The 144179-nt window shown below is 41.4% G+C and overlaps 1 protein-coding gene across 1 annotated transcript; it reads right to left on the reverse strand.

Moving 5' to 3' along the window:
- Positions 1–6007: 6007 nt before the first annotated feature.
- Positions 6008–67575, reverse strand: LHCGR (luteinizing hormone/choriogonadotropin receptor). The gene is made up of 11 exons (XM_061168717.1): positions 67344–67575; positions 48840–48911; positions 46780–46854; positions 43692–43766; positions 41574–41648; positions 41408–41485; positions 30991–31059; positions 25763–25837; positions 23792–23977; positions 20421–20501; positions 6008–7160 (listed from the first exon to the last, which is right to left on the reverse strand). The coding sequence occupies exons 1-11, from the start codon at positions 67499–67501 to the stop codon at positions 6008–6010; spliced, it is 2097 nt and encodes a 698-aa protein (XP_061024700.1). The 5' UTR covers positions 67502–67575.
- Positions 67576–144179: the final 76604 nt, after the last annotated feature.

Raw genomic sequence — 144179 nt, forward strand, 5'->3', positions numbered from 1 at the left:
TTGCAGAGTCTTTACCCCTCAAAGATACTGTCTCTCTTCTTTTTTCCTAACAGGGAATTCCCTCATTGAGTTTAGGTTTTCTAAAACGAAAGTCAAGAAGAGATGTTCTCTTTAGGAACCTTCTGCTTTGGTGAGACAATCTCATTTGAAAAGAGAAGACCTGGATAACTCTTAAAACCAGGGAGAGAAAACAAAATGTAAAATGCAAATAGCACCGTTTTCCTACACCAATGAAAATAAAGCAAATTAATGTATCAGTAAACTATTCTGTAATATTCTCTTCCTTAGTAGACTCAAATTCCTCAAAAGAATGTTTTCCCCATCATTCTGCTTCTTTTAGTGGGTGGAGTACACATGGTATCCAAGTCTAGGATCCCTGTTTTGGCCCTAAATGGTGTTCGCCAGGATAGTAATTCTCTCACAAAAAGCAGTTCTGGGATTGAGTGGGTTATGGTCTGTGAAAGCTCCTTGAGGATTAGATACTTGGATCTGGCTGGTCACAGGGTGAATTCCACATTTCTTTTTCAGAGGCAACCCCACTTGGAGGGTTTAATTTATTCCAGCACTTGTTCTGTTCTACCCAAGGGACTCAGCTACTGTTAGGTCTTTTCAAAATCTGGATAAATCTTATCTGGGTCATGGACAACATGAGTGGGACACTGTCTTTGGCCTAAAGTTGGCAGCTGCATGAGGATTCAGTTAGTACTAGTGAGTGAGCTGGTCCCCCCTCCAGGTTCTCCAGCTATGCCTTCTTCATCCTCAGAGTGATTGCCCACCACCACCACTGCTATTCCAAATCCTTTTCTGGCTCTTGAGAACTTCCAGGAACTATGGGTTCCCTTCATGGATGTTGCCTACCATGAAATGTTCATCTTTTCTACATGGGAGGCAAAAGAGGGCACTTATTCTTTGTGTCATTCCTGAAATGTACCCCCTCCAGTGTTGAGGAGGGGGTACACTTTCTATTCTTCTTCCTGCTTTTTTTTCCCCAGGCTCACCCGGTCACCCTGTATTAACTGCTGAATTTGTCGACAAGGTGCTTTCACTTGGAAATTGGGGTTTAATGTGTTGGTTTAAGTGTTTGGGAGAGGCAATAATAGTTGTTTCTAAAATTCCTTTCCTCTCCTCCAATGTGAATTTTAAATTCTCACTTTGCTTCAGTGATTTAGAAAAAAATTATATCACAAATACTACTGTATTGCCCTCTTTATTTATGTGGTACATTTTATCAGAGAAAAAAAGTCACTGTCCCATTTGTGCGTCCCTCCTATATTTGATTCTATTCTGTTACATTACAGAAAACTTTTTGATGGTATTGGCCCACTAAGTTGATTTCACTACCTACTGATGGGTCATGACTCACAGTTAAAAATATTTTTAGCCCATGTGCCGAAGATAAAGTGAGACAACTCTTAATCCATTTTGAAAGAGTAAATTGTACTTTAAGTCCTGCAAGTTGGTGGAGTTTACCTGAGACTTGGCTTTAATATGATATTACTTTTACTTTCAGGAACCTCTTTATCATGTCCAAGCTTAACATTTCTTGTTGCATATTTTAACAAAATACCGTAAAGTAAGTTATATGTTCTTATAAATACAATAACTTGGCAAATGTCATCCTACACCTTATTATAGGTGGTGAATGTCTCTGTGAAAGAAGTTACAGTTTGTTGTGTTAAATGAAATTTATGTAAGTATCACGTATAGTAATTCCTAACGCAAACTTTTTCTCATGCATGCATCCTACAGTGCTTTTTTAACATACTTTCCACCTCTCCCTGTAGGCTAAGAAGATCTTGAGTTTGCACAGTCTCTTAGGGACTGACCAACTGACCTTGCCTGGATTACCTTCTTTACCTATTTTATTCAGTGTGCTATAATATGTGTAAAAAATCATCTGTTACAGCTCAGACTTCATAGGGCAATGAGACTCCAGTTCTGGCTGAGGCACTCAGTTGAAGTCATTTAAGTTGTGTAGCAAAACTAATAACTTTAGAATGAATAGCAAAGGTTAATTGGGTGGTGAGCAGGGGAATTTAGTGGGGGAATTTCTTTGACTCTTGTTAGTAGGTTAATGCTGTGCTACTTTTCATGTAAATATACTCTGAGCTAGGTGGAAATTTTACTATTTGTAACTAGAAAGCTAAATTATAAATAGGTAGCTCATGGTAATAACTCCTAGGAAGTGACTTGATATTAATAAAAATATTGCACATTTTGAAGAAAAGATTCTTTCCAATTGTGAACACATTTATTGGAATCTTAGTGATCTAAAGATTCTTAATTTACACGTGGGCTTAATACATTTTTGAGGAAACTAAAACCAGGCCCTTTATAGCAAATGTTATAACATTTGGACAAAATGCCTTTTAAAAATATTTTGTAAGTTTAGATGAGCTACTCCAAATTAACTCTTTTTAGTCATTTTGCAACCTACAATTGATAACGTCAAACATGGTAAAAAAAAAAAATACATGATAGAAATATAAATTTCTTGAGCATTTGATGTTTTTATGATTTATGTATGAGAGATTATACAGATTAGGAACATACGCACTTTCTATGAGACCATCTCATAAGGAAAATGCTTCTTAACAAGGATTGTTTTATATTTCAGTTATAAAAGTGAATCAGCTAAAAATATTAATCACCTCATGTGCAAGACTAGGATAGATATAGTGGGAGAAACGAAGAAGTAGGAGATGAGTATATCACTAAAGGAATTTATAAGGTAGGTGAAATAAGAGATCTACACGTAAAGATAATAATACCAGCAGTGTAGAACAAAAAATATGTGATACAGATGACAGGTACTAAGGAAGTCTAAAGAGATAAACCATCGTGGGTTACATATTTATTATTTATGCCCTGCTTTATTTGAAGTAAAGGCAGTGTCTTGACTATAGTGGATTAGGGAGGGAGTGGATTAAGAAGAATTTGATAAGATAAAACTGTAGCTGGGGTCTTAAAGAACGCAGGAGGAGGACAGGTAAGGAAGAAGGTGCGCCAGGTGGTAAGAGTGGCACAGGCACCAGCATGGAGATGCATAGTTAGGGAAAAGCAATTGGAGCAACTTGTTTCATGTAGAAAAACAGGAGATAAAGTGAGCAAACTTGAGGGTGGATTCTGGAGCTCTTTGAATGTTAGGCTAGGAGCTAAAATTTATAGGTAATGATGAGCTGCTCAGAATTTTTGGCAGGTGTGTAATAAGATGAGATCGGACTTCAGGAGGATTAATCAGTGGTGGTGGGTATGAGAGTGTGGACATGGGAAAGGTTGGATATGAATAAAAATGAGGGAGGTATAGTAATACTCCAGAGGTAAGGGGAAATGGCCTGAGATGTGGGCGTGGCGGTAGGGAAGCAAAATAAAGAACTGATGTGGAAGACAATTGAAAGGAATAATTAGTGAATGAAAGGATGTGAGAATGAGGAAGACAGTACACTATGACTCTATATGTTAAAACTTAAATTATAATGTAGAAAATAAAGATCAGTATTTGTGGAAAAGGCTGTAAAAGTTGTTTTCAGAGTATGGGTACAAGTACCTTAGGCTCAAACAATAATTAAGAGTTCATAATTTAAAGTTTCTCCACAAGGTTATATTTTATTTTTTTTTTGTTTTACATTCTGCTGTTTTCCTTGCTTAGTTGTTTTGGTTCTGTGATTGTCAATCAAAAAGTTTATTGTGTGTGTATACAGCAACATGACTAATCAACATTCTCTCCTATCATTGAGACAAATTCTAGAACGCTTGCTTACAAGAGAGAGGACTGCATCTGAGTAAAGACAAGTAACTAGTTGTGGAGTAGAAAAGTCAGAAATATAAAAAACACATTACAGAGAAGAGATACTTTATAAAGTTTATACTTTTTTATAGTCTATTTTGAATTATTTTGCAAAATGGCATAATGATTGAAAGCAGACTAAATGTGTAGAGAGTCTAGTTATAACTACACATTTATTTAATAAATGCCAAAGAAGAGCTAAAAACTGGAAATAGGCCAGATATCCATTGGTAAGAAAATGGAAAACAGTGTTATATTCATACAGTGGGATACTATTCATCAATGAAAAAGGAATGAACTACTAATTCAAGCAGCAGCAGTGATAAATAGCAAAAACATTGTACTGAGTCAAAGAGCCTTACACAAAAGAGTATAAACTGTATGATTCTATTTATATGAAGTTATAGAGCAGACAAGAATTAATCTATGGGGAAAAAAATCATAACCATTATTACCCCTATAGGGTAGGGGTGAGGGGTTAATTAAGAAGGGGCATGAGGAAGCTTTCTGGGGTGAGTGTTCTATATCTTCATGGAGGTTTTGGGTGTCTCCATTTCTCAAAATGCATTAAATGGTATGCTTAGGATTTGTGCATTTCACCATATGTAAATTTTACCTTAAAAATGTAGACAAATACTAAACTTTGGTTAATGATAAGCATGCTGAAGCATTTAAGGGCTGACAGTTACTGAGGTCTGCAACTTAAAATGCATCAGAAATGATGGATGGATAAATACTGGTAGATAATTATATAGGTATGTTATGAAACCAATATAGTAAAATGTTGAATCTAAGTGTATGGATGTGCACATACAATTATTTCAACTTTTCATATGTTTGAAAATGTTGGGGGCCTTTGGATGACTATGATTTACCAGTATGGGAGGCAGTAGAACACAGTGGTTAAGAGGCTGGGGTCCTGAATCAGAACTTTGAGTTTGAATCCCATTAGTTGAATCTTTTATTAGTTTTGAGAACTTGGGAAAATTGTAATAGGTTTTCCTCTATTATAAAATGTGAATAATATCTTTATCATAGAGTTTTATGAAGATTAAATGGGTTAAATTATATAAAATACTTATCAACATGTTTGGCATATAATAAACTTTCAGTAAGTTACTTTAAAGTGTCAAAGGAACTTACAAAAAACACTGCAATTAAAACCATAATTTCATTGTCCTATAAGAGTCAATTCTGATAAATAAAAATACCTCTAGCAAATATTGGATGTACTTTTCTATACCCTCAAAGATAGAAATGATGAAAGTTAAGCATTTTAAAATATTTAAATATTTTCTTTTACTTCCATAAAAGATAGGGCCCTAGAAAGAAAAAAAAATTTTTTTTCCTTATAGATTTCATAACTTCAGTGTAATTCAGCACATTTGTTGGATACTATTGCCGAGATCCTGAGCTAGGAGACAGGGAAACAAAATTGAGACAGGGTTCCTACCCACAAGGAGTTTACAGTATACTGTTTAATGCTTCATTGCTCTTTAGAGACTAAACACCAAACCAACAGGCTGAAATGTGCCTTTAGATGCTTACTTTACTTTAAATAGTGGAACCTAGATGGGATAGATAAACGTCTTTAGGACAGCACTACCCAGTAGAACTTTCTGTGACGATGAAACTGTTCTGTGTATGTGCCGTGTAATAGGGTAACCACTGATCATGTGTGGCTATTGAGCATTTGAAATGTGGCTAGTGCAACTGAGAAACTACATTTTTAATTTCATTTTAATTTAGCTACACGTGTCTGGTGGGTACCAGATTGAACAGTGCATCTCTAGAGTGTATTTCTCAAGCTATCTGATGAAAAGGACAAGTTATTTTAAACTTCAAATGTTATGGGCTAACATTTTTATAAAATGCAATAAAAATTATTGCAAGGACAAAATGAGAAAAAATTAAAGACATGCAAAATACCACCTCATTTTAAAAATATTAGATTCAACAGACATAAAATTACTCTGCCAAAATTGCTGTAAAAGTTTCTAAACACTCTCAACTTCTGTATTGTTATCATGTGCCAGTGACACATAGTTTTTAGACCGGCAATGGTCATAGACCACACTTTGAGCTAGGAAGAGGTCTTTTTTTGCCTAATGTGCCTAACACATAATTTCCTGAAATCAGCTCTTTGTTAAAATTACTGGTACAGATAATTTTTTTTACATATTTAAGCATAATTCAGTAATGTGGTTACTGATATAGCAGTTAACACTCCTTACAGCAAGTCTTGTCCAGGACAGCTGAATATTGACATTGTAATGTGGTCACCTTCAAGGTAGACTGGGAAGGCTTATTTGATCCAGTGAAGCCATTTTTGCAGTTGGAGGTATAAGCTGAAAAATCCTTCCTCCTGTAAAGTTCAGCTCGATATTTACAGCAGCCAAATTTGCTCAGCAACAGAAAGAAATCCCTTCGGAATGCCTTTGTGAAAATTGCATACAGAAACGGATTGGCACACGAATTGACAGGATAAAAAAGAACCAGTAAAACCTTAGAATTGGTTACTGTAATAAGGGGCACTTTGAAGGCAGCTGAGATGGCAAAGAAAGAGATTGGTGCCATGCAGGTGAAATCGGTGAAGATGAGGACTGCCATTTTCTTAGCAATCTTTGTATCTTTGTTAGTAGCCATCAGCTCTGGATTTTGAACTGCAAAATAAATTTTAATGTAGCAAGCACAAATGATGATGAAGGCCACTACATTGAGCATCAGGATGGTTAATATGTAGACCTGTGAGAGAGTGGTTTCCACATCCATGGGGAGGCAAATGCTGACCTTCATGTAATTGCTGACACCCACAAGAGGCAACATGGCGATTAGAGTAGAAAAGAGCCATCCTCCAAGCATAATCGGAATGGCATGTTTTAATCGCAGCTTTTGGTCCAGCTGAATAGCATAGGTGATGGTGTGCCATCTTTCTAGTGTGATGACTGTGAGGGTGTAGACAGAAAGTTCACTTGCAAATACAGTGAAGAAGCCAGCAGCGCTACATCCACTCCCTGTCTGCCAATCTATGGCATGGTTATAATACTGGCCTTTGGTTTGGGCATCAACTGAGGCAATGAGTAGCAGGTAGAGCCCCATGCAGAAGTCTGCAAAGGAGAGGTTGCACATGAGAAAGCGGGGCACTGTCAGTTTATAACGACTGGTCAGGAGAACAAAGAGGACAGTCACATTTCCCGTGATGGCTAAAATATTAATCAGCCAAATCAGTACTCTAAGGAAGTCATAGCCCATAATATCTTCACAGGGATTAAAAGCATCTGGTTCAGGAGCACATTGGAGTGTCTTGGGTAAGCAGAAACCATAGTCATAATCCCAGCCACTCAGTTCACTCTCAGCAAAGATGGCAGAATAACTGTAAGAAGAATAGTTTGGCTCAATGTAAACTTAGAATTTTTATGATTCTGGGTATTGAAAATATTCAGAAATCATCCGTAGTGTTTTTTTAAGGAAAACAAACAAAAGGAAACAAAGTCACAGCAGCCTTAGTCTTACATTTATTTATCTGAGAACTCTGAATTGATGTAGGATTTCCTTAAGAAGGGAATGAAAAACCATTTAGACTTTTTTTTTTAATATGTAGATTTTACACAATGATGCAAAGACTTAATGAAGCTGTGTACAGAGGATGATTTTCTTTGGAAAACAAATTTAGAGACATAATCTTGCTTGCTCAATGTAAAAGAACCCTTTCTTGACATTTTCTTAGCTATTTATCTCCTTTAGTTGTCAACCAAACTGTTATCAAGCTGTCTGTCTGTAGTAGAACGCAGATGGGATTGGAAGGCTCACATTGTTAAAGATCATCAGCTACTGAAGGACATGCTTGCACTTAAGTCCCTGGCTAATCAGATAGCCCAGTTGAGAAATAGAAACCAAGGATAGGTTACTCGATAGAAATTTAGGAGCAGAGTAAGAATAGAGTCATGAACAATAGGAAGAAATAGTTTTAAATAGATATTTCTTACAGTATGAGTCAAATTCAGAGAGTGGATTGAAGAGGGGCTCTGTCCCTAGAGAAGGAATAGTCCCACCTCCGCCTCTCCCTTACTCCCAACCACACTGCTACTGCTTGAGTTCAGATTTTCATTTTCTCTTAAGGGACAATTACATTAGTTTTCTTCCTGGCATCCTTCCTCTAGTTTCAGCCCTCTTCTAGTCCATCTGTATATTCCTTCTGTATGGCCTTTCTTACGCACAATATATTAATTCAAACATTTCCTAGTTTCTCATTGGCTAGGGGATAAACTACAGACTCCTTGTGATGACCTCTAAGTCTCTCCTTGATCTTCGTTCTGTCTCCTTCTCCAGTCGCATCTCTAAGAAGCAGTCGTGCTGCACAGTGCAGAACGTGGGCTCGAAAGCAAGACTGCCTGGGTTCCAGCTTTTACTGGCTGTGTAAACCTGGGAGAGTTATTTAACATCTCTGTACCTCAAATTCTTCATTTGCCAAATAGGGATGATAATCATACCTCCCTCATTAGGGTTGTGCTAAGGATTAAATGTATTAACACATGTAGATTGTTCAGGATAACGCCTGACACCTATTAAGTGCTCAGTGAATGTTGGAGATTCTCATAACTATCTCTTGCAAATCCCCTGTGCAACCAACCCTTTGGTCACGTGAAATGACATGTGGCTCTCAGAATAAGTTCTACTGTTTCATCCCTTTGCATTTGAATGTGCTGTTTCTTCTTCCCTTTCTTTCCTTATTTCTCTGGAGAATTCCCCCTGATCTTTAAAGATAAGCATCTCTATGAAGCCTTTCCTGATTCTACACCTCTAAGGAGTTTATCACCCCTTCTCTCAGCCATGGCTGCACTTAAGTACTGTTGTAATTCTCAAACTATATTGCCATTATGTGATGATGCATGTCTTCTTTCATAGTCTGTGAGGCTATTCTTTAATAGCCTTGAAGTCAGGGGATTAGATCTTATTTATATCTAAAATCTCAGTGCCTCACATAGTTTTAGCTCAGCGTATCCATTCAGTAAATGTTTGTGGAATGAATAAACCAGGGTGATGCTGGCTTGGAAAGGAATTGAGAGGATACAGAGACAATGAATAATACAGTATGATGCATGTAGGCTTAACAAATTTTCTCTTTGCCCACAGTTGGCTAATACAATCTTGGGAGATGGAGAAAGGGGCATAATTTTTCTGTCAGGGCCACTACAAATATGTATTTCACCTTAGAGTTCCTCACACATTAAAAGAGCATTTTCCTCTAGTCTTAAAACTTAGCTTCTCATTTTCTGTAGAAGGAAGTGTGTACCTAATACAGTGAGTGGATAAAATGATATATTTGAGCAATACAATTACCTAAGGGAAAAAACAGATTTAAAAAAAAAAATGGAAAAGAAATCTATGACTGGGGACTCCAGAAACGTGCTAGCATATCATAGAAACCACACTGGAACTGGAGAAGTACTGCTGCCACACACAGGAGACTGCATAGGAACCTCACTTGTTTTATTATTAAATATAAGTAGCATATTTGCTTGTCTTCATGCACATCAGTATAATTACCTAATTTAAAAAAAAATATTTTAATTAATTAATTTATTTATTTATTTATTTTTGGCTGTGTTGGGTCTTCGTTTCTGTGCGAGGGCTTTCTCCAGTTGCGGCAAGTGGGGGCCATTCTTCATCGCGGTGCGCGGGCCTCTCACTATCGTGGCCTCTCTTGTTGCGGAGCACAGGCTGCAGACGCGCAGGCTCAGTAGTTGTGGCTCACAGGCCTAGCTGCTCTGCGGCATGTGGGATCTTCCCAGACCAGGGCTCGAACCCGTGTCCCCTGCATTGGCAGGCAGATTCTCAACCACTGCGCCGCCAGGGAAGCCCTAATTACCTAATTTTAAAATCTTTAAAGATATATGGTGGTTATAAGAATGATGAGAGAAAATAGGTTTTTTCTTACCATTGGCAAGGTCCTTAAAGACCAGCTCATTGAACCCTTCATTTTATTGGTAAGGAGACCAAGATTAAAGGAGGTAAGTGACTTGCCTCAGGTCCCTCAGCACTAGGCACTAGTGGCAATGCTAGGTCTTCATATGCATAGTCCAGGGGCCTTTCTTCTACTTCACTATCTCTCAGTCAGTATTTTTCAAGGTGTGGTCCTTGGACCACTTGCATCAGAATCACCAGAGTCTTTGTTACAATGAAGATTCCTGGCATTACTTCAGACCCTGAATCTAACTCTCTAGGGACAGAGCCCAGGAATCTGCATTTTAAGCAAGTTCCCTGGATGATTCCTACAAAATAATAGCCTTTTTTTAATCAGATGAAAACTTTCCAACTATTGCCGCTTTAGTTTCCCTTACTACTTTCCCCTATTAAAACTACTTCAGCTGCTATTAGAAGCACTAATTCAAAACCACTAAAAATTCTGCCATGATTTCTGAATAAACTTATATCACTAAGAGGTCAAACATGTTCCCTTGGATTTCCCTGGTGGCGCAGTGGTTAAGAATCCGCCTGCCAATGCAGGGGACACGGGTTCGAGTCCCGGTCTGGGAAGATCCCACATGCTGCAGAGCAACTAAGCCTGTGGGCCACAACTACCGAGCCTGCGCTCTAGAGCCTGTGAGCCACAACTACTGAGCCCGCGTGCCACAACTACTGATGCCTGCACGCCTAGAGCCTGCGCTCCGTGACAAGAGAAGCCACCACAATGAGAAGCCTGTGCACCGCAATGAAGAGTAGCCCCCTCTCGCTACAACTAGAGAAAGCCTGTGCACAGCAACGAAGACCCAACACAGCCAAAAATAAATAAATTTAAAAAAAAAAGTTCCCTTTCCCATTCCCCTGGTCCCTTGCTCTTTCTTTTTTTGCCCTACTGGGCACATGTCTAGCAATTCTTCTCCTTGGTGATTTGTCTGCAGACCAAAAACCTACCTGCTGCTACTTACATGTGTCCTGGGATGGCTCCTGAGGGCAACAACATGACTGTTGACAAAACCCAGCATGGAGCTGTCTTTAGTACTGAAGGCTGTGCAGGGAGTGTGAATGGACTTGGATGGGCTTAGCAATATTGAGTCAGAGGAAGGAGAAGCAGTAGCACCATTGCTCCAGTTACAATCAACAGGCAGGAGAAAAGACAGGGATTTTAGGAGGACAGTGGGGCCAACCATAGCAGTAAGGGCACCGTAATGTCTTGGGGAGAGCAGATAAGACTTAGTGGCTGGCTCTAGAATTTCTAAACTCCAGGGACTCAGGAATAGCAATCTGGTGGGAAGGGAAGGAAGGGGACTTACCATACAAGATGCTTTCACAAGGAACACACTCTTTTTACTTAGATTATGTGTTAATTTCAGGTAGTTTTGGGGATGCTGAAGATTAGAGGACTTGTTTTAAAACAGTGTTAGCATAGTAAACTCAAGATTGGATGCTTATTTTGAAAGGCGTGGAGTGGTAGGGGCTGATGGTTACTGAGACTGAAGTAAGTCTCCCCTTCCCCCATAACACCCCTTGATGGTACCATTGACTGTACCCAGAAGTGGTTTCCCATTAATGAGAAAAAAAAGCCATATGGTTGCAAAAGAGTTATGGAAGGTGATGATGGAGAGAGTATTGAGAGAGAAGAGTGGGAATGGTGAGGAAAAGGAACGCTGGAGGATAGTTGGTGTCAGACCTAAATGAAGGAAAAAAGAAAAGAAGAATACAGGCTATTCTTGCTCAGTAATATAAGGTACCCTGGATGCTGTCACAATCTTTAAAAACTCCCTTCACTCTCATGGTTCTGAAAGCCAAATGATATTTCTGCTGTCCCTTACAGTTAAGGAAAAAAGTCTCAAAAAAGAAGTATTGCCCAGGGATACCTAGTGTTATAGGAACATTAATGCCAAGAATTCATATCCATGGGACTTCCCTGGTGGTCCAGTGGTTAAGACTTTGCCTTCCAATGCAGGGGGTGTGGGGTTGATCCCTGGTCGAGGAGCTAAGATCCCACATGCCTCGTGGCCAAAAGCCAAAACATAAAACAGAAGCAATATTGTAACAAATTCAATAAAGACTTTAAAAATGGTCCACATCAAAAAAAAAAAAAATCTTAAAAAAAAAAAGAATTCATATCCAACTCTGAGGAGCTCCAAAGCCCAGGATCCTTCTATCATATTACCCTGCTGACTCTATATATCTTGCAGATTGATAGGAAAAAAGAGAAAAGAAAAGAAAAAAAAAGATGTAGAAGAGGGAATGGAGATTGGCAAGGTATCTTAGAAGGGCATCAGGTTTTGTAGCCTGAAGGACATGGGGGAGGGGATGGGAGTGGAAGGGAAATAATAAAACTTCTAAATCACAGTAAATGTGGCATAGGGACACTGGGATTATCTTTTGAGGCATGCTCTTTTACATTTGAAGGTATGTGAAATGCCAAAGCAGCTGAAAAATGTTAAAAAAAAATCAGTTACTAGAATAGAAATGGAGCTCCCCTCTAGTGCGTGTCAGTGATAGCATTAAGTCTGAATAACTTTAAGCTCCAGAGCATAATGGTCAAGGTGGCCTAAGTCTCTTTGAAGGGAAGTGGCTACTTGTAGAAGCTGCGCCTGCAATCAGTTAATCTTTGTGGAATGCTGACCACATGACTAGTGAAAATCCTTACAAATGAGGCTATCATTGAACAAGCCCTTAGTGACATCAAAATACCTGCAAATAAAATTTTAATTCCTGAAGAGAATTTAATATAACTGTAGAATGAATATGTTTTTTTAGAAGTATTTATTTTTAACCAGTTGAAAGAGATAATTGATCAACTGGATGCCACTTGCAAAAAAAACCACAAAAGAATCCCCATTTTAAAACTATAAAAAATGCTTTGCAAACATGCCCCCAACCAAGATTTTTATCAAAAGAAAATCCTTGGGGGGAGACCTTCAAGATGGCGGAGGATTAAGACATGGAGATCACCTTCCTCCCCACAAATACATCAAAAATACATCTACATGAGGAACAACTCTTACAGAACACCTACTGAACACTGGCAGAAGACCTCAGGCTTCCCAAAAGGCAAGAAACTCCCCACGTACCTGGGTAGGGCAAAAGAAAAAAGAAAAAACAGAGACAAAGAATAGGGATGGGGCTTCCCTGGTGGCACAGCGGTTGGGAGTCCGCCTGCCAATGCGGGGGACACGGGTTTGTGCCCCGGTCTGGGAGGATCCCGCATGCCGCGGAGCGGCTGGGCCCGTGAGCCACAGCTGCTGAGCCTGCGTGTCTGGAGCCTGTGCTCCGCAACAAGAGAGGCCGCGATGGTGAGAGGCCCGCGCATCGTGATGAAGAGTGGCCCCCGCTTGCCGCGACTGGACAAAGCCCTTGCACAGAAACGAAGACCCAACACAGCCAATAAATAAATAAATAAATAATAACATTGATGTATGTGGGGAAAAAAAAAAAAGAATAGGGATGGGACCTGCACCTCTGGGAGGGTGCTGTGAAGGAGGAAAAGTTTCCACACACTAGGAAGCCCCTTCACTGGTGAAGACGGGGGGTGGTTGGGAGGGAAGCTTCAGAGCCACGGAGGAATGCATAGCAACAGGGGTGCACAGGGCAAAGCAGAGAGATTCCCGCACAGAGGATCGATGCTGACCAGCACTCACCAGCTTGAGAGGCTTGTCTGCTCACCCGCTGGGGTGGGTGTGGGCTGGGAGCTGAGGCTCGGGCTTCCGAGGTCAGATCCCAGGGAGAGGACTGGGGTTGGCTGTGTGAACACAGCCTGAAGGGGACTAGCGCGCCACAGCTAGCCGGGAGGGAGTCCAGGAAAAAGTCTGGAACTGCCTAAGAGGCAAGAGACCATTGTTTCGGGGGTGCACAAGGAGAGGGGATTCAGAGTACCGCCTAAAGGAGCTCCAGAGATGGGCGCGAGCCGCGGCTATCAGCGCAGACACCAGAGACAGGCATGAAATGCTTAGGCTGCTGCTGCAGCCACCAAGAAGCCTGTGTGCAAACACAGGTCATTATCCACACCTCCACTCCTGGGAGCCTGTGCAGCCCGCCACTGCCAGGGTCCCGTGATCCAGGGATAACTTCCCCGGGAGAACACACGGCGTGCCTCAGGCTGTTGCAACGTCATGTCGGCCTCTGCCACTGCAGGCTCACCCCGCATTCCATACCCCTCTATCTCCCCGGCCTGAGTGAGCCAGAGCCCCCTAATCAGCCGCTCCTTTAACCCCCTCCTGTCTGGGCGAAGAACAGACACCAGAGGGTGACCTACATGCAGAGGCAGGGCAAAATCCAAAGCTGAACCCCAGGAGCTGTGCAAACCAAGAAGAGAAAGGGAAATTTCTCTGGGCAGCCTCAGGAGCAGTGGATTAAATCTCCACAATCAACTTGATGTACCCTGCATCTCTGGAATACCTGAATAGACAACGAATCATCCCAAAATTGAGGCGGTGGACTTTGGGAGCAACTGAAGACTTGGGATTTGCTTTCTGCATCTAATTTGTTTCTGGTTTTATGTTTATCTCAGTCTGGTATTTAGAGCTTATTATCATTGGTAGATTTGTTTATGGATTTGGTTGCTCTCTTCCTTTATTTTTATATATATATATGTATATATATATATATTTTTTCTCCTTTTTCTCTTTTTGTGAGTGTGTATATGTATGCTTCTTTATGTGATTTTGTCTGTATAGGTTTGCTTTTACCATTTGTCCTAGTGTTCTGTCTGTCCTTTTTTTAAAGTATAGTTTTTACTGCTTGTTATCATTGGTGGATTTGTTTACTGGTTTGGTTGCTCTCTTTTTTCTTTTCCTTTTTTTATTACTTTTTAATTTTAATAATATTTTTTAATTTTTAATTTTAATAACTTTATTTCTTTTTTCTTTTTTTTCTTTCTTTCTTTTTTTTTCTCTCCATTTTATCTGAGCCGTGTGGCTGACAGGGTCTTGGGGCCCCAGCTGGGTGTCAGGCCTGAGCCTCTGAGGTGGGAGAGCCGAGTTCAGGACATTGGTCCACCAGAGACCTCCAAGCCCCACGTAATATCAATCGGCGAGAGCTCTCCCAGAGACCTCCGTCTCAATGCTAAGACCCAGCTCCACTCAACGACCAGCAAGCTCCAGTGCTGGACATCCTATGCCAAACAACTAGCAAGACAGGAACACAACCCCACCCATTAGCAGAGAGGCTGCCTAAAATCATACTAAGTTCACAGACACCCCAAAACACACCACCGGACACTGTCTTGCCCACCAGAAAGACAAGATCCAGCCTTATCCACCAGAACACAGGCACCAGTCCCCTCCACCAGGAAGCCTACACAACCTACAGAACCAAACTAACCCACTGGGGGCAGACACCAAAAACTACGGGAACTGCAAACCTGCAGCCTGCAAAAAGGAGACCCCAAACACAGTAAGTTAAGCAAAATGGGAAGACAGAGAAATATACAGTAGATGAAGAAGCAAGGTAAAAACCCACCAGACCAAACAAATGAAGAGGAAATAGGCAGGCTACCTGAAAAAGAATTCAGAGTAATGATAGTAAAGATGATGGAAAATCTTGGAAATAGAATGGAGAAAATACAAGAAACGTTTAACAAGGACCTAGAAGAACTAAAGAGCAAACAAACAATGATGAACAACACAATAAATGAAATTAAAAATTCTCTAGAAGGAATCAAAAGCAGAATAACTGAGACAGAAGAACGGATAAGTGACCTGGAAGATAAAATAGTGGAAATAACTACCACAGTGCAGAATAAAGAAAAAAGAAAGAAAAGAATTGAGGACAGTCTCAGAGACCTCTGGGACAACATTAAATGCACCAACATTCGTATTATAGGGGTCCCAGAAGAAGAAGAGAAAAAGAAAGGGACAGACAAAATATTTGAAGAGATTATAATTGAAAACTTCCCTAATATGGGAAAGAAAACAGTCAATCAAGTCCAGGAAGCACAGAGAGTCACAGGCAGGATAAATCCAAGGAGAAACACACCAAGACACATATTAATCAAACTATCAAAAATTAAATCAAAGAAACAATATTAAAAGCAGCAAGGGAAAAACAACAAATAATATACAAGGGAATCCCCATAAGGTTAACAGCTGATCTTTCAGCAGAAACACTGCAAGCCAGAAGGGTGTGGCAGGACATATTTAAAGTGATGAAAGGGAAAAACCTACAACCAAGATTCCTCTACCCAGCAAGGATCTCATTCAGATTCGACAGAGAAATTAAAACCTTTACAGACAAGCAAAAGCTAAGAAAATTCAGCACCACCAAGCCAGCTTTACAGCAAATGCTAAAGGAACTTCTCTAGGCAGGAAACACAAGAGAAGGAAAAGACCTACAATAACAAACCCAAAACAATTAAGAAAATGGTCATAGGAACATAAATATTGATAACTACCTTAAATATAAATGGATTAAATGTTCCAACCAAACGACATAGACTGGCTGAATGGGTACAAAAACAAGACCCGTATTTATGCTGTCTACGAGAGACCCACTTCAGACCTAGGGACACATACAGACTGAAAGTGAGGGGATGCAAAAAGATATTCCATGCAAATGGAAATCAAAAGAAAGCTGGAGTAGCAATTCTCATATCAGACAAAGTAAACTTTAAAACAAAGACTATTACAAGAGACAAAGAAGGACACGACATCATGATCAAGGGATCAATCCAAGAAGAAGATATAACAATTGTAAATATTTATGCACCCAACATAGGAGCACCTCAGTACATAAGACAAATGCTAACAGCCATAAAAGGGGAAATCGACAGTAACACCATCATAGTAGGGGACTTTAACACCCCGCTTTCACCAATGGACAGATCATCCAAAATGAAAATAAATAAGGAAACAAGCTTTAAATGATACATTAAACAATGGACTTAATTGATATTTATAGGACATTCCATACAAAACCAACAGAATAGAGTCCCTCCGCAAGTGCTCATGGAACATTCTCCAGAATAGATCATATCTTGGGTCACAAATCAAGCCTTGGTAAATTTAAGAAAATTGAAATCGTATCAAGTATCTTTTCTGACCACAACGCTAGGAGACTAGATATCAATTACAGGAAAAAAATCTGTAAAAAATACAAACACATGGAGGCTAAACAATATGCTACTAAATAACCAAGAGATCACTGAAGAAATCAAAGAGGAAATCAAAAAATACCTAGAAACAAATGACAATGAAAACGCGATGACCCAAAGCCTACGGGATGCAGCAAAAGCAGTTCTAAGAGGAAAGTTTATAGCAATACAATCCTATCTCAAGAAACAAGAAACATCTCAAATAAACAACCTAACCTTACACCTAAAGCAATTAGAGAAAGAAGAACAAAAAAACCCCCAAAGTTTGCAGAAGGAAAGAAATCAAAAAGATCAGATCAGAAATAAATGAAAAAGAAATGAAGGAAACGATAGCAAAGATCAATAGAAGTAAAATCTGGTTCCTTGAGAAGATAAACAAAATTGATAAACCATTAGCCAGACTCATCAAGAAAAAAAGGGAGAAGACTCAAATGAATAGAATTAGAAGTGAAAAAGGAGAAGTAGCAACTGACACTGCAGAAATACAAAGGATCATGAGATTACTACAAGCAACTATATGCCAATAAAATGGACAGCCTGGAAGAAATGGACAAATTCTTAGGAAAGCACAACCTTCCGAGACCGAACCAAGAAGAAATAGAAAATATAAACAGACCAATCACAAGCAGTGGAATTGATACTGTGATTAATAATTTTCAAACAAACAAAAGCCCAGGACCAGATGGCTCTGCAGGCAAATTCTATCAAAAATTTAGAGAAGAGCTAACACCTAGCCTTCTCAAACTCTTCCAAAATATAGCAGAGGCAGGAACACTGCCAAACTCATTCTACGAGGCCACCATCACCCTGATACCAAAACCAGATAAAGATGTCACAAAGAAAGAAAACTACAGGCCAATATCACTGATGAACATATATGCAAAAATCCTCAACAAAATACTAGCACACAGAATCCAACAGCACATTAAAAGCATCATACACCGTGATCAAGTGGGGTTTATCCCAGGAATGCAGGGATTCTTCAATATATGCAAATCAATCAATGTGATAAACCATATTAACAAATTGAAGGAGAAAAACCATATGATCAAATTGAAGGAGCAAAACCATATGATCATCTCAATAGATACAGAAAAAGCTTTTGACAAAATTCAACACCCATTTATGATAAAAACTCTCCAGAAAGTAGGCATAGAGGGAACTTACCTCAACATAATAAAGACCATATATGACAAACCCAGAGCCAACATCGTTCTCAATGGTGAAAAACTGAAACCATTTCCACTAAGATCAGGAACAAGATAAGGTTGCCCACTCTCACCACTAGTATTCAACATAGTTTTGGAAGTTTTAGCCACAGCAATCAGAGAAGAAAAAGAAATAAAAGGAATCCAAATAGGAAAAGAAGAAGTAAAACTGTCCAAATAGGAAAAGAAGAAGTAAAACTGTCATTGCAGATGACATGATACTATACATAGAGAATCCTGAAGATGCTACCAGAAAACTACTAGAGCTAATCAATGAATTTGGTAACGCAGCAGGATACAAAATTAATGCACAGAAATCTCTTGCATTCCTATACACCAATGATGAAAAATGTGAAAGGGAAATTAAGGAAACACTGCCAATTACCATTGCAACAAAAAGAATAAAATACCTAGGAATAGACCTACCTAAGGAGACAAAAGACCTGTTTGCAGAAAACTATAAGACACTGTTGAAAGAAATTAAAGATGATACAAATAGATGGAGAGATATACCACGTTCTTGGATTGGAAGAATCAACATTGTGAAAATGACTGTACTACCCAAAGCAATCTGCAGATTCAATGCAATCCCTATCAAACTACCACTGGCATTTTTCACAGAACTAGAACAAAAAATTTTACAGTTTGTATGGAAACACAAAAGACCCTGAATAGCCAAAGCAATCTTGAGAAAGAGAAATGGAGCTGGAGGAATCAGGCTCCCTGACTTCAGACTATACTACAAAGCTACAGTAATCAAGACCATATGGTACTGGCACAAAAACAGAAATATAGATCAATGGAACAGGATAGAAAGCCCAGAGATAAACTCACGCACATATGGTCACCTTATCTTTGATAAAGGAGGCAAGAATATACAATGGAGAAAAGACAGCCTCTTTGATAAGTGGTGCTGGGAAAACTGGACAGCTACATGTAAAAGAATGAAATTAGAACACTCTCTAACACCATACACAAAAATAAACTCAAAGTGGATTAAAGACCTAAATGTACGGCCAGACACTATCAAACTCTTAGAGGAAAACATAGGCACAACACTCTATGACATAAATCACAGCAAGATCCTTTTTGACCCACCTCCTAGAGAAATGGAAATAAAAACAAAGATAAACGGGACCTAATGAAACTTAAAAGCTTTTGCACAGCAAAGCAAACCGTAAACAAGACGAAAAGACAACGCCTCAGAATGGGAGAAAATATTTGCAAATGAAGCAACTGACAAAGGATTAATCTCCAAGATATACAAGCAGCTCATGCAGCTCAATATCAAAAAAACAAACTACCCAATCCAAAAATGAGCAGGAGACCTAAATAGACATTTCTCCCAAGAAGATATACAGATTGCCAACAAACACATGAAAGGAATGCTCAACATCACTAATCATTAGAGAAATGAAAATTAAAACTACAATGAGGTATCACCTCACACCAGTCAGAATGGCCATCATCAAAAAATCTACAAACAATAAGTGCTGAAGAGGGTGTGGAGAAAAGGGAACCCTCTTGCACTGTTGGTGAGAATGTAAATTGATACAGCCACTATGCAGAACAGTATGGAGGTTCCTTAAAAAACTAAAAATATGACTATCATATGACCCTGCAATCCCACTACTGGGCATATATCCTGAGAAGACCGTAATTCAAAAAGAGTCATGTTCCACAATGTTCATTGCAGCTCTAGTTACAGTAGCCAGGACATGGAAGCACCCTAAGTGTCCATTGACAGATGAATGGATAAAGAAGATGTGGCACTTATGTACAATGGAATATTACTCAGCCATAAAAGGAAACGAAATTGAGTTATTTGTAGTGAGGTGGATGGACCTAGAGACTGTCATACAGAGTGAAGTAAGTCGGAAAGAGAAAAACAAATACCGTATGCTAACACATATATATGGAATCTAAAAAAAAAAGGTTCTGAAGAACGTAGGGGCAGGACAGGAATAGAGACACAGAGGTAGAGAATGGACTTGAGGACACGGGGAGGGGGAAGGGTAAGCTGGGACGAAGTGAGAGAGTGGCATGGACATATATACACTACCAAATGTAAAACAGATAGCTAGTGGGAAGCAGCCACATAGCACAGGGAGATCAGCTCGGTGCTTTGTTTCCACCTAGAGGGGTGGGATAGGGAGGGTGGGTGGGAGATGCAAGAGGGAGGAGATATGGGGATATATGTATATGTATAGCTGATTCACTTTGTTATACAGCAGAAACACACCATTGTAAAGCAATTATACGCCAATAAAGATGTTAAAAAAAAAAAATCATTGGCACTGATAATAATAAGATGCACGCAGAATGAGACATGGCTTCCCGAGTTTCTTTGCATGCAAATACTTACAGTGTTTCATTATTTGGTCTCCTTGCTGTGCTTTCACATTGTTTGGAAAAGTTTTTAAAAATGGAAAATGAAAAATTCTGCCTGAAAGAGGTAAAAACAAACAAACAACCACAGTTGAGCTTTTGGTCTTTAAACCTGATCATGTCTATTTATGCTTTGTTCATCCAAATTCTCTACCTATTACACCAGCCTCGTGTTCTGCACCATTGTCCTATCTGAAACGCTTCCTGGGAGAGAGTAAAGGCTTCTGAATTATCATTAGCGTGCTTCCAGCTTAGATAAAATGCTTCTGAATGCTAAGTCTTTTGTGTGGGCTCTAGAGATGAAAAAAACTTAAATGTATCACATTGAATCGTGGATTTTTCAATGCTCATTAAAAGCTGTCTTTGTGGTGTATTAAGGTTTGCTCCTCACCGCTCTCCTCACCACACCGGCCTTGATGAACAAATAACCATTCAGAGTTCATGGCTTTGTATTATAACTGGGAATCTCTTTTGTAAAGATTTGAAGTTTCTGGACCTGACATTATGATGTGAATTTTCTGCTTTTTTGGATTATGTGCAGAAATATAATGTGGTTGCTCCCTATTCCTTCATGTTTCCCTCTAAGAAATTTAGCCTATGGAAAGGGGAAAATGTCAAGAAATTAAAAGAAGGCTGTACTTATATTATTCCTAAAATGAAACCAAAGGGAGGCACAAAGGAAAACTGGGTGAAGAAATAGCGGAAAGGAGAGCAGGCTGTGCGAACCTCAACCTTTCCTGAGGAGGAAGGAGAAATGAGGCAATCCAGAATGCATATTTCTATGTATTATTCTTCTCCAGTATTAACAAGACAGTTCCTTGTAGGAATGACTTTGAATAAAAGCAGGAAGGTAGAGAATATATAAGAACTGTCTGACCTACTGGACTCACTTTCAAAAATTAATCAGCTTGTTATTTTGCATGAGAGATAGAGAGAGGGAGTGAGAGAGAGAGATTGTGTGTGTGTTTAAGGCTGGCTCTGTATCTGATACTTAGAGATACTCTGTGTGAACCAATCTACAGTTAACAGGAAATGTGGTTGTTCTTGGCCTTCAGATAATAGCACTGGGTTCTGTCTACTGTATCTTTTTTGAAATTTTAATCATAGATACCAAGGAGAGTTTGGGGGCCATCTGCCTAGGCAGCTGTGTGCGTTATCCACACAGCAGCTGCAGGGCAGCGGGGTGACCCAGAGTTTGCACAAACAGTCCACTGACCCAGCTTCAGGCTCTCCATCCTCACTAACATCCAAGGTTTCTAGCTTTAGAGATAGAGAGGGAGTCAGTTGAAGCTTGTAATTCCAATCAAGACAACCTCTGTGTGACTGCATTCCCATCTCACTTTGATACGGGCCCACAATTGCATAATGCCGTTTTTTGTTTTTTTTTTTAGCCCGGAGGTTGTAGTCTCTTTCATCTACTGAACTAAAAAACCCCTGAACTAAAGTTTTAACGTGTTAGTAATTTCAGAAGTGATGTGACCTCTTTGCCACAAAAGTGGAGGTGTCCAGAATCAGCTTTATCATAAACCGGCATCTGTATCCTCTGTTTTAGTTGTTCTCTCACCAGCTTTGCTCACTTCCAGCCCATCCTCCACCTTGCTGCCAGAGTGATACTTTACAAAAGCAAATCTGAGTAATTCTGTTTTGAATTCTTCAGTGGTTCCCCATCCTCTAAACAACTTGGCCTGGTACTCAGAGCCCATCATAGCCCACTTCTCCCTGGTCTCCTCTCCTCACTCATCCTCCTCCATGTAACCATAAGTCTTCTTGTTTTAGTTTTTCTGAATGACTTTCATCCCACTGTCTCTTGCCTTTGTGCCTTCACACAAGCTATTCCATCTTCTTGGTATGCTTTTCCCCACACGTGTCTAGCTAACTCCTATCTGTTCTTCAAGGCTCAGCAGAAGTCACTTCCTCAGGAAGCCTTCCATAAGCCCTGCTGCCATTTAGAAATTCTCCCTCTGTTCTCCCACAGTACTCTGTTCTGTTCTCAGCTCTCTCATAACATTTGCTGTATTGGACCTAAATATTGGCTCTCACGTGTGTTGTCCCCAAACAGCTGCCTGTGACTCTGATGGCTGGGATGAGCTCTTACTCATCTTTGTATCTTCAGACTTTTGCATAGTGTTTGGAACACGGTGAGTGCTCAGTTAATATTCTTTGAAGCTCAGTTAATAGTGCATAGCTCTCTGAGTACAGTGAGTGGTCTGTCTTCTTGGTTACCTCAAAAGCTTCAGGTAGAACTGCACCTACCTACGCAAGGCACAAGTAGGTGTACGATGATAACACGTGCTGGTTGATTAATTATAAATAGGTTGATTCTAAGACAGTGGCATTCTAGTGTCACTCCCTTAGTGCCTCATCTAATTAATTGATTGAGAATATCTGCTTAGGCTGTATAATATCCTTTTAGGGTGACGTTTTTCCACCTGTGAGTTGTGACCCATTAGTGGGTCATGAAAACAATAAGTGAATCAAGACTAGCATTAAAAGCAAAAAACATGAAATAAAATAGACAAGAGAATATCAGTGTTATCACATGTAAAACAGTTAAGTAGTGCTTTGTTTTATTGCAGTTACATGTGTCGTGTTTACTGGGTTGCAATGTAAAAAAAGTATTTCTTAGTATGCATTTCAGTGAGAAAGAAAAAATGTCCGGAGAACAGTGCTTTCAGGAAAGAATGAAATCCTTCACATCCTGCCATTCCATTCTGGATTGAAGTGAATTAGTTGAATCAGTAAGATGTCCCCCACTGATCGCAAACCAGCCAGGAGCTTGTGCCTTTTCTGTTCCCACACTAAGCTAATCCTTAGGGGGCTAGGAATCTGTTCTGTAATAAAAGATAGTCTTATGTTGGGAGAGAAATAGCTTGAAAAAAAAAACAAACAAACACTGGAAACCTTCTGTAGTGTTTTCTTTTCTTTTCTTTTCTTTAACTAAGGATTAAGACATTAGGTAAAATTCACCCTACTGAGCCTACTTCCCCCACTTCTTTAGAAATGATGCTCTCTGATAAGGATTAGGGCTAGTTGATCTTTGAGATACCAGTTTTGTACTCCATTTTGCAACTGCAGTTATAGTCTGATTTAAGGCTATAGTTTTGAATTAGCTAAGAATAATCTATGAAGGTCTTCTAGCTGCAGGGTGAATCGACTATTTGGAGTCAGTTTTCAGGAGGAAATAGGACAGTTCATTTTCTTCTGGTCTATCTGAAAGTGACCCCATGACTATGGAGCTGGTCTAGAAGGCAGGGAGTGAAGGGGCAGGGAGCCATCGACCAGTTGACTATTTTCAAATCTGAGTTTCTGCCACAGCCTGGCAGGCTTTACCTTTTGTTTTTTACTCACTCTTTTGTTGGCAAGTTTCTAAAAGCACAGCAGTGGCTGGGGTAAGTCAATGTGGCATCCAGGAGACTGGTAAATTTTTCTCTTGATGGCAGTTTTTTCAGAGAATAGGATGATGTGGCAATTAGTGTCTGAATGGACTCCAGCCCATAGCTAGGCAGGGCCTGCAGTTTAGTGGAAGAAATATCCCTGAAAAGTAAAAGGGAGAAAGGTTTATTTATTTATTTACTTAACATGTATGATTCATAGAATGAAACTTCCTCTCAACAATAGTATCCTTCTAGGTTCTGAGGAATCTTTTCTCCATCTTGCTTTCTCCCTAATTCTCCATTTCAGTTAGTCTCATTAAGATCTGAATTCAAAAAAGCTACGTGGTCTTTTTTCTGATATGTACCCCATTATTCTTTTCAAGGCTGAGTATAACTCCTTGTACCTGTCATACATTCATTAGCATTCTCTCTCTCCCCTCTGCTGCTTCCTTTCTCCCTCTCTCTCCCTCCCTCTATCCCTCTCCACTTAGCAGAAGTGAAATAACTACTTGCTTTAAGAGAGAGCAGGCACATGCAGTGACATCAGCTTCTGTGCTCTACTCCAGGGGGAAATATTTAGGGCTTCAGATGCCTCGGTCTTTGATTGATCAAGCTCTGCAGGGTAGGTTTTCATGAAGCACAGGCTAGTTACGCTATTCAGAGCCACTGTGTGGCATTAGCCACCCTCTAACTTCTCTAAAGGCAAGCTGGATTCATCAGTCCAAAGCAAGCAAACACTCGGCCATGCAAGCAAAACTGTGTGGAAAGCTCAGGTTTTTCACACAAGGTCCTGAATGCCTCAGCTTTTCTAGACTTGAGGCAATGCCCAAGAAAACTCCAAACAAATTAAATGTGAGGAGGAAGAGTCAGTGGGAATTTAAAAATTCTGCCCATCTTCTAAGTGGCTGCTGCGGATACCCCATGGAAGTTTTCCAGGAGCATAGCCCCCTGCAGCAAACTGACCCAATACTTAGTGCCCATCTCATGGGAGGGGCTCAGTAGGGGATTGATGAACAGATGAACTTGACAACGTGGCATGATGACTAGTGTAGGCCCTTGGTGGAATAATCAAGGTGGCAGAATTTGCCTTGGGGGCTGCAGACTCATTGCTTTTGTGTCCTTATTGATTTAGGTAACCAGTGTTCTCATTCTGCTTTACAGAGTTATTATCTTAGATGTATTAGGGATTGACCACATGATTCTTTGCAGGCCTGGTGATTTTTTTTTTTTTTTTGGTGGGGGTAAGATTTTAAATTAAGATTCTAGAAATGGCAAGGTCTCATTACAAAGGAGTGAATCTCTGATGATTGATTTTCAGTTTCAGTGAGAGACTCATGGGGGAAATATTTTGGGGGTGTGGAAGGAAGGACCACTTCTAGATATCCCTTAAACCCTAAGGGTATAATGAGAATAGTTATTTGGAGAGTAAGAGACCTAGGTCTGGTCCCACTGTTCTGGAAAAGTCAGTGTAGATGCCTACCGGGCTCACAGTCATTTCTAAGCAGGTAGACCAAGCAGGTTTTCAAGCAAAAACTGTCATGCAGGGTGTCTTATGATCATACTCACTCATTCTTGTGCCTGACCAAAGGCAACTCTCCTTAACTATTCAGTGCCCAAGTAGGTGACCAGTTTGCTGTAAGAACTCTGCCTATAGGGTGTGCTAGACTGGAGAGTATTCAAGCAATGTGTAAGATTCTGAGTCTGGTGTACTTTGAATATGAGACATAACAGACAGGGACCCCTAGGGTAGGATGGCAGAAGCCGAGAGACAGCAGAAAAAACAGTGGGCAGGAAGCACGAGGAGGTGGTGCTTTGTTACGGTAACGCTTGCATGTGCAGAGACTGGTTCCCCACAAAGTAGGCTGGGGACCATGTGGCTGGACACCCTGAGCAGGGCTGCTGGGCTGCAGCGGGTGGGGAGGGAGGGCAGCAGTGCTGTACTCACAAGATGCTAGGCCCTGTGGCCCCCCGGAAGGCGCCATTGTGTATCTTCTCCAGGTGCGCGTTTTCCTTTAGCTCCCTGTGGGGAAGGACAGTGTCCTTAAGTCACATTGGCCTCCTCTCAATTCTTGGAGTGGAGTTTGCAGCTCATGTGTAAACAGTCATAGCTGTGCGCATGCGCGGTGAGAGCAGCCTGTGGGCATGGCGCTCAGGGGTCGAGGGGACAAGGCGGGGCTGTAGGTAAAATGAGAAAAAGACGTTCTTGTCCTCGGAGAAATTGTGAAATCGCTGGTGTGCTTGGCTCCGCCTTTCCTCTGCGATCTTCCCCTCACTCCGTGGAACCCTTTGTCCTACAACTTAAAGTACTCCCTACTTCTGTCCTGGAGTTGTGCACATTTACTACCAGGCAGCTGGGCAGGGAAGAAAATGCTGCTCCAGTGTTCAAGGCTGAAGGGTGGAAGTGCAGCCCACTCTGCATCAGGCCGTCATGACCTTGGAGGGCTCAGTGTTTGTTCATAGTAATAATACTGAAGTTTGCAAATTCTTTACTTAAAAGAAAAGTAGGGTCCATTCAAAGCTACCCCCTTTCATCACGTTAATTGGACTCTTTTTCTTTCAGCTGTGCATTTCTCAGTGGGTTAGAAAGGGGAGGAAGGACAGCCTGTATAGAAAATTCCCCCTACCCCGGGTGCCCCACGGGTCTGTGCCCTGTGCCTGATCGTTGCCAGGTGTGTGTATTGTAGAAACAAAAGGGTTGAAGGCCACTGCTCTTCAGGAAGCCAAAAGCTGCAGTGGGAGTAACTACCTGAGAGCTTCTGTTCCCTAAGCTCAAGACAGCTCAGGGTGAACTGCTCAGGACCAGCTCAGCCTAGCCCCGCTGAGCAGCTCGCGTCTGGGCCCTGACGCTGGTGTCTCCAAGGACAGGCCCTTCTCTGCGCGGACAAGGAAGCCGGGAGAGGAGTCCCTGGGCTCAGACTTGTCAGCTTACTTTTGATTGCTTTCTTCCTACAAGAGAAGGGGTGGCGTCTCAAAGAACATTCTGGAAAACCCTGGACAGTGGGCACAGTGTACATCCATTGCTGGCATGATGATTTTGAGCATAGGACATGATTCTTCTGCACCACTGTTACAGTGGCAAAACAAATACACCAACACCCACTGCCCCTCCCTCGCAGGATCCTCAGTAATTACCTGCTTCATCTCATAGCTTTACATCTTCTTCATCGTCTTTCTGCAAGTCTCCACATCACCCCTGCCATTTAAAAACTGTAAAAGCCCCTGCGTCTCACTCCCTCGGTGGCTGTCTTCCACACGCTTCTACTAAGCGTTTTCCTCGGAAAGCCTCGGCCCTTTCATCACAATGCACCCGTCAGTCTCACATCGTCCCATCCCCTGGGTGTATTTCCACTTTCAAAGAGACGAGGTTGTCAGAGTCAATTGCTGTTTAAAATCTAAATCAAAAGAAAAATTCCTTCCCAAACCTCCATGGCTCTTCTTCCTGATTTGATTTGTTTTAATTATGTCCAGTTATGGTCATAGATCATTGAAACCTGGCTCTGTGAGCAAATAATCCTCGTGTCAGCCAGGTCAAATTAATTGTTCAAATTTCAGGACAGCATTTCTCATGTTTTATTAAAACTCGGATCTTTTTGTATAATGATAACTCTGTATTATGTAACTTGGTCAAAAATAAATCCAAAATGCATCTACCGCAGTTTCCTGGGGGTCGCTTTTGGGAGCTCTCCCAAGTGGCATGGCCTTCTAGGTGTGAGGAGGATAGGAAGGATGACCTTTTGAAGAGCAGTGGGAGAACTCCCGAACTCCAGCCAAGGCTTCCCTAATGGGGGTGCTCTGGGAATGGTAGGGATGGGCTCTCAGACCCCTGGAGGTATCTGAGGGTAACCTTCTGAAGCTGCTCCTCTCCACCCTGTCTGTCTTAGTAAGTAACGTATTTGAGAACTTTGTAGGGCTGTGGTGTCATTGTTCTGAACAACTTTGGACAGGCCTTTATATGAGGAAGGTGTCAGAAATGGGACTGGACACGCCCATCGTTTGAAAATTTTGCTGGACGGTTTTGAAAACTACTCCCTCTGCCCTGCTCAACCCTTCAATGGGTCTGCTTGCTCTTAGAAGAGAATTCAGACTCCTTCTCATGGCCCCTCAGTCCTGATGACTTGCTCCATCTCCAGGTTAATCCCATCCAATGGTCCCTTTGCCGATGACCCTTAAGTCACATTGGCCTCCTCTCAATTCTTGGAGTTTATCAACTTCTTTTCTTGCCCAACTCAGGACCTTTGCACATGCTGCTCCCTCTTTCTGTAATGCGCTTCCTCTGATGATTGCCAGTGCGGACTCCTTGTCATCCTTTAGGCTCAGCCTAAATATCATACCCTTGGTGAGGCTGTCCCTGAGCACCTAACCTAGAGTCAGTCTGCCCCCGGTACTCTCTCAGATCTCAGGGATAGGTTATTCCCTTCACAGTATGTATCACTACCTGCAATAATTTCATTTATTTACTTGCCTTCTTCCTGTCTCTTCTGCTAGTACAGAAACTTCATTAGGGCAGGGACTGTTTCCACGGTACCATTGTAGACACAGCACTTAACATGGTGCCTAATATATTGGTGATGCTTAATAAGTGTGTGTTGAATGAATAAATGAATGGAATTGACTTGTGTTCTTGGCAAACTGATTTGTGTTCTTGGCTTCCTCTTTCTGGCGACAGTGAGGTATGGGGAATACGTACTAATGGGACTTCGGGACTTTTCTAAGTCCATACCCATTCTGGCGTCTCTAAAGCGTTTGAGACACTGCTGACCAAGGACCTCCCACCTTACGCTCTGCTTTCCCTGGCCTCCCAAAGATGTACTCTGCTGATTAGCCTCTCACCTCTGCTTTTGCTCTGGCTTCTTTTCCTTATCTTTTGTTCCCCCCCAATTTTATATTCAGTCCTCTTATTTTTCCTCCTTGTGCAGGTGACCTCAGCCACAAAGAACTTCACCCATCCTCTCTCCTCAGGTAATTCTGACTTCTGTGTCTCTAGCCCTGGCCTGCCCCTTCCAGCCCTCTGTCCTCCCTGCTAACCCATGAGCCAACCTTCTTTAAGCACCCCTCTCACATTTCCTATCCCAGGACTTTCAACGGCTTATTTTCTACAGAAGAGAGTCCAAATTGTTTACTCTAGCATCTAAGGCCCTTTCTGCTTTGTCTCTAACCCACATCTAGGACTTTCTAAAAGGTACTGTTTTCTGGTCTTTGAGCACATCCCATGCATCCTCCTCTGGGCTGTTCTTGTCCTCTGACCGGAGTGCATTTTCCTTCCATCTTTGCCTGTCCAAGTTAGGCTCAGCTCAAAATCTATGTCTCTCATGAGGCTTTCTCTAATTTCCTTCTCTTCTGCCTTTGAAATCCCAGAGGACTTTACCTCTCTCAGGCCAGGTACCATATTTTGCCTTCTGTTTTTGTAACTACTTAGTGTACAGTTTATGTACCATTTGGAGATGTTTCTTCCTAGGCTGTAAGCTCCTGCAGGGCAAACACCAGGGCTTCTTCATCTTCATTTCCCCTCAAAATATAACATGTTCCTTCAAACACAGCTGATGCTTGGCAAACACTTGTTGAGTGAATAACAGAATGAGGCATCTGAGAGTACTGTGCCAGGAGAGGATAAGCCTCTGATTTTAATTCGGCAGAAACAGATTCGATTGGCCAGAGTGAACCCTGCATTGAATTCAAGTCAACAAGAAAATGAGGGAAAATCCACTCCATGGTAGGAAGGACAACTGTTTAAAAAGCTACCATTCCTTGAGCACTTAGTATGTGCCAGACTTGTGCTAACTGCATAAAAATACAATCTTATTTAATTATCATTCATTCATAATTAACTATATAATGTAACAAATAATTAATAAATGAGCACGTACTCTATGCCAGGCACTGTGCTAAGTACTGAGGATGCAAAACAGACCTTTTCATTTTGGTGGTGGTATCCTCAAAACAAGCCTATTAGCAGCTCCATTTTATGGATGAAAACACTATGGTTTAGAATGGTTGAGCAACTTGCTCAAGGTCAAGGTGGTAAATAATGGGATTGGAGTTTGAGTCCCAGTTAGTGACTGTTAGATCCATTCTCTTCTCCACCAAGCTATATAACATGGTATCCATATAATACGGTCTTTGGTTAATATTTGTAGTTAAAATAAATACTATATTATATAGACTTATGCTGCTTAACTTCAGACCGGCAGCATCATGATCTCCTGGGAGTTTGTTAAAATTTCAAATTCTCGGGCCCTACCCTAGACCCACTGAATTAAAATGTCTGGGGGTGGGGCTCAGGAACCTGTGTTTCAGCAGTCTCCATGTGATTCTTATGTGTGTTAAAGTTTGAGAAGCACTGGTGTAGACCATGGTTTATACCTATGGCTTACTTATTATTAAAAGCCTTTTCATTTGTTTGCTTTCCTTAACTTTGGCTTTAGTTGAGCCTTTCATGTGCTATTAGGTTTTACTGTACACAAGTGTATGGTGATTGTCACCGTACCTGGTACCTGTCATGGTTCAAGCAGCCTCCACCCTGGCCCTGTGAGCTTTGTGAATGAGCCCCTTTTTTAGAAAAGGAGCCATGGAAAGAAAGACAGGTTGAGAACAGTGAAGGAAGCAGTAGGGATGCTTCTCTAAAGTTGAAGGCTGTTAACACTGGGGACTGGGGTAGGATGTGGTGAAAACGCAGGGCTCCCTCACCTTGTGGAACATGAGCTCCTTACTCCCCGCCGCATCCCCCCCCCCCCCCAGCCCGCAGCAGTAGGGAGATGGGCTTCTGTGTGGGCCTGTTGTGGCTGATTAGGCTGGTAAATGGCATTATCCGATTTCTCTGCAGTGGGGCCGGGAGGAAGAATTTCTTCACTGAAATCACGCTGCCTCTAACACACCATCGACCCGAGCGAGGGGACTAGAGAGGGAGGCTGTGAGGTGGAGGAGCCTAAAGTAGGGTGTTGAATATTTCAGCAAACTGTCAACTTCAATGTATCCAGGCTGCATCTATCTTCGATATCAGGGTGCTCTGCGGTTTCCAGCCAGCCAGTTGCCTAGTAACATGCGTGCCACACTGAGGACCAGCCATTTGAAAGTTTATTTTTGTCCTGAGTTAGTTGCTGAAGATTGAATGTGACCTGGTAGCCAGAGTAATATTTCATTTTTATTCATGAGCTGGGGAAATAAGCACATACTTACAGGGAAATCAGCGTTGTCCCATTGAATGCATGACTTTGTATTTCTTCAAATCCATTTCCATATAGTTTTCTAAGGAGGGAGGAGAGAGGTTTTAGGAGCGAAAGAAACACAGTTGGGAATCACACATTCTTCCTTCTGTGACATGTATTACTAAGATAATTACTGGCATTTACAATATCTAGCTCTGTTTCTCTAACATTTTAGATCCTCGGGGCCTGCTGAGATAAGACTGTTTTCTTGCTCTAGTTGGCTTCCACCTCTACCACCAGCACCACCACTAATTTGTTAAGTGTTTATTAAGTGCCAGATATTGATCAACCATTCTACATATTTATGATTTAATCCTCATCGTCACTTCCATTGCTCTCGTCAGAAACCTAAGCCTTCATGTTGTCGTGTAGCTTGCTAAATGTCATAGGAAACAGCGGCAGAACTGGAATGTGAGGCTACAGCTGTCTAACACTCAAGTCTTGTCTCTGGTTCTACAGGCCTGTCTGGGCATATGGGCTTTCTCAGTCGCCGAAAGCTGAGGGCAGAAGAAGGCTCCAGTACTGAGTGAGTGTTTCTTTTTCTTGGATGAGTCTGTGGTTTTGCTGATGCCACATTTTGTTCCACAACCAAGATTTCAATGTCTGTAAACAGTTCTTTAAGACCCATTAGTGGATAGTGAAATCAATTTAGTTGGGTACAATCAGCCTTAAAAAAAATGAAATAGAACAGAATGGAACAAAATGGAAAATGTTAGAGTATGTTGCATGTCATTGGGGTAGTACTCTTTCTGAAGTTTTGTTCCACCATTTTTGAATGTTATGTACATGTAAGTATATGTATACATATATACGTATAAGTATACATATATACGTATAAGTCTGCCCAGAACAAGACATAGGGGACTCCTTAGAACACAGATGCTGGGAAACGTTAGAGGCAGAAAAGAGCTTGGAGAGGAGCAAGCGGCAACCCTTCATTTGACAGAGAAGGAAAGAGGCTCAGAGAAGAAAGTGACTTGTCTAAAGTTCACAATAGGTGGAAATGAGACCAGAACACACTGTGACTGGGGCTACTTCCAGCATATCAGTTTTGCTGGGTGATTTGACTCTTCTTCCCTGAGATAGCCACACGGCCCCTCTTCCTCCTCCTGTAGAGCTATGTTTGATGTCATGTTCTCGGTGTGGGCTTTCCTGGCCACCCTATTTAAACTGCGCCCCCAGCATTCCAGCATTCTCTGTCTCCCTTCTCTGATTTGCTTTATTAGCATCTGACCCATGATTATATTATTGTCTGCCTCCCCAGCAGAATGTAACCTTTATGAGAGCAAGGATTCAAACTGTTCTGTTCATTGCAGAATCCCCTGCATGTAGAACAGTGCCTGGCGCCTGGGAGGATTACAGTAAATATATGTTAAATGAATTGGATGAACAAATGGTTATATATAAGATGAATTTCTCACTGTAAATCATGGCCAAGCAAGTTTGAAAGCCACAGTCTCAAATAGAAATATTTGTGTAAGTTCTTTATGAACAATGCTATGAGACTCAAGTGAGAAAGGGCTGTGGTATGATATAAAATTAAGCCGCCGCATCTGGCCAGGTGCTAGCTTCCCTTTACAGGGTAGCTGGCAGCTGCACGCCCATGTCAGGGACAGGTTGGGGGTGACGTGAGAAACAGTTTAGACACAGTCTCCACCTACTCCTCCAGGTGGCTGCTGTCCACGAGGTTTCTCTAGCCTTTGTTAAATAAAACAAGCATGGGATTTAATTTCATTGTATGTGGATGTGTGTAGTGTGGATGTGTGTAATATGTATGTATATAGTGTGTGTTTGTGTGTGTGTGGGGGGGGGGGTCTCTTTCCATCAACACACCTGAGACAAACCAGCATATAAATAAGTATAGCTGGGACTCAGTGTTGAAGCTTGACACTTGAACACTGAAATTCAGAAAATATAGAGATTATAAAAGAATTGAGTTCAAAGAGAGCAGGGGAGCATATTTAATTCGTTTTGTTAAACCCCCAGATCTCTCATAATGCTTGCTACCTAACACGAGTTCAGTCAACAGGCTGGGTGGAGCAGTGGCCTTGCCCTTCCACGGGAGGAAGAGCCTTGTCTGGCTTCCCCTACTCTCGTGGGCTTTCTTCTGGAATTCTTCTGAGTTTACAGCTTCACACATGAGCTCTTAACTATATTCTGTAATGGATTATTGGATGCCATTTTTCAATAGTTTTCCGTCCCCATTTATATTGTAGAATCCAAGGGGATTGGTATTTGGTTTATCTCTGTTGTCTTGTGGAATTACACACAACTTTCACACAATCCCACTAGAATTCTCTTTTTATTTTACACTTAGAATATTGATCTTTGGCAGTCTCTTGTCATTTTGGGGATTGAATTCCTTTACAGTAATCTCTTTTAGATGAAGAAATCATACCTGTCTTTTCTCTGGACTTCTTTGAAACTGGATTTCTTAGAGTCTAGGCCAGTGTTTGTCAAATCATTCTCCTACATCAACTGAATAGGAATCATCTGGAGCTGCTGGCCACAAATGCAGATGCAGACCTACTGACCAGGTGCACTGCAGACCTACGGAATCAGAACCTGGCCATGGTATCCAGGAAAATGCACTTTTATAACAAGCTCTCCCAGTGAGCTTTGGGCATGCCACTTTGGGACCTTGCCCTAGGGTATATCATAGGATGGTGCAGCTCTCATTATTTCCATAGTGCAAATCAGATGGTCTGCTGGACAGAATTGAGTCCAGAGCCTGGTCCCCTTACTGCTTTCTCTACCTTCTTAGTGGTGGAACTACATGTGTAGAAAAAGTAGCCCCTACCGTGCTTTTAGCAAAGCAAAGCTGCCAGCACTTGTCTGGATGCCCATTCCTCGTCACTGGTGTGTGATACCCTGATCCTACTTTTGATACATATTAGGGTTTTATACTTGGCTTTTTTGGTGGGGCTTACAATGCCATTGCTCTAAGTGCAGCCTCGCAGTTAAGTCTGCAAGGCCTGAACCCAACTGCCTGGGCTTGGATCCCAGCTCTACTGCCTATGAACTGAGTTACTTTGGGCAATTTACTTAACTTATCTGTGTCTCAATTTGGTAATCTGAAAACAGAGATGATAATAATAGTCTTGACCTCAAAAGGCTGTTGTAAGGATTGAAACAGTAAACATACACTGAGTACTTAGAAATAGGTTCTGGAACAAAGTAAATGCTTAATGTGTTGCTCCTATGATTCTTCTTCTTCTTATACTTAACAGTGGCCTCCAGCTCTCTGGCCAGAACAGAGAGAAAGATCTCCCTTTCCATGCTCTGGACAGCATGTCATGAAATGCAGTGACCTGTTTAATTGAACTGTCATTCTCCTCTATTGAGGTAGGGGCCTTTCTTCTCCTGGGTAGAGCAGGTCAATTCAGTGGCCTGGGCTGCCCCGAATGTACTCATTCTCCGGGGGCCCTCAACCACCTTTGGTCTATGTTGGCACCATTGACATTTTTGTATTTGGACATTTTGTATGTCTTAAAAAAATTTTTTTTTTTATAGCCTGGGTTCTGCTTCTTCCAACTTTCCAAAGAAAATGGCTCACCATTTCCTTTTCAGCTACTGCTCTTTGGCTCTGTTCTTAACATTTGCAGACAATAGAATGTGCTGCCTTGTTTTGATTAAAAGAGTGGCTTCCTTACTTTGGAGAAATTACAGATGTGAGTGGGAAACCTCATGCTGTCAGGGCTGCACAATGCTTTAAATGCCCTTTAGAACATCTGGAGAATCACTTCAGATAGCTTTTTTCTAAAACATCATGGTGTCAGAATTAAATGAGGAGGGCTTCCTTTGCTTTGAGGATGCTGTCACAGGCATAGAAATGAATTTTTCTCTCTCCTCTATTACAATAGCTGCACCTTACTTTAAAGCATTGTCTACATTCTCTATTCAAATGTCAGAAATTTTGACTCAAACAGAGAGAATGGCACCTTTTTATTCAAAATAAGATTCGGGCTTTAGAACTTAATCACGATGACACTCTAATTCTGAATACTGCCTTATAGCAAACTCCAAATATTCCTGGGGCTTTAAAAGCGTTTCTGGGGTTATATTAGCAGTCTTAGACATTCTGCCATAGTTCCCACTTGATCATGTAGCCACCTAGTTTTTGGATGATTTCAAAGAAGAAAGCCTAATTTAGGTTTACAGATCCTCGGGGTCTCAAAAAGTGACCCCATTGAATGGGGAGGTACCTCACGCCTTAGGATCTGGGGTCTTCCCATGTCTTTACAGAAGACATATAAGATCCATGTCTTTGAGAGGCTCATAATCTCAATGGGTGAAAACATGAAGTAATGAAAGAATAATACAAGCCAGTAGACATTCCTTGTGAGCATGTGTGGTACACAGAAATGAGAAGTCTTGGAGAAGTCCTCTTGGGTTGGAGAAGTCAGAGAGGCTGCATGGTGGAGCTGAGACTTGAGTCAGACCTTGCAGAATTAGGAATATTTGTTACTGAAGGGGAAAGCATACTATTTTAGAAAATATGCCCTGGTAGTATATCTATAAGCAAATTTTTATCAAATGACTATATAAGCACCATCCTAAAGAAGAGGGATCCTATCCTATCCATCACCTGAGGGATCCTATCCTATACATCACCACTTTCTACATGAAGTACTTTGCTGAAGTCCTTTTATATCTGAATGATTCCTCATGTATGAAGACACTTCTTTAGTGGATGCCCTGGAAGTCATTGTATGGATAACTGTCTCTGGTCACTACTATATGCTGCCATGACCCTACTTTTGGATGTTCATCAGAATTCCCCCATTTCTGTGGGGCTCACAGTCTCTATAGCAAGGGATTCCTCTCTCTGATATGAGCATGCCTCTTGCTTTTCAGCAGTACTGAGTTTTTATGTTTCCCTCCACCACAGCCAAGTTCATGTCAACTTACCACGTGCAACAATAAAATGGTGACAGGTATCTAAAATAATGATGACAGCAATGCAGTATAATATATTGAATAAAATTTTTGAAAAATCCATGTTTCATAGTGATGCTTAAAAAGAGAGCAAGACCCTATGGAGAACAGTATGGAGGTTCCTTAAAAAACTAAAAATAGAACTACCATATAACCCAGCAATCCCACTACTGGGCATATACCCTGAGAAAACCATAATTCAAAAAGTCACGTACCACAATGTTCATTGCAGCACTATTTACAATAGCCAAGACATGGAAGCAACCTAAGTGTCCATCAACAGATGAATGGATAAAGAAGATGTGGCACATATATACAATGGAATATTACTCAGCCATAAAAAGAAACAAAATTGAGTTATTTGTAGTGAGGTGGATGGACCTCGAGTCTGTCATACAGAGTGAAGTAAGTCGGAAAGAGAAAAACAAATACCATATGCTAACACGTCTATATGGAGTCTAAAAAAAAAAAAAAAAGGTTCTGAAGAACCTAGGGGCGGGACAGGAATAAAGACGCAGACATAGAGAATGGATTTGAGGACATGGGGAGGGGGAAGGGTAAGCTGGGACGAAGTGAGAGTGGCATGGACTTATATATACTACCAAATATAAAATAGATAGCTAGTGGGAAGCAGCCGCATAGCACAGGGAGATCAGCTCGGTGCTTTGTGACCACCTAGAGGGGTGGGATAGGGAGGGTGGGAGGGAGACGCAAGAGGGAAGAGATATGGGGATATATGTATATGTATAGCTGATTCACTTTGATATAAAGCAGAAACTAACACACCATTGTAAAGCAATTATACGCCAAAAAAGATGTTAAAAAAAAAGAGAGAGCAAGAGAGAAAGAGAGGAAAAGGAAAAAGAAGGAAACCTCTTTTATACAGAGGAGGGCTGGCTAATAAATGTAGAGGAGTGATAAGTTTAAAACTATCATTTTATAGCTCTCTATATAATAACTGAATAATGAACAGATGCTGAAACCATTGGGTGGAAGGTTGTTGGCCAACTGGATAGTCACATGAACTCAGAGTATCCCACAATGGTTTACTTATTTATGGCAAAGGGGAAAATGTGCCCTTCCAATGAAGAGGTCTGGCAATCACCACCTTAACCAGATGGCCAAGGAGTGGCACAACATGACACAATGGGCCTCCTGGTTTGATGCAGTGGGAGACGTATAACCTCCTCTTTGCAGTATTCTTGCAGAAATGTTGACCTGAGTCTAATCAGGACAATGCAGTCAGATGAGTCCAGACAACTGGCCTGGGCCCTCAAAGGAATTAGTGTCATATAGAACAGAGGAAGGCAGGGGGGGCATTTCTCAGGAGGGGGGGATGGGAGGTAAGGTTGGGAGGACTAAGGGGCATAACAGTAAAAATACAATGTATAAACTTTGAATTCTGACTTTAAAAAAATCATAAAAGACATTTTCATTTGAATATAGACTGTAGGTTGGATGATGTCATTAAATCCATGTTGATTTTCTTAGGTGTAACGGTGTTGTAATGTAGAATGTTTCTGTTTAAGGAGATACATGCTGAAGAATTTAGGTAGGAAGTGTCATGATGTCTATAAACTTCTTTTGGATGGTTTGGCAAGAGGGAAATGTGTTATATACACTTAGCTATCTAGAGATGGGGTGGGTGTGGTAAGCTGTTAATAGTAGGTGAAACTAGGTAAGGTGTACAGGGCTGCTCAAAGTGCAGTTCTTTCCACTTATCAGTGGAAAGACAAATGGATTCCATTTGTCAGTTAAAATTTTCAAAATAAAAAATGTTTAAAAAGAGATGATGACACACGATGTTTTCATGATGGTCTGAAATAACTGGCTTGCTGAATATGAGCTTTTAAGTGGTGGTATGGTGTAGTTGACACAATGTAATTGAATTTGCACAAGGAGGTATTAATAATCCCACTGGAGAGACAGAGACAGAGGCATGTTGCCGTGGTGTGACTTGACTAAGGCTGGTTAGACTCAGAGCCAGGACTGGAAGCCAGGCTTTCTACTTCACTGGCCAATAGCGGCTTGTCCACTATTCTCCACTTGTCCTTAATTCCCCACTGCGGCTTGTCACAGGGGTAGCTTGGAGTCTTGTCATCCTTTGCCAGGTCACCCTTCTCCGAAGGGTCTTAGAGAATTAATTGCTGTGATCTTTCCTTCTGTGTGTGGAGTTCAGACGTGAATCAGGGTTGACTCCTTTTTGAGACTGGTGTGATAAGTCATGTAGAATATTTGAAAGGTGGTGCAGCCAAACCCTGCTCATTCAGGGGGGAACATTTCAAGGCAGCCTCTTGAGGGGATTTAATGGAAAGCCACATTGGCTATAAAGGGACATAAAAGCTTAATGCATAGCTTTAGCATTAGCCCCACTGAGCTTCTCCAGCATCAAGTGAAGTGTTTTGTTTTCATTAAATGAGCTCACAGTTGCTAAAGATCTGGGTGGGGGGAGGACAGGAAAGGTTCCATGAAAACCAAAATCTCAAATACTACTAATAATGAAAAGAGAAGGCTTGCTTTCATTATTTTCTAGTTAGAGAGTTGAACTTTATAGCTGAGGAAATAAGGCTTTCCTCTTTGAATGTAATACCCTTTTCCAACGGGGTACTCCACATGATCCTTCACTTACAGAAGGGCCTGTTCAGCTGAGAACAAGTGCCAAGCAAATGACTAATCACTTCCTTCCAGATGAAGGGCCGAGAGTGAGGAGGGGGTGGAAGCACAATGCCCCCACGGGCTCTCTGGGAGAGATGGAGCTGCAATCCTCATTAACTTCAGAGGTGGGGCAGTTATGCCCTGCTGGTAGGCACTGTTCTTCTTAAAATTATAACTAAAATAAGTTAATGGCCCCTAATAAAACCACTGTGCAGCTCTTGTGTACCGATGCTGAAATGTGATGTGTGAGAAGAAATCTTTAGCTGTCCCTTGGCTTTGGTGGGGTGGCCCCATCTTGTGAGCTCATAGACCCCTATGGGTTATCTCAACATTCATTTTCTTATTGGTCTTCTTCCACATCTTCTGCTCTTTCATTCTTATTCCGCTCCACCCCCATTGCTGTGCATGTATCTGGGAGGAGTACCTATTGGTTCCTGCTTATTTTTAGATTTAGGTGAAAATCAAAGGGAGTATTGGATATTTGTGATCTTTGAATTAAAGTCTACTCTACTGAGTGGTTTCTTCTTAATACTTTTTTCAGGGTTATTTCTAAGCCTTTAGCCCCTTACCCCTGCATGTAAAACCCTCTGCAATCCAGTGCCTCCTCCACCCCTGCCATTTATCTAAATGTATTTTCCATTTCTTAAGCAGGATGTTTACTCCCAATAAGTATGCCTCATCCCATTTTCCTCCTTCCCACAGCCATGCTTTTGCTCATGTTCACTTGGAATATTCATTCCCCTTTTCTCGGTATATGGTATCACAAAATGGGTAAGACTATGACTCTGGAGCCAAGACTGTCTGAGTCTAAAGCTTGACCTTGGCCAGATTACTTAAATTCTCAGTGCCTTGGTTTCCTCATCTAAAAGCGGGGCTGATAGTTCCTACCTCATAGGGTTGCTGCGAGACTAAAATGAGTTTAAAAAAGTACTTTAAAACAGTGTCAGTGCTATATAAATATTAGCTGCTTTTATCACTTTTACTCATACAAATGTTACTGATTCTAACAGGAAGGTCTAACTCAAGTCTGCAGCCTCTCTGATTCTGCAGCCCAAGAGGACTTCTCCAATACTTCTCATTTCTGTGTACCACACACTCACAGTGAATGTCTAGTGGCTTGTATTATTCTTTCCTTCTTTCATGTTTTCCCCCATTGAGATTATGAGCTTCTCAAAGACATGGATCTTATATGTCTTTGTGTCCTCAATAAAGACGTGGAAAGACCCCAAATCCTAAGGTGTGAGGTACCTCCCCACTCAGTGTTTGCTCTGTAAATGCCCTGTTTCAGACAGGGGGCATGATGAATGAGTAGTTCCAGATCCGTATACAATGGTGAGTCAGAAACACTTTCTAAACAGCTGGAAGAGCTACAGTACATGAGGGAAGTGGAGGAGTAGAAAGACTGTAGAGAAGTTTTTCTAGGGTCTAGTCTCGTTTCTGGTGTTCAAGAGTTTCAAGTTAAGAATTTGAGTTATTTTGAACCTGTTTTTGTTTGCTGCTCTGTATTCTTTTGATTGCAACACTCTGAGTCAATGCTGTATTGGCCACAGCTTTGTAACATGACACTTGTGTGTGTTGAATTACACCTACACAAAGTAAAAGTACTATTCAAATGCAGTGTACCGTTGATACCAATTTCTAGAATCCACTGTATAGAAGGGAGTCCTCTGAGATGGTCACTTCCCTTGTTTCACAACTACCTCCTCATCTCAGGGTCACCCAATGCACACTCTCTCTTTCTTTAAGGACATTTAAGCTCATTTATGGCCTCATCACAGATCCTGCCGTGGACGGTAACCTAAGCAGAATGAGTGAGAGGAAGTGGATGTGGGGAGCAGGTCGAACACTTGTCACTGGGCTTTGGACATAAATGAGACATGGTGCCCAGGATGCTGCCTCTGAATGGTGGGGCAAAGGAAGGTGCCCCATGTAAAGATGGCAGGGATCCCAGGGGAAGGAAGTCAGGCAGGTGTCCAGTGAAGAGAATGAGTTGGGTTATCTTAGTATGATGCCCCTTGAACTTTAACGTGCATGCGAATCACTTGGAATCTTATGAAAATGCAGATTCTGAGTCAGTAGGTCTGGGATGGGTCTGAGAGTCTGTATTTCTAACCAGCTCTCAGAAGATGCTGTAGAAGCTTGTCCATGGACCATACTTTTAGTAGCAAGGCCTTAGGAAAGAGCATGAAAGGGATAGGCCTGTGAGCCTGATAACCTGATAAGTGACTGCCAGATAAAAAGACATTATTTTCAAGTATTAAAGGATTTAGGGAATGGGCATCGATGGTGTTCCTTCAGAAGCAAAGTGAGCAGGTTCTAAGGGGAAGGTGAAAAATGAGAGAGAGAGAGAGAGAGAGAGAGAGAAAGAGAGCAGGGTCCATTGATCAACTACTCTACCTACTTGGAGAATATCCTTTCAAACTCTTCTCAGTTGAAACTTGAAATTTCTGTGCTCTCTTTTAACCAGGGCAGCGACTCCCCTCCAGGCTGTCTCTTCTTAGCTTCAAAGCAGTCCACTGATGTAGTGAACAATTTCATCAGTTGGAAATTTGGTCACTGTAAATCCTCAGGGCCCATTTGATTAATTTTGAACTTAATGGGTTGGTTGGTTGTCATGTGAACATGTGACCTAGCTGCCATCCCACACAACTCCTCTCACCCTTGGCATTTTAGGTCAAAAAGAATGTCACCAGAGAGTTAGGAACACGGTAAAAGATGAGAAAGAGCCCACCTCAAGCTAGAAGTGGGAATGGCAGGAGCTGTATGGCAGAGCGTGAATCTGCGAGTTTACTCACAGTGTTATGGATTCGTTATTCATCCCTTGAAAAGCATTTCCTGGTACGGTGGTTATGTGTAAGTTATCACAAATTTCCCTTGAGGAATGAAATGAGAAATATTTACTTTCCAAATTTCAGATGCAAATAGGAAACTGTTATGCATAGCAATCAGCCTGGTACTTACAGAATGAAATTAAATTCAGAGGAGAAGATCTTCGTAACATCTGGAAGCTTTCGGATGCCTGTGTTACAGATGCTCCTGTGGTTTGGGGCAGGGTGGGAATGTGGGCAGAGTGAGTAAAAGTGATTGTTATTAAGGAATAAAGATAAAAACAGTAGAAAGGCACTTTGTAGTACTATTTTCACATTAAATTTAAAAATATGGAGTTTGGCTTTATCAGTAACACTTCTAGCTGCTGAAGATCATCAGAATTTAAAAGGCCCTAACACTGTGGGAGTAGTTACTCTAATGACTCCTATTTAGAGATCTAGGGGATGGGACTAAACTTTTAAGTCTTTTTCATTTACGTCTGTAAATATTTCCAGCCTGTCTTTTTCCTATTGCATCAATTGCATTTTCGTATTGTATTTCATTCCATTTCCTTTTGCTAACTAGTTTACTCCGTGCTCTTGATGGTTCCAGAAAGCATCTCACTACTTTAGAACAGGTTTTAACTCCAACACTTCAGGAGGATTAATCTCCATGTGAGAAATCCATTTCCTCATTATTAAAAATCTCCCTTTATTTAGCTACCTTGCGATTCAGGGAGTTCTTCCTCGTATCTCACTGAGATCATTAAACATTCTTTGGGTTATTGGAGCTACTCAGGACTCCTCTTCTTTTCCTCCCACCTTTTATTTAGCCTTCAAAGAGGAAAGAGGCTTCAGCGATAGGTTAAATTGAAGGATATTTTATTACACAAGAATGGGAAAGGAATCCAGGCATCTGGATCTCCCCCAATCGCGTTTTAAATTCACCAGCCATGGTCACTGGACAACTGAAATGAACTGCCCGGCACTCTGGTGACAATGAAAGGAAGCCATCTTTCTCTTTTGGCTCACTCTGGTTCTCTTCCTTACCCGTTACCCCAGATCACACAGAATCCTTGCCCTGTCTGTGGCTGGTGAAGGCAGTGTGGGCTTGGACTGCAATGTGTACCAGGGATGGGAGAATATTGCTTTTTAGGGGTGAAATGCTATTTAATAAAGACAATGATTCTTCGATAACAAGGGGCTGCAGTGGTCAAATTTGGTTCTGGGATTTTCTTCTGTTTTTCCAAAGTAGTTGATGTTGCGGATACTTATGTGTCCCATAGACCCCTCGGAGGTCTGGAAAAGCAGAACACTTTAGGAATTAGGAATTCCTAATTGGGTTAGGAATCATCATCCAGTGTTAGAGCTGCCGAAGGAGCTACACTCGTGCCCATCCCCCAGGGCAGGACTGCTTGGATGTTGTGGAACACTAGAGAGATGTCTGCCCCTCCTCCTCTTTTTTTGTTTTTCAGCTGGTAGGGGTTGTGGACTTTGCATCCTCTAGAGATTTTATGAAATTTAATTCATCAGGAAGAAGAGAGAATGGACATCTGTGTTAGAGGGTTAAATGTTCATTTTTTTCTGTGTGAATAAGTGATTACTTGATATATGAGAAGATCCATGGTGATTAATTTATAGATTTGTATCAAGTTTCAGGAATTCTGGTTTTGCTGGCAAGGCAATGAATCTGCTGGGCTACAGTGGTACTTAACTTATAGTTCTAACTAGTGGACTTAATAAGTTTTAATGGGAAATAGAAAATAATGATTTCGTTTATATGGCACAGTGCCTACCTCAAAGTAATGCTTTAAAAGTTTTCACTTAACGAATGAATGAACACATGAGAGAAAGGAAATCAATAATTTTCAACCAGGGATGGGGATCAAATCAGAATTGCCTCTTCCACTTTCACCTATGCTCTCGCTACCTCACCACCTCACCTTAGAGATTCTGACTTACCCTTTTTAAAGTGTCCTGACCTCCCTGTTCCATGCCCACCATCACTTTGAAAATCATTGCAAAGGGGTGATATTCTTCTTGGATGTTTGGGACGGAGAAAATGTTGGGAACCACTTACGTGTATTTGAAAGCACCCAGCATGGTAGCTGATAAGAAACGCTGATTAAATTTTAATCAGAGGGCTGAAGACAGACTTGCAGATAATGCTAAGTATGTGGTTTAAAAATTCTCTCCAACCTTTTAATTGTTTAGGTTTTCATCAGATGCCCATGTTCCCCTCCCCAATTGCTTAAAAAGGAAAATTCCTCACAGGTATTTTAACCGGGGGAGATTTGTAAATGCTCCAGGCTCAATGTACACCAGATTTTTAGTGTTCTGGATCAGTCTGTAAAGAGAAATGGAAAAACAGGCAGCAGTTTAATATATGTGTTTCGCTTGGAATGCACAAGGTCATGGTCACCAGAGGATGCTGGCTGAAAGTGGCATCAACAAAATCAAGTGACTTTCCTGTGCCTGAGGGGAGCTCCAGGGACCCTGGGGATAGAAACGGAATGGTGAGAGCTAGTTGGCTATTGCCAGGAAGTTCTGCTTTCAACCTCTTGCTGAGATAGGTGTAAGCATCATAGCTGGCAGTCTGTTCCATTCTCCCTTGCACCCCCTGAGGAAGCACCAACATCCAGGGCTCCTGGCCAGCTAGGTCGTGCCCCACCATGGAGCCAGCACACTGGGGGTGATGGGAGATTCCATTCCCAGGAGAAACGAACAAATTGGCTACTTGTCCTTGTAGGCAAACTGGTCTTCTTTGTAGTGTGCTGGCAGTCACACTGACCAGTTATCCAGATGGGCACTCAGTCTTTGTAAAAGCCCAGGGCGGAGGCCGGGGGCTTGGATTTGGGGGATTTTTTGTCCATTCTATAGATAATTGGTTGTGTGATGATGCCAAGCCTCCTAACTTCCCGGAGCTAATGCTCCCTTCTGTAGAATTAGAATGATAATAGCACTCTTCCTACCTCACAGGTTGGCAGGTAGTGAGTAACATAATAGGTAGAGATAATGTACAAGGCAGGGCTTTGCAAAATATAAAAGTACAGCCATAATACCACAGTGGCGTTATTGCTCTTCTCCCTAGTTCCCCAGTGACTTTGAGAAGCAGCCACATTTACTGGGTTCTGTCTACTTTGGATTCAATAAAAGGTAGTACATGCCTTTGGCTTTTTTAACCCATGCAGCAACCACCTAAGGAAATGATCATTACTCTTGTTCTGTAGAGAAAATCTAGTGTATTGGTTAGGTGGACGGACTCTGGAGTCAGCTTGGTTTTACATGCTGGTTTTACTAATTGTATGACCTTGGATACATCACTTAAAGCTTGGTTTCCTCATAGTGTAGTTTTTGAGCAGTAAATGTGTGTGCCTCAATCGCAGTAAGGCCTCCACCAGTGTTAACAATGACTCTTCTAGTTGATGAAATCAAGAAGTTGAATGATTTGTCTCTAGTCACAGAGCTGAGAAGTTGCAGCACTTGGAGGTGAACTCGGTTTTTCTGACTCTGAGTCTAGTGTGCATTCTACCTTCTAAAGTTACCCACTATTGGTGCCTATTTCCGTCCTTTCTGTCCCTTTGATTCTTAAGAGGTGAGTGACATTTTGTTGTAATTATTTTTACAACAACTGAGTCAAGCAATCATGGGCCACATAAGACATTATGTGGGTAGGATGGAAAGAACTTTTATTTCTTAAGACTCTTTTGGGGTCTGACCACTCATCCATACATTCATTCAGTCAACAAACATTTATTGAGCACCTACACGTGCCAGGCATTGTTCTAGGTGCTGGAGATACAGCTGTGAACAAGACAAAGAGGGCTTGTGGGGAGCTAACATTCTAGTCTTAGGGCCTTCTTTGGGAAAAGTCCATAAACTTTCCCTTAGAGCACTTTATTTTTCTTTCTGTATTGATAAATTGATACTTTATCTATTAATAAATGTTGCTGTGCATCACGAACAGCTTTATTTATTTCAAGCTGCTCTGCTTCAACATTGCTTGGGAAGTCTGTTAAAACTGCAGTTTTTCAGATTTCCAGGTCTGGGATAGGACTGTCACCTGTAATGGAAATGACCTTCCCCCCTCCCCACTCCCCTCTTGAAATTCTACTTCACAGCGAAGTCCAGACTATACCTTTTGCACTTAAACACCCATTATTTCGGATTTCCCCATAACTGTTTGGTGAGTTAGTCTTACCTCTCTGGTTACACCATCATTTCCTGGGGGAGATTTATATTTTACCTCCTCTGTATTCCAGTAGCATTTGACCTTTGGTTGGACATGTGTACCCACATACTTATTAATTAATTATTCTCTTTAGATAATTGCTATTTGGACCATTCATAGGGAGGCCTTGTGGTATAGTGGAGAATACACAAGCTTTGAAGATAGGCTGGGGTTGAATTCCAGCCCTGCCGTTGTCTAAGGTGCCACATTGGTCAAGTTACTGACCGTTCTGAGCCCCCATTCCTTCCCATGAACAAAAGAGATAATTACTCCACTTTTCAGGGCAGCTGTGAGAATTAAATGACACAACCTAGAGGAAATAAAGGCCAAGCACAAGTGCTCAAAATATGTTTGTTGCTAACATCTTTCTCGCTTCCTTAACTTTTGAAACTCTTCTGCAGATGCGGTTTGTAGAAGGTCAGGTTTGGGCCAAACGAGGAAGTAGTAAGAAGTCTGGTTTAGGAGTCACATGACCTGATTTCTAGTCCCAACTCTGGCACTAACTTGCTGTGTGACATCAGGCAAGTCAGTTAACCTCTTTGGGCCACAGGTTTATCATCTGAAAACTGAATAGAGCCAGTCTTCTCCCATCCCCTCTTTTTTGTAAATTGGAGGAAAATGATAATTTGGAAAGGATTATTTTTAAGACTCAGTTCAAAAACATCACAATAATAACAACAAATCCAACATACACACGCCAAACACTTTTACATGGTAGGTTTCCAAGAACCATTTACTAAACAAACGAATATGCCCAAACAGTCCCCAGTGAACTAATTCATGATCTCTAAGCTCCTTTCCAAATTTTCCCACCACCCCAAGAACTCCATACCCTCCCTTCCATAAGGTAAGAGCTCCTTGGCAGGACTCCACAATGTCAATTTTAATTTCCAACTTCGTGTTGTGATGTTTCAGAGTTTATAGAGCTCCCAGGGAGAAGCAGTTGTCACCATGGCAACCTTCAGGCCACTGCAGTGAGAGAAATTAGTGCCTGCACAGACCTAGTAATTGCTGTGGTCTTTTCCTCTTGGATTCCTAGCAGTGGATGCTTGAATACAAATACTGAGTGGGCTCCAGCAAGCGAGGGTAATAGTGTACAGCAATAAACTATCTGTTAGCTGATGCTTACATTTCAGACAAGTTGAGGAGATTGTCAAAGGCATTAGCTTCTATCTTTTCCAGGGAATCACTCTGAGAGATTTCACTAGGGGAGAGAGAAAAAAAAAAAGAAGAAGAAGAAACATGAAAGAAATGACTGTATCTGCATAATAATAAGCTGTGTGTACAACCCAACAACTGGGGACTCCAGTGTGTCCTTTTAAAAAAGAACAGGGAAGCCTTAAGTTGTCCTCACATCATAAAGTGCTAACACGCCCATCCCCCCCCACCCCCACCTTTAGGAACACTAATTGGTGCCTGCAACCCAGATGCAGTTGAAATGCAAGTTTCAGTATTCCCTGTTGATGTGACAGGTTCTTTTTCTTATTTATCTATGACTCAGAGTCACAGATTGTTAGAAGTGGACACGTCCTTTGGGAAAATCCAGTCAGATTCCCTTGTTTTACAGCTTTTGGAATTACAGCTCTGAGAGGAGAGGCAAATAATGCTCACGGGAAGATTCAGGGCCAGGATCAGAATGTCTGGGTTCTCAACTCCATCACTCTATTGAGGTTTTAATTTGGGTTAGGATTCATTGTTTCTTAACTCTTTACCCCTTTCCCCAAATCCTGTTCTGATGCAATTGCAAAGTGGTCAACTCCTACACGAAGTGTCCTTCTTGTGTTGTAACTGTTTATTTGACCATTTCCTTCACTTCATTAGCAAATTGAGGACAAGGAGTAAGTCCTATTCACTTCTAAATCGCTGGTGGCTTCATGTAGCCTGGCACATAGGGTATAAATGAATGAATAGATAAGTAAATGAACTGATTTTCTTTAAAAAAAGACACAAAAGTAAAGGAAACAACTTTGCCATATATTTACCACCGCCAAGCATGTAGGTCATGTCAATGTTACCCTAAAATCCCAGCATAAGCTACCATTTGCTGCCAGCTGAGAAAGAAGTCGCAAAATCTAATGTTTACATTCACTGAAGGCTTCAGACTTGATGAGAGCTTTAGCCCACAGGAAGGCTGAGCCTAAGGCAGTTAAGGCCTTTTATGAACAACACAGTGATGGATAGTTCCTGGGCTGATTCATCTTATTCCTACCTAATGGTTCACTTATTTAACTGTGGCTGCTTTTCTCACTAGGAGGTCTTAATATATTAAAAGCTATCAAAACTCAACATTTAAACTTGAGAGCAGAAGAGTAAGGGTTAGCCTCAAGCAAACTGACATTTACGTAACCTGCAGTGTATTTCCTATAATATGCACTAATTCTTAATGAATTATTTTTAATATCCTCATTGCTTGCTTATACCCTAAAGAGCAATCAGAGGTTCCCCAGGGAACTAGGACTGATGATGCAGCATCTTCTTTAGAGATGCAAATCTGCTTCCAAAGCCCAGAGGATTGTTAAGATGCTCTCTGGGAACTAAATGGCCTCTGAGGTCCTTTGACTCAGACTAACATTAAGGAGGATGCTGGAATACTGGACTCCTTTGAAAGTTCTCTTTCCATGTATGGGATCTTGTGTCCTAGAAGCTGACACAGGGATATAGGATTGAAGCTACATGTTACACAAATACGAGATCACATTGCATTATCAGGCTGCTTTACAATTTTGATAAATGCCTTTTATCAATATGGCTATAGATACTGTGTTTTTGTGATACACTTATATTTCAGATACAAAGATAATCTTCTGAGGCACAATAAACTTTCAACACATTTTCTTCTATGTAGGTGTTATCTAAAAATGTGACATGAGGGAATAGATGCTCTAGCAAAGGGAGAGTTTTTATGACTGAAATCTATCTTCTTTTCTACTTGAGTAATTTATCATCACTTATCAAAAGACATTCAGTTCACTGAAGCAAGGTTAATTATCTGGATTTTAATAACCCTTGAAAATCATACCTTTTCTTCAAAGGTCCCTGGGTATTATTTGTACTTTAAAGATAAAAATACTAGGGTTTCCTAAACACAATTTCTCTCCTAGAAAAATTATCCCCTTTCAACTATGTGTTCTCTGAGGGAAAAATTTATTCCAATTATAAATGTCTTTTGATATGCAGTATCTTACTTACATTTTTATGACCTCATTAAGTCCTCTGAAAGCTTGAGATGGGATTACTTTGATAGGGAGATAGGTGAGTGATCTAGAAAAGAAAAAAGGAGCCAAGAGCTTAAGATTTAAGATTGGGTGCCTTTTAAATTCATGAATAAAATGTGTGTGTGTGACTACAGAGTTCCAAATAGCTAGATTCAGGTTGAAAGTTCGAACTTATATCAATAAAGAGAGGTGCCATGACTCATTCTTGGTCTTTATCAAAGAGTGTGTAATTTTGTTTTTAAGATAGTGAACTTTGGGATCAGACCCAACCAGGTTCAAATCCCCACTCTCCTACTACCTGGCTATAGGACCCTGAGCATATTATTTAAGTCCTCTGTTTCAATTTCTTCATCTATAAAATTGAAATAGTAATTTCTATTTCACAGGGTTGTTATGATGATTAATCAAGATAACCTGTATAAAGGATAGGGCTTGGCACCAAGTAAATAGTTAACACACAGATTTAGAGTGGACTTATAGGCTTGTTGGGAGGATGGAAAAGAAGCTATCTTGGGTAGAGTGGAGAAATAGATGGTGAAAATACAATTGAAAACCAGGCAGGCAAGAGAAGGGAAGATTCACTAAGAACATGTTCCTATTTTGATCTTTACCACCTTCCCCAGGCAGCCTATTTTAATATTATCCCAACCAGACCACTTTGCTCCTATGGTTAAATCAAACGGGCATCTCATGCCATTTGTGGGGAGTATCTATAGAGATTCCTTCAGGCACTTACTTATATCCAGAAGAACAATCTGAGTGTTCTTGAACTGAGATAAAAGTTATGCGTTACATAAAAGTTGAGCAAAGAGTGACTACTCAGCAAAAGCAAAACCAGAATAGGATGATAAAGGAAACTGGGGTTAAGATAACTCAGGAGAAAGCATCTGCAAGGCATAGATGAATGTTCAACCGGTATTTATCAAGCATGTACAATGATTCAAGGATTTGGCTCAAGGACTGGAAGAGAAGAGGGGAGCGGACCAGGACATTTCAGGAGGGGCGTGAATATCAAGAATATGGAGAATAGAAGTGGGAGATGCTGCCTTGTTTTTCGTGTGTCTATGCAGCAGAGACTGGCTTAGCTGCTGGGGGAGAGCACCTCCACCATGATGAGCATATTCAAATCAGTGAGATGTCTTACAGTCCCAGAAGGGACTTGTAACATGCTTGTAACGTGCTGTGTGAACTATGCACACCCACCTGTAACCTTATTTTATCCACTCAGCAATGGTGTGAGGTGGGTATTTCCCTTCGATAGCAGAAGAAACTTGATCACAAGAGATTAAGTAACCTGGACAAGGTAACATGACCAAGCACACAGTCTCCAAATGTTCTTTACTGTGCAATACTGGCCTGAAGTATATGATTCCTAACCCACTCTCTCTCTTTTTAAATTTTTTTCCCAACGTTATTGAGGGATAATTGACAAATATAATTGTATATATTTAAAGTGTACAACATGATGATTTGATGTATACCTACATTGTGGAATGATTATCAATATCAAGATAATTGACACATCTGTCACCTCAAGTAGTTAACTTTTTTTTTTGTGGTAAGGATGCTCAAGATCTGCTCAGCAACTTTCAAATATACAATGCAAAATTCTTAACTATAGCCACCATGTTCTACATTAGATCCTCAGAACCTATTCTTCTTATAAGTGAAGGTTTGTACCCTTTGACCTGTATCTCCCCATTTTCCCTTACCCCCAGCCACTGGCAACCACCATTCTATTCTCTATTTCTGTGAAATTGGCTTTTTTTCGAGGTTCCACAGAGAAATGATGCCATATAGTATTTGTCTTTCTCTGGCTTATTTCACTTAGCATAATGCCCTCCACTTTCATCCAGGTTGTTGCAAATGGCAAATTTTCTTCTTTTTATGTCTGAAAAATATTGTCGTGTATATATATATATATATATACACCAAATTTTCTCCATCCATTCATCTGTCAAGTGACTTTAGGTTGTTTCCTTATCTTGGCTATTATGAGTAATGCTACAATGAACATGGGATGCAGATGTCTCTTAGAGGTAGTGCTTTTGTTTCCTTCGGGTATATACCAGGTCACTCGCTCTCTCTCAGTGAGCAAGGTGAAGGGACATGAATTGGAGCCTTGTTTCTCTTGAGAAGAGGCATGTCACACTCTTGCTATTCCTCCTGCAAAGCAGCTTACCAGCAGTTCCTCTCTAGGGCTAATGCAAAGAAATTTCATTGCAGAAAAATGCTTTCACTCAACTATCTCTTAGAGATGCTACAACCTAGAACAAGTAATCCAAACTTGCTCCTCTGATTTTATCCCTGAAGACAGTCCCACCAAGTACATCCTTCAGTACCCAAACTTATTTAACAGGCCATCCGAGAAGAACAGGGACTGTAGGGGGAGAAATCTTATGATGGCATGTTTCCTTCCTATATTTCTTCTGGAATCATGTCTGCTTGGCTTACTGATTAAAAACACAGTTTTATTGCTGTCTGCACTGCCAAGTCAATAAATTTCCAGAAGGGAAAGCTGTATTCTACTGTACCCCATGCAACGTCAATAAAACTGACAGCCAAATTCTGATTCCAGAATCTTTATTGCTGAGGATAATGCAGTGCAGAACATATTTTGGAGAGTGTTTACATAAAAGCTTCAACGGAACCTTTCAGAGCTGTTTATTCATGTAAATGGAGCCCAGAAGCTGGAGCCTCTCAGCAGGCACCCTCCTCCTCCAAAAAAGAAACACAGTGTGGCTCCCCGGAGAACAGTGTGGCTCAGATTTGACCAGGGAGGGTGCCTGAGTTTTTGATTGATGTAGGGATGAGGGATGAGGAGCAAAGGTTGGACAGAAGTGAGAGAAGCTGTAAATCATGCACTGGCTGTCCCTGGTGACTACGGAACAGCCTTGGTGCAAGATGAAATTCTGTAGAGTTGATGTTGATGCTTCAGAGCAGGAAAGGCAGCAGTGATGAGAGTGAAAATAGAGTTCCTACCATAAAAGAGGCACTGAGCGAACAGGAGGTAGCTTTATGGGTGTGGCTGGGACAAGAAAGAGGCCTGGGGGTCAGAGAATGGGGAGAGAGGTGGGGTGAGACAGGTGCACCAAGCTTTTCACAACAGAAGTATTCTCAAGAAGTGATGTAGAGAACGTGCTTCTATGAATCCCAAACTGTTTTCCCCACTGACTTATATTTTTATTTTAGAGATATTGTGTATTCCTTTCTGATTCATCACAGTGGGCAGCAGTTACTGAGCATTCAAGTGCCTGTCTCCTGTATTTAAATGTTCACGTGGCCCATGATTTGTTAATAACCATTTGAATGTACTCCCTTTGAAGGTGATCCCTTCTCTGATGGATGCTTCTGTGATTCTTTCCATGAAGCCAGAAGCTCTTAGCAATGTGAACAATTGTCTCAATAACCCTGCAGTTCTACTCCTGTATATATCCCAGAGAAATTTGCACACTGATACTTAAGGAAACTTGCACAAGGATTTTCTTCACAGCCTTGTGGCATCAAGGGGTATTGAAGGCAACCTGAGTGTCCACTACTGAGTGAGGGAGTGCTAAAATGTACACCTACCTAATGGGTCAGCAGTTAGGAGCAAGAGTGTAAAGGTACACAGAGCAGCATGTGTGGATCTTAGAATCACGGTGTTAAGAGAAACAACTAAGAAATTAATGATATGTATACACGATACTACTTGCAGAATTAAAACACATACACGCCAAACATTAGCCATTAGAAAACATATAAACATATATCAGCATGGTTGCCTATGGTGAGTTGAGAGAAAGTGGGAGGAGGGGATAAAATGAATAACTAAAATGAGGGGACTTTGAATGACCCAATGATTATGTTATTTGAAGGAAAAAGTATGGTCAACTTAACCCTCTGTACCTGAGAGACAAATGGAGAAGATAAAATTTTCATTTTGATGTATTGAGTTCCCCCCTCCTTCTCTTCCCTTCCTCTTTCCTTCTTTCTTTCTTTTTTTTTTTGAAAGTTAGGTCTACATGTATTCTAAGAATTTTGTGAACTTCAGGAACTCTTATGGAAAGGTCTAGTTAATATCATTTGATAAAGAGCAGAAGCCAAGGAGAACTGAGGAAAAAGGGGCCAAAAGCAAGGACAGTCCAGCAGCTCTGTTGTCCAGTGTCAACAAAGGGAATGAACGCTATGCATGGAGCGAAGAAACATAAGAGAGTGACACTCCCAAACTATGCATCTCAGATGGGTGGTAGAGAAGCAAGGTTACTGGGCAAATGTGAAGTTGAACTTGCAGAGTGGGGAGTTCTCTCTGCCTCTTGAATAGTGAGTGAGATGGCTGTGGAAGTATATGGTGTGGAATCATGCAGTTACTTATATTAATTACATTTCATAGTCCTTTTTATAGTTTTAAACTTTGATTTTAAAATTAATTGCTGATGTAACACAGGTGATACCTGAATTATGGCCAAATTCTACCTTGCTCAAGAGCCTTTACCAGAGATGTTGAAGCAAATACTTAGATTGGATGACAAAGGCTGCCTTAGTTTCATCAGTTCTGGAAACTCCATTGACTCAGGAATCCCACATGCAAGTCCCCCAAACCTTCCAGTTATGTGTTAAAGTTGACGTAGAAGCAGTCTCTACTCCTTAGGATTGGAAGTAAGGACTCACCCTAGTTCTGGGATCTTGTGATTGGTCATGACCCTGGTGAAGTCCTGTGTCTTTCTGCATTGTCTACACTAAACCCAACACTATTTGGAGGGCAGGAGTGTGCCTGCAGTACCTTGAATTACACGGCCCCCGCCCCATATTGGTACTTGTTTTGGCCTTGATTGCTTATCCTGTAGCCTGCTTGGTCTCCCCAGAGTCCATCCAGGAGTGGAGCCTTTGCCTTCTCTTCTTGTCAATCACCAGATCCTGATCCCTGTATTTTTCCCTCTTAGAAGACACTGCTGACCCAGAACAGTTCCTAGTTGCTATCTGGTTAGGATCAATGTAATATCTCTCACTACTTGGTTTTGACTTTCAAACTGGGCCCCCTGGAACAGATGGGGACCCTGTGCTGGGGCTATGCAGTGCAGCTGGGTTAGTTCCTCCAGTGGATGCTGGTGGGCTGCCAAAATCACCATTTAGGACTGAGGTACTCATTCCCCCAGCTATTGGGAGAGTGGGCAACTGAAGCTCTCAGCAGAGTTGCTCTTCTGGAATTACCTTCAGCCTAAGATTGCCACCTCACCCAGTATCAGGTCTTCTCTCCTCTGCAGCCCGCATCCAGTGACTGGTCAATGCATAGAATAAAGGCCCAGCCCTTTTGCTTTGCCTCATGGTGGGACTGCTCAGGAGGGCCATCCCACTTTCAGAGCTCTTTTCCATCAACTCTTTCTCCTGGGCCCTGACTCAATCCCCTTCCTAGCCAGCCCCAATTGTCAAGGCACGGGCTCACCTTTTGTCAGAGCCCAGCACCAGATAAACAAATAGCATTCAGATAAACCTAATCTCCTTGAAGAAGATGATGCCGCATTATCAGGTCCTCCTTAATTGTTCCTAACAGTCTCTTGAGTACTCAAGGGTGGGGCTTGGGCCTCTCATTTTTTTTCTTCTAAGTTTAATAACACAGATGACCTTGGACAAAACCAGTTTGTCCAGTTCACTGGCTTGTTAATTAACCCTCAAAATAATGTTAGCTGGAGAGTTTCAGGGTCAGGAGTTTCTTTGTCCCCCTTCAAGGGAACCCAAGATTTAGAAATCCTTGCTTGTAAAAACCTATCCACTGGGAGTTATTTGCATTATCAAAGAGTTCTTTGCTCTACAGGAGGACTGATGAAAGGTTCCTTAAATAGCAAACTCCTTAGGTAAATGGAAAATACGGTTCAATTGACACTTTTAAACACAGGTGTTGCCTAAAGCCAATTACAACTGTAGGTTCCCCCACCTCACTTTGGTTTTCAAGAGCTTGGATTTCCAGGGCAGGACCACCTTCTGAAGCCCACAGGCTGAGCAGGGGCAGAGGAAGACAACAGCCAGGGAAGAAATCCGAGCACTAATCTGGAGTCCTCAAAGCCTGGGTGGGGTCTTTGCTCGCCTTGCAGGAACCTTTACCTCTTCTGCCCAGAGTGGCAGAAATGAATTATTTTTTTCACTTCCCTCTGATGGTTTAGAAAAGCCATCTATATTATTGATTTAAGAAAGCTACAAACATCCATCCATCTTTCACAGATGATTAGTTTATTGCTAGAGCTACACCCCCTGAATTTTAAAACACTACAAAATCAGGGGGAGACAAAAAGACAGAAACCAGGGATGGTCAAAGATTTTTTTGCCTAATGAACTCATAGAAATGGGGGGGAGGGAAACATTACCTTATTTAAATTCAAAAGAATGTTAATGTTTTTGTATTTATTACATAAGACCTTGTTCTACATTGAACAGAGGCTTAAGAATTCCTGTGTTCTTTTCAAAGTCACTCAGTAATTATAATAAACTTGCTTTCATCTTGGAGTGAAATAAAAATGGCTTTCCCCTTTACAAACGATTTTAAATCTTTGCGCGTTCAAATGCATTGATCTATTTGGTAACTTCATTATTGGGTATGTCTTCATTTCTTGGCCTCTTGTCTTCAGTATTTACCTAGAGGGAGCTCAGACGTCAATGTTAACTGAAATATGAAGTCAGTATAGATGGACATCCAAGATGTTAAGTTTTACATCAGAAAATTTTAGAACACTCCTTTAAGCATTTACTGTATTAGACTCAGGGAATCAGACTAAAAGGGCGCTTGCAAGTGGTTTGGTCCAACCCCTCACTTTCGATGAAGAATCTTAAGTGAGGAAAAGTAAAATGACTTCCCTGAAACCACATGGCAATTCAGCAGCAGATCTGGACTTGAACTTAGGTCACTTCATTCCTGGTGCAGTGCTGTGTCCTACATTAGTCAAATCACATCAGTACTGTTCCTTTGGGGGTTTGTTGATACACCCCACTATGCAATCCTCTGGTTCTTCTGCGAAAACCTCACCTTCTGATAGAGCCACCAGCTTCTTGAGGGCATGTGCTCATGGTCTTTAACTTCAAAGGTGCAGCTCAAATTCCTGTTCTCCCATGAAGCTTCAGAGCCTACCAGAGTGTTTTTCTTCCTCTCCTGTCCTCCTCAGCACTAATGACTACCCAGTTTTTTTTCTTTTTCCTGCACTATTTTTTGAGAATTTATCAGGTGCCTTGTATGAATGTTTCCTCTGTTCCACCATTGAACTCCCAGTCTCTGGTAGATTCTGCCTTCAGACTGTCTCTTGCTTCCAGCCCCTTTATTCCTTTTCCACTGCCACTCTCCTTGGTCATTCTGTTCTTCACCTCAACTGCTCTATAGTCCCCAAACTGGTTTCCCTGTACTCCATCCCGGTTTCCTCTGCCCAGTCTAGATTAGTCTTCCTGATAACTCCCACCATGTCACTCTTATACTCAGATTCTTCTGTGCCACCCCTTGGCCAGTCTACTTATCTACAAATATCTCAGCTTTGCATTCAAGGCCCCAGAAATAAAGGCTTGAACTTTATTTGACAGTCCTATCACCCATTCTTCCCCTCATATAACCAATACACTAAACTTGCACTGTCCAAAAAAGGCAGCCACTAGCCACATATGGCCATTGAGCACTTGAAATATGTCCAGTCCAAATTGAAATGCACTGTAAGTTTAAAATACATTCCAGATGTCAAAGACTTGGCAAGAAAAAATAATGTAAATGATCTCATTAACAATTATTATATTGATTACATGTTGAGATGGGTGTGGCTAAACCACACTGACTATTTTTTTCAGCTCTCTCTTAGGCCCACAGTCCTACTCTCTCCCCTTTCTGCATGACTGAGCTTTAGCCTACTCGCGAGGAATGCACCCAAACCAGATGAGTTCCCTATCAACTTTTACCCTTGTCTTCATCTGAAATGAAAACTGGAAGAATGCCTTTTGCTGATGCAGGTGGTTAATGGTCATGAGACCCCCAGAGGAAGGAAAAACCCCTGGTTTCCATCCAGTGTGGGTGTGCTTCTCTCTAGCAGTCAGGTTTTATTTTTAGCTCTGGCCCCTTTAAAGCCCCCTATACCCTTTTCCATACCCTGTGGTATGGAGTACAACTGCGAATGTGGAATGTCGCGTCAGCCTGATCCCACCTGTATGTAAGTTACCCTCAATAAGCTTCATAATTGCACTTCATGGAGTTGCCTGCTTTGTTTTTCGGTCTCAAGTTTGGAGGATGTTATTCAATATTTCTGCCTTCCAACAAAATGATAATATTTTGTACATTTGGATTACATAAAATATTTTATTAAACTTAATTTCACCTTTTAAAACCTTTTAAAATGTGGCTATTAAAAATTAAAATTATACTTGTGACTAACATTATATTTCTACTGGACAGTGCCTCCCTAGACAAATCAGACTACTGTATCTCCTGAATTTACCTCACATTTTCCTGCCTTCATTCACACTGTTTCTACCATCTGGCACATCCACCCTTCTCTGCCGGTCAGATTCTGTTCTACCCTTGGTTAAAGGTCTGTCTCAGGCGCTATATACGTTATGGAATGTGTCTTCATCACCAATTGCATGTGCTTTCTCTCTGGAAGCAGCATAGTGGGATAGTGAAGAGTATAGACTCTGGAGCCAGATTGCCTGGGTTCATTTCACATGTATAAAGTGATGATGATACTAACTACTGCAGAAATTTTTTAGATTAAATAAGAAAATGTTTATGTAATATTAATACAGCATCTAGTACAAGATTAGAGCTCAATAAGTACTTTAAATTCACAGCTGCTTACTATGAAGGAGTCAAGCTACCCCAGCTATGCCCAATGACAACTCTACTTCCTTGCTGGGGATGGGGTGGGGTGGATTCAGTACTTTGGAATGGACTCTTCTATTTGTCACACCCTTACGTCTACAAAATGCCTGTGGCTTGTCTCAAACTCTTTATTGTCTGCTGATTATACACAGGACAACTGAGAGAGAGGGTAGACATTCCCCCTTGGTACCTTTCTGTTGGGCTCAAGTATCTCTTATAGACCTTGTCTGATAGCCTTTTAAAGAAATGATAAGGAAGTGATAAAGAACAACCTTCCATTAAATATTTCAACTCTAGGGAGCCACTCTGCAGAATTCTCATTTGCTCATTGATTTAAAAAAGTTCAGTCAGTTGGAACTCTCCCATTGGAAAGTGCAATTTGCGTGACTCTTCTCCAAGACAGCCTTTCCAGAGCACCCAAGAAGCTTGAGGAGTTTACGAATTATTGATATAATGTAAACCAAGATTTTTCAAGAAGATTCCCTGGATGATGGATTTTCCAAGTCATTTGTGCAACAACTAAATTAAAAATATAAAGCCTCAGAGGAAAGTGGTAAACACATCTTAGCACTTACTCAAAACCCATTAAAGTTTTCTAAAGACACCAAAGCAAAGTAACCCAATCTTTACCCCCAAACTAGAATTCTTCTAGCAATAATATAACATGACAAGAATAACTCTGGTGAATAAAACTACATGTTGAATTCTCCCCAGGGAAGGTCTGCATTTTGTGTAATGATTTCTCAACAATATTTTTTAGAAGCAGAGAATATTATGTTGTCAGGGCAGTGACACTGCAGATATGCTCCAGGAAACTCTTTCATTACAAGCTTCTGTTTGCAGACACATTTTTTTTCGTGAGCCTGTAAAAGCTGGTTGCAACTGATATACTACATACTTTTAATTAATTTGATGGAATGGGTTTGAATTGCCTGAAGTTACTGGCATGTGTACCTTCACTTTTCACTAACTCCTCAGCTCTGGTAGACACTGATTTGTGTGGTTGCCTGGTTCAAAAATGCCCCTTCTCTGGAAGCATCTCACTGCTGGTTGCAATAAGGTGGAAGCATCTCATTGACTGTGCTTCTGTCTCAGGAGTAGGGTGTGGAGCCATCAGATTCTCTCTCAGGAATTTAAACTTGTAATAGATAGGAGGAAGCTTTGGAGCTGATTCATTGTAAAGGTGGAATCTACAGAAAAGTTCTCTGACCTCTTGCTGCTAAAACGCCATATTCTCTCTGGATCTTGCTCACATCCTTCTACCTCTTTATTCTTCTGTTAAGTTAATCTCTTATGATTAAATTTGTCAGAGATGATTTCTGGTGCTTGCAAATGAGAAAAGCCTTAATCAGAGACCCACCCAAGGTTTCCAGGGGGAAGTCATCCACTCTTCCATTGATGATCCGTAACACAGACAGGGCACATGCCTGGTGGTCAGTGAGACAGCAGAAGGCTTTGAATAGTGCTTCCCTGGTGGCCTCTCTAAGCTGGTGTCAAAGGCCAGGATGGAGCTTATGGGATAACTGTGTTAGCCCAGTTGCCCCTGTAGAGAGTGAGGCTTAAAGAGCTACATCTCAAATAATACCTCCACCAAGGTATCTTTGTTACTCTGGCTAGAAGGGATAGCTCCCTTCTCTAAACTCTCACCAGCCTTTGTTTATAACCATCATCTGGCTTTTATCACCTTCTGCATTTCCCTGCAGTCATCTGAGAACTAGTCCTCTCTCTCCTATGGCTGGAAGACTGTAAACTCTTGGAGGGCACGGGTGGTGTCTATGGATCCTGCACATTGTCCTATACATTTCGGTATGTAGTTCCTGAGTGGTCAACAAGTCTGACCTGAAGGTTTTCTATGTGTCCAGCTGGAGGTTTAGGGATGGGGAATGGGGAAAGAACCCACAATAGGCTTGGATGCTCTAGATGGACAGATAGGACTGACCCAATTGAATGATAGAAAACAGGGTATAATCAGGTATTAGGTGGCATGTTTGAGAGGCAGCTCAGCCTGGGCTGAAAAAACTAGCATATCAGACTCCAGGCAATAATGAGCTCTGCTATTTCGGGATTCTAACTTATTCACCTTCCAGGTTGAGAAGACCTAGTGGGTCATTTTCTCTAATTAACACCCCACAGGAACAAAACTATTCCATCAGGCTTCCCCCTTGGATGATAGATATTTACTGTTCAACCTCATATATGGGCTGCGAGTTTTTCAGGTCTTCTCTGCATCATCAGATTGTTACAATAATACTTTGTAGTTATGGGAAACCTTTATTTCCGAGTATTTTTGGCCCTGCTGTCTCGTTTATCTTCACCACAGTCAGCCCCACTCAGGGGCAAGAATCATCACGCCCCTTTTACAGACAGCACAGAGGTTTTAGCACTGTCGTGAGCCCACAGTGCAAATTAGGGAAAGAGGGACCTGGTGCTAGAACTCGTGTCTGCTGGTCTTTGTCCTGTTGATCAATTCAGATAATCTGGGGACTGTGTTGGACCCTGCCCTGTCGTACCAGGGCATCCCCACCCCTGTGGGCTCAGAAATGCTGTCCGCTGATGCTCATGAGGTAGAATTATGAACCTAGGAGTCACCTCATTTTATCAGCGTCAAGGACAAATTTAACAGCAGCAAAGGATAAAGCCTTCATTCTGAAAGTTGAGTTTTACTTGTAAATTGGACTTTTCTGAATTTGGCTCAGGTGGCATTAAAGAGCTGTGGTTCAGGGCCACACAGAGAGCAGCTGTGAGTGGTTTGCTGGCTGGGACGGGGTGGCATCTTCCTGGGAGGCAGAAGCTGAGAGTAAATGAGGACCATGTGGAGAAGCTGCTAGAAGCTGCCCACTGAGTTAGGAAGCCCACCTGACTGGTGGGTGGGATTATTTTAATTGCCTTCTTAAAAAAAGAGCTGGTGCAAAATTTGCTAAAATCTGCATTAAATGTGATTTTTCACACACCAAGGGGAGCTGCCAGAACAGAACACATATGCTCCCGTGGAGCCAGCCCTCTTGGGTCTGGAAGTGAGCAGCAGGGCCTCTCTCCACCACCATGACTCAACTGGCTTTAAAATTCCATGTGTAAGATCAAAATTACACAAGGCCAAGACACCGTCTGGTGCAGCCAACCTGGGAGATTGTATTTTGGAAAGAAAGCTTTTGTGCCTCATTTCAAGACATGAAAAGAAGCCAAACTGAGGAGCTTGGGAAGAAGATAGAGGTGGGTAAAGGAGCAGAACTGGAGCCCTGAATTAATCTGACATACTGCCTTTTTTTTTTTTTTTTGCTGTATTGTCTTCATTGCTGCACGCGGGCCTTCTCTAGTTGCGGCTAGCAGGGGCTACTCTTCATTGCGGTGCACGTGCTTCTCATTGTGGTGGCCTCTCTTGTTGTGGAGCACAGGCTGTAGACGTGCGGGCTTCAGCAGTTGTGGCGCACGGGCCCAGAAGTTGTGGCTCGTGGCCTCTAGAGCACGGGCTCAGTAGTTGTGGTGCACGGGCTTAGCTGCTCCGCGGCATGTGGGATCTTCCCAGACCAGGGCTCGAACCTGTGTCCCCTGCACTGGCAGGTGGATTCTTAACCACTGCACCACCAGGGAAGTCCCTGACATACTGCTTTTGAAATTTAAAAAAAAGAATAATGTAGAAAAAAATCCAAGGAATTATTGCTCTCCAAAGGGAGAGCTGGGTCCAATGACAAAGGGATTCGTGTGTGAAGATTTTTGGCTGTACACTTCCATTGAGATTTTGGGAACTCTGTTGCTTGCTTTTTAGTGTCCTGCTAGGGGGCATCATTCACTTTCTCCAAAAGGATGATTTTTAAACTAATAAAATCTGGTCATTGCAAAGCTTCCCCCAGGGAATCTACTTATAGGCACAGCCAGGTTTAAGAATTGTCTTGAAGGTAATAGCTGGGAGAGCTGAGTCAGAACTGAGGTTCAAGATCAACCTCTACCTTGGGTCTTTGTTTTTTTTGTTTGTTTGTTTTTTGCTGTTGTTGGCTATTTTTGGTTTGTTTTTGTGGGAGTAGGGTAGGAAGGTGGGACATGAGCTTTCAGAATTCCAAGGGATTTTTTTGTTTTTGTTTTGTCTGGTTCAGCTGCAGGGAAGCTGTAGGTAGGGCCAAGCTGTCCTACTTGTAAGAGTTTGGTAGGCTTCCCTCTATACTGTGGACTCTTACCTGGTGTCCTGGACGGGAACCCATAGATCTCAATTCAGGCTGCCTTGGTGGTTGTTTTGTTTTGTTTTAATGGACCCTGGGCTGAGGATTGATTTTTCTCTAATAAGTAAGTTAAAACAAATTAACAACAAACAGTAGAACAATCTATGGAATTGTTGGGCTGTACTAATGTAGGTAAGCTTCTGGTCTTGCTTCTCTGGATGGCCCTTTCAAAGGAGAGATTGGGAGGTCTGCAAAATCTGGGACCTGGATGTTGACTCCCTCTGCTACTCATAGCACCTCATCATCTCCCCATTTTCTAGGATGGAGATTTTTAAGTGATATTTAGGTGTGGTACATGCTAACTAACATACATGCTTCCTTTTTGCATTGGTTCATTGTTCCTATTCAGCTCTCTACTCAGTTTGATCATCATGTAGTTCAATAGACACTTTAATCATACTGCCTGTGAAATCTTGGGAATCCTGAGTTGAATAAGACCTCTTCAGGTGCTTCTCACTTTAGCACAATGATTCAAAACCATGGTGGGGTGAGGTGGGGACTCCCCCATCCCTTGCCCCAACACACACGCCTGCCAGGGGCGTTTGGCAAATGTCTAAAGACATTTTTGGTTGTCATCATTTGGGAGGGCAGTGCTACTGGCATATAGTGGGTGGAGGCCAGGGATGCTGCTGAACACCCTACAGTACATGAAACAGCCCCCAACAGCAAATGATTATCTGGCCCCAAATGACAACTGTGTTGAGGTTGAGAAACCCTGCTGTTGCAGAGGAGGTACACATGGAATAAACAGTTACGTTATGTGGGGTGTATGCAAAAGTAGATTAAGTACAAGGTATCAAAGCAAGTATGTGTGTGTGGGAGAGAGGGGACATTGGGGAAAGCTTGTTGGGAAGTGACTCCAAATCATGATTTTTACTTAATGCCTTTGTAATCAACTGTCCAAGAATGACTTTGAAAGTTTATTAGTTAAGAACTACATATTAGGAATTTTTCTTTTCTTTTTGCACAACTCTCTGGGTAATTTAATCAAATATTTCTGATGACTTTATATCTTCCCTTACCAAAAAATTTCCCCAAAGAACCAGGGAGAGGTATAAAAAGGAAAGGATCCATTCAACCTTATTCTTTGCTTCTCAGTAGGGAAATGTCTAGCCTACTCTCACCTGTGTTTTTCTTCCACCTGGACTCTCCTTCCCTTCTCTCCTTCAAGGTTTAGCCTCATAACCCTTGGTCCACGACACCTTCGCTTGGAGATTTCAGTCCATAGTGACTGATCTATTCCCTGAATTCCTTAGAGCCTCGTTGCCTCTCTCTTCCTACCTACACGTCTCTTGGGTGTGGGTGTGTTTCCACCTAGATTGTGGACTCCTCAAGCACAGGGACCATGCCCTCCATTGGTACATCCTTCTACAGCATAGAACACCATTCTGGATCCTGATTTATACTCAAGGTAGGAGAAGGAGAAAGACATTCAGGAAAGATGTTAGAAAATTAACATCTTCCTGTGACACTGGACTGACGGATACAGCACATTTTATCCTTCCAAAGTCTCTGGATTGTGTCTTATAATAAAGTCTAAAAGTTTAATCTCTGTTTAGTAGGCACAGCATGCAAAAAATAAATTGCTATTATTATTATTAGCATTTTCTTACTAACAGATTTTTCAGAAGCTGTTTCCATATCAAGCAGATCAACCTTTCTGTTGTCATAGAGACAAAGATCTTTATATAACCATGGGCAAGGTGAGATTTTTATTTTCTCTCTCCCTCCTTCGACTTGTCTGGAACTAATAACAAAAGGAAAAGGACATTTTTAAAATTAATTCTTTTCCTTTACTTTTTTTTTCTCCAATTAAAATGAGTGAATACATGGGTGGCTTTTTTTTTTTTTTTTGTATCACATTTTAGATTTTAAATACCTAAGTTTTTAATAAAACGTTATTGGGCTGGAAAGATCTGAACAATTGAACAAAGCCATTTTCAAAATTTGCAAGCAGTGGGCTTATCAATGATAAGCAATTATTATCCATTTTCCTTTTTTTTTTTTTTTTTAACCAAATAGTGGACTTTAGATGGAAGTCTTATAAGGCAGGACTACCAAGGCCTGAAATGATTAAAACATGCACTAGCATCTACTGAGGGGCCAGTGATGAATTTTAAGGTGCTCTGTGGTACTCGCCTCCTCCAACCCCCAGAATTGAGAAAGCTACCCTTCTCTCTGCAGAATCAGACCCTGTGGATAACAGTGCAAGACCACATCCCTCTTATCCCTTATCTCATAATTTCAGCTCTCTTCTTTTTATGAACTCCCAATAACTTGTTATTCATGGCATTTTCTATCTTGTAATTACTGTTTACCACTTCATTCATTCATCATCAAGAAAAGAGGATTTAAGCAGAACCCATTCACTTTTTCTTTCCTTTGCTTCAATGTTAAGTTACACCTTCATCCATCTGTCTTCTTCTGCCAGAGCTCAGAAGTATCCCTCTCTTTTAAGATTAACCCTTCCCCTCTGATCTGACACTGATGCCTTCCTCCCACTCCCATGGGCATCTTATACCATCATCCCTTGTGTCTTCAATCTGTCCTTCTCCATGGATTCCTTCCTCTACTCCTTTTTTGAAGACAAAACAAAACAAACAAAACAAAAAATTTTTTCTTAATCTTGTTTATTTTTCCATATCTCAGACTTTGAAGTTTTAATCTGATCACAGCTGCCTTTTGCAATAAATAGGTACTGTCTGTGTGTGTGTGTGTGTGTGTGTGTGTGTGTGTGTGTGTGTGTGTCAGGGGTGTCGGAGGGGATGGAAAAGAGAAGTGTATGGCACAAAGAAGTTTTAAACATGCTTCCTGCTTTCCAGAAGATTATATCCTCCATGGAGGAATACCTTGATTCTCAAACTTTAACATGCATCAGAATCACCTGGGGAGCTTGTTAAAATACAGATTGCTGGACTACACCTTCAGAGTTTCTGATGCAGAAACTGGGGCCTGAGTGTATGCATTTCTAACATTTCCCAGGTGGTACTTATGCTGCTGGTATGAGGAACATGGTCTTAAAGAAACTACCCTCCTATTCGTTCTATGCATCTCTCTTGTCATATGGATGTTGAAGTCACCTTATCATGCTGAAAAACTTACCCCCTTTTGGCTTTTATAGGCTCCACCTCCATAGGGTTGTCCCTTGAAGGATGAGGTCATCTCTCAATTATCTGATCCTTGGGAAGCCTGACTTTGTGCGGGTCAGAGTGCGTGCTGACCTAAGGGGTTTAAATGTCTAGGAGGAGATGCTGCTGGTGTGCATGCCAAGATAATGCATGTGAAGGGAGGGAGTCAAGGATCCTCTAGAATCCCACAGGCATGTTCAGAGCCTCGACAACTGGCTCCTTTTGGGGAGCGGGACTAGCCAGCCTCAGCATGCCAGCAGTACTTATATTGTACCTGTTTCCCACCTCCATCCCCAAACCTAGTCAACCCTATAAAATCTTTCTGAGGTGTTCGAGGCTTCTTTAAACTGTGCTGTGGGGCAGTGAGAGAATTTGTTTAGTTTTAGTCTTTTCACTTCAGCCTACTCCAGGGAAGAGGTACTGCTCTCCTGAGGCCAGTGTGGGTGTGGCAGCGGGAATTGTTGAGAGAGCTCAGTGAAAAGCTGAATCTGAAAGGAGCTGGGACTTGCCTCACCCATGCCTGCCTCACCCATGCCTGCCTCACCCATGCCTGTCTCCTGGTAGAAACCAGGAGGTTTTCTAACTCAGTGCCAATTTGGAGAAGCTGAAAAATTTTTTTCTTTTTTTAAGGAAGGGGTAATTTTCTTACAAAAACTAGCAAATATAAAAAGATAGCAGGTGAAGTCCTGTCTTTGCGACTCAATAGCTGTGGGACCTTGGGCAGATTTTTCCAACTCTTTGGATCTCAGGTTCTTATAACCTGTATGATAAGTACCAGGTGAGTGAGAAAGGCACAGTGTTAGTGGCACAGTCATCCATAAGAGCAAGATGGGAGGCTTGTCAGGGAAGGACAAGGGCTGGGACTTGGAAGGCAGCTTCTATGGATTTATTTATTGATTGAAACAAATTCTATTAGCATGGTCCTCACCTTCAGGGAATTGAGCTGACAAGATAATTAATGCAAACCAATTAATATAAGCCCCTCAACCTTTAAACCTTATCTCTCAACCACAAATATTCCCCAAAGGCCACTAACTCTCCCAGAGGAGAATCTCAGCCCTTCAGGAGGGTGGAGGAATTCCCTCCATGAAGCAGGCTCCTGACAGACTGCTGGGAGCCCAAGGAAATGGGGCGGGGGGGATCTCTTTCCTCCCCCAGCATGGAATTCCGTCACCTCTAACGTTTAGAACATAACCAACACCTCTACCAGCCTGGTGCCTTTTGGATACTTTTATAGTCTTCTTTTTTTTCTTTCCTTTTCTCTTTTAACAACTTTATCAAGATGTAATTTATATACCGTAAAATTCACCCATTTTAATTGTACATTGCGATGGTTTTTAGTATGTTCATGGAGTTGTGCAACCATCACCACCATCTAATTTTAGATAATTTTCATCACCACAAAAAGCAACAGCCATGAGCAGTCACTGGGCCTTCACTCCAACCTGATGGCTACTAATCTCCTTTCTGTCGATCTGGACATTTCATATAAATAGAACCATGTAATATGTGGTACCTTTTTTCGAAAAAGTGTCTGGTGACACTCCAATACACTAGTACCGAAGGCCGCCCTCTCCTCTTCAACCCATCACTACAGCAGCCCGCTTCCTCCACCTGCCTGCCAATGTCTACAGCTCCCTAAGGGGTGGTGTGCCAGAGCTGGAACTCAAGGCCTCACATCGATTCGGCAACCAGATTGAAATGCAAGTACATCTGATCAGACAACCAGGCTGAAATGCAAGTACATCTGGGGCTGGGGTGGAGCAATGGCTTGTATGCTCACTAAGGTGTAGGTGAGCACTGGTTGGGGGATGCGCCAGCCAGCAGTCCCCACTGAGTGACCAGGTCACCCCTGGACACTGGGCCCGAGCACCGCATTCCTAGAGGAACATAGGGTACCAGAGCGCACAGTAACCGTCGCCATCCTGGCTGGCCCAAGGCTCAAAGAACACGCAAGACTTCTCCGGACGGAGACAGCTGCCGACTGAGGAGCATGACACCCCGTCCGCTTCCAGCAGCTGCAGGGAGCGAGGCCACCCCGTGTGGCTTCCGGGCAGTTCCACGCCCCTGGCCGTGGCCCCAGCCAGGGTGAAAGCGCGGGCCTGGGGCCATCTGGGGCTGGAGGGTGCGCGGGACCCCGACCCCAGGTGTGGCGGGGCGTGGCAAAGACGCCAAGCTTGGGCTTATCACCCTGAGAGGTGGTGCAGTTCGGCAGGGCGAAGCGTCTTTCTCCTAGCATCCAGGTGAAGGGGACCAAAGAGCAGGGAGGCAAGGCGGCCGGAGCGAGCGAGGGTGCCAGGGCGGGGGCGCCGCGTACTCACAGTCGGCTGAGGCCGGCCCGCGGGCCGGGGCAGCGCAGGGCGCCGTCGGGCGGGCAGCTGCAGGGCTCGGGGCAGGGCTCCCCGCGCAGCGCCCGGGGCAGCAGCGGCGGCAGCAGCAGCAGCAGCAGCGGCCGGAGCGCGGGGGACCGCCGCCCCATGGCCGGGAGCCTGAGCGCGGGCTCCTGCGGCTGGGCCAGTGCCCGGGGCAGCCCGGGAGCGCGGCCCGCGCCCCTCTCCCCGCCCACTGGCCTGCCCTCCGGCTCCTCCCGCGCCGGCCCGCCTCTGCCCCCCGCCCCCCCATCCCCGACGGCGCCCCCGCTGCTGAGTCTCCGCTCTGCCTCGACCCAGGACAGTGGCCTGAGGGACCCCATCACCTCCTTTCTGCTGCGTTCCCCAGCCTGGCCTCTGCATCTCCAAATGGCCCTAGTTACAGGAGGTAGTGTGTGGAAGTGGTGAATGCTTTGGATACGGGAAGAGGTGGGGAGTTCTGAATTCTCGTCCCGGCTCTGCTGTAACTATGAGTGTGAAGTTGAGCGAGTCGTGTTCCTTTCCCGAATGTCTCTTATTTCATCTGTGAGAGGGACGGACTGATGATACTCGATACCAGCCCTGTCCGCTTCAGAAGGGGTGAAAGTGCCCAGCTCAGACGCTCCTCCTCCTCTCTTTCATTCTCAGCCCCCAAATCCTTTCCCGTTCTCTCCCAGCAACTCCTTCACGCTATGGGTAATCTCTGTGCTCCCAGCATCCCCGGTAATTTTTCTCGGTAGTAACCACTTTGCTCCTAACATAGTGATTTGAGCGCGCTCTCTACCTTCACTGTAGACTGTGAGGTCCTAGAAAGCAAAGTCCAGTTCAGATTTATTTTTATACTTCTGGCTTCTACATGGTAAGTCCTCAATAAAGATGTGTTGAATGAATGAAACTGCTATAATAATGTACAGCGGCCGCTGCAATGGGAGGCCCAGTATAGGCTAGACCCTGTGACAGGTTCTCTCCCTCACATCATGTCTAAGTTTCACCATAAACTAGAAGGGTGTTTGCAACGAGAAAAATGATGTCCTGAGAGGTTACGTGACTTCTGCGAAATCACAGAGCTCTTAAGTCACTAGTGGAAACCTGTTTGAACTCATGTCTCTCACCCACTTTGTCTTACCTATGAAAAAAATTAATGTATGATTTGCATACCAAGGACTTGAAAAGGAGACAAATTTTATGGTTAACCACGGGGATGCAAAATTTCCCCTATTTAATTTCATCATTAAAACACTTCTCCTTTCCTCCTTCCAAGGACTCTGTTTGGATTCTGGAAAGAGGTGGACTTTGAGAGCTGGGAAGGTGTCTAAGACTCTACAGACAGGAAGTAAAAGAACAGAGTTCCTTCTTTCTGTTTTGAAGCTACATCTGTTTTGGCTTTGGCCACATTGTGCTAGATGGCATAAAAAAAAAAACAAAGCTTTTGTCTATAATATTGTCTTTCTCCTCTGGAACCCTCTCTTCTACTGTTTACCTGATCTCCTCACCCTTTCATACTGCTGTATATGCTATTCGCTCACCTGGAATGATTTTCTCTTCCTTTCCGATATTCCATTAAGTAATCTCCTGGTTGTCCTTCAAAACTCAGCCCAAAGTCATTTCCACTGTAATGCCTTCTTGGACCCAACCTAGCTGAGTAATTGTGCCCATAGCACTTGATTTTATGGCCTGTAATATAACACTCTGTAATTATTGCTTTAGTTTTGCTTCCCCCTGACTATTCATCTTAGTATTGCTAGGAAATGTTTCTAGCTCCTAGTAGGTGCTCAGTATATATCTGTTGAATAACAAGATGAATAAATGAACCCAAGCACAGATCTATATATAGATGCTTGGTAAATCATCTGAGATGAGCTTAACAGACTTGCTTGATTAATTCTCAGCCACTATGGATCTATCTGGATAAGTATCAAGTAATTACTCATGACTACTTTGAGGTCACATTTTCTTTCCCCTTTTAATTTGTCAGATTTTGGTAAGGGAGTTGGGATAGCACTGGCTTTTCAAACGTTTCCACCATGTAGCATGAAGTGCAGGAGGGAAGGAATGAATAACTCAAGGTGGCCGAGTGGCATTTATTCCAAGTCTTATGTTTTATGTGGCTTTTTTCTTTTTACTTCATAGCATTTCTGTTATATAAAATGAACCATTGTTCTCACTCATCCCTGAAGAACCATTTGATTCTGTGCTTGGATATCCTTGGGGGCTACTTACACTCCAGTAGGAGAAGTTTTGGGCAGTCAGGATATCTTGACCATCATCAATAGTGTGACTTGGTCTTCAGTTTCCTCATCTGTAGGAGGAGGGGTTGGAGTCCACAATCCCTAAGGCTCTTCTAGCTCTAAAATGCAAGGACTTTGTGGCCAGCACTTATTGTATTGGAAGTAGAAGGAGTTGGATTGTGTACATTGACTTCTTATTGCTTGTCTTGGATTGGAAATCAAATCCTGTTTCTGAAGAGGTGAAGTTGTTTATTTGGAAGAAAACTCACAACTGTAATGAGTTTTCATAAAATTTTTCTATCTATGATTAATTTCAGTTGGATCTTAATCATCACATCAGTTCTTGCAATGTACCTATTATAACAAAATCACATGGAATTGTTTGCTGTAATCACAAAAGTTTGTTACAATGGAATTTACCTATCCTACTCATTAATATGTGACCTATTTAGAGTGAATATTTTTAAATCTGAAGGACTTCTGAGTCATATAACTATGCTCATAGTTACTTTTGTCACAGAACTGCAAAAGAGCATGACCCACAAGGATTGCTAATTATATTTTGCTGACAAACTAAAGTTCATGGAATTCATAAGAAGTTTATTCTACCTTAGAGATATAAAAATATCCGACACCACAGCTCAGAAATCCTAATAAAGCTCTCCAGAATTCTAGAACAGAGTTTCTCATATTGTAGGGTACAGAAGTATCATTTAGGAAGCTTTAAAAACAAAGATTCCTGGGACACTCTCTCTAAAGAGATTCTGAATTAATTGGTATGGAGTGGGGTCCAGGAGTCTGCATTTTAACAAGCGCCCCATGGAATTTTGATGCACGGGGTTGCCAGAGCACAATTGGCGAAGCACTAAAATGGAAATTCTAGAATTAATTTTGCCTTGGGAAGACAAAGTTCAGGAATCTTTACGGAGGACTCTGAGTGAAGCCTAAGAATTGTGATGCACTGTCAAAGAAACCTGGTGTATACAAGCACATGCATACAAATAGCATTGTGTGTGTGTGTGTGTGAGTATGTGTACAAAATTGCTCAATTGGTTGTAATGCTGAAGCTTTTCCTTTTAAGTAGCAATCAGTTTACTTATTTTAAGTTTTTTCTTTTTTGGCGGGAGTGAGCAATTTTACAAGATGATGGATCCTATTTTTCTTCATGTCTTACTAGATCAAAACTCAACAGCACTTGATGTCACACGAAGACATTGGAGTTGGAAGAAGTCAGCAAAGTAATAAAAAAAAACCCTCAAGTACAATAGGCAAGATTCTGTGATTCTGAACACATACCCTATTAGTACCATAACTGATACATCTTCCTCTTAAAAGCAGTGGTTTTACCTTTTCCTCAGAAGAAAGGTGAATGTAAGTGCAGAGGAAGAAAAAATGTGTAAGAAAAGAAAAAAAAAATAGAGTTATGCCTGTCAGTTGTCCACTTTTGCCACTTGGAACAAAAAACAAAACAAAGAAAATAAAAAAAGATGATCCCTGAAAGTTACATTCTGATATTTCATGCAACCTCTCTGTTGCTTGCTTGGAAATTTCATCCATGGTGTGGAAACAGAGATGTGGTCAGCTGTGTGCCACCTCCAACATGGCCCTGGGGTTCCCGTGGGCCTTGAGAGGAACTCAACGCTACAGGCTGATGGGCACCTGGGCCCTGGTCCTAGGAATGGGTCTGGAAATGGAGGGTGAAGGCTGGTCTGGGGCATGAGATTCCTTCTGCAACACTGACAGAGAGAGAGAGCCAGAGAAGGGGGCTTGCCTTTTTGGTTATGTTGCCGGAAGGCTGTGAATGAATTGGGGGCTGCTGTCCTCCTTGTCTCCTGGAAAAAACCTGTCTGTTCTGGCAGTGACTAAAGCTACTGAGAGAAAAACAGAGATGAGAGACACATGGGGAGACAGACCAGAGGCCAGCACCTCCCTTGGACTTGCCAATGTAGTGAGCCAATACATCACCTCTTTTGCTTAAAAGCAAATTGAAATTGAATCTCACTCATTTGCAACCAGAATTCCTAATCTCCACTATCAGCCTTGCCGTGACCTTTATTCTGTCTACTTCCTTCACCCCTTCTCAGCTGGGAAAGAAACAGGACTTTTCTATTCTTATATCTGTCATAGGACTCATCACAAACACAGTGAATTTTTCCCCTTTGCATTGGCAGCGTTTATCACAGTGCTTCTGGGAATAAAGGAGTGGAGTGAGTGAATGAACAAATGAATGAATGATAAATGAGTGAACAAAGAGGTAGTGACATAGTACCATATTATTCTTTCTAGAGAAGCTGCGTTTTGCTAAAGAATTCACAAAACATTCTTTGCATTTGAGGCAAGGCCTCCTAGCAAGCTGTGACCTTGGTTTAGAAATAAAATCTCAAGCTAAAATATTAGCTAGAGCCAATACAAGGAAAGAGAGAAAACTTTCTGAAATGGTGAAATAAATCCACAAGGAAACAGAATTTGATTTTTTTTTAAAACGTCTTTATTGGAGTATAATTGCTTTACAATGGTGTGTTAGTTTCTGCTTTATAACAAAGTGAATCAGCTATACATATACATATATTCCCATATCTCCTCCCTCTTGCAGGATTTGATTTTTTAAAAACAGGTATAGCATTAATCAAAGTGTGTACCACGGGATACTGGTTGCCTGCCATGCTCATTGGCAATATTTAGGGAAAATGTGTCAAAGTTCAAGAAATTTGGGAAAAATTGGGTTAAAAAAGTTAAATAAGGTTCTTTACTAGACAATTTCTCAGAACTTTTAACATGCATTCTGAATCTCCAAGAGGGCCATAGCATATGGCCCTGTGACTTTGGGACATGTTTTGAGAATACGGATTTGGGAAAACAGGTTGAGAAAACTTGAGTTATTCACAAATGTTCAGGCACTTGACTTTTATGGCAAAGAGCCCTTTCTCTGAACTAGAAGCCGGAGCTGACCTTAGCATGGATATAGCCCACTAATGTGTGGCTTCGGTGGCGAAAGGCGAGGTTGCCTGGGTCCCTCTTCTCCCTCCATCCTCTGAGTATTTTTAGATACTCAAGCTCTAGAAATCCCAATGTTATCCATATGTTATTTTAGGTTAAACATTGCTTTCCCAGGTCCCTTTTAAAAATGAAAATATAGCACAGAGTGAGAGCACATTGATTTGATTGTATGTTCACCTGAATTATTAATTTTTAGAATACTTTTTGAAGTCCATGTGTATGTCGAGTTTAGGAGGTAGATGCACTTTGCCAGCACAGAGGGAAGAGTTTGCAGAAAGCTTCCTCCCGTGAGAGCTGTGTCAGGACCCCGGTCTGTGATCTGCCTTCAGATGCATCTAAAACACAGAGATCAGGGCCTGGAGAGTGAAGAACACCTCTGTTTTCCTCCTGGCTGCTTTGTGTGGAGGCAGCGGCCCTCTCCCCTCACCTTTCTGCTCTCATCCTGTCCTGGGCGGGCATGGTGACGGGCTGTCAGGCCTGCTGAGAGAGCCACTTGCTGGGGTGCGGCTCTATTAGAGATGCACAGAGAGCTGTACCATCTGTCTGCCTGCTGCTGATCATATCTGTCACATTGAGTTATGCCTTCCGGACATGATGTGGCATGCAGACAAACAGAAAGGCCAGTCATTACCCTAGGGTCTGCAAGGCCTTTATCAAAAGGCGAATCTCCTTCAAAGATTAGTTTGGAAATAGCCATCAGTACTAAACGGTGCACGTGGGGCCCACGGACTGGAAGAATGGTGGTCCTGTTTTCATCACAAGGGAATGTAGCGGGGGCTGATTTGCAGCAGTGCTGAGGGGGCCTGTGAGAGAGGGGCCATGCTGGAAGGTGAGGAGTGCTATTAGGATGTATGGAGTTTGAGGTGACATCAGGCTGGAGAGACCCAGGAGGTGGCTGAACCTCACTGGTGCAGAGCAAGGGAAACAGTGAAATGGGAGAGACAAATTTGGGGATCCTACATCAGTGGTTGTCAAATTCTTAGAATCACTTCTGGGAAGTTGCTTAAGAGGCAGATTCAGGGAGATTCTGCTTCTGTACATTTGGCATCAGGATAGGAAATGTGCGTTTTAAAAGTATCTCAAGTGACTTTTTTTGGAGAAGGGACCCCATTCTACCCTCTGAGAAACACTGCTCCAGAGTGATTAATGAAACCCTGGGAGAGATTGTTGGAAGAGAAAAGCCGTGGGCTCAGGACGGCATGGCAGGATACCTACCAGGAAGGAGGAGGAATCAAAGGAGCTATCAGAGCCGGCTATGCAGCAGAGAATAGACTATCCATGCAGGAAACGAGACAAATGATAGACAAACACAAAGGAAATTTTTTTCTTCCTTGAATTTAAAGATACAAAAATTAAAGAAAATCCTGTGTATGACTTTACTTCTACTAACTAGCCAAGAGAAAGGTCAGTTAAAGGAAACACCAAACGGTAGAGAAATAACTGTAAAACAGATACACTCATGTGTTTAAAATGGTTTAAGCCTTTTGGAAAGCAATATGGTAATTCCCATCTAGATCTAGGCATATGTGTATGCTCCTCAATCCAGTGATCCTAGAACTGAGGACTTTGCAAAGAAAATAATTGAACAGACTAAAAATGCCATGAGAATGAAGACGTTCATTATGGTCGATTCCACATGACACATTTGAAATAAACTGAATATTCAGCAATACAGTGATTTAAAGAAATTGTGATTCATTTAATAATCAATGTAGTATGCAGTAACTTAAAATAATTTGAGAGACATAGGAAAGTTGAATGTGTTAAAAAAGTCAGAATACAAAGTAATATTTACACTGTAAATCCAATAAGGTAAACATGTTCCTTTGAGGAGAAAAACAACAGATAGTTATTTTCTGTCCTAATCCTACACCTCCAAGCCAGCTCAATACATCATGTACTGTATACCTGGTAATCCGTAAACCAAAACACAGATACCAGTTGGTGTTATATGTTTCTCACGTGGCCAAGATAGCTCTGCAAACACCCTACCCCTCCCCTCTCGCTAGCTTCATTATTGGTTTGGTTTCCAACTCTTCCTTCCAACTCTTGCCTCTTTATCAAGCTTAGGATGCCACGTCTGACCCTCCTCACTTTATATTAGCATCTGGCTTCCTCCACTCCTGACTTTCATCTTCCCCTCAGACCCCCGCTGTGACTGGCTGTCCCAGTGTCAGACCACCTCAGGTACTAACACCCATCTCAACAGTCCTTGAATGTGTTTAAGTTTTTACTTTACAAAAATTACATCAAAGTAATGTTCTTGCTAAAACTATCCAAATGGCTTTAAACAGCTAATATGGAAATATATAATACTTTCTCATATTCCTCCCCCATCCACAGCCCTGGCATTTGCTTCCTTTCTAAATAACTGCTGTGTATTTTATTGTATTTATTTTTGCTGTGCGATTTAATCGTCTATTGTGTAACAAAATACCACAAACTAAGCAGCCTAAAACGACACATATTTGTTATTGCACAGTTGCTGGGGGTCAGGAGTTTGGGCACGGCTTAGTGTGTAGAGAGTGGGCAGGGTCCGGGAGAGGAGATGCTGGCCTAATTTCTCTGGATACAGACTCTCAATGGATAGAGCTGTTTTTAGCCCCACATTTTACCCCCTTCGCCTTCTGCAATAAGCTGCATCTCCAAGTCCTGAGTCCTACTGGATCTGCTGGTGGAATTGGCTCAATGCTGATCAGCTTTCCGTTCCGCTGCGTTTTGGGTCACACTGCTTACATTAGCTCTTCCATCTGCTTGTTATCTTCCAAATATTTGTTGAAATCTTTCACCTGCAGTTATGCATTAGTCTGGGTCCTCCAAGAGGCAGATTTCAAGGTAATATTAAATGTGCAAAGATTTTATTAGAGAACTGCCTTTGTGAGAGAATATGGGGAGGGAGCCAGAAAAGGCTGAGAGAGGATGAGACTGAGACGAGAATGAAGGAGAGGAGGGAAGAAGGCTGGGTGGAGCATCCCAGACCACAGTGCAATGTAAAGCTGTTCAGCAAGGCTGGTAGGAGTCCTTGAGCCAAAGTTGGCTGTTGGAAGAGTCTTGAGTCTCCTGGGAATGGGCTTGCCTTAGTTCCCTGCCATGCTCAGTCACTGGTAGGGAGCAATCTCAGGGAAGCATGTCTTGGGCCCAAACTCAGCCATGGATTATAGGTGAGTTTCAGAGCGCAGCAGCAGGGGGCCCTTTGTCAATTACACTCCAATAGATGGAGGCCTAGGAGTCTCATGGCTGCCACAAATTATTTCTTCTCTCCTTCCCTTTATCCTTTGGATGATTCCTTTTTTGGGGCGAGTAGGGTGGCTGTGTTTAAAAAAAAAATCCTTACTATATTTTAGTGACATCTAAGGAAGGAAAGGAAATAGATGGTATAGTTCTATGTTCATTTTATCAATCAGTTGAACTAATTTTCTCTAAAACTTATTTAATATATTTGTACTTTAAAAAAAAGTTTAAAAGAAGGAGGAGAAGGTGGTCAGAAGTGTCATAGGCAGAAAGCTGGAGGAGGACGGAGACAGAGAAAAGGCTGTGTGACGTGTGCTAACTAGGAGGTCGCTGGTGGGTGAACTTACGGCTGGTTCCACAGCTGGGGGGGGGCGGTGAAAGTCAGCTTGAAAGAGACTGAGGAGTGAGTAGGTGTAGACAAGTCTGTCAAGAAGTCTGGTGATGAAGGGAAGGAGAAGAAGAGAGAGTTAACCTAGGGGTGAGCTGGGTAGAGGAAAGGGAGCTCCTAACAGGTTCATTAGTAGATATAAAGAGCCAGAATGCGGGGGAGAGATAGAGGATGCAAATAAGAAAGGACATTATGAACAGGGTCTAAGAGGAGGCAGGGGAGGGGATGGGATCAAGAATGCACGTGGAGGGCTAGTTCAGAAAGCAGGAGGGATACTTCTCCCAGAGAGATAGGAGCAAAGGAGGGAGGGAGGTGCAGACATAAAGAAATGTTTCAGTGGTATATCAGTTAGGATTGCTTTTAGTTGCAAGAAGCAGAAACTTGACTACTGTGGTTATGTAAGTAGGGATTTATGTGATAGGCAGTTCAGAGCAAGTATGGCAGCAATAAGATGCTGCCAAGGACTCAAGATCCTTCCTGCTCCATCTTGCTCTGTGAATGAATGAATGAATGAATGAGCAAAATATTGGGAGATAACTATAATATTCCCATTAAGACTTTTCTCACTTAATGTTTAACCCATTAATTGAATCATGGAAAACATTTTCCAAGGAATAAATATTACTTATACAGATCCCTAAGAAAAAAACACTTTTCTCTTTCAGTGAAAACAGTGTGAATGATCAAACTGTGATTTGTTTAGATAATCTGATATGTTAACAAACTGAATATCACATTACTTTTAAAAAATATGTAAATGAGGTAGGGACATAAAAAAAATCTAGATTCTGTGATGTTAAGTACTGAAAATAAAACCTTAAAATAATATAGGTACATTGATAGCAATTATAAAAAATTGTATCCGTACAATATTAAAGCAAGGAGAGACCATTATATCTTGACACTAGTTTAGGTTTTATGGTAAAGAGGGCTGGGATTTTTCTTTTTTCTTTTTTCCCCCCCAGTTTTGTTGACATACATCATTGTATAAAGTTAAGGTGTACAGCTAAATGGTTTGACTTACATACATAATGAAATGATGACCACAGTAATTAGCATCCATCATCTCATATAGATACAATAAAAAGAAAAAGCAAAAAAAAAAGAGAAAAAAAAATTTTTATTATGATGAGAGCTCTTAGGATTTGCTCTCTTACCCACTTTCCTGTATGTCATGCAGCAGTGTTAGCTATAGTCATCAGGTTGTACATTACATCCTTAGTACTTATTTATCTCATAAGTGGAAGTTTGTACCTTTTGACCACCTTCCTCCAATCTGCCCTCCACCACCCCCGCTGCCCCTCTGGTAACCATAAATCTGATCTCTTTTTCTGAGTTTGGTTTTTTTTTTAAGATTTCACATATAAATGAGATCATACAGTATTTGTCTTTCTCTGTCTGACTTACTTCACTTAGTACAATGCCCTCAAGTTTCATCCATGTTATGGAAATGTCAGGATTTCCTTGTTTTCCTATGGCTGAATAATTTTCTATGTTATACATACATATAATAAATATAAATATATAAATGTGATTATATATGACATTTTCTTTATCCATTCATCCATCAGTGGACACTCAGGTTACTTCCATGTCTTGGCTATTGTAAATAATGCCACTGTGAACATGGGGGTGAAGATATCTTTTTAGGTTAGTGTTTTCATTTCATTTGGCTATACTCCCAGAAGTGGAATTGCTGGGTCATATGGTAGTTCTATTTTTAATTTTTTGAGACTCCTCCGTACTCTTTTCCACAGTGGCTGTACCAGTTTACAATCCCACCAAGAGTACACAAGATTTCTCTTTTCTCTACATGTTTGCCAGCATTAGTTATCTCTTGTCTTTTTGATGATGCCAATTCCAACAGGCATGAGGTGATACCGCATTATGGTTTTGATTTGCATTTCCTTAATGATGTGCTGTTAAGTATCTTTTTATATACCAGTGGCCATTTGTATATCTTCTTTGGAAAAATATCTGTTTAAGTTGTTTGCCCATTTTAAATTGTGTTATTTGTTTTTTGCTGTTGAGCTGTATGAGTTCTTCATATATTTTGAATATTAACCCCATATCAGATATATGGTTTACAAATATTTTTTTCCCCATTCTGTAAGTTGTCTTTTCCCTTTGTTGATTGTTTCTTTTGCTGTGTGGATTTTTCTTTTTTGATGATTCTGTTTATATTTCACTATTAAGTTGGTAATTTATAATTAAAAAGTTAAAGAGCCCATATGGAACATTCCTTGAGGTCCCCTAGAAGAAAGGCACTCCAAAAATACAAACATGGTCATCAAATTGTTATCACATCATAAATGCACATGCAAGGATGGTCATTAAATTCTGGTAACTAGCTAGGTTCCAACTGGAATGTTGGTGTGATTGAGTCTCTGTGGATCTTCTTGCAATGGTCAGTCTGCAGTGAGGTTTCTTGGGGCTGGGGGAGGGTGGACCAGGTGGTGTCACCTATGTGATGTCTGAAGGCCTCTTCCCCAAATATTTCTCTACCTCCCATACAGGTCTGCAATTCTTTTTTTTGGTGGCAGCGTGTGTGTGTGTGTGTGTGTGTGTGTGTGTGTGTGTGTGGAAGTGTTTTCCTTTGTTGCAGTAGAGGCATTGAGACCTTTACAGTACATGTAAATGATTATGCTTTTCTAAAGGAAGCGTTTCAATATCTGTGAAGGGAAAAGTATGTGAAAGGAGAGACTGGGTTCTCTGAAATCTAGCCCATTCCTAAATGTGCTGAGGATGAATCTAGATCCCAGTTCAAATGACTTTTGGTCTCTCACGCCTAAGTTCTCTCCCCTCCTCTAACTGCTTCAGAGAACCACAGGGCTGGAAGCAGCTGGGCATAGCCCTCTAATTTATCCTCCTGCCCTGTATCAGCAACTTGAAATCATTCCAGTGAAGTAAGTTTCTCTATTTTTAAACACCAGAATAGGATGTTCTTCAACATCCCTCAATCATACGTTCTTTGTCTGGCAAGACTCACCCCAGTAATGCTTCCTTAAGCTAAACTTCCTAAACTGAACTCCTCACCTGCAATTTTACAGACTGTTTCTTGTTGGACTGCCATCAGAGATTAAGAACCCTTAATCACAGCCCTTCAGAATTCTTACCTGGAAGCTCTAATTGGGTGAGGGGTTATCTAACCCTCCTTTACTAAGGCTGTGTTCAGAGACCTAGGAACTCAGAGGCTGATGGATATTCTTTCTAGGTCTTAAGTTTCTGCCTCTGAAAAACAAGGAGAGCAATATTCGCCGTTTTCCTCCTTGCATGGACCTTGTAAGGACCCAGTAAGATGAATAAAAGTACTCTGGGAAACATTAACAAATTCAGGGTATTATTTAAATACTTCTCACTTTCCCCTTGAGTCTTACTTTGCCACAGTTTAAGCTTTCTCTGTTCCTATAGCACTGGCTTTGGCATTTCATGGCATTTCTATCAGGAGGCTCACAGCCCTCCAGCCACCCTCCTGCTCCTGCCACTAGCTTGCATTTCTGTTCAATCCGCAGCACTGATTGTTAGGTCTGAATAGATTCCCTGGTCCACACAGACTCAGGTTAGTCTCTTCCTTTACTTCCTTTGTAACCTGCTAAATCCCTATAGACATGTGGTTCTCAATTGCGGGTGATTCTCTTCCCTTCCTCCCTTCCCATGAGGAGACATTTGGCAATGTCTGGAGTCACTTTTGGTTATCATTATTGGTGAGGTGGTTAATGATGCTGGTCACCAATTCCAATGTGTGTGTTGTTTTCTCCCACATCAATCTATTCTCTGACACCAGCTGAGTGTCCTACCATTCAACTCAATTCTGACGCTATCTACCCAGAGGTGGTATCAGATTCCAAAGGTTAAGGGCTCAGTCCCACAAGACTCCCCTCCACTTCAGATGACAATTTCAGGCCTAGGTTGTTACTCATGCTTCTGACCCACTGGCTATAAATCAGAGGTTCCCACAACCCCTTCTGTGGGTTTAATTTGCTAGAGTGGCTCACAGAACTCAGGAAACCTGTATAATCACTAGATTACCAGTTTATTACAAAGGATATTGAAGGATATGAATCAACAGTCAGATGAAGAGATACGTAGGGTGAGGTCCTGAACAAAGGAGTTTCTGTCCTCATGGAGTTTTGGGCCTGGCAAGGTGGTGGGTGGAAGTGTTTGGGTTCTCCAACCCGGAAGCTCTCCAAACCCATCCTTTGGGTTTTTATGGAGGCTTCATTACATAAGCGTGACTGGTTAAATCATTGGCCGTTGGTGATTGATTCAACCTCCAGCTTCTCTTCTCTCCCCAGAGGTGAGGGTGGGGACTGAAAGTTCCAACCCTCCAATCACATGGTTGGATCCCCTGGCAACCAGCCCCCATCCTTAGGTTACCTAGGTGCTTTCCAAAGGTCACTTGATTAACCTAACAATAGATACTTTGGCCACTCTCATCGCTTAGGAAATAAGTGTTTTAGGAGATGTGAGACAGGAAGAGTGGATGAAGACCAAATACATATTTCTTATTATAAATCACAGTATCACACGGTGCTACTGATATGTAGTGGACAGAGGCCAGGGATGCCGCCGAACATCATACAATGCACAGGACAGCCCTTCCAACAAAGAATTAGCTGGCCCCAAATGTCATTAATGCTGAGACTGAGAAATGATGCTATAGATTACGCTCCATGAATGACATATTCTTTTATTTTAAAAAGCCTTGTCAAGGTATAATTGATACACAATAACATGTACATATTTAAAGTGTACAATCTGATGAGTTTTGACATCACCACATGCAAAACCCTCACAACAGAATGAACATATTCATCAGCCCTGAAAGTTTCCCCCGTCCTTTTGTAATTCAGCCCTCCTCTTGTCACCCATCCCACCACCCCCATCCTCAGTCAACCACTAATTTACTTTCCATTACTGCAGATTAGTTTACATATTCTAGAATTTTGTATAAATGGAATCATACAGCTTATATTCTTTTTTGTCTGGTTTCTTTCATTCAGCATGATTATTTTCAGATTTATCCATGTTGTTGCTGAACTACTTATTCCTGAAAAAGAGAGATAAGCTCATGGTTGAAAACAAAGGGGTGTGACCTCTAGGCCCTTGGGTCACTATTAGATACTTCTTTGATGATTTTACTTCCTAAATGGGATACACCACTTAGCTGTTCTATACTTTATTGGTTTTGTTCTGCTTTCACAGCCACTTTCCTCATCACAGTCCTCAATATGTGACCAGTGAACTACCTCCCGTTTCTGGTCTCTGGTCTAGTCTCTGCTTCCTTTAATTCATGGAACCCTATTCTTTCTTTCTCCCCTCAAGAAAATCTTAAAGAGCTAATTTATAGGACACCAATTTGAGAAATGCTGGCCTGACATTGCTTTTGTTTTTTAAAAAAATCTACATTTCAGGCTTTATGCCCATGCAGTGCACACACAGATAAATAGATCTTGAGATGCCATCTCTGTGTGGCACTGCTTACCCAGTTTTGCCCACTTTGTGCTCAGAATCTTCCCCTGAAGTAATATCCAGTCAAGATATCAATATTTAATAATTACAGGATGAATTCTTTAAGTAGGAACTTTGTGAAGACCATTTTATTACATAGTTAAGCTTAAACATACTTTTATATAGCACTGACACATGGTTTTGGAGTAAGATTCTTGAATAAATCTCAAGTTGCTTCTTTTAAGACAGTTAATAAAATCGTTATCCCTAAGAAAGCGGTCCTCTTTTTGGTCTGTTTTGTGCTTTTCTTCTCCAGGTGTTTTCAAATATCCTGATCCTATAGGATGTGGCCAATTCTTTTCTCTTCCCACACAGTCTGCTCTGGAGTTGATCATTTTCTTATATTAATGCATATATTCTTTTTATTCAGTCAGCTCTTGGTTTTTACATCTGCAAATATTCCAAGATCCTGTAAGTCTTGTGTCATTAATATTGATGAACATGCTTTGCTCTCCTGCACACACAGTGCTTGGTCCCTGGCAGCTTGTTACGTGGAAGGGCTCTCTTCTGCCTGGGACGGGCACTAGTCATTTTGCCTACTTGGTCTCCCTTCATTTGGTCGCAGCACTGTGCTTTTCTTTTAGGGGAATTCTCTGTCCCCTCTTCATTGTGTTCGGTTAACCTGTTGATCTAAGTGCTCCTTGGCCTTCAACTCTCTTACCCAAGAAGTGGCAAGCGCATGACCTGGGTTAGGCCCATCAGACTGTCTCCTGGGAGTTTAGTCTGCAGTGGAATGACTCATCAACAGAGGCGGCCAGAGCTGAGTCATTCTTCTTTCATCTGTGAGATTCTGACAGAAGTTCTTGGAACTGCTCTTTTCCGGTCCTTCTTGAGGACTGCTTGTTCAGATCTTCCTTCAGTTCTCAGACATTACCCAATAAATTATTATTATTATTTTGTCTGTATTTTTTCAAAGTCAGTTTCAGTTGCTTACAAGCAAAGAACCCATTCGTGTACAAAGTTTCTCTTCTTTCCACAGGTGGTCTTTTCTCCTCTTTGCTCCATTGCCTCAAAGTGGAAAGGACCACTTCTTCCTCCTTTCAGCAAGCAGGCTGACTTCCTAATTGTGGTCTGAGTAAGAGTCTGCCCTGACCGGCCTTGGTGACCTCATTGAGGAGGCCCTAATGAATAGCATCAAGAGCAATGAGAGGAACAGGAGAGTGATTTCCCACAGACTTTAGTGAGCACCAGGACTGGGGTGAGCAAGCCTGGCAAGGGCTTGGGCCCAGCAATGTGAGAACTCTTGGCAAGATTTTGGGAGGGGCGAATGATGAATCTGGGGAGCCTGACCTTAGGCTTCTTTGCTCACAATGGCAAAAAATTCCTTTTCTTCTGCTGGGCATGGAAGCAGAGAGATACCAGACTTCAAGAGTTCCCTGTAGGGCGCAATGAGGATGTTAGCAGTGCCTATGAGGGACAGGATGATTGAGGCCCTTACCTTGATTTTCCGAGCACTGTGGAAGCCTACTGGATTCTGGGGAGACCCTGAGGGTGAAGGAGACTCCAGCAGTGCCTGAGACTGAAATTTTTGCAAATTTAGGAAGATGAGAACTCAAAATGGAAATTAATTCGATTTAATGAAAATGAAGATATTGATTTTTTTTTTTTTGCATGTCTCAGTCTGTAGACTGAGATTCATAATGGCTCTAATCCTTAAAAAATTCTTATCCGGGGCTTCCCTGGTGGCGCAGTGGTTGAGAATCTGCCTGCTAACGCAGGGGACACGCGTTCGAGCCCTGGTCTGGGAAGATCCCACATGCCGCGGAGCAACTAGGCCCGTGAGCCACAACTACTGAGCCTGCGCGTCTGGAGCCTGTGCTCCGCAACAAGAGAGGCCGCGATAGTGAGAGACCTGCGCACCGCGATGAAGAGTGACCCCCACTTGCCGCAACTAAAGAAAGCCCTCGCACAGAAACGAAGACCCAACACAGCCAAAAATAAATAAATAAATAAATTAATTAATTAAAGTTAATAAAAAAAAAATTCTTATCCATAGATTTATGAATGTAGTGAGTGCCGAGCCTATCCTAAACATTAGCAAGACTCTGCAGGTAAAGCAAAGACATATAGGGCTCTGCCTCAGTTGGAGAGAGAAGACTCAGATAGTTAGGAGGAAGTTATATACCCTTACAAGAGATAGTAATCAGCTCCTGACAACAATTTAGGGGCTACCACTTGTGCTTAAGTGGCAAATGAGTGGCCTGGTCAAGAAGCAGTATGCGTTCACTGGCTGTAACATTAAAGGAAAGTGGGAGGAAAGAAAAAAAAAAGAATGCTTTTGTTCCAGTAAGGGTGAATTGCAGAATTGCTTGTTCTAAGAAAAGGAATAGTTTGTTCCTGTAGCTCACCACTTCCCAGAGAACCCATGCTTTGCCAGACTGTGGTCTCAAGGGTCCCTCCTCTGGAGATGTGTGTTAGGCAGACTAGAGCAGCCTGCAGAAATCAAGCAGGCTGATAATGCGCTTAAAGATGTTTTCTGTTGTCCTTTTCCCCTGTCTTCCCAAATACATAGCACTTGTCCAGGTCAGTGTCAGAGGAGCTTATGTTCCTTTTAAGCAATAAGACCCGGCAGGCAGGGAATTGCTTGGGGATTAGGGAAACTCAGAGTGGCTTTGTGTGTCAGGGAGATGGGCCTTTTCTTCCATGCCAGTATCCAGCACAAGGTTGTTTGAAAGCCTTGCTTAAAAAACCTCAAGTTGTGGCCAACTTAGAGCTCTGGGCTCTGATGTAGGCAAGATGAAGAGATCAGATGAAGCTCCTTAGAGACCCAGGCCATGAGATTGGGTGGATGGGGAAGGGATTTGAGAGTCATGATTGTGCTGGATTTGTCCCAGGGTATTCTTGGATGAGACGTGACTCCCTTTTGGAGATTGGTTTTACTATCTATAAAATGATCACAAGATACAGGTAAAACTATAATCAAAACCAATCACAAACATCTAAATATTCTACATTAACACATTAAGGAGTAGTCATTCACTTTACAAAAAAGATTGTCCCCTTTATAAGAATTCACAGTAAAATCCATTTACAGGGCAGTTGCTTTTCATTTAAAAGTGGAATTTGATTTGCAAAATGTGATTGCATCTTTAGCTTCTAATGAAAATATCAGTTGCATAAAGGGAGTTCCAAGTGTCTTCCTACTTTATTCCTTCTTCAGCCCTCCACCTGTATTCTCCTCTTCCCATGAAAATTATGAAGATGTTTATATACTTAACAGATGTTTAAGATTTGAGCTGAAAAATCCAAATTGATGGTGGACTCATCAGCAAAGAGAAACTGGGATTCATTCTCCAGTAATTTCTGGATTGGCAGTGGACAGACCTGGGTTCTGGTCCAGGCTTTACCTCTAAATAGCTGGGTTCCTTTCGACGGGTCTTAGAATTGTAGAGCCTTTGTGTTGGAATGGAATTAGGGGTCATTTAGTCCAACCTTCTTTTGACAAAGGCATTTCATCTACAATAATCCTGCCTAATGAGTATCTAGTCTCTCTCGTTTTAGGCCTCACTGTGTTCATCGTTATGATTAGGGGAGTTGATCTTCAGTTTGAATCAGGGCCCAGGGTGAGAGTGGGAGGGTTGAGAAAGAAGAGGCCAGGACTCTGAAGTCTAAATGTACTAACATTACATCTAGCAGAGGCCAAGCTCTAGATATACGGTATGGATAAGAACCCTTGGGGAATTAAACTCCATACATTCCCTCCTTCTTTACAGGTCTGGCCAGTAGTGAGGGAAAGTTCTGAGACCTTGAGACACTTGGAGTTTGATCTGGAGCTGCGAGCAGGTACCTCAACGTTTTCAAAGGAAGATGAGGTCAGCATGTCAAGTGGGTTCTCTTCATACTTGAGCTGAGTATTATTCCATGGCTGAGCAACCTTCTTCCTTGCTTCAGGCTTTCTCTTCTTCCTCTCCCTCCCTTCCCCTCCCCACTACCTTTTTTTTTTTTTTTTTTAATAGCATGTAAATTTCAAGGGTGTGCAGTTGGGTCTGGCTGAAATCAGCTGGGTGTTTACAGGGTTTATCCAAGGAAGAGCCCTTGGGTCATTGTCATGGCAATTTTGATAATCCTGGCTGTCCAGGGCAATCTAAGAGTGCCTCCCACTCTCCAGCCTCAGTCACTGCTTGGGACAAATGGGGCTTGCTTACCCCTTTTGGGGTCATATATGTGCAAAAAAAAAAAAAAAGAGTTCTCAAAATTTCAGTTATAAAAACCCTGGACAAAAAACTTCTCTATCAAAAACTTCATCTGGAGTGAGAAAAAGACTGCAAACTCTGGGTGAGTCACTAATGCGACTAGACAAATAGGCCATTTCTGCGTAGCTACATTGCTTCTTCATTCTCTGTCAACATGTCTATACACCCTCTCCAATCCAACCTCTCGCTGCTGTACTCAGATCTGGAATATGAACTCCTTAAGGCCAGGGATCTTTTCCAATTCATCCTGATGTCTCCAGTGCCTAGCACTATGCCTAGGCACTGAATAGAAATTTAATAATGTTTGCTGGATGAATGAAGAAGTGAGCATAAGATGGCAGAGGGATGTGTAAGGCAACTCCTGCTAGACAGATATTGGATGAAGGTAGGAATGAGTGGTATGAAGAGACAGGGGCTTTCAGTCCAGTTGCCAGGACAAAATATAGAAGGGTGTGAAGCTGGTAGGGTATAATGAGGATGCCACACCTGAGTGGCAAGGCCTTAGCCAAGGCTCTTGAGCATGGAATGGAAACCATGAAGATCAATGCCAAGAAAAGCAAACCTGGTGTCAAAATGTGTGGAGAACTGGAGTTGGAAAGAACTTGGAGGCAGAGAGACCAGCTAGGAGTGAATGTGAGCCTGTCTCTTTGAAAAAGTACAGAGTGGAGAAAGCAGTGCTGGGGGAGCCTGGGAGACCTGTTATTCCAGGTCCATTCATCTGGCCAGGAGCACAGCCAGGAGAGAAATTCAAATGCCTGAAGAGTTGGGCACCAACTTAAACATGAATGTTCATAGAAGCATTATTCATAATAGCTAAAAAGTGGAAAGAACCCAAATATCCATCAACTGATGAGTAGATGAACAGCATGTGGTATATCTATATAATGGAATATCATTTGGCAGTAAAAAGGAATGAAGTACCAGAACATGCTGCAGTGTGAACCTTGAACACATTGTGCTAAGTGAGAGAACCCAGTCACAAAAGGTCACATGTTGAATAATTCTGTTTATATAAAATGTTCAGAATAGGCAAATTGATAGAGACAGAAAATAGGTTAGTAGTTGCCAGGGCCTGGGGGAGGGAGGAGTGGGGAGTGATTGCCAATGTATACGAGGTTTCTTTTCGAAGTGATGAAAATGTTCTAAAATTAAATATTGGTGATGGTTGTATTTGTGAATATACTAAAGCCCATCAAATTATATACTTTAAAAGGCTGAATTGTATGGTATGTGAATTATGTCTCAATAGAGCTGTTATTAAAAAACAAAAGAGTCAACCACCTGACCTAAGGGTTTAAGGGTCTCCTGGGCTCTGGAGGAGAGGATGCAGAGAATAAGAATTAGCAATAGACCCTTAAAGCAGGTTGTTCATGTTAGTAATTAATTGTGTGTGTGCAAACCAATTCACAAGTCTGCAAATGGCCGTCTCCTTTTTCTTCCCATTTATTCCAAATGTGGGCTGGTACAGATGCAGCTTAGGTGGGGTTCACCTGTGCGGGGTGCTCAAGTTCCCCCAGCTCCTGCTAGCTGCCCCCAAGTGAAGGAGCCCCAGGGCTCCCCTGGGCTCTTGCCCCATGTGGCTCAGAGATCTTATAAAGCATCTCCTTCAGGTTTCACCTGCTCTTATTATAGCCCCTCTTTCTCTAGGACTCAGTTTCTGCTGGAGGACAATTTTAAGTGATAGACACTGTTTTGTTTTCAAGATGGCCCCTTTGACCCATGGTTCTTAAATCAAGTTGTGAGCCATTATACCATTAGAATGAGAGGCTTCCCTGGAAGCTACTAGGACTGTGCCCATAAACCAGCTCTCCCAGGTGTTCCCTGGTGGCCTAGTGGTGAGGGTTCCGGGCTTTCCCTGCCGGGGCCCAGGTTCAATCCCTGGTCGGGGAACTGAGATCCTGCAAGCCACGTGGTGGGATAGATTGAGAGTTTGAGATTGACATATACACACTACTATATTTAAAATAGATAACCCACAAGGACTTACCATATAGCACAGGGAACTTTGCTCAATATTCTATAATAACCTAAACTGGAAAAGAATTTGAAAAAAGAATAGATACATGCATATGTATAACTGAATCACTTTGCTGTACACCTGAAACTAACACAATATTGTTAATCAACTATGCTCCAACGTAAAATAAAAGTTAAAAAAAAAAAAAAAAACCACAGCTCTCCAGAAAAGAGGTTAAGTAGCAAATGGCAGAGCCAGGACTAGAGCCTCTGTCACTTGGATTCCAAAGCAGGTGCTTTTAATCACTGCACTGCCCCACTCACTCCTAAAACCCTCACATGAACTCACAAGATCCCCAGCTGTAAGGTCTTCAGAAAGGAAATGGCCCAAGCAAAGAGGCGTCTTGGACTAAGTAAGACAAGAAAATGGGTATTATTCTAACCTCCACTATGGTTGATTTCAAACTACCAATGTGATGTCATTGAACATAGAGTAGGGAAGGGAGGAACAGGATTGGCTCTTTTTTGTTTTTGTTTTTTTGCAGCCGCACAAGGTGGCATGCAGGATCTTGGTTCCCCGACCAGGGATCAAACCCATGCCCCCTGCATTGGGAGCACGGAGTCTTAACCACTGAACCACCAGGGAAGTCCCCAGGATTGGCTCTTGAGAGGTGGAATAAGCCTGCTCCAGCACACCATTGCACTCAGGTCTTTTGGGCAAGTACACCCTGGTGGCTCTTTCACCAGCTCTTCAGACACATTTAGATGGGTTTATCCTAGGGTATTCAGAACACATGAAAGGTTTCCACATTTTCCCCCTTATCCACTTATTTGATACTTGTGCAGGCACACAGGACAGGGATGAAATATTAGTGAGGAAGTGATATACAAGTTTGATGTGAACAAATTCCATAGCAAACTACTGATAAAGGTGAGATTAAATTCCAGATTTCTGATGGAGCCACGTTGGTTTGCTATCCTGTCGGTTTTGGAAAGCCTATGATTATGTAGGCTGGATCCATTGAAAATTATATGGGGCTTAAATGTAAAATGATGGATTTCTTTTTGCGTATTTTATCTAGTTCCTAGTCTTCAATCTGGTGGAGAAACCTAAACTTTAGCATGCTATCCTCAATCACTTTTCTTAGGTTTCCATCCTCAGTTTTGCATTTTTCTTAAATTAAAACCATCATCACAATCTAATTTTAGAACATTTTCAACAAGCCCCCAGAAGAAACGCCATACGCATTAATAGTCGCTCTTTATTCTTGCTCCCTCTCCACACTGTTCTGACCCATTTCCAGGCACTGATCTACTTTCTGTTTCTGTGGATTTGCTTATTCTGGACATTGCAGGTAAATGGAATCATATAGTATGTGGTTTCAGTGTGTCTGGCTTCTTTCATTTAGCATAATGTTTTCAAGTTTCCTCTGCGTCATAGCATCTATCAGCACTTTATTCTCTTTAATTGCCAAAATATATTATGTTGTATGGGTATACCACATTTTGTTTATCTGTTTATAATTTGATGGACATTTGGCTTGTTTCCAGTTTTTGACTATTATGAATAATGCTGCTGTGAACATTTGTATGCAAGTTTTTGTGTGGACGTATTTCTCTTGTGTATGTATCTTGTAGTGGATTTGCTGGGTTATATGGTAATTATATGCTTTAACCTTTTGAAGAATTGCCAACCTTTTTTCCGTCATGGTTGCACCATTTTACAGTCCCAATTTTACCAATACTGTATAAGGGCTCCAGTTTCTCCATATCTTCACCAACACCTGTTATTATCTCTCTTTTTGATCATAGCCATCCTAGTGCATGTGAAGTGGCATCTACATTGTGGTTTTGGTTTACGTTTCACTAACGATTGATGAAGTTGAGCTCCTTTTTATGTGATTATTGATATCTTTTTTGGAGAAGTATCTGTTCACATTCTTTGCCCATTTAAAATTTGGATTGTCTTTTTATTGGTGAGTTGTAAGGGTTCTGGATATATCATATATATATTGTCAGATATATTTCTTGCAAATATTTTCTCCCATTTTCTGGGATATCTTTTCACTTTCTTGATTGTATCATTGGATGCACAAACGTTTTTAATTTTGATGAAGTCCAATTTATTTGTATATTTTTCGTTGCTTTTGTTTTTGGTGCCTTATTTAAGATATTTAAGTATAACCCAAGGTCATGAAGATTTATTCCTATATTTTCTCCTGGGAGTTTTTCATTTTTAGCTCCTACGTATAGGTTTATGATCCATTTTGAGTCAATTTTTGTTGATGGTGTGAAGTAGGGATCCAAGTTGGATATCCAGTTGTCCTAGCACTATTTCTTGAAAGACTATTCTTTCTCCATTGAATTGTCTTGGCATGCTTGTCTAAAATCATTTGACCATAAATGTGATAGTTTATTTTTGGATTCTCAGTTCTGTTCCATTGATCTATATATCTGTCCTTATGCCAGTACCACCCTGTCTTGATTACTTTGTAATAAGTTTTGTAATTATTTTATCATAAAAAGGCACTGAATTTTGTCAAATACTTTTCTGCATCTGTTGAAATGATCATGTGGTTTTTAATACTTTATTATATTAATAAGGAGGTTAAACCAACCCTGCAACTCCCTTTTGCTTTTAACTAAGACCATGAAAAAGTTGGAAAAGCCTGGCTGCTGTCTTCTGTTGCTGTGGGAGATTTTGCTTTTGAACTAGGCTCAGCCTAAAGGTGACTGTGTATAATTATCTTGCTAAGCCTAGCCCTGGGATTCATTCCCAGGAGAAACTGGGATCTGTTAACTATGTATCCTTTGGGGATGTTATGGAATGAATGTTTGTGTCCCCCCCATCCATATGTTGAAATCCTAACCCCAATGTGATGGTATTGAGGAGGTGACCATGTCTTGAAGGTGGAGCTCTCATTATTGGAATTAGTGCCCTTATAAAAGAAACTCCAGAGAGCTCTCTTGCCCTTTTTTCATCATTTGAGGACATAAACAGAAGATGGCCATGTATAAACCAGGAAGTGGGCCTTCACCAAATGCTGAATCTGCAGTGTCTTGATCTTGAACTTCCCAGCTTTCAGAACTGTGAGAAATAAATGTTTGTTGTTTAAGCCATCCAGTCTATAGTATTTTTTGTTATAGCAGCCCAAAGGGACTAAGACAGGGGGCAATGATATAGATAGTTGCCTTATCCAGGAGGTAAGAAGTGGGGCTAACAGGGCCAGATCCAGGGCATGGTCAAAGGTGTTAGAACTGGGAAATCATAAATGGCCTGAGGCTCATGGTTGGCCGTGAGTGGGATTCATAGGCAGGTGCACAGAGATGCGTCTTGGGCAGGGACCCAAGTGGAAAGGAGAACAGGAAGACTGGAGTGGGGGACAGTTGATGAGGTAAGAAAAGATAGAATCTGAGGCAATGTTGCTTTACAGCTTCCATACCATCTCACCTGGGACTGATCACCTCTCTAGGCCTTCAGCATATTGTGGTGCCAGCCTCTCATCTAGAGTGATCCTGGACTTCTCTCAATACCATGCTCACAGCCACTGGGGCTTTCTCAATCCCTGAACACTCCCTGCTGCTTTCTTCTGGCCTCTGGACTGGTTTGTGGCTCAGTCAAGGACTGGGCGGGTAGAGGCTACTTTTTCTAAGGCCTCAGGTTGTTGATGGTCAAAGCCCTCTGGGTCTCAGGAGCTGGTCCTGCTACCTGGTGCTCAGCATGACTGTGGATAGATTTAGGGTGGCATCCACTTTATTGTATTAATTTAGTCCAAGGTAGCTCTTGGTCTGGGACATTTCCTTTCTGAAGGTCTTATGCCAGGGATCTTGTGACCTAATGTGAATGTTTTATGAGAGAGTAAGGCAGTCCAGTGATTAAGAGCACTGTCTTTGGAGTCAGAGAGACAAGAGCTCTGCCATTTGCTACTTACTTAATCTCTCTAAGTCTCGGTTTCCTTATCTGCCAAATTGCAATACTGTGAGTACTTACTTCTTAAGTTTTATCTGAGATGTATACGTAGTTTGTAAACATGAGTGTTCAACAGCAAATGTTGCTATAATTAATGATAATTATGATGGCACAAATGCTCTGGCTTCTTCACTCTCCCCTAATGATTATCTGACATAGGATCTAGTGCATTTTGGAGGGTATAGTTAGTAGCTTTTGAACCTGGAGATAAAAGTAGAAAAACAAAAAAAGAATAGAAAAATTTTTTGACAAGTTTGTGTGGACATGCATGGAAAAATGAGCTCCTGCATTTGCATTTGATTTAGTTTCTCCAGTGGAAAAAATGCTAATGAGTATCATTAAATGGCTGTGCTTAATACTGTAACTTAAGAGAGAAAAGAAGTCATTAGCAAGTTGATTATTATTATTAATACTCAAGGTAATCAGGCTCATTTGTAGAGGCTGATTAAAAGTGAATGTCCAAATGAACACACTGGGTTTAAATTAATGAAAGTTGGAGCCCCAAATATTTAAGACAGTAATCTGTGGTACCACAGTAAGATTAAAGTGACTAAGTTACTGGCAATATTTGCACAGGAACACATGTGTATTTTTTCTTTGTCTCTCTAAGTAAAAATGAGGAGTAGATATTTCCAAGTCTGATCCTTTAATTAAACCTTTTCATTTTTCTCATTCAGATATTAATAGTTTCATTCAACAACTTCTGTTCCTTCTCTGACTGTCACATGGACTTTTACAAATTCTGACAAGACCTGATAGAAAGTGCCTCAGTGGAGACTTTTTTGAATCAGCTCACCATCAGTCATTCTTTATCGACTTACACATTTACATGAGATTAAACACTCAGCACCAACTTACACATTAGATGGCAGATCCTGGCAGGATACTGGGGCTCTTGACACGAGAATATTGCCTAATTTTTGGTCATGCTGCCCTTCAGTCACCTGCTAAGACATTGAACCATTTAGTGCTGGCATATGTTGCTTTAGGAAAGATGTGTTTTCCAGAAAATGAAACGTTTGCAAGTTAAATTCTATTTTAAGTGTTATAGGGTAGCTCTCTCCTTAAATTATTTGGTGCATCTTTTAGAAAGAGCTGTCAGGTGTCCTCTACTTCTTATGCCTTCAGTTGTTCCCTTTCTCCTACTTCTTTTCTGCCTGGGAAGGTGCTCAGATGACTCCAGTATCCCCAAATCCTTCCTCTCAGCCCCTGGCAACCACCAATCAACCCTCTGTTTCTATGAGTTCAGTTTTTCTTAAATTCCATATACATATAAGTGCTATCATATAGTATTTATCTTTCTCTGTCTGACTTATTTCACTTAGCAGAAAGCCCTCAAGGTCCAACCATATTGTCACAATGGCAGAATTTCCTTCTTTTTATGGCTGAAAAATATTCCATATATATATGCATATATATATGCTTCCATGTCTTGTTTCCATGTCTTGCCTGTTGTAAATGATGCTGCAGTGAACGTGGGGATGCCGATATCTCTTCTGAGATAGTGATTTCATTTCCTTTGGATATATTCAGAAGTGGAATTGCTGGATCAAATGTAGTTCTCTTTTTAATTTTTTGAGGACCCTCCATGCTGTTTTCCATAATGGCTGTTATCAATTTACATTCCCACCAATAGTGCACAAGGGTTCCCTTTTTTTCACATCCTTGCCAGCATTTGTTATCTCTTGTCTTTTTGATAATAGCCATTTTAACAGGTATGAAATGATATCTCATTGTGGTTTTGATTTGCATTTCCCTGGTGATTAGTGATGTTGAGCACCTTTTCATGTACCTGTTGGCCTTTTGTATGTCTTCTTGGGAAAAATGTCTACTCAGTTCCTCTGCCCATATTTTATTTGGATTATTTGGTTTTTTTGCTGTAAGTTATGTGAGTTCCTTGTATATTTTGGATATTAACCCCAGATCAGATATATGATTTGCAAATGTTTTCTCCCATTCAGTAGGTTGCCTTTGCATTTTGTTGATTGTTCCTTTTGCTGTGCAGAAACTTTGTACTTTGATGTTGTCCCACTTGTTTATTTTTGCTTTTGTTGCTTGTACTTTTGGTGTCATATCCAAATATTGCCAAGACCAATATCAAGGAGCCTTTTCCCTATGTTATCTTCTAGGAGTTTTATGGTTTCAGCTCTTAGATTTAAGTTTTTAATTTATTTGGAGTTAAGTTTTGTGAGTGCTGTAAGTAGGGCTCCAGGCCATTATCCTTCTCAGTGTTTCCTTGCTATACTTTACTCCAAGCATCTAATACCCTCTTTCTTTTCTCATTTCTACCAACTTTGTGACTCTAGGCAAGTCATGTAAACATTCTCAGCCTCATCTCAACTGTATAATGAACATTATATTAATGTTCTCCTGGATAATTGTGAGGATTAAATATATTAGTCCTACATAAGTATATGTATGACATGTCTAGCATAGCACCAAACATATAGTACACACTCAATAATTATTATTTCCTTCCCATTTTTCTCCCTTCAAAAACTTGCTTTCAAAACAAGGCACTAAAGACTAATAAGACTGTTTAATGAGTTACCATTCTTTGTGGTATTTGCATTTTATTCTAGATAATTAGCTCAATCATTTACTCCTTTATTCCATATCATTGGATATTTTTTTTGGGGGGTGCTGTATGTATTCCAGAAACTATGTTAACATTAGGAGTTAAAAATTAAGCAACAAAATATTAGGGGTCTGTTCTTGAAATTTTACCTAGTTGGTTTGAACCTAAACTCACAGACCTGGTAAGATACTTGAGTTATCTTAGTAGTATGTTAAAGCTCACATTATCAGGGTATCTTTCCTCTCTGAAAATTTCACTGTCAGTGGGACGCCTAGAAATGGTCACCAGAGTTGAGCACTTTATCACCTCTGAAGGCAAGGGCAGAAAGAAAGAGACACAGGAAAGGCAGCACACCAAACACCAATCTTCCCAAATGTTGCTGTTTTGTCTTAACAAGCCTCTGTTTTTGTGGCAGACCTGTCTGACAGAGGTGCATTTGGCATCATTCTCTAAGGATCCTAGACCTCATGATAAAATGATGTAGAATATCCTGTAGTGAGAGGCGCTGTGATGAGTCAGAGATTTCCTTGGGGCTACTTTAGCCATAACAGAGATAGGACCGTATGCAGAACTAGGGGAATTTGGGAGACAAGACGTTGAAGGGCTGGGGCTGTGTGAAGGGTATGGATGATTAGAGCAGGGCCACAGTCCTTCTGTATTTCTTAGTACTTTTTAATCCAGCGAGCTAAAGCAGCCTCTCAACTTGCCTGTGAAGAGAAGAACTGGCATAATTTCTACCCACTTTACAGGTGAGGAACTGAGAAGCACAGAGAGATTCAAGGCATCTCTTACCTGGCTGCAGCTTACCTATTCCTTTTTATCTTCAATACCTTAGTATCATCGTCTGCAGCCATCACACCACTTTTAAAAAAAAATCATTCCCCAATTATACCAGGTTCCCCTCCCAACTCTGGTGTAGGAGAGAGCGGTGTACTGATCCCATTTTACAGGTGAGAAAACAGAAGCTCAGAAAGCGTAAATGACTTGCCTGAGCTCACCTGGTTAGTCATGGCACAGTTGGGACAAATTTAGGCCTCCTGACTGACAGTCCATTTCCTTGACCTCCCTGCCCTTCAAAACGTAGGGAAGCAGAGGTTCTAGGCAGCCTCCTCAGGGCATGCTGAATCTCTACTCCTGGGACCACAGAGCAGGTGGAAGAAGAAAGGAAGCACTACATAACCGTCCAGCTCCATTTATTCCTTTTCCGTGGATTCTCCTTCTGGCAACTTAATCACTTTCCAGAGTCAGCCTTTAGTGATGGTTGTAAAAACACAGTTTAGCACACAACACTCTGAACTGTAAACTCTGGTAAATAGGATCAGGGGAAGATTTAAGTGGAAGGGACAACTGCTATAAAGACTTAACAGGAATTCATTAGGCTCCGCAGATAAAACAGATAAAAGATCCATAACCACACGCAGGAAGTGAAAGGAAAATTCCTAAATCATTAAGAGGCAGTGAGGTCTTGCCACAAGTCATTAATCAGATCATCCTCAGGGGCGCTGGCTCAAGTATCCAAAGGACCCCGGAGCAGGAAGGCTCCTATGCCCACCATTTTATATGGGAGCAGGGTCCTACTGTCAGGCATGGTTGTGCCAGACATTTAATGTCACCTGTGGGATACTACCATTTCTCTTTGGATCATTTCTTTCTGTCTCTATATTCCTATTATCTGCTTCTTGCTCTTCCATCCTTTGTTGCTTTGATTTCTCCTGCTTTCCCCCCAGCATCCCTGTTCGTTTTCTTCTTTCTCCACCCACCTCTGCCTTTACCAGCTCTTCTGCACCTTCTCTCCCTGTTTTTATATTTCCCACCCTCCTCAGACTCTGTCAGTGTACTTGCCTTTCTCCTCTTCCTCATCCTCCTCTCCCACTGCATACTCTTCCTGGAGGATTCAGCAGTCTTCCCTGTCTGCTGTGTGCAGGCTAGGGGCAGAGGTGGATTCACCAGACACTCTTCTCTGTCTTCCTCATTTACATTTCTTTCAGCACTTTTGTGTGACTGGGAGGTCCAGGGGTCTAGAGTATAACATAACCAGTTAATTTGGTCCTAAATTGTTTGCTTTTATCACCAGATCAGATGTCCTCGGATTTCTCTGTAAAAACTAAACAAAAGTAGGCTGAACAATATCTCACCGTTTCTTTGGAAATTTAAAGGGACACAATTGAAAAGAATAGTAACTGTTATGAAATGTGTGGTGCCTCTTTCTCACCTCATGCTAATTACACAGATTTTTCTGAAGAGAATGTTGGTATGGCTTTCCATCCTCCTATTCTCCGACCTTCCCTCAGTAGAGATATAACAGATTCTCAAGAATTGAGCAGTATTTTATTGCAATTTTTTTACAGTTTTTGAAGTAATTGCTTGTAAGTGGAAACGCAGAACTAAAGAACTTTGGAGCAACACTGTGTCACTTTCAATCAATCAAAAAGGAGGGAGAGTAGGTGGTGTTAAGTGACAGGGGGAACTGCTCAGAGAACAAACTCTGTGTGTGTGTGTGTGTGTGTGTGTGTGTGTGTGTGTTTCTGCAGCATCTTGAAGATCCATTCCAGTCTCATAAGTTTTCTAAACTTGCTGGTGAGCTTGTGGGATGACCAACATCTGGGCTCCCTTTCATACTAAGGGTCTGGATGCACCCTCACACATTCAGTCACAGTAGAAAGCAATTTTCCATACTACAGGGGGCTGTGATTTGAGTACTGTAATGATTAGTGATCTCATCCAGTTATACTTGACCCCCCTGCTCATTTTTATATATTAAATGTTAAAAAGGAAAGGGAGAAAACTTGAGAGTGCTCCTTGATTGAAATTCCAAGAACTTTCCTGTAGATAAAATATATTGAGAAAAGCCAGGGTGCTAGGAAATTCAGGGTAAAAAAAGAGAGAAATAGAGAAAGAAAAAGAAAATAATTATAATAGAAATGTTCCCCAAAGCCTTTCTGATTGTGAATAATGTTCATATACTTTTAAAGCTGTTTGGTGTGTTGGTTCTGTATTTAATGGGTTTTCACCTCCTCCCCAGCGCTACATGCCCTCTTCTTGCTTCTCCTCCCCCTTACTTTCCCCACCTGCTTCTCTTTCTCCTTCTCCCTTCTTCTCTCCTTGCCCTCTTTTCTTTTCCTCCAGAAAGTAGTTGTAAAATGCCTTCCAAAGAGGCAGACTCTGTAATGTTGGCTGTTTGTCATGGAAACACACAGACTCCAAGACCTTGAGTCCTGGCAGAGTGATCTGGGGTCAGACCCTGCTTGGGTCAGAGGCCAAGGCTATCCTTGAGATTTCTGGATAAGGAAAACCAGGAGACACAAGGTCATTTGAGGTGTAGGTCAGTGTCCACAGAGAAAGACATCTAAATAGTTATTTCTTGTGTTTCACACTATCCATAATCACATTTGCTGTTAACAATATAGGTGAATGTAGCTGTGAGTGTAAGAGGCTGAAAAAATAAAGAATAATTGCAGTATTTTTCTGATGATTCCTTATTTATAAAAGGATATGGTTCATGTCTCTGAGGACAGTTTGAAGAAATTTTTGCCTATTCTCTCATATCAAACCTGGCACAAAGAGTTGCTATTTTAGTAGAATAAAAAAGTTTGGTTTTCTAGATGCCAAAGTTGCCTTCGTTTCCCCAAATCAGTAACATCACATTTTACAAAGCATATCAAATTGTTTGAGATTGTTTCATTTTGATCCACTATTTTAACTTAGGTAACTGGGGTATCATCCCTGTCTCAGACCAGTTTTCCAGAATGCTCAGTTTTCCTCTCTCTTCAATGTAAACACAAATATGGGGGCTTCCTGTCCACTGTCCTGTACAGTGATGAGGGTCACACCTTTCTTGGAGGTTATGTACCATTCTAGTTGGGGGCAGAAGTAATGGGCTAATTAAATGGTGAAGAGTGAACAGAATTCACTAAATTGTGATCGCTATTAGTTTGGGGAAAATCATCTTTCTTTCGATCTTTCTGAGAGACACTTCTCTTTCCTCTTCTTGTTCTACCTCCAAAACCTGCAAACCAGTTCTCCTGCCATTCATTCACAATAGACTCTGATGACCCTGGAAGCCCAGAGTCCAAATCATTCAAAACTGGTTGTTTTTCTGTGATGTCAAGAGAATTTGCTCTTCAAACCATCTTAGAAGATGAAGGAAGTATTTATATTCCAGCCTTTAGAAAAACAGCAACAACAAATGCAGTCAAATTTGCAATTAAAACAGATTACCAATATTTTGACTAAATAGTCTACTTAAAAATACTCTTTCCTCCAACTCATTCACTAATTGATAAATGCATAAAGGCAAAGTGATTGGTGAACGCTCTTGTCAGTTGACATACATTACTCGGTAGGAATTTTTGAGGCAGGTATGATTTTGTAAGGAAGGGAGTCACCCATTCTAGTCTGTGTCATCTCCACAAGGGCTCACCCAACTGTCTTAAACACATCCTTAACTGCCTGCCTCAGATACCTCCCTCTTTAGCAGACTCGGCTCTCTGCCAGTTATCTTCCTCTCAGCTTTGTCAAACCCCAAATCTACACAGATTCTTTTCATTCAGCTTATAAGTATGCTCAAATCTTCCCTAGTCTTAAAAAAAGGAAAGAAAAAAAAAAGAAGTAAGGAAATCAACCAAACATCGTCTTCCTTTATCAACCATTCAATATCTTTCCTTCCCCCCCAGCCAAACTTTTTTTCAACAGTATTTATTTATTGTGGTAAAATATACTTAACATAAAATTTACCATTTTAGCCATTTTTAAGTGCACAGTTAGTGGCATTCAGTACATTTCCATTGTTGTGCAACTATCACCATGATCCTTCTCTAGAACTTTTTCGTCTTCCCAAACTGAAACTCTACTCATTAAACAGTAACTTACTATTCTCCCCCCTACCTCAGCTCCTGGTAACTGTTATTCTACTTTTTGTCTCTAGGTACCTCCTAAGTAGAATCATGTAATATTTTTCCTTTTATATCTAGCTATTTTACTTAGCATAATGTCTTCAAAGTTAACGCATGTTGTAGCATGTGTCAGAATTTCATTCGTTTTTTAAGGTTGAGTAATATTCCATTGGAGGCACGTATCATATTTTCTTTATCCACTCATCTGTTGATGGACATTTGAGTTGTTTCCACCTTCGGATATTGTGAATAATGCTGCTCTGAACATTGCCGTATCTGTTTGAGACCCTGTTCTCAATTCTTTTGGTATATATCTAGACGTGGAATTGCTGGTATAGCCAAACTTTTTACTTTTGTTTGCTTTTTAAGTAGTCACATGTACACAGTTTTAAAAGTCAAACACTATAGCTTATAACAAGAAGAGCAGTTGCCTGTCCTGCCTTTCTCTATCCCTGATCCTTTCTTCAAAACCAACCCCTTTAAACTCTTCAGCTGTTTGTTCTGTTTACCATATTTCTAAATTACATGCTGATTTGCTGATTTTTCCACAGTAGACATTATATTGTTTTCCCACTACAGAAGATAAAGACTTAATTCTTATATGCCATTGTAGACAAGTGTTTGAAAACACTGCTGCAACAAATTCTCTCATCTTATATGCATACCTCTTTGCAATGTGCCTTTGAAGCTCTTCCTATCAAGAGGTAGGATCTGTTTCCCAACCCTTTGAATCTGGGATGGCCATGTGAATTGCTTTGACCAATAGTTGTACTGGCAGTAATGCTGTGGGACTTTTAGACCTAGGCCTCAAGAGGAGGCACCTTTGCTCTCACCCTCTGAGAACACTGCCCTGAGGCTCTTAAGTACATGAGTCTGATCTGACCTACTGGAGGGTGATAGACCACAAGAAACACAGACAGATGTCCTAGCTGAGGCCCCTAGACCTACCATCAGAAGAGAGCCTGTACCAGTCCCCAAACATGATTGTGAGGCCATCCTAGACATTGTCTTAGTTGAGTCTCCAGATAACAGCAGTCATATGAGTGAGGAACTGACCTTTGGGCCTGGTCCAAATTGCTAATCTACAAACTCATAAGCAAATAAAATTGCAGTTGTTTTAACTCCCTAAGTGTTGGGGTGGTTTGCTACACAGAAATAAATGTCTGATATAATCATCCATCACTCATACATATTTCATTTCCCTGAATCTTTCTGATATAATTTTACCATAATTTGATACCATCCATATTCATTATTTTCATAATTAATAATTATGTTACATTGTTCACTTTTTGAGCCAAGAATTATCTTATGAAGACCTTTCCTTTCTTGTTCAACTTTTGGTTTTCCTACAGTCCTTTTTCTCTTAAATTTTTTTAAACTTAGGTTTCACTGAATCTTTTGCTGTCTTCCTATATCCTCCAATAGTTTTTTAAAGTGACTCTCAATCCAATTTTCCCCACCATAAACCTGTCAGGAGATCTGTCAGTTTTATTTTCTTCTTGAAACCTCCCTCTCAGCAGCTTTTACCCTTCTGCTTTAATCTGGACTAGTTGCCGTCTAAAATGGCTGCTCAGCTGCTGTCATGGGACTTTCCCATCATACTGGGGATTCTGTTTGCCTCTCTTTCCCTGAGACCCCAGTTACATGGCTCCCACATCTTCCTCTTTCTTGTTTTGTAGTAACTTTTTTGGTTTTCAGGAACTTATCCTCTAGAAGTTTTTTGAGAAAGCAAGCTTATGAGGTATATGTTTAAGACCTTGCATATAAGGGAACATCTCCTATCTTTATTTTCAATTCCTAGGTTGGCTGGGTATAGAGCTGTAAGTTCAACATTATTTTTAATGATTATTTTGAAGACATACCTCACTATCTTCTAATTTACAACGTTGCTGTTGAGAAGTCTGATGCCATTCCCAATTCTTCATGTCATTTGTTCTTTTCTTCTTAGAATCTTTTCTTTATCCTTTGGGTTCTGAAGTTTCACAGTTATGTCCTTGACGTGAATCTTTTTCAACATTATATTGGGCCTTTGTGCTTTTCAATCTGGAAACTCGTTTCCTTATATAATGCATATTATATATTCTTGTATTTTTTTCTTTGACTATTTCCTCCCTTGTATTTTCTCTGTTTACTCTATTTGGAACTCCTTGTTTGGGATGTTGGACCTCTTAGATCTCTTAGTTTTCATTTATTTGTCTTTTTGATTTACTTTCTGTGAATTATACTATGGGCTGAATATTTTCTCCTAAATTCATATGTTTAAATCCTACCCCCCAATATGATGGCATTTAGACGTGGGGATTTGGGGAGGTAATTAGGGTTAAATTAGGTCAGAAAGTGGGCCCTCTTGCTGGGATTAATGCCCTTTTAAGAGGAGGAAGAGACATGAGAGCTCTCTCTCTTTACATGGGTGCACCAAGGAAAGGCCATGTCAGGACATAACAAGAAGACAGCCATCTGTAAACCAATAAGTGGGCCCTCATCAGACACTGAATCTGCTGGAACCTTGATCTTGGAAATCCAGAACTGTGAGAAATAAATATTTGTTGTTTAAACCAGTTAGTCTATTAGAGCAGCCCAAACTGACTAAGACAAGATATTCTCAACTTTCTTTTCCAGCTCTTTTCTCGATTTGAACTCTAGACCCACATATCTAGCTGCTTGCTTGATGTCTGCATGTGGTTGTTTTTTATATCTACTCTCAAATTCAGCCAGTTCAGGACTGAATTCATCTTCAGCAAAACTGCTTGCTATCTATTCTCTGTCTTGGGGAATGCTGCTACCAAATTTCAAGGAAACCCAGCTCTCATTGACACTCTTTTTCCTCATCCACCAGTCCAAGTCCTATTTATTCTACTTCCTTGATGAATATTAAATTTATCCACTACTCTTTTTCCCCATCACTTCTTCCCTAGCTCTGGCTGTTGCCATATCTTTCCTGCACTATGGCAATGCCCTCTCCACTTGTATCTCTGATTTCTGGGTGATCACAATCTAAGATTTTCCATTCCTCAACCAAACCATGAGATTAAACTCAAATGTTGCTGCCCCTACCCTCCACTCCTCAGGCTTTCATCCTACATTTTTCTTATCTCTATCATACAACTTTTCACTCTGGGTATTATAGCTGCCTATTCCCTTGCTTGGCTTCCACTCTAGATCTTGAATGACTTAAGGGTAGGGTAATGGTTTTTATACAACAGGTTCACAATAAATTTTTAATACAAAAGTCTCTTCTTCCTGAGGTATTTAGAATATTTGGTCTTTGGATAACTCTTTCTGTTAAAATATTGGGGCTGGCCAAAAAGTTCATTCGGGTTTTTCCATAACATCTTTTCTCTTGTACTGAGCTAGAATTTATCATCCTACAATTTGGACTCATTCACTGTAATTACATTATGTAATCACAAGCCCCAGATTTTCTAGAACACAATATCTGATTCCAAATATTTACTGCCTTTATAAAATATCTCAAGGTCCTGGAAATTTTCAACTTTCAGTATTCAAACCACATGCCCTAGGTTGTTTCTCACACTTGAAAGTGACACAAAGACTCTTCGTCATGGAATGTGTCCTGGTTTCTGGTTTGGAAAGTTTGGGAACTGCACAATCTAATGCCTTTGCTTGGTTCAACCCTTCAGATCTCTGAAGTCAACAATTACGTCCCTCTTTTCCCTAGGCTGATACTTTTCAGGCTGAGTTTCATGGATTGTTCTTATACTCACCCCTGGATCTCTATACCCCTATTTAAAGTGTGTGGTGACGCTGGGAAATGCTACCTGTGTAGACTGGATCGGACACTCCCCTCCCCGCCTCTAGACACTGACTTGCTGTTAACATAGCCTGAGCTTGCTTTTGCTCTCTTTGGGGGTAGCTGCATTGTATTTGTGACTCCTAGTTTTTACCTTTAGTTATTAAGCCATATCTTCTACATCTTGTACTTAAAATTTGGGTTTATTCCTACTGAAATATATATGGTTATGTTGAGGCCATCATATAATTTTATATTTTACTATGGATTGCAGTACTGCCACCTGTATATTCTCTGGCCATCTCAGACTTGTGGCATCAAAACAATGTTAGTTTGAGTTGTTGGCCTGTACCCAGTGTGACCGGAACTTTGAAGGACATTTGTTAAATTAGAATTCTCCTTGTAAGTGGTTTTTCCTGTGATGCCATTTGTCTTGTGAATACCTGTTTAGGTGTTGGAATTTCACCCAGTATTGTATGTCACAGCAGGAACTTGGGGTCAGAAAAGTATCTTCTGAGCTAACACAAAATTAAGGAATATAGTTTCTCTAAGAAGTAATTTTCCTTCATGATAGAATGACACGATATAGTCCTATTCAAATACCTATCAAATATTTGCTCATTCTTTTTCTGCCACATAAGCACTTGCCGGTCCATTTAAGTAATAAGACAACTAGTTAGAAATCCTTTTTCTCTATCTCTAATCTGAATATTAAAAAAAAAAGACTTTGATGTCTCCAAGGGCAGGGACAATGCTTTATACTTCTCTAACACCCCAAAAAAACCTTCCCAAATAATCAAACAATTTCCTCTTTCCTATGTCTACACCCTCCCTTGTCCTAGCTGTCTTTCTAGACTGTCTCCCCACAACACACCCTCATGGGCTAAGATTCCTATCGTTTTTCAAAGCCTAACTTAAATTTCACATCCTTTCAGAAGCCTTTCTCTAGATTCAATTGAGCACCAACATTTCTGCATCTTGGATTCCTAAGATATTCATTATGTCATCTACTTTTTTGAGACAGGCTTTATATATGTTAGTATTATTTCTTTGCACAGGATTAGAAACTCCTTGAGGGTGGGGACCATATTTTCTCTTCCTGTGGGTTTCCCTATTCACCTTTGCAGAGTGCTAGGGACATCATATACCTCTAGTTGAACTGATATTTTGCAAAATCCAAGGAAGGGAATTGTGTCTAGGACAGCAGGGCTGGGGATCATTACTTTTCTTTAAAAACACACAAATAAGAGAGACTATGCTCTTTGAAATTTCTGGAGCAGTGCCCCTCAGTGCTGCCGTGGTTGCTCACAAAAACGTTCTAAGTCTAATTTGAGCATCTGTCATGACAAGAATTTTCATATCCTTCTGTGAGATCATCAGTCAGGGAAAGGACAGTGGAGGAGAGGTTGTGATGGATGGCCCCGGCCCAGGGCAAGGCTGCTAACTTGCAGTTTCCAAGACCTGGCAGAGCACATTTTGAATCTCTCCTTAGTATCAACTCAAGGGCACATGATTTGATTTTTTTACATTTTACTACTATTTTTTTTTTGCCAGAAAAAAGGAGAAAATCCTTGAATATTTTAGGAGAGATTTATCAGTTTTTAGCTGAGACCAACTATGTGGTTTCAAGGTAATAGCACATGCTTCTACCACTCTCATCCCTCCCAACTAATCTGGGAGGTCAATGCTGAAGGATTAGGTTTGGCTCTCTTTAAAAAAAGATAGGCCAGTGTACAGTCAGCTAAAGCAGATCATGTCCCCTCCCAAAGCACTACTTAAGCAATCCAACCATCCGCTTTTCAATGGATGTTTGACATTTATCAAAATCCTAAACTGTGCTATGTGTTCAACTGTGTTGAACTTCCCATCTGCTATCAGTGACTTGTACGTTTTTAACACATGCCAGATCCTTTTTTTTTTTTTTGTAATTATATAGTGAAGAATTAAACTTACCCCAAGAGCAGTCTGCTGTTTGTCCCTGCTCCTGGGAGGTAACCTCTAAACCCTTGGAATCTCCAGAATGATAGGGGAGTCTTTGCTATTCATGGGGCCCCCTCAGGGCACACCTGACCATAGTTTACGCTAATGAGGTGACTCATGGTGGGCCACCAGGTAGTTTGTGCTAACAAGATGACTCAGGGTAGTCTTTTGGCCTCACCAAAAGACCAAGCATGTGATTAGAGGGTTGGGGTTGAGGCAGGTAGTTTCAGCTTGACCTCCAGGGAGGGGAGGGGGGCTGGAAATTGAGTTCAATCAAGAGGGCAATGATTCAATCAATTGTGTCTACATAATGAAACCTCAGTTAAAAACTCTGGACACTGAAGCCTGGGTGAGCTTCCCTGGTTGGCATTACTCTGTGTGAATTGCCACATATCAATGCTGGGAGGGAGGGTAACCCATCCGAGGGTGACAGAAGCTTTGTGTTTGGAACCTTCCCAGACCTCACAATTCTCTTCCTTTAGCTGGTTCTAATTTATATCCATTTGATATAATAAAACCATAATCATAAGTATAGCACCCTCCTGAGTTCTGTGAGTCATTCTAGCAGGTTATCAAACCTGAGAGCGGTTGTGGAAATCCTTGAATTCTTAGTCAGCTGGTGTGAAGTGAGAGTGGCCTTGGGGCTCCAAACTTGTGACTGGTGTCTGAAATGAGAGCAGTCTTATAAGGAATGTATCCTCAGACCGTGCAGTTTGTCTCACTCATTGTAGTAGTCTATCGAGAAACAGAAAAATGAAAGGATAACTGGAAGAAGAAAAAGGAAGGCAAAAATATTTATGTCAAACAATGAAGTCCAAGTGACTGAAAAAAAAGTTTTTTTTATAAATCCTATTTCTCCTAAAACAAAGTTGGGGGACGACAGGAAGGTATTTTTCTTCTGTGTTTCCTCTGTTGCATCTTAAAGCTTAGAATTTTTGAAAGAGTGCTCTTATTTTTCTAGGAGAGGGAAGTAGCCCACACCCTTTAGGTATTTAAGGTCAGAGATGTGGGCGTCCTGAGTGGGTGAAGGTGGGGGTGATTGTGAAATAATTCCTCCTTGGAGCTAATTGGGCTTCTCTTTTATGCAAACGGAGATGCCATGGGCACCACAGGATCAGCCTCTTCAAGGTAACTGTGAATGACCAAGGAGAGAGGGTAAACTGCTCATTAAAACAGATACGGGGGGCGGTGAGGGATGAGTGGGGCAAACTTCTTTCCTGGGGTTCCCTGCTTTGTCTCCTGCCCTGTCAGCTTTCGGAGAAACTCCTCTGCCCCTTTTATTCTTCTCATCCTTACCTTCCCCAAAACAGGCCTCTTAGCTCTTCGCTCTCCCTTCCCTCCCCACCACCCATACACTCTGATTCTCCATTTGTTGACGTCTTGATGGCACAGTTGACAGGGATATTTGCATTTTCACAGGGACAAAAGTCTTAAACCTCAAGATCAAACATGGAAGGTGGGAGTTCATACCTCATTCGAGGTCAAGCTGTAGATTCAGAGACCTGAGAACTAGCTCTGTGGATGTCTCCTCCCCAGGCAGACTTCCACGACACTCATCCAAATGCTGCCTTTCAGCGATGACCTCAGGCTGTGGGAGAAGGAGCAGTTATTCCCCTTTGAGCTAACCTTTAAAAGGAGAACTAATTTTGCTAGTTGTGTAAGAGGATGTTACTTGAGAGCACCTTAGCAACCTTGAATTAAGGAAGTTAGTAAGTGATTCATGAATCACCCTGGCCCTCAGCAGCAGAATTTTGAGGTGGTCCTGTAGGGTGTGACCTTGAGGAAGTTCTTCAGACAAGGTAGCTGGAGGCCACAGCTAACTAAATTGAGACTGAGTGAAATCAGGCTAAGGACAGATGGAAACCAGGCTTTAGGCAGCAGTTACTCTTGTAAGTTGACTACACAGAACTTGTCTGTGTTTTGCTGCAAACAGCTGTGGAATCCTGGACAAATCACTGCTCCTTTTTAGACTTGACTTTTTTATGTATAAAAAGATGAAAGAGAGTTAGATGTTCTTTAAAGATCCTTTAAGCTCTAATGATGTTATAATTTCTAGCCTAGGGATAAGGTTAGGATTAGGAGAGATGGCCACCAAAGAATGAAAAACTTGTATGGGCTCAGGCTACTTTGGAAGCTCAAGTACACTGTTATGGGGAATCTTATTTGGGGACTGTCTATGTTGGGGACAAAAGGAGAAGAGCTTTCTGGGAGTCTCAGATCTGGTGCCTTTTGATGGTAGGGCCAGTGGAGGAAGCAGAAAGTGGAAGTGCAATGCATTTGGTGAGGGAAAGCAGACACCGTGAGCCAGTCTTTAGCTTTCCTCCTGCTTGTATTGCTGCTACAGAGATAAACTTACCTGTTAAGAGGAGAAAAGACTAGCTGGAATATTAGACTTTTATTATTTTTAAGGATTCTTTTAAAAAATTTTTTATTGAAGTATAGTTGATTTACGATGTTGTGTTAGTTTCAGGTGTACAGCAAAGTGATTCTGTTATACATATATTGTATACATATGTACAATACATAGCTAGAATATTAGACTTTTTTTTTAAAGGGCAATAACATTCTTTTTTTAAATTATTTTTTTATTTTTTATTTTTGGCTGCGTTGGGTCTTTGTTGCTGCATGGGCTTTCTCTAGTTGCGGCGAGCGGGGGCCACTCTTCGTTGCAGTGCACGGGCTTCTCATTGCGGTGGCTTCTCTTGTTGCGGAGCACGGGCTCTAGGCGCGTGGGCTTCAGTAGTTGTGGCTTGTGGGCCCTAGAGTGCAGGCTCAGTAGTTGTGGCGCGTGGGCTTAGCCACTCTGCGGCATGTGGGATCTTCCTGGACCAGGGCTCGAACCCGTGTCCCCTGCATTGGCAGGTGAACTCCCAACTACTGCGCCACCAGGGAAGCCCAGAATATTAGACTTTTATTATTTTTAAGAATTCTTGTTATGACCCCACTTTCTAACCAGTAGGTCCATGTCCAGGCAGGTCCTCTGAAAATCTGGGAACAAGATGATCTTTATTTTCAAAGGTCTCTCTCTTCTCTTGTGACTTCTCTCATCAGGGATGGCCAGTGCTCCCCACAAGGAAATAATACCTTTCAATTACTAGCAAACAGACAAACTCCAGTTCTTCGGAGATTGGCCGTAAGTAGAGGAGAATCTCTTGGGGGAGGGAGGAAGCGACGAGAGTGTTGGCCTGTACGTAGATTCATCTTCCTTTTGAGGTTTCTTAAATGAGACCAACACAACTCGCCCCAGGAGAATGCTGCCCCTTAGCCCTCTGTCCCAAGTGAGTTACAAGTATCCTTTCCCTTGTTTCTCAGTGGTCAAGCCAAGACTAGACATTCAGGTAGGTCTTGTCATGAGTAGAACTAGAGTAGACCTAACCCCACAAGAAGGATAGTAGCACTGTGCTCCTTTAATCTGATAATCCTTTTGTGTTTGGGAAGCAGAAAGACTTCCAATAGTAGAGTTTAGCCTTACACTGATGATCCCTGAATAATTTAACCACTAACTCAAATTTTCATATCCCATCTAGCAAACCAAAAGCTTAACAATTGACTGGTTTCATCATGCATGGAAGAACTGACCCTCAGGGATCTCTCCCCATCCTCCCTCCCAAGTGATTTGTTAATCAGTATGCTTTTTCCTTGAGAAGAGCTTCAGTAAATACAGTCTCTCCTCTTTGCTGCATTTCCAGTGGTGGTGTAGCCCCTTCTAGAGGGGCACTCCAGGCAGTTGCCAACTGACTTGATCTCAACCACAAGTTGAGCGTCAAGCTAAGAGTCTTTCTACCATAGAGAGAACACTGTCAATCTAGACAATATATTTCTCTTGAGTTCAGGCTGTTCCTATCCCATTCTTGGAGACCCAGCCTGATATCTTTTATTCCCAGCTCCTGGTCTCCCCTCACAGGGAGGAAACCATCTTTATACATATTACCTAGTGATGCCGATCCAGGCATCTGGACCCTGATGTCTAGACCTTTCAGCTCTTGGTTTTTCTTCTTCAAGGACTAGCCTGTACTCCTAGAATTGGACACTAACAATGACCCTTCATGAGACCCTATCTGGTTCTAGGAGTGGCCTTCATCCTTTCTGGTCTTCATAGAATAACCATAATAGTACATATTGTCATAACCCCAGTAGTCATGTCACATTTACAGTAAAGGGAGGCGTTTTTCTATTCCTTTCTCTCTCACTGGCTGCCTTGAACTTTACATTCAAGATGCCTTCACTGCTGCTGTTCAAAATCTCTTTCTTCTTATTCTTTCACTCACATATGAACCCAAACACTTTTTTCAATAAGCTGCCTATTAGAAAAGAACTGATAAGCTAAATTGTCAGAAGGTGCTCCTGGCTAAAAACAGGTCAATGGGTAATTCAACTTTGGAGTAACAACGCTTTCAACCCAATTCAGTCACTGTTGCAGAACCCTCAGAAGATATTTTGGGTCAATAAAGATCTCCTTGGTTCCACTGAAATCATACGCAGAAGTAACAAGCTTATTTCAGTTATGCCTGCATGATGCCTGTCTCATGGCTGGTTGCTTGGGCTGTTCTGTAACAGGGTGAGGAGAGAGTTAGGAAAAAGTCAGTTCCTACCAGAAAACATCATGTTGCCCCATTATTGAGCTTCTTTATAGCGGGCTGTGTGTGGGTAGCGGGGAGGGAGCAGTAGGTGGTGGTTTGCTACAGTTTACTATAAGGTATTCAGAGCCCTAGGGTAAGCATGGCAATCCGTCTTGGGGTATGAATGTTTTCTTAAATATTTGGGGGAAAATCGTAGTAGAATTATTTATTGAAGCATTAATTTATATTTTGTTTTTGAGGCAGTTGAAGCATTAGAAGGAACAAGAACTATTTGTATATTTTTCTGAATTTGGAGAAGGCCATTGTGTTTCCTTTTTGTAGTAGTTTCTCGAAGATAATCTATTTTCTGGGGTTTTTTTCAAAACCTGAAACTCTGAAATTATGCTAAGAGTATGTGTGTGTGTCTGTTTGGGTGTGGAGGGCTGTGGAGAGGAGAGTGGAAGTGGCAAGAGAAGGGAGAATCCCAGAAGCCTGGGAAGTGATGGAGGTGTGTGAGGGCCCGACTGGGAGCTTACCAGACTGCAGAAGGGAAGCTGGGCCCAGGGTGCTGGAAGTTGGGCTCCAGCCTCAGCAAAAGTCCCAGTGAGGGCCAAGCTGAGGCTTAGCAGAGAAAGTGTGGAACTTCCTGACCCCTAACTCCAAGGGCCAAGTGTAGTTGGGCAATGAGTCTATTAGTGGTGACCAGTACACACCAAGAACCAGAGGCCTTTTCCCAAATATTCTGTCCTAAATGCCCTGGGACTTTGATAAGACCCTAGAGGAGTAGATGTGGGTAGAGATTTATAGGACTGAATAAGATAATTTCCTGCCAGTCTGGCAGGAGAAGGAGGAGGAGCAGGCCCACATTAGATTTAACTTGTTTTATAGAAAAAATTTCTGGTAATTGTTGAAAAATTGTGTATTAGTTATCTATGGCTATGTAACAAATTACTCCAAATTTTAGCACCTTAGTGCAATAAACCCAATGCTTAGCTGGGTGCTTCTGGCTCAGGGTCTCTCACAAGGCTGCAATCCAGGCATCGGCTGGGATGGAAGTCATCTCAGGGCCTGAGAGGGGAGGATTTGCTTCTAAGTGCATTCACACGGCCGCAGGCAGGCCTCCAGTCTCCTGTGGATGTTGGCCGGGGTTGCCATTTTTTCTTGCCCTGTGGTCCCTTCCATAGGGCTGCTGTTTACAACAGGGCACCTGATTGCCTCAGAGCAAAGGGGGAGAAAGAGAGGGAGAGAGAGAGAGAGGGACTGAGAACAGGAAAAGACAAGATAAGGTGGAGGAGAGGGAAAGAAAGAGAGCCTAGACAGAAGCACAGTCTTTTCATAACCTAATCTCAGAAGTGACATTCCATGGCTGTGTCACATTTTATTAATTAGAAGTGAGTCCATAGGTCTAGCCCGCACACAGGCGGAGAGGATTATGCAGTGGCGTCCCTGGGAGCCATCTCAGAGGCCGCCTACCACGCCTGAACTGGGGACTGCAATTTTATTTCCTCTGCTCATAACCAAACATAGTTATGCTATGGCACAGGACATGCAGTTCTGGGATTGTTCATTCGTGGATTTTTACTGGAAAAGTTTGGGAAGCTTTGTGTTCATATGGCTCCGAAGTTTAAGGAATTGGCCCAAGTTAGGCTTCCACTTGTTGGACCCCGGGTACCATTTGAAGGGCTTTGAAAAGACTATAGGTAGATGAGAAGGAAAAGAAAACATGTTTTGCTAAACACTGTGGGAGAGATAAAGGAAGAATAAGGCATGTGGCATAGACGTGACATGGTTAAGTTGGAGTGACACTAGGAGAGAGAAAATAGACAGAATTTAAGCCATTGCGCACAACAAATGCCCTTTATACCAAATACTCTTGGTAGACACAGGGGTGGGCAGGGCACAATGTTGGAAGGACCTACCTAGTACTGGGGAAAGACATTGAAGAAGAGGGGAGACCTCGCTGTACCTGAAGCTGTCGGAGTGGAGGTGGGCAAACAACGCCGGTAGAGGCTCTGAAAGGGGAAGGTGAGTGCTGCATTTGGGATCTTACTTGGTTGAAGGGCGGGTGTCTGTGGAGTTTGGGCCCTGGTTTTTTCATCATTGTCTTGCTCCTCGTCTTCAGTGTGTTTTTTGTGGGGTGTCTCCTGCCTGTATAGCTCTGTAATGGGTGGCAGTGGAGAAGCCGAGAGCCAGGAGTGACCTTGAAGAACACAGGCCTCCTGCAGGGGGCTCTTGTGGGGCCCAGGATGCCTGGGGCACCCATTCAGCCTTCCTTACCCAATTTTTTTTTTTTTAATAAATTTATTTATTTAATTTATTTATTTTTGGCTGCGTTGGGTCTTCGTTTCTGTGCGTGGGCTTTCTCTAGTTGAGGTGAGCGGGGGCTACTCTTCATCGCGGTGTGCGGGCTTCTCATTGTCGTGGCTTCTCTTGTTGGGGAGCACGGGCTCTAGGAGCGCGGACTTCAGTAGTTGTGGCACGCGGGCTCAGTAGTTGTGGCTCGCGGGCTCTACACGCGCAGGCTCAGTAGTTGTGGCTCACGGGCTTAGTTGCTCCGCGGCATGTGGGATCTTCCCAGACTAGGGCTCAAACCCATGTCCTCTGCACTGGCAGGCAGATTCTTAACCACTGTGCCACCAGGGAAGCCCCTTACCCACTTTTGAACAAGGAATCCCTTTTCCTGGAAGGGAGCATCTCTGGGGGCAAACAGGCTAATTGTCTAGTTACAAAACAAATAGATTCTTCTTTGGAGAAATGCTGTTTAATCAAGGATCTCAAGGAAATAACCAGCTGTTTTAAACTAATGAAATGTAATTGGCTATCTGTTGTAAAGAGTTAATGCACCTCAATGAACAATTATTTTTAGGGTACCAAGGAAGCAGGAGTTTGAAGCTTCAGATTGAAGGTAGATCTAGGGTTCTCTGAGGTGATGGGCAAAGAGACCAAATTAAAGGCTTTCTGAACTTTGAATTTGTGTGACTGGCAGGGGGAGAGGGACTGTCTTATTTCATTCATTTTATTCCCAGGCTGGCTTGTCAGACGTTAGATGTCACAGTTTGGGGATTTAATGAGGTGGCATTTTCAGGCTAACTTTTAAATTAATCTTTGCTCTTACTTGGGATGGTGTGGGCTTGTCTTGTCCTTTCTTCCTGATCCAGAGCCAGGAGAGTGAGGTCTGAGTCCTGGTTGTCTAACCTTCCTGGGACCAGCCCTGGGCTTTGAAATGGGTGCCCATAGGCTGGAGCACCAAGGTAGTGATTGGGTGAGGGGTGAGTTTAGCAGAGCTAGGTTGGCCTCATCAAACTTAAAACGTTGTAATCTTGTGTCTTTGTTTGCCCAAACAAACCTTATAGTTACTTAATTCTTTTCTCACCTCACAGTAAAAAGTTGGTTAAATTAGAGAATTATAAAAAAAAGATGAAAATATACATTAATATTTACTTATCTATCTACTTATTTACTTACTTACTCACTCACTTACTTAAAATAGTTGTTCTTATTTTAACCTCAACTTTTAGGAGAGTACCAGTCTGTGGATGTAGGGCCAAGACTCCTCTTAGAGGACCTGTCGCTGATTAGAATTCTGTGTTGCCTTTCTTGTACAAACCAGTCCCCCAGTGCCTCAGCTCTGATTTCTAATTTTAGATTTTTTTAAAAAAATGGAGTGAAAAGTTATATTCACTTACAAAGTAGAATCTTAAAATTTTACGATACCTACCCACCCCCAATCTTTTGTAGTTGTCTCACTCCCATCTAACTCAGTAACAGTTTTTATTAGCGTGTGATGATTGAGATTTTTTTTAAGCATCCCACTTTAGTTTTTATAGAAACAACTCTTCCTTTCCAGATTCATATTTTATCCATGTATACAATATTTCATTAAATTAGATACTTACAATTAACACATAAATGTTACATTTAAAAGTTACATGTTGAAAACTTACATTAACAAATGCTGAAACACATTTGGGAACAATTTACTCTTGGAAAGTATAAAACTCAACTGGTGGGAGGAAATAGTGTATTACATATTACTTACTAGCTTTGAGCTCAGAGTATTGTATATTTTAAAGGGAATAGAAGGTTTTCTGTAAAGGGCCACATGGTAAATGTTTTTGGCTTTGCAGATCACATAGTTTCTATCTCTGTGAACTCAACTCTGCCATTGTAGCATAAAAGCAGCCACAGACAATGTGTAAATGAAATGGTGTAGTAATGTTTTAATAAAGCTTTATCTACAAAACAGGCAGGGGGTGGGATTTGGCCTGAGGGCCATAGTTTGCCAACCCCTTGTCTAGAATATTGGTAAATTGGTATAAATTAAGAGAATTCCTCCTCATCATGATTCAATGCACCAGGTGTTTATTGAGTGCCAACTATGTGCCCAGCCTTTCATATATCTGTGATAGTCAAGATAAGAATGTGGCTTATTTTTCCAAGCTGTAATATGATCCATACCTTGGTACTCACTCATCTCTGGGCTAGATTACTTTCCATGCCTCTTTCTTCACCTGGCAAATTTCTGCCTATCTTTCAAACCACATCTCAAAAATCACCTCTATAGGAGAGTGTCCCTGGGCTGAGACGGCCCTGCTTTGGGTTGCTGAGGTATCACCCAGTGCATTCCTCCATCATAGGGCTTATCATTTCGTATTGTAAAAAATGGTTTCCATCTCTCTCTTTCCTTCTAAGCTGTGACCTTTTGAAGGCCAAGACTCAGTCATGTCCACAGTCCTTTTGTACACAGCAGGTATTTTCAATAAATGTTGAATGAATGACAAAAGTCAATCTGGCAAAGAATGAAATAGACTATTTGAGTAGCCTTTGCTACCATTTATGTGTATGTATTTTGACCTTGTAACTTTTTCCCTCTTTGTGTTTATTGACTAAGAAGGTGGAGGGAGGTGGCAGCTGTTCTTAATAACTTTTCCCATAATCTTCTCATAGAAACTTAAATGTATTTATATATTATTTATATACATTAAAAATAAGAGTAATATGTGTTTGTAGCTTTTTAAGGTCAAATTGTACTACAAGATTTAGGAGACTCTGTTAGTTGGTTATACCCCTTTCTCCTTTGCTCACTTCCCATCACAGAACATGAAAACCCAGACCTTCCCTTTACTAGCCTCTCTCAGCTGAGGGTGGCCATGTGACCCAATTCTGGCCAATGAGATGTAAGAGAGACTCTGCCAGGGCTCTTTCAGGAAAGACTTTCCCTTTTTAATTGTGGTAGAAACTGTGAGGCATTTGCTCTTTTGTTCTTCCCTTTTTAGAACCTCTAATTTTTTTTTTTCTGTGCATGTGGCTATGAGGAATAAATACTAAATAAATAAATAAATACTAAATAAATACTAAATTCTCCAGCCTCCCTGGTAGCTACTTGTGACTTTGGGACTAAATTCTGGCCAACAGGCTAAAGCAGAAGTGTTTTGTAGCAGCTTTCAGGAAATTTCCCTAAAAGAAAGCTCTCCTGTGCTGCCCTTTTATTCCTCCTTCCTGCTGGCTGAAATGTCGACATGATGGCTGAGAGTAACATCTGGAACCATGACGTGGCCTTGGGAATGGAGGCCGTGTCTAGTGGAGCAACAAGAGGGAAGAAGCCTTGTTCTCTGAGGAGATAATGAGCAGACCCTCCATAGCAGCCCTGGACTACCTACCTGTAAACTCTTACATGTATCAATGTTCTGTCTGTTCTAGTCACTCTTTCTTTGAATCTCTGTTCTCATTACCCAGTTAATCCTAAATGTTACATGAGGACAACTCTCCCTCGGTCATTGGCTGCTCACTTTTCCGTGTCCTATCTGTGAAAACATGATATTTGGAGCTGTGGCAGCCATTTTGTGATTCTGAGTGGACAAAGATGAGGATTGTGTAACAGAAGATTGGAAAGAAATGAGTCCTCAGTGATGTCACTGAGCTTCCAGATCAACCCTGGGGCCATCTACTTCTGCATATATATTTTAAAGTAAACAACAAATGTCCTTATGTGATAAGCCACTGTTAGTTTAGTTTCCTGCTACTGGTAGCCAAAAGTATCTTCATTAATTTAGCTTAAACAAAAGCAATAGTTCTGTGCCTCCTGCCTGCTCATCCTTATTCTGCCTCTTACTGGGAACCACTTTCACCTCTTAGCTCTTTTCCTTTGCCATTCAACTAAATACCTAAAATAAAAAGATGAGGATTTTGCTTTCTTAAATCACTCCTTTTACACACTTCCCTAATGTCTCTTCTTCCATCTCAATTTAGCTATCTCACTATTTTTGTTCATCACGACTTTGTCAGTATCACTCACAGCTGTCATATAGTGCTCTATAATTTCATTTCTTTTGCAACTTCTTTTCTTGTCATTGTTAATTGACTTGCTTTTTCATTTGCTTAGCTTTCTATGTGTCTATCAATAATTCATTCCTATACATTCCACTGGAGCTGTAAAGCTCTTTTTGTTCCATTTAAACACATGAAGTAATCCAATAATTCCTTTTTCCTCTAGAAGCCATCTCTCCTGGAGCCTTCCATACAACTCCCCCATGTGGACTGGTTGTTATCTCTGATTGCTTCGCACTTTGCTGTCTCCGATGCTATCCTGGGATTCTTTTGGCCTCCTTCCTGTGCTGGAGTCTCTGTTCCTGGATCCCTTGTTGTCTGGCTGCAACACATCTTCCTGAAGCTTTCTAAGAAAGAATACATTTTGGGGTTTTTTTATTTTAAGATCCTCTGTGTCTGGAAATATCTTTATTTGACCTCCCCACTTGATTCATAGTTTGGCTGGCCTAGAATTCTTGGCTAGAGATGATTTTTCCTCAGAATTTTGTAGTCATTGCTTTATCGTCTTCTAATTTCTTCTGTTTTTGAGAAATCGGATACGATTCTTCTTACCTGTTTTTTGTTTTGTTTGCTTTTTTAAAATAAATTTATTTATTTATTTATATTTTTGGCTGCCTTGGGTCTTTGTTGCTGCGCGCGGGCTTTTCTCTAGTTGCGGCGAGCGGGGGCTACTCTTCCTTGTGGTGCGCAGGCTTCTCATTGGGTGGCTTCTCTTGTTGCGGAGCACGGGCTCTAGGTGCGTGGGCTTCAGTAGTTGTGGCACTTGGGCTCAGTAGTTGTGGCTCGCGGGCTCTAGAGCGCAGGCTCAGTAGTTGTGACTCACGGGCTTAGTTGCTCCGCGGCATGTGGGATCTTCCTGGAGTAGGGCTCGAACCCCTGTTCCCTGCATTGGCAGGCGGATTCTTAACCACTGCACCACCAGGGAAGCCCTTGTTTTGCTTTTTGTTTTCCTTCCTGGGTGCTTTTAGGATCTTCCCTAATTCCCACTGTTCTGAAATTTCATGAGGATGGTTTGTGTATTTTTGTTTGTTTGTTTGTTTATTGCATGGAATACTTGCTAGATTCTTTTAATCTGGAAAAATTTAAAATCTAGGTATTTTTAGTTCCAGGAAATTCTATGTATTGTATCTTTGATCATTTCTCTCTACTGAACTTCCTGTGCTCAATTTCTGGAACTTCCATAAGTCTGATGTTGTATCTTCTTGACTGGTTCTATGTTTTCTCATTTCTCTCCTGTTTTCCATCTCTTTGTCTTTTTGTTTTACTGTAAGATGTTTTCCCAACTTTGTTTCCTAATCAATTGAATTTTTAAAATTCTGTCTTTACATTATATGGCATTTTGTTCTTTATTCATGGATACCTTATTTGGATCCTTATTTTAGCTTTAATTATCTTCCTTATTAGTTAACAGTTAAGTACAGGGTAAAAAAAATCATATATAAAGACAACGTAAAACACATAATCTTAACACTTGCATGCATTAGCACACACACAAACATGAAGAAAATAAAGGATAAGTCTCTCTTTTGATTCTACTTTTCCACTGCTGTCCCAGGCTTTGTCTTGGCACTACTGGAACGCTTGTCTCAGTATCTTCGAAATAATGCTTTCTGAGTGTTTGAATTTTTCTTTTGTTCCCTGTTTTGTCTCTTTTCTTTTGAGTTCTTTTTCTTTTGTTTTGATCTCTCTCCTTTATGTTCAAAGATTCTCTCAAATGGCTTTCCATTTTATTTCAGAGGGAAGTGCTAAAAAGATGATTGAAAGATGTACATGAGGGAACAGGGATTGTACTAAGTGATGGCTAATCACATAGGGACTCAGCTATTTTATTGGAGTACCCCTAAGTACCACCATCTGTAGTTGTTTGTTCTTGGGCCTGTCAGTTTCTGTAGAGCAATTCTCTGTATTTTCTACCTGGAGATATAAGCTTGGCTGCCAGAGTTCCCGGAATTGGGAGTGGGGTGGTGTCTTACCATTTAGGATGCTAGTTTCTACTTAATCTCCCCTTTTTGGTAGGGTTGTGTGTGTGTTGTGTGTTGTTGTTGTTGTTTGCTTTTTTCTTTTGTTAAATTTTTCAGTAAATTTAACAGATTTATTGAAGTATAATGGACATAAATAACCCCTTGCATTTTGTGCAGTGACTCACCCCCTCCTCTGTTGGGCAGTCCCTTCCTTTCTTCTGCCCTGTCTCCAGAGGTTCCTAGTGACTCCAAGTCAGTTTTTCTGGGGTCTGCAGCACAAACCACTTGACTTTTAGTTTAGGTTTCAGCCTTCCTGGTCTGTTAAGTCATTTACCACTGTCCATCTACTTTCTAGCATCCACAATTTAAGCATTGCCCTCCATTTTCATGGGATTTGAGGAGAAGTGGAGAAAAATGCACGTGTTCAATCTGTCAAGTTTAACCAGAAGCCCTATCAGTTGTATTTTACTAACATTATCAATTCCTACTACTCAGTTGTGGGTCCCTTGAACTGTTTGGAGGGATTAGGGGTCAAGTGTAAAGGATATATGTACATGTGTGTATGTTTGTGTCTCTTTGTGTACGTGTGAGGCTATGTATGAGATTCTGTGTGTGTATGTTATAATGAGAATAAGTGTGTTAGCCGAGGAACTATAAGTAGGCCTGGAGTAGTGAGTGTGAGGAATTAGAAGCATGGGGAGAAAAACAGGGAGGAGGAGGGACCTGCAAGTTTTGGAGTAATATTCTGCCTCGATGGAATATTTCCTTCCTTTTCTCAACCTGGCCCTTCAGCTCATGTCTTTAAACCAGAAACCATGAGACCAGGTGGAACACAGGCAAAAGTGTGACATTCAACTTCATTCCACCCCCCAGTGCCTTTTAAGCTCTCTCTGCCCTTCACTGGGTTACTCTGGACTTTCTTGGAGTTCTCTGCTTGCCCAAACTTCTACTTCATTCTTACCTTCCATGCTGTGCTCTCTACTTCTGCCCCCTCCTTGCACAGAATCTGAAAGTACAAAATGTCTTCTTTTTTACCTGCATTTGATATCTCACCTAATTTCTATATTACCTTATGAGGCAGGTCTAGTTTTTTCCATGTGATAGATGAAGAAATCAATGCTTGGAGAGATGTGGTCTCTTTCCTAGAGTCATACAGATAACAAGGAGCAGAACTATGGTTTGAATTTAGCTGCTCTGGTTTTAAAGTCCATGCTTTTACCAATACACTGCATTGTGTCAGTGTATTTAATTGTACAACTATTCATTCATAATTCTACATGAAATTTTTTACATATAATGAGGATGCATTAAAATCAATTTGATAAACACATTGGCATTTAATTGTATGAGATACAGTATAGATCCTTGCTGAGGTAGGAGTGCAGCTCTTAAGAAGAAAGGCATAGTCCCTGCCTTCAAAGAACTTACCCTCTGAAATAATGTTATTTCTCAATGTCAATGTCCTGGTTATCGGGGAAGGCAAGACTTTGGGACTCCAGGCATGGTGTAAAGCTGGGTGACCATCAGCCAAATGTTTTCTGGCTTCACAGGTGTGAGGATCAAGATACATAATGGAAAAAAAGGGTTTACTACAACCTTATGACAAGTAATGCAGGTATCGTTATTTATATGTTAAGCATAAGAAAAATGAGGACCTTGGTGTTGAGAGGCTTGCCCAAGGTCACATGACTAGAATCCAGTCTTCTGAAGGTCAGCCCAGGGCTTTCCCTTTTCTCACTAACATTCTTTTCAGTCCTATGTATTTTTCAAAGATGCCACAGCACTCTTAGCGTAGGTAATATTTCCATTTTATAGATGGGGAAACTGATGTGAAGAGCCATGTTCAAGGATGCTATTAATAAATGCTATTTTAGGGTGTACATGAATTGAGTCCCTAAATTCGGAGCAATTTGGGCCCATAGGATGGGAGGAGGGTATGCATTTCTAAGAAGGAAAAACCAACATTTATTGAGCTCCTACTGTATGCCAGACAGCCAGAGACTGTACCAGGGATTACATATGATCTTGTCTAATCCTCAAATCAGTACTGTGGGGTTGGTATTTTTGTCTTCCTTGTACAGATGAAGCTCAGATAGGCTGTGAAACCTTCCAATAGTCACGCAGACCATCCAGCTATCATTAAATGGGTCCATTTCGTATAACGCCAGACCAAGTTGATATTCGACTCCAGGACTATATAATTTTAGAGCCCACAGGCATATGTGTTATTAAGCTTTCCCTCAGTGTCTGCAACTAATCATTGAAATGTCCATGGCTTCTTAGAGCTGAAACCAAAGATAAGTGTCTCTGCAACCATTTCACAGAGATTCCTCTGATTTAAAGATCCCATTCATGTCTTTTAGGCTCTGTTCTGGGAAAAGGACAAATCATGTGTTTGAGGAGATGTTCCTTCACTGGCTGCTTGAATAAAGGCTTTTCTTTTTCCTTCATTCTGAGTCCACAGATAATATTTTTAATTACCCTGGTTGTTTCCCTGAGTTATAAAATCCAATGTATGAAAGTTATAAATGTTAAAAATTTTATTCATCTGCTAAAATCTCTGCCTCAGAGTATATTCTCTTGGTTTGAATTTACACAAAAGTATTATAAATAAATGATTTAAATAGAATATATGTTTGATATGGAAATTCAATAGTTAAGAGGCCCACAAAACTTGCCAGATGTTTGTGTGAGAAGCTAGCAGGTCAGGTGGGTGAGTATTTATTGCTTCCTATGGTAATAATGAGCTGCTGGGGAGCCATGAAGTAAAAAAAAAGACCCTCATCTGTGTCGGGGAAAGAGTGTAGTGGCACTGACTTCATAATTAGGAAAAAACCTGAATGTGAGCGTGCACCAACACACAGGTCTCCTGTTTTAGAATATCTTTTTAGTCTAAGGATAATGACTTTTCTCTTTTACTTATGATGCTATTTTTTTCCAGAGAGTTCAAACTTCGTGTTTAGAAGGTGACCTCAGGGGAAGTTCACTGGACACGAGTTTTAGAGTTTGTGAATTCCAGGCCCATTTCTGGAAGCACATATTGGCTGTTATCATAGATGAAGTGAACAAGTTGCTGCTCACATCCAAGGGCAGCCTGAGACATGCGACCCCGCCCCCCTCCCCCGGCCAGTAACTCTTGGTGAGATTCAAATGGAGATTAGTTCTGCTCCCTTCTTGTGCTTCACAAAGCCACCCAAACACATTCCCCAGCTTACTGTATTAGAAACACTTTCCAATGGGCTCATTTCCTTGTTCCTTCTTCTTAAGAAAAAAAAAATTATATATATATATATACACACATATGTATGTATGTATATATATGTACATATATATGTATATATACATACATATATATATATATTATTCTGAATTTTCTTTCTAATTGTGCTGAAATGACAGGTAGTTCTGGATTGGCCTAAGTGTTTTTGTTTCTTAATTTTTTCTTTAGCACACACCAGGCACATTTTGACATACAGGCATTAATTGATACTTTGCCTAGGAATCGGTTTGGCACTTAGAGAAATAGAGAAGTGAATATCTCCTGTATTAGAGTGACAGTGAATAGCCTCCAATAATCAGAGGGGAAAACAAGGAGTAAGTACAATGGGCACTCATACCTGCAGTTAGTAGGTGCTCAAAAGTGTTTGTCGCTTGGGTGGTTGAGAGAAGACAGTGATCCAGGGGCATGAAGTAAACAGAAAGGGGTTCAGGGAGGAGGCAGGATTTAAGTTGGATATTGAAAGATCAGCTGCATTTAGGTGGGTAAGAGGGAAGTCCTACCTACCAGGGAGGAACATTGTATACAACAAAGAGGTGAGCAGTGGCTTGATTCCTGAGGGGGCAAGTGAGAAGATCTATCTGAATCAATTAGAGTGTCATATTGGGGAGAAATGAGGAATGATTCTGTAAAATCCGTACATTCCTGCTTCTCTCCCTCTAAATCACCCTGTCTCACTGTTACCTTCTGTCCTTCGGCACTCCTAGGCTGTGGGGCTTCATCTATTCTATATGTGGCAGGGTCAGAGACATGCTTGTTTAGAAAAGTAATAATGTGTAAGTAGAAGAGGTGACTTTGGGTCCTGTAGGGTATGTGGGTGCTAATGGAGAGAGGAAGTATTGAGTCCCTAAACCCCAGCACCAAACACTGGATAGCTTGTGTCAGCATTTCCTTGGTGTGAATTTCCTCCTTGCAGTCTTGCACTGTATTTCAAACTTATGCAAAGAGGTTTTTAGCAGCATAACAGGAATGCTTAGCTATCCCTTTATTGGGGAGTAAATTAGATGGTTATAAAGTTAAATAAAACCCAGAAAGTTCTTACTGCGTTTTCTTAAAATCCTTTGTCAAAACAAATAGCCTTGAAATGAACATAAAAATTTAAATGGCATTGACTCTAATGAAACAACAACGAGCCTAATGAAGTTGAAGTACTGTGAGAGTACTGGGAAAGCAGGGCTGCTTTTATCTTATTGGGCTGCTTTTATCTTATTGGAATGTTTATGTCCTTGCATGTCTCCTAATCACACTGTGGTAACATCATTCCGAGAAAGTGCTTTAGGGAAGATTGCTAATAAGAAACAAAAATGATACAGCTTTGAGTTAACAGTCCCCCCAAATAGTCAGACAATCAGTTTTCTAGGATAGAGGGCACTAGGCTGGAAGAATATGATTGGAGACGCTCCTATCTTATTTTGGGTTTGTGGATATTTGGCGCCATCGATAAAGGGGCTCTCAACTATTACTGGGACAGCACCTCAAACTCTGCATGTTGGAAATTAAAGTCTCTGCCATACTCTTGGACACCAGCTTTCTATCCACTGTTCCTTATTTCTACAGATGGGTCTGCATTCTTCCAGACATCCGGGCTTGGGGCTTTGGGTCATCCTTGGTTCTTTCTCTCTCCTCCCATATCTCAAAGTTACTAAATTTTCTCTCTCAAATGCTCCAGGATCGCTCTCATTCATTCCATGGCTACAGCCACCAGCTCAACTCATTTTCTTGATTCTCATCACTGGTCTAGGTGTCTCTCTGATTTCAGGCTTACCAGCTTCCACTTTCATCCTGCCCTCAGTGGCCAGATTAATCATCTTAAATTCCACGTCACTGTGTCATTCGTCTGAGCGCTACCCACAGCATAATCCTGATAGTTAAGGCCCTTTACCAACCAGTTCTAATCTGCTTTCCCAGCTCCATCTCTTGACATTGCCTCAGATGAGCATGGGACCACTGCTACCACAAGATGGGCAGTGATCATTTTCTGCTTAAATGTGGTCTGTTCACTTCCTCATCATTTTTTCATTTACTTGTCCCCCTATTTAGGATGCTGCTTTTCTTCCTCACTACTTATGCAATTTCTTGCAAGGTAATGGCTTGTAACTTTTTCAGTCACCCCTTTGAGAATCTGATGAAAGCTATCTTTTATCCCAGGAAAATGCATATCCAAAGGGTTCATTGACTCCTGAAGCTCGATTCGTGTACCCATTAAGAGAACACTGACCTTAAATTAAGAATTGTTGCTCAAGGTAAAGTTAAAATCCTCAGTCCTCCATAAAGCCTTCCTAAATCACTCTGGCTGGTGATGAGAACTCCCCGACCCCTTCCTTTCTCACCTGAACTCCACTGAAATTGTCTTTTCCATTCATCTGGTACTTCCTGAAGACCACTGTGTATTATTTGTTTTCTTTCTATGCACAAGCTCTATTTCCCCAAATAAACTAAAAGCTCCTTGAAGGCAAGGCCCTGCCACATACCTCTTGGAATTGTATATAAATCAGTGTATGTTGCTTTGATTGGTCAAAGAATATAATCAGGCATATACAGGAGTCCAAATGGACAGTTTTTTCTTCTTCCATTTTGGTTGGTTGCTGTAGAACATGTTCTGGAAGGGCCTCTGTTGTACTGTGAGTCATCCAGAACCTGATGACTCTGAAGGTCTCTTGATCTGTAAATATATTGGAGTGCTTACCAGGGTAGCCACTGGCTCTGAGATCTCTGATATAGAAGGAGTGAAGGAAAGTGGCCGTGTTTGATATTTAAAGGCATTCTGGGATGCAGTAAAGGTATTGGCACTTAGTATGAGATCCTGGCAAAATTGTGATGATGATGACTACATCCTTGGTGTACTTTCAAGGCTCCCTCTTCCCTGACATCACATGTCTCAGGTATCCCCTCTCCCAACCTAAATCTGTACTCAGGAAAATATTTGCTATAAATTATTTAGACCTTAGTCTGAATGGCAGCCTTTCTATTCTTTATTCCAGGATTATTTACAAAGTCTTACTTCTAATTATGGCATGAAAAACTTAGTTTTCTAGTAAAGATAATCCAGAGATCTGATAATATGAAAGGAATTTAGCGGGCTAGTGACTCATACTTAAATCACACCATGTAATTTAACATCTATACCATCCTTTTCACCCCTCCCCCAACACACACACACACACACACACACACTAACACACACACACACACACACATGCACGGCTGGAACTGGCTTCTGTATAATGGATTATACAGTCTTAATAACACTAATCATTCATTGAGGAAACCTTCATTTTCCAAGTTCCCCAAATAATCTGAGCCATAAATGCTTTACCACACCTCATTATGTTTTCCAGTAGAGGAAGAGTATGCAATAATAGGGAAAAGGTGATAAGAAGTTGGATGAGCAACATGTCATAGGTTCAAAATTAAGAGTAGGTATAAGAGTGGAGTAACAGCAGTTACAAAGCTCAGCAGCAGCACAGGCCATGTATATATTACAGAGAGCCAAGAGCAGTGCCCCTCAAACTTGTCTAGGTGACAGAGCCCCTGGACAAGTTGGTGCTCTATACTTACATCATGTTCTTTGTGGAGCACCATAAAATGTTGATATGTTTTACCCCAGCAGGCAAACAAGGAAACCTTGCCTATATTATATGTATGCAATAAAATCTGAGTATCAAAAGCACATTCCCACCAATACAAAACAAAGCACAGTACCTCAGTGGTGGTGGAGGTTGGCATCTCAGCCTGCTGATACAGAGACCACAGGTCTTCAGATAACAGGCATGATGGCTGCAACCCTCCCAGAGCAATGAACCTGAGTAGAAGGGCTGATGGCAAAGTCAGTGGTCATGGCCAACTGAAGACAAAGGGCCCTGTCCTGATTTTTGTAAAAATACATAAGCCTCCTGGCTCTGATTCAACCAAGGGAGGGTTGAGTAACTGCAATTAGATTTCCTGCCCACCAGGTGGGACTGAAAAAGATTTAGTTTGATTTAGAACAATAAAGAAATGTTATGGGACTTCCCTGGTGGTCCGGTGGTAAAGAATCCGCCTTCCAACGCAGGGGACGCAGGTTCGATCCCTGGTCGGGGAACTAAGATCCCACACGCCACGGGGCAGTTAAGCCTGCGCGCCACAACTGCTGAGCTGGCGCGCCTCAATGAGAGAGCCCGCGTGCCACAAACTACAGAGCCCCCGTGCCACAACTAGAGAGAGAAGCTGGCACGCCACAACGAAAGATCCCACCTGCCTCAACAAAGATCCCTCATGCCGCAACTAGGAGCCGACGCAGCCATAAATGAATAAATAAATAAATAAATAAATAAATAAATAAATAAAATAAGTAAATATTTAAAAAAAAAGAAAAAAAGAAATGTGATATTTCTTGCACCCAAGTGCCATGGAGCAATTCATATCACTATAGGTTTTGGTTCTTATTTCACAGTTGGGACTACTCATTCTCAACAATGCCTTTATAAAGTCTTGAGTTTAAGAGTTCCTCCCATCATTGTCTTGGAATCTGGCTTAAGTGCACACCCTGCTGTTTAGCTTCTCATGACCGCATAAGCTGCCCTCTGTCTGGGTGTATTAACTAGCACATGGAAATAGATCCCAGAGGCTAGAAAATGATGAAGAAACAATTATGCTAATTTTTTTCCCCCTGTGAACTGAGGAAAAACCATCATAGATCGAGTTCAGGCAAGGAATACCTAGGTTCAGTTATCATTGGGTGATTCAAGGTTGAGATCTGTAAAGATAGAGCAGTGATTCTCAAATGTTGCTGTACATGTGAATTACCCAGATAACTTGTTAAAATGCAGATTCTGACTCACTAGGTCTGGGGTGGTGTCTGAGAGTCTGCATTTCTCAGGGGATGAGGTGCTGTGGGTCCATAGACCACACTTTGGGTAGTAGCTGTCTTAATTTCTGTTCCATATCTACCTCAAACTTGCTCTTTGACCTTTCAAATTTATTTTACCCTTCTGGATCTCAGCTTCCTTAACTGTAAAAGAAGAGAATTGGCTTTAACGTTCCTGAGAAGGACATTTTATATATTTTTCTACCCAGCATGCATTGCCCCTTCCTAATAGCACTTTGATTTTCTTCTGGGGAATTTACTTCCCTCCTTTGTATGCAGTTGTGGTAGGTAGGTAAGTCTCAAGACTTTCCATTTCATTATGCCAGCTGATGGAGACTCTCCTATGTCAGTTTCCATGACCTTCCTCTTATAGCCCAGGTACAGCAAGAGGCAGGGTAAGACCTAAGCTTGCTTGGTTGGCTTCTCTCTCTCCTAGGACTTTGACTCTTTTTTTTTAGTAAATTTATTTATTTAATTATTTTATTTTTGACTGCGTTGGGTCTTCATTGCTGCGTGCGGGCTTTCTCTAGTTGTGGCGAGCAGGGGCGACTCTTCGTTGCGGTGCGCGGGCTTCTCATTGTGGTGGTTTCTCTTGTTGCGGAGCACAGGCTCTAGGCATGCGGGCTTCAGTAGTTGTGGCATGCGGGCTCTAGAGCACAGGCTCAGTAGTTGTGGCGCCCGGGCTTAGTTGCTCTGTGGCATGTGGGATCTTCCTGGACCAGGGATCGAACCCGTGTCCCCTGCATTAGCAGTCAGATTCTTAACCACTGCACCACCAGGGAAGCCCAGGACTGTGAATCTTGAGTAGAGTGAACCAAGTAGAGAGAAGCTGTTGAAATTCATCGTCACAGCTGTGGGACCAGGGTTCAAGCAGCAAAACCTTCTGGAGCCTCCTCATATCTGTCTGTTCCAAGCTTGGTTCTCTAGTCCTCCCTTCAATCTTGTGAGCAGCCCCATAGCTTTTCAGAATGTTCTCTTTTTACTTAAGTTACCTAAAGTCCATTTCTGTTGCTTGCAACCAGAGATGAATATATTCTTTAAGCTCCTTCTGACTCAAGCATTGTAGGGTTCAGGTCCTGAGCAGCTTGTTGATGAGTCTGATGACTGTTTTCTATAAGGAAAGGAAAAGGCACAAGAATATTTTCCCTAAGGAAGAAAAATTCCTTTGAAGTCTTTGGCGTGGGTTTGTGCATAGGTTACTGGTGCCAGTGAGGGATATAGATTACTTTCCAGCAAACTGGTTGGTGTGGGTAATCAGGTTGTTTTCCTTTATCATCAAGTGGAGACTGAGATACCTCCTATGCTTCAGAAGCAAGCAGTGAGGCTATTTATGAGGCTTCTTGGATCTACTTATATTTAGAAATGGCAGGAAAGGTTTATATTTTGCTTGCTTTGACCCTACTCATCAGTGTATGGAGTTTTCTGAGGGGCTTCAGAGTTTCTGGTCCAACATTGAGACTAGCAGCCAAAAGCATGCAGAGAAGATTCTGGAGAGAAAGACCATTGCTAAACAGTACCAGGGTTTATAGCTCAGTCGCCTTAAATTGTAGTTTGAAGAACAGAGACACCCAACACCTCGCCCTCATTACAAGACTGTAACAAGAATAGGAAATGCCATATGCATATGTCCCTCCTTCCTAACCTCCACCAGAGCAGCCAGAAGCTCATTAGCTCATTTAAGCCACTCTCTTCCTGGTCTAGGGCTTCAGCTGCTGTGACCATTTCCTGTTGTCTGTTAGAGACTACTAGGAATGAACTTGCGGTTCATAAGTTCATTCTTCACCTTTCTTATCCCCATCCTACATTGGGGTTTTCAGAGGCTGGTAAAGAACCACTCTTCTACTCTCATCCAGTTCTGAGGAGTCAGAAAGATGAAGATTACATTCCTGCTTTGTTGATAAAACCGTATTGAAGGTATACAGCTTAGACCACTGGTCAATAATCTTTACAGAGCTGGACTTTGGAGTGAATCAGTGAGGGTGCTATAAGGAGAAGTCATATGAAAGTTGCTTGTTGTACTTCTTGAAGGAGTTTCAGCTATATTATATCATGCCCCTTTATGAGGACCAATAGGAGACTTTTTTTTTCAGATCTAAATACGAGGAATATCTACCTTTTCCCTAAACAAATTGAGAAATTTTTTGTTCATTGTGACTCTTGTAATTAATAACTTTTCCGTTTTAAGTTTGGCTGCTATGACACTTAGGAGTAAACTTGGGACATTTAACCTTTGTATATGACATCCTAACATCTATGTTTTTGTATATTCAATTTGCTTATAGTTTCTAATACTATTTTACCCTTGTTTCATCTTTGTGCTGCTCTCTTTATCTACTTTCTTTCTTTACCAAATTGTCTTATATTTTGTAAACTGCTTCAAACTCTCTTAGTGAGAATGAGTTAGAATATCAGTAAATTAGTTAATTAAAAAATAAATATGGAGTTATATTTCCTTCACAGAGGAGAATATTCTTACCACTTGTCCACATAGTAATTTTTTTGCCTTGTTATCTGTCACCTCTGGCCTGATTTGAAACTTGTTTGGTTCACTCTCCTACTTAGGCCACCCTCATCTCCACCCTAGGCCATCTCATGGTGTCCAGTTCTATGGGTGACTCACAAATTCACACCTCTAGATATGACTTCAATTCTGTACCACAAACCCATAGGTAATATCTTTCAAGAGCTCCAATTCTGAATCTGTGTTTTCCCCTCAAACCTGTACCTCCTCATGTATCCCTTATGCAGTGAATGGGGTCACCACCCCTGAAGGTACCCATCAAAGAAATGGAAGACACCCTAGACTTGTCCCTGTCTCTGTTCCTCTGCATCCAATTCATCCACTAATCTGACTGATTCTTCCTCTTGGATGTACTGTTAATTCTTCTACTCTTCTCCACCTCCGCCACTAGTTCAGGTCTTGTCATTTCTAGCCTAGGCTATAGCTCTGCACAGAACCACTCCCAGCCCATTCTCTACACAGCTTCCAAAGTAATATTTCTGAAATACAAATCTGACTATACCAGCTACTAAAAAACCTTCAACAGAACCCTGTTCTAAGGGGATAAAGTTCAAGCCTCTGTATATTGCATAAAAATGCTACCAGAGGTTGTGAGGAGAATGATTGTCTACCACGCCAATCTTATTTCCTGCCACACTTCTCTTCACTATCTTTATATCTGATTATTTTGGATTATTCCCTTGGCTTTCTTTTTAAGGGTTAGCTTCCTAGTGCTAGCTCTAAATAAAAGCCAGCTTGGTTGCTCACTCATGATGGGATTGAGGGGCAAGTAACCCCCCTTCCTATCAGGGTGCTTATGATTCCCTGGAAGAGTAATAGCTTAATTCTTCATTAGCCATGACTACTTTGTGCTAAGGTGAATCAGTTAGATCAAACAGGCACTTACCTAAAGGAGCGGGACATAAAAACTGAAAGAAACAGGCAACAGATTGGTGGTTGCCAGAGGCGGGAGGTGGGGTGGAGGAAATGGGTGAAGGTGGTCAAAAGGTACAACAAAAGAAAAAGAAGTGAGACAAAAAGTAGGTTCGTTTGGATGAGAGAAGAGGGGAAGGGAAAGTTCTGGCCACGGGGTTCTGGACAACTCTGTCCTGTCTCTGAAGTGGGGTTGCCTAGGGGGCAGGATCAGGGCACAGAATGAAAGAAGGAGGGTCCCCTACAGGGCGTGAAGATGAACATGTGTTCATCTGGCAACCACCAATCTGTTGTCTCTTTCTTCAGTTTTTATGTCCCACTCCTTTAGGTAAGCGCCTGTTTGATACAACTGATTCACCTTAGCACAAAATAGTCATGGGTATCACAACTTTTCCAAAGATTAGAGTGGATTCTAACACTTTTACTACATCCTAGAAGGTTAGTTATTTGATGGAATAATTCTGTTTGTGAGCTGCGAGGCGTAGGTTGTGTGAGGTTGGGGTGGAGAAGCATGTGATGAAGAGAGCGTAGATCAGTCATCATCAGCCTTACATCAGGGATAACAGGATGATGGGAAGCCACACCTCTGTGCAGAATACTTTCAATTTAATGTGGCTCAACAAGCATTTGTGGGGTATCTTATTAGGCCTTGGAGGGGTGTTTATTGTCAAGGTGGTAGAAAGTCATCTCTAAGAAAGGTAGGGTATGTCAACATAATGTGCTAAATTAAAAAAAATCATTTTGAATTCATGAGCTCAAAAACGAATATCTTTTCCAGTTCTATCACCTCCAAAAGTGGTCCAGCAGCAAAAGCAGCCCTTTTGGCCGCTACTGACTCTCATATACACTCCTAGCTTCCCACGTATTGACCCCCAGTAGGAGCCAAAGCTTCCTGGAGGGGAAATGATTCCATGTCTTGGCACAGGAAAATTCAAGAATATTCTGTGCTTGCTGGAAAAAAAGGTACTTTCGAGGATGTTGGGTGGCTCTAAAAGGACAAAGGAACCAGGTTATAGAACCAAGTTGTAACAATTTGAGCATCAGAAAATCAAGGGGGTTAATATGTGTGAGTGTTTTGTTTCTTCTATTAAGTATATATCTGTCCTTACGGCATCTTAGAGATATTGTTAAAAATGAATTCCCAAATAGTCCAGGGAAAAATAGTAGAAACTATTAAGAACAGGACAAACTGGTCAATATCCATTGTCTCACATAAAAATGACACAGAGGGCCCAAGATTTAATTGGCGCAATGATAACCCACAGTAACTAAGTTGAGAGAGAGGTTAACATTGTGTGGGCAAGGTTTTCAATTGTCCAGATGTCCTAAGAAGGAGAAGTAATTGCACAGACTCGATCTCTCGTCTCCTAGGAAACAGGGCACTTGGATGGCCTTACTAATCATAATTATATAGTATTTAGGAATATAAGCTTTTCTAATAATGTTAACAAGCCAGGACAATGATAGGACAAAGGTTCATGCTGACCAAGTGCAACTTTAAAGAGTGCTGTACATAATTTTAATGGGAGATATTAAAACCTGTGTGAAAAGTGTGATTTTAGAGTCTTATTGACATAAGAAAGGAAGTTTAATTCCTAAAATAGCTTAACCAGATCCCACGTCAGACAAAAACTCCAAACCAAAATGAAACCAACCAAACAAAAAAATCAAAACAGACACCCACGCTATTCCCCCCCTCAAAATCTCAAAGGCTCAATAACACAAAACTTGCAAACTCAATTGACTAGTCTGAGATTTTTTTGAGAGGGAGGGGGAGTGGATTTGATATCATTGCTTACGCAGCCCCAGGAAGGTACAGAATTTAAACTAATGTTATTAACACTTAAAGTAGTTTTAGTTTAAATTTAATAACAAGTTTATAATATCTATGGTATTTTGTGATAGTTTTGTCTACTTCTACTATGATTAAAGCATCTATGACAACGTGACATACCAGATTTGTGATTGTGATTAAATGTTTAGGAGAGTTTGTGCAAAAATGTTTGTATTCAATGTTTGAATGTTTAGGAAAATCTAATTGTTATGTCATAGGCATTGATTTATTATTTGTATAACTGAACTGTAAATTTTGAGGACTGTTGATTCCTTTATATTTAAAGGAATGTTAATTATTTTATAGATTTATAAATGTTATATACTGGGCATGAAACAATAGTTGAAGTGGAAGTTCCTCTCCATGAGCAAAAACCAGGAGAGAATCTTTTGTCATGGTGCTGTGAGGCGTGGTTACTCTTCTCAAGTTTCTCTCAAATTTATCATGGGCTGTAAAAGTAGCCCACAAGTAATTATTTAGAGTTTAGCTGTGGTGACAAAATAGTTCAAGGCTTGAGGCAGGTGTGGTAGACCTGGATATGAGGCAAAATTGTGCTGGATGCTTTTCTTAGGCAACAGGACCTATGGTTGTAGCAACTTATATTTGTACAAAGTGGATGCATATAACTCTGGGGGTTGGTTGAGAGAACTAAGTGAGGACACTGACACTAGAGAGATTACAAGCTATGTCCAGCTTGTTGGGGCAGAGATGAGGCTCTGTTCACTCTGCCAGCACTGCCTACATGGGACTGTATATGACATGTACATAGTAAGCGGCCAGTAAATGAGATTAGCAATGCTAAACGTAGAGCTAACATAGCAGCAGTAATATAGTCCCTCATGAGAAGTTTATAATTCAGTTGGGCAGGTGAAACAAACTTATCAAGAAGAAAAAAGTCACTGTGAAAACAAAGTTCTAATGTGTATGGGGAAGGTAGAAGAAAGAGCATTTCTACTCTTTCAAATTATTAAAAAAAAAAAAGACAAACAACCTAATCAAAAAGTGCACAAAGAATAGCAGCAGGCAATTCATAAAACAAGATATCCTAATGGGCAATAAACATGTGCAAAGATGTTCAGCCCTACTAGTAATCATGGGAATAAAAAGAAAACAAGTTATAGTTTCTCATCTGTGAGACTGATAAATCTTTAAAAGATTATGATAGTCATTGTGGGCAAGGATGGGAGGAGACAGGTCTCTTATACAGTGTCGGTTTTGATTCATTGTCCTTGGCTTTCCTTCATCTTCCCTGGCTCTCCGCTCCCATGGTCCGGCACACTTCCTCCTGATGGTGATTGTTCCAGGACCAACTTGCTCTGCAAGACTGCCTAGACGCAATTGGCTTGCCCTTACTCACAGCTCTCCCTGGATTATGATTTGCCTTTGGTTCTTTGGCTTTGTCTTGGCCCATAGCCACAAAACAGGCTTGGCTCACCCTTTAGGATTTTCTAGGCAGGGGAGGGGACCAGATGACTCCGTGGCCAGGCATTGTGCTGGGGACTATGCTGTGGGTGGGAGGAGTTAGGGCTCTAAAGATTCATTCATTTATTCATTCATTCAAGACAGAAGATTTAAAAAGTATGTAAAATATATAATCTGTCAGATTTTGAGAATTGCTTTAAAAAAACATGTAAAGGGGGAGAAAGGGTATTGGGGTAGGAATAGGGGTAGCAATTTAATAGGGAATTCAGAGAAGGCCTCACTCACCAGGAAGTCAGGCTTGTGAATGGCTTGGGGAGAAAGATACTCTAAACCAAGGGAAGAGCAAGAACAATGGCTCTGAGGTGAGAGCTTGCCTGGAAGGTTGGAGAAGAGCGAGAAGGGCAGGGTGAGCAGTGAGGGGGGACGAGAGTAGGGTCCTGAAGCTCAGTGCTGTAATACATGGCCAGAGTGGGCAGTGCTCTGTGGTCCTATGTCACAGCTTCAGCTCTCACTTTCCGTGAGCCGAGGAGACGGTCGCTGCTAGTGGGGCAGTCTCGTGGATAGAGGTGGACACCCACTCAGTGCCCTACATTTGCACCATCTCATTCGAGGTGATGGCAAGGCTGAGTGGGAACAGCCAACTCTGCCCGGGGGAGTTGGGAAGTCTGGAAGTGTGAGGAGTTTTCCAGGCAGAGGGACTAGCGTAGGCAAGGGCTAGGATGTGCGACATCATGACATTTTGGAGAAAGGAGAACGGTTTGCTGTGGCTTGAGATGGCCGTGCAAGAGTGGAGAGGCGGGAAGGGAGCAGAGAGGAGACTGGTGAGGTAGGGGATGCCAGCTTGGAAGGGCCTTATTTGATTCAATAGTGTGGTTAGGTTTAACTCTACAGTCATGGAAAATCACGGGAGGTTTTCAAATAGGGCAGTGTGACATAATTGTTGTGAAAATGAAAATAATTTTCACTCTTATGTCTCAAGTTGTCGTGTCGTCTAACAATAGGAAGGCTTAGGATCTAAGGAAGGAGTTCTCACTGCTCATATAATCTGAACTTTCCTGATCTGTAAAGTGGAGGTTTTAATCTGTTTTATCTACCAGCCTTCTGTGAGGAATAAATGAGATAACATATATTAAAGAGCATTGCAGTCTGCCGAGCACCCATTATTTCCATGACCCAAAATGGGACGGGTGGAGTCAGCAAAATGTGTGGACCGTGTGCTCCAGTGGAAAATGCATGGCTCTGGAGTTGTTCATCAGTTGGAGTCTTGACTCCACTACGCACTGGCTGTGTGATCTTGGACTATGTGCTGGACCATTCAGAGCCTCAGTTTCCCCATCGGCAAAATGGGTTCATTTTACTTCCCAGGATTGGTGTGTAGACTGGAAACAATGTGTATGAAATACCTAGCCCTGCGCATGGTCCAGAGAAGCAGCTCGGTAACTGACAGCTGTTCTTCTCCTGAGAGTGAGCCTGGTGAGCGCGTGATCAGATGGATACTTAACAATAGCCCTATCGTGGGCAAGTTACTATGCCTAGTGGTGTTAAGATAGTACTGCTGCTGCAGGTAGGATGTGTCATCTGAATCTGAGCTGTTTCTTTCATAGTGAGGATGGGTTTGTGCTGATCCTTTACCTCACCTGGACCTGTTTGTACCCGTGGCATGCTGTCCATCTGTGGTTGAGGGCGTGATATGAATGTGTAAAGGAAGTGTAGCTAATGGGCCCCCAGGAGCACCAGGCTCAGGGCTGGCATGATGTAAACTCTAGGCTCTGTCCAACTAAGCTAACTGGCTGCAGCCTGACTTATGGCCATTGATTTAGACAGGACAAAGGGAAATGTGGGCTGGAACATGGGTTCATAGAACGAGTTCATAATTTTCTGCTATTGAGGGGGAAAAGGCTTATTTTGTCTGAATTTAGGAGAACAATTGTCCACGTTGATTGAATGCTTCAAATAATTTCTCATTTCCTTGCCCTGTTTTGTTTCAGAGCATACAGCTTCACATTTAAAAGAGAGAAAAAGAGGAAAATTACTGTCCAGCTGCAATTTCTCATTTCACAGGTGCCCAGCCATAGGATTTGACAGAATATGATCTCTCATTTAACTTGCTTCCTAATACAGCCCCTGGGCAAGACTGAGTTGAATCAGACCCCAGTGCAATCATTATCTTGGCTGAAGATTCGCACCTACAGTTCTTCCTATAGATTGTTCAGTGCAACCGCAGTGGACTCTGAAAAAAACAATCAGAGAACAATGTCCTTGCCGAACCAAAACTGGGCTCACTGCTGTTTCCAACAGGGCTGCCTCGCTTCTGCCTTTTAATAATTCTCCCCAGTCATTAGTCATTCATTCGTTCAATAAATAATTAAGCACCTGCCGTGGTGCAAATGCAAATAGTATAATCTATGATCTCTTCACTCAGGGAACTTACAGTTTAGTAGAGAAGACAAGATGTGTGCAAATAACTAGGCTCTAATATAGGAGCACATAAGTGGATGACAAATAGCAAGAGTCGGACTTGAGAGTGGGGGAAGATCATTTATTGCCAGGTATTATTTCGTGGAGCAGGTGGAATGGCTTGGGTGGTGAGTTGAAGGAGTGGGGTATGCAGAGATTGAAATGAGGGGAAGCAGGTGAGTATTCCAAGCTTGAGTGGTGGGAGAAATAAGAATGTTGTGTTCTGTAATGGTTTTTTGAATTGAACTGAAATAGGTATCATTTGGAGCAATGCAATAGCAATCCAATAGCTTGAAACTTTTAAAGAGGCTGAATAGAGGGACACCAGTTAGGAAGCTAGTGCAATAATCAAGGTGAGAGAAAAGGTGATTTAGATGAAATTGGTAGTGATGAAGACGGTGAGAAAGGGTGGGATTCTAATTTTAGACTTTCTGGTCTCAGCTTCCACATGTGCTGCCCCTTCCTAGAAGATCTGTGTCCCTCAGTTTTGAAAAAAAGGTACTATTGAAGGCAATAGCTCTCTTTGTATGACCAGAATACATTTCCTCACCTCAGTCATGGCATGGCTGCCCTTTGAGTTACGGCTCTGCCCCATTTGCAGCTGTGATACTTAGGATCACAGATCCATAGAAGGAGAGAACTGGGTCTTAGAATCCTGTAGTCCCCTGGTTTACAGATGGGGAAACCAAGGCTTAGGGAGCGGTGAACTGGCTTGCCTAAGACCTGACAGGTGGTCAGTAGTGGGACTGAAATCGGGTGGCCTGATTCTGAGTCCAGTGGTCTTCCTAGATCACCACTCCCTTGTGGCAGAGACTGGCTAGCTGCACACCAAACTCCTTTCCTCTTGCTAGTCTACATTTCCCAATTTCTCCTGCAATTGGGTGTGACCATGTGACTGAGTTCTGGCCAGTGGAATGTGGGGGGAAGTAGGAATCCTTATTCTCAGGCCTGGCCCATGTAAACCTCCCTGCTCAAGCCTCAACCTCTTCCCTCATTTCCTAACAAGATATTGATATCCCCAGCAAACTTGAAAACAATTTTGAAGATGGCAGAGCCTCCATTACCCTGGAGCCTCAAATGACTTCATAGAGCAGACACTCCTCCCACCCATGATTATAAATTCTATTGTGTTAAGCCACTGAGATTTGTGGATTTATTTGTTAAGGGAACTAATATTAACATAAGTAATTATATCTTGCCACCCTGAATCTAGAGAGAGGGACTTCAGTAAGACCACCTGAAAAGGCTAATATATGTTCCCTGCAGTTGGTTGGCACCATGGACTTGGGTTTGACTCCTGTCCTAGAAATTTAGAGGATACAACTGTTTGGCAGCAGAACAAGGATGGATGGCTCGAGATTAACCTGCACTCGCAGAATTTGTCAGGGCAAAAGGAATATGGACTAGATATTGGTCATGAAGTAGAGAAAACCTGCCTGGAGGTTTTTTCTTTTCCTTTTTTTTTTTTAGTTTCATACTTTTTAATTGAGGTAAAATTGACTTACAATATTATATTAGTTTCAGGTGTACAACATAGTGATTCAAAATTTTTATAGATTATATTCCACTTAAGTTATTATAAATTATTGGCTATATTTCCTGTGCTGTAGAATATATCCTTGTAGCTTATTTATTTTGTACATAGTAGTTTGTACCTCTTAATTCCCTACCCCTATTTTGCCCCTCCCCCTTCTTTCTCCCACTAGTTTGTTCTCCATACTTGTGAGTCTGTTTCTTTTTTGTTACATTCATTTGTTTGTTTGTTTCATTTTTTAGATTCCACATATAAGAGATAATGTACAATATTTGTCTTTCTCCATCTTTCTCTGTCTGACTTATTTCACCAAGTGTAATGCCCTCCAGGTCCATCCATGTTGTTGCAAATGGAGGAATTTTATTCTTTTTTTTATGGCTGAGTAGTATTCCATTGCATATATACACCACATCTTCTTTATCCATTCATCTGTTGATGGACACTTAAGTTGCTTCCACATCTTGGCAATTATAAATGATGCTTCTATGAACATTGAGGTTTTTGACGATAGCCATTGTGACAGGTGTGAGGTGATATCTCAATGTAGTTTTGATTTGCATTTCTCGGATGATTAGTGATGTTGCACATCTTTTTATATACCTTTTGACCATCTGTGTATCTTCTTTAGAAAAATGTCTATTCAGGTCTTCTGCCCATTTTTTAATGTGGTTGGTTGTTTTTTTGATATTGAGTTGTATGAGCTGTTTATATATTTTGGAAATTAACCTATTATCAATCATATCATTTGCAATATTTTCTCCCATTCAGTAGGTTGTCTATTTGTTTTTTCGATGGTTTCCTTTGCTGTGCAAAAACTTTTAGTTTTAATTAGATCCCATTTGTGTATTTTTGCTTTTGTTTCTTTTGCCTTAGGAGACAGATCCAAAAAATATTGCTATGATATATGTCAAAGAGTGTTCTGCCAATGTTCTCTTCTAGTAGTTTTATTGTTTCCAGTCTTACATTTAGGTCTTTAATCCATTTTGAGTTTATTTTTGTGTATGGTGTGAGAAAATGTTCTAATTTCATTCTTTTACATGTAGCTGTTCAGTTTTCCCAGCACCACTTATTGAAGAGACTGTATTTTCTCCACTGTATATTCTTGCCTCCTTTGTCAGAGGTTAATTGATCATAAGTGCATGGGTTTATTATGGGGCTCTCTATTCTGTTCCATTGATCTATGTATCTGTTTTTGTGCCAGAACCATACTGTTTTGATTACTGTACCTTTGTAGTATAGTCTGATGTCACAGCACATGATACCTCCAGCTCTGTTCTTCTTTCTCAAGATTGCTTTGGCTATTCAGGGTCTCTTATGCTTCCATACAAATTTCAGGATTATTTGTTCTAGTTCTGTGAAAAATGCCTTTGGTATTTTGAAAGGGGTTGCATTGAATCTGTAGATTGCCTTGGGTAGTGTGGTCATTTTAACAATATTAATTCTTCCAATTCATGAACATGATACATCTTTCCATCTGTTTGTGTTTTCTTCGTTTCTTTTAGTGTCTTATAGTTTTCTGAGTACAGGTCTTTCATCTCCTTGTTAGATTTATTCCTAGGTATTTTATTCTTTTTGATGCACTGGTAAATGAGATTGTTTCCTTAATTTCTCTTTCTGATAGTTTGTTGCTAGTCTATAGAAATGCAACAGATCTCTGTATATTAATTTTGTATCCTACAACTTTACTGAATTTATTGATGAGCTCTAATAGTTTTTTGGTGGCATCTTTAGGATTTTCTGTGTATAGTATCATGTCATCTGCAAACAGTGACAGTTTTACTTCTTCTTTTCCAATTTGGATTCCTTTTATTTCTTCTTCTTCTGTGATTGCCTGACTAGGGCTTCCAACACTATGTTGAATAAAAGTGGCAAGAATGGACATCCTTGTCTTGTTCCTGATCTTAGAGGAAATGCTTTCAGCTTTTCACTGTTGAGTGTGATTTTAGCTGTGGACTTATATATGGCCTTTATTATGTTTCACTGAGGTATTTTCCACTTTGTGGAGAGTTTTTTTTTTTATCACAAATTGATTCTGAATTTTGTCAAAAGCTTTTTCTGCATCTATTGAGATGATCATATGGTTCTTATTCTTCAATTTGTTAACGTGGTGTATCACGTTGATTGAGTTGAGGATATTGAACCATCCTTGCACAGCTGGGATAAATCCCATTTGATCATGGTGTATGATCCTTTTAATGTATTGTTGAATTCGGTTTGCTAATACTTTACATAGGATTTTTGCATCTATGTTCATCAGTGACACTGTCCTGTAATTTTTGTGTGTATTTGTGTGTGTGTGTGTGTATGTGTGTGTGTGATATCTTTGTCTGGTTTTGCTGTCAGGGTGATACTGGCCTCATAGAGTGAGTCTGTAATATTCCTTCCTCTGCAATTTTTCGAATAGTTTGAGAAGGATAGGTGTTAAGTCTTCTCGAAATGTTTGGTAGAATTCACCTGCGTAGCCATCTGGTCTGGTACTTTTGTTTGCTGGGATTTTTTATTTTTAATTACTGATTTAATTTCATTACTGGTAATTGGTCTGTTCATATTTTCTATTTTTTCCTGGTTCAGTCTGGGGAGATTGTACATATCTAGGAATTTGTCCATTTCTTCTAGGTTGTCCATTTTATTGGTGTGTTGTTGTTTGTGGTAATCTTTTATGATCCTTTGTATTTCTGTGGTGTTGGCTGTAACTTCTCCTTTTTCATTTCTGATTTTATTGATTTGGGGCCTCTCTCATTTTTTTCTTGATGAGTCTGGCTAAAGGTTTATCAATTTTGTTTATCTTTTCAAAGAACTAGCTTGTAGTTTCAGTGACCTTTTCTATTTTTTTAATTTATTTCATTTATTTCTGCTCTGATCTTTATGATTTCTCTCTTTCTACTAACTTTGGGTTTTGTTTGTTCTTTTTCTAGTTCCTTCAGATGTAAGGTTAGGTTTATTATTTGAGATTTTTCTTGTTTCTTGACGTAGACTTGTATTGCTATAAACTTCCCTCTTAGAACTACTTTTGCTGCATCCCATAGATTTTAGATCCTTGTATTTTCATTTTCATTTGTCTCCAGGTATTTTTTTATTTCTTTTTTGATTTTTTTTGGTGATCCATACCTGGAGCTATTTTGACTCCTGTACAAGTAGACTACAGAGCAAGGAGACATTGATGACGGAGCGAGTGTCTGGGTGGTAGAGACAACCAGAAAGCCTGAGGTATAGGGAGAAGAAGCATCAGCAGAAGAACCAATGGCACTGCCCACATTATCAGAGCTGCAAGTCAGGGGATCCCAGCTGGGGAACCAAAGAGGTTGGAACCTCCAAAGAACCTGAAAGTCACTCACAAAGAAAGAACCATATTTAAACATTAGCTTGGTGAGAGTAAGACATCATCTTAAGATTATGCCAGTCAGGTAAGAACCTTCTGAGTCCTTTCCCATTCTCTCTCCTTAATGTTCCTACTTCAGAGAGGGAACAGGAGATGAAGTCAACCATATGCCCTTTCTCTAAGGCAGGAGGTCTACCTACCATAGGTTTCTAGCTGGTGAAGAAGTGGAAAGGAGTCTTAATTATGAATGAAGAGAGAAATATGGATTAATAGATTGGAGTGTAAATTCTACTTTCTCAATTGAGACTATACTTTACCACCTGAAGTGACCAAATTACATCTTGTTTCTAAAAGGGATGAAAAAAATCAGAGGGCCTACCAGAGTTTTCATCCAGTGGAAGGGAAAAATACTCTCTGATGATAAATACCTTAGGAGCAGAGGGAATCAAAGAATAAAGGTGATTCATTCATCAAGTGGTGTTTGTTCAAGGTAATATCAGTGGTTCTAAACACTATGATAAACTCTTGGATGATAGTAAGGGCTCGGATGCTAAGGAAGCACATGGGAGGGGCACTGAACCCAGACTTGCTGGAAATGACACCAAAGGTGAAAGCTAAGGGAGGGAGGAAGCAGACTGTGAAGTGTAGAAGGAGCAGATAGAACAGTGAGCAAACTGGAAAAAGAAAAAAAGACACTGAAAACTGAAAAGTGACTGGAACACAAGAAGTGGGGCGGTGCAGAAGCCAGGTTATGAAGCACATGGTGGTAAACATGTTGAGAAATTTGCCTCAACCTGAGGCACTCTGGGAACTCTTGGAAGGTTTTTTAAACAGAAGAGCGACATGATCAGATTTGTGTTTTAGAAAATCACTCTGCCCTATGTGTCCAGGGGCAGGATCTTACCCCAACCTTCTAAAATTTATTGTATGGAACTTTCCCCCTCAGTCTCTGAACTTTAGCTACATAGGTCTACTTTCAGTTCTATAAACACACCAGGCTCTATCCTACTTCAAGGCTTTTGCACATGCTCTTCCCTCTGCCTGGAATACTTTTCCTTCATCTCATGACCTTTACTTATTTTGGGGGTCTATTTTAAGTGTCATTTCCTTAGTAAAAAGCCTTTACTATCCACTCTATCTGAATTAGTTTTCTGTTGCCAACATAACAAATCAACACAAAATTAGAGTTTAAGCAGTGCAGACTTATTATCTTACTGATCTCGAGGTCAGGAATCCAAAGTCAAGGTTTTGGCAGGGCTGAGTTTCTTCTGGAGAATGTGCTTCCTTTCCTTTCCCAACTTCTATAGGTCATCTAAGTCCTTGGCTCATGACCTCTTCCTCCATCTTCAAAGCTGGAAACAGTGAATTACACCCTTCTTACACTGCCATCTTTTTGGTTATCTAATGCTCTCTTCCACCTTTAAAGACAGGTTAATCTCCCCATTTTAAGATAATCTGATTAGCAATATTAATTCCATCTGCAGTCTTAATGTCCCTTTGGCCTGTAGCCTAACACTTTCACAGGTTCTAGGTATTAAGACATAGACATTTGCAGGAGCGGGTGTGTGTGTATATTCGGTCTACTACATATTTAAAGTAGATCTCCTTGATAGTCTCTCGTTTAGCTCTTGTTTGCTTTCATGGCATTAGTCACAAATTTGAATTTACTTATTTTTGCTTGTTTTTTTTTTTTCTTTCTCTCATCAGAATGTATTCTCTATTAGGGCAGGAACTATTTGTTTCTATTGCCTTTGTGTGCCTGACAAATAGATGCTCAGTAAACATTGATTGAATGAATTGACGAATGAGTGAAGAGTTGTTGAAAGGATGGATCATGGAATTTAAATTGGAAGGGGATTAAAGTGAAACATTGAAGAGGAGATGGATACTCAGACATCAGTGGAATAGCTAAGGGAAGAAGAGGGAAAGATGGGAGGCTGTGGACAGGTGAAAATACTAAGAGCAGTTTTAATGTCTAGGAAAGTTTTTCTTAACTATCTTTGGGGGAAGTTATGGTGTATCTTGAAAATAAAAAGCATAGGCTCCCTCTCAAGGAAAATACATAACTAGCAAACACAAAATTTTGCATCTATTTCAGGAGACCCACAGCTATCCAAATCTTTAGTGATCAAGGGGGTGACTAGGAGGTCAGAAAATTACAGTATGAAGAGGATAGAGAGTTATAGAGGTTAATGGCATTGAGCCTTAAAGGATAGTTCCTTTCAATACTCCTTTACGACACCTTAACTGATGCCAAAATTAGAGGGTTGCAAGCAGAAGACACGTGGGTCACTTGGAATTGGTTATTGGGCCAAGATGGGGCAAAAGGGAATGAGACTTCCTCCTTCTCTTTATTTTAGGATGGCAACTATAACTCATGCTATTAAATAATAAAAGAGCTACTCAAGTTGTCAGCATTGTTCTCTTGGGACCACATGCTCTTTGAGGATGAATCTGGGGGGAATGGATAAGATAGTTGCTGTCGGGGACTCATGCAAGGGGGATGGTAAATGTTGAGTCTGGGGCCAGGGTGGTTTATCTGACAGCTCTTCTGACAAGTTCATATCTCACAATTCTCACCACAAAGCAGAGAATGAAATCTGCAGCTTTTATGCAATCACGATGAAAGAATCTTTTATTGTTGTTAACTCTGCAGGGTTGGGAATGTTGAAAATGAAACACAGAGATAGGCAGTTGCCGGATTACAGTATCAGTTGGATTAACATCTTTGGCACCACTCTGGCTAGTTAGAACATTGTTTGGGAAGGATTGGAACCTAGACAACTGACAGGGGGACCTCCAAGAGGATCTTGGGCATTTGGAGAATCGAGCTCCACAGTGCTCTAGGACACACCCCATTACCCCTTTCCTATGGGAGAAAAATCGCAATTCCCGCTCACTCTCAGTGGCAGAGACCACTGGTTATCCCTGAATATCCCTTTTCCCTTTCATCTAGATAAATAGAACTCCTGATTATTTTGCAGTGCCCATGGCTGTCCAGAATAAAGATTCCATTTTCCAGTTCCCTTGTAGCTCAGTGGGACTGGGTGACTAAATCCTGGCAAATGGGATGTGAGCAACTAGTGCAGCTTTCAGGAGGGAATTTTCTCTTCTCCTCCTTTCTAGTTAGTAGAATTCAGGCATATTGGCTTGGACCACATCAATCTATTGGACCATCAGGAGCCTATTGGACATGATGGAGCATCATGATATCCATGATAGCAGCCATGGAATGCCATACTAACCCTGTGCTACCTACCTGGACTTATACACAAGACAAGTATACTTCCGTCTTGCTTAAGACATTGTTATTTGAAGTTTTGTTACTCTCATCTGCCTAGTTCTCTCTCACCCTTCATTGCTGTTCACCCAGTGAGTCGGGAGGATCTAATAATTTTATATAGCAACCTGCTTTCTGAATTTTGGTCCTTGTTCCTGGGAATCTGGCTTCTGCTGGTTTAGAGGTCTTGGTAACCAAATGTAAGATTCTTTCATTGGGGCAGGAATGGGTCCACTGAATTGGAAGTTGAGACAGGCCGTGTTAGGCTCCTCATACCATTTGGGAAGGGGGAAAGGTAGTGATGGAGTTGACTGGAGTGATTCACCTTGATTATCAAGAAGTCAGGTGCCTGCTACATAAATAAAATGTGTGCAATCTAAGGAAGCCATTATTGTGCCACGCCACGTGGTCAAATTCAATGTGTATTTGTTCTATCCCTCTACGGGAAAGACCGTCAAGGGCCAAGGTCCCTTAGAAGAGTCACTTCTCCTGTCATTACAGAACCTCAGCTGGTTCTATCAGAAGTTCTGGTCAAAGATCAGAGAAACGTGAAGCAGGTATTAGAGGTGGTGGTGAGCCATAAACACCGGCTATAGTTTTATGGCCAGCTGGGGAGGTGAAGTTATAGCCTCTACTTGCATCTTCTTGCTTACTGTATTATATGTATATATGAGGATTTTCTTTTATTTTCTCTCTTCCTCAGGTTATTTGGGATTGTTTATCATTTAATCTATAAGTGTAGACAAAGAGATATGATCATTGTGGAGTTTTCCAGGAGCGCTGGACCTAGAGAAATGTGTGTGCATGTGTATGCATTTGTGTCCTGGGCAGTTACCAAGCTGTGGACCAAGGTAGCAATTTATTTTTACCTGCCTATTGTGT

The sequence above is a fragment of the Eubalaena glacialis genome, chromosome 14 (genome assembly GCF_028564815.1).
Source record: "Eubalaena glacialis isolate mEubGla1 chromosome 14, mEubGla1.1.hap2.+ XY, whole genome shotgun sequence".
NCBI lineage: Eukaryota > Metazoa > Chordata > Mammalia > Artiodactyla > Balaenidae > Eubalaena > Eubalaena glacialis.

Bases quoted from the DNA above. Each gene is read 5' to 3' on its own strand.
- LHCGR (XM_061168717.1), bottom strand. From the start codon at position 67,501: ATGGGGCGGCGGTCCCCCGCGCTCCGGCCGCTGCTGCTGCTGCTGCTG. The intron at 48,912-67,343 runs GTGAGTACGCGG...TTTCTTTTCTAG, and splicing joins CGGGCCGGCCTCAGCCGACT to ATCACTCACCTATCTCCCTA. The intron at 46,855-48,839 runs GTAAGTAAGATA...TCTCTCCCCTAG, and splicing joins CTTAATGAGGTCATAAAAAT to TGAAATCTCTCAGAGTGATT.